Consider the following 138483-nt stretch of genomic DNA (forward strand, 5'->3'; position numbering starts at 1 on the left):
AAAGGTAATTTTGCAAGTCATCAAAGTTTCAGGGTGGGTATGGCTTTCTAATGGATATGCCAAGGGGCGTGCCTAATTAGATACAGGACCCAATCTTTTAATTTCGCACCCACTCCGGCCACACCGCAAGACTCTCACAGTACATCGCAAATTAATCCCACCGCGTGGTAACTTCCTGGTGAGGCTCGACCAATGCAATGCATGCTGGGATGTGTTTTCAGCAGTCAAAGAACCGCTCAAGGCCGTGCCAACTGTGCACTGCTCGAATCCTTTTATTTATTTTTTTTAACTCTTAATTGCTCAGAGTTTTGCAACGCTGGCGAAAGTGGATTTAGATTCTCACGGTTCCTGGTCCCACGTGTTCTGTACACGTCAAGGCATTACGACCAATGAGAGCGAGAGATGTGAGCCCGTTATGCGGCGCGCGTGAGAAGCCGCGTGCAAACCGAGCTCTGACATCACACCGAGCCGGGATTGTGCGTCGCGTGATCTGAGACACAGAGATACAAAATACATAGTGTGTGTAGCAGTAGAGGTCAGATGTAGGCGGCAGTGTAGTACAACGGGTAAGGAGCTAGGCTTGTAACCTAAAGGTCACAGGTAGGACACTGCCGTTGTACCCTTGAGCAAGGTACTTAAACTGCTTTGCTTCAGCGACATAGGGGCGACATGGCTCAGGAGGTAAGACCGATTGTCTGGCAGTCGGAGGGTTGCCGGTTCAAACCCCACCCTGGGCATGTCGAAGTGTCCTTGAGCAAGACACCTAACCCCTAACCCCTAACTGCTCTGGTGAATGAGAGGCATCAATTGTAAAGCGCTTTGTATAAAAGCGCTATATAAATGCAGTCCATTACCATTCAGTATATATCCAGTTGTATGAATGGATGCAATGTGAATGCTGTGTAAAAAGTTGTGTGAGTCTCTCTGGATAAGAGCGTCTGCTAAATGCCTGTAATGTAACTAAATGTAAGCACAGCCTACCCGATGCGATGCCCACACAGTCGCTTTGACGTTGGGCTAAGCTAAACGCACGCCACGGGTAAACACACGGTTACTGATCACCGGCGCTGATCCAGACCATAAAAGGCGCGGAGCCCGGTGTTTATACAGCAGTCCTTACTGGCAGCCTCTTCCGCGGAAACGGACCGAGGACACGAGAGCCAGGCCGAGCAGCAGGAAGCGCGCCAGCGTGTGGCCGTGATGCACACTATCGAGTGCATACTTGTTTATTCATTAACCTTAATGCGTACGGGACAGGTCAACTGAGCACGCGTGCTCATTTACAGCAATGCCCCGTAAACGACTCCCCGTAGTTAACCTAACTTGCATGTCTTTGGACTGTGGGAGGAAACCGGAGTACCTGGAGGAAACCCACGCGGACACAGACTCCACGCAGAGAGGCCTCGGCCAGGATTCGAACCCGGGACCTTCTTGTTGTGAGGCAACAGTGCTACCCACTGCAGGTGCTATCCTACTGAATTTAACGGGTTCAGTCAGTGATAAACTGGCTTCTATTCAATATTTTCTTGATAGAAATTTCACAGATAAGGTCAAATCAGTGTTTTGGAGTTATTAAGAGGTTAACGTATAATTCAAAAACATAACTAAAGCAAGTGTAAGTTTCAGACACTATAAGGGCAGTTGCTACCGAAATTATTCGTAAAGACAGCTGTAAGAAAATTGCCATCCCTGAGACTGTTGCAAGAATTGGATTGGACAGAATAAGATTTAATTTACTACACGAACAATACACCCAACACTATTTTACCTGAGATCAAAGACTTCAGTGAATCAGGCAAATTAAATGGGATCTGAAAGATAAAATAATAGCACCTATGCAATGAATCAGAGTGAGATTAAAATGTGGTCTGTGCAGAGAAATAAATATAAATATTGCAGAAGTTATTAGAAGATGGATCTTGGTGATGTCAGAGACTTTGCCTTTGCAAAACATTTCCCCGAGTAGAGTAAGCACTATGTCTCAAATCACAAAGGTCTTCTCAGGAATCAATGACCATTGTTTTCTTTCACAAAGCCTTCACAGAAGGGTTAGGTGATATGATTTTTGGGATAACCTCCCCTGTAATATTACCTGAAAACATCTGTCTGCCAAAAGTTTATCAGTGTGATTGTTTTAGTCCTGTCTGTAGTCTACATGTCCCTAACTACTGAAACACACAGCTCTCAATTTCGCCTGTGACCACACAGCACAACGATGAACGATTAATAAAGTGGTACTTATTCTTTACATTGAGCGCTGTGTCTTCACCGGTGAAGTGGATTTAACATAACACAACACAGCACAGCACAGCACAACACAACAGCACAGCACAGCACAGCACAACACAACAGCACAACACAGCACAGCACAGCACAACACATCACAACACAACACAGCACAGCACAGCACAGCACAACACAACAGCACAACACAGCACAGCACAGCACAGCACATCACAGTACAACACACAACACAACACAACATGATGAAAACAGGCCATTCAACCCATCATTTAAATCTAAATCAGTGCAAAATGAGATTTGGTTAATCTCTGAAATATAAGCGTGGCTCCCCTGACCTGGCTTCTCTTAGAGTGGGCTAAGAGGCAGCGTGTGCTGATGGTCTCCTAGGTGACGATCAGCTGCTCGTCTCCACGGCGACCGCGGGCAGCCCTGGGCTGACGGTGGCGCCGCACGGCCTTAACCAGGAATGCAGCCGGGCTTGATTGACAGCAGACTTCAACTGGAATCTAATCAACACAGCCATGAATGTCTACGCCCACCCCAGTTCCCAGATCTCTATGAATCTGTCATAACCGTATCAATTTTGTGTTCAATTTCATGGCCACATATGATCTGAAAATAATATCTGCAGGTACTGTAACAGTTAGAATGGAAGGGCAAATGATCTGAAAGTCATATTATCAAATGTTTGTGTTGTGTCTTCTTGTATGACAGAACATCACCATTAAGGGAACTCTGTGTCCAAAATATTTTTTTCTACTAAATTTAACAGGTTATTTGAAGCAAAGTAGAAACTAAATGGTCAGAATAAGTAGATCACTTTCAATATGCAACTTAATTTCCTAAAAGGCTTGTGCAATGTTTCTATCATGTTTATGTGCCACATAATGTTCATATATTTTACAACAGTGAAAATTTTGTATAATGAAATGCATTCCTAGTTGTTATACGAATCAAACAATTGCATATATATATATATATATATATATATAGTTTATGCAGTAAACCAAGGCAAAGAATAAACGTAGACTGATTAATACATTGAGGATCATAGACAACTTCACTTTTTATTTTATATGTAAAGAACTGCTGCGCCTCCCCTGCCCTCATGTTGAGATGAGAACAGCGTTTACCTGGCAGACCCAGAGAATTTACCTGGCAGACCCAGAGAATTTACCTGGCAGACCCAGATCGGTTACCTGGCAGACGAGGACTGGGAAGTTCCACAGCATCTGACTGACACAGTCAGAGACAACCTGGCTGATTCCCACTTCCTGCCAGTGTTTCATTTAACACGTTTTTTTTTTTTTTTTTACAGGAAGTCTGTCTGTCGTCCCCCATGTTGGCCAACTGGGTGACCTTCACGGTTAGATTTACATAATTCTCTCATTAATGCCAAAAAAAAATATTGCAGAGTTTAGAATTTTTTTCCACTTTCCTAAAATAATATATTAATGTGTTCGTTCGCTCTTTGCTGGCATACTTGATAGTGGTCAGAAAATCTCAAACTCAGCCGAGCAAAATTGGACGTCAAACACAAGAATCAACTCAGCTAACTACAAAAAAAAAAGACCTGACACACCTTGCCTCCTTGTTGTCAAATCCAGATGGTCCTCTTAGGCTACCTGGTAAAAATAAAACCAAATCCATTGAGACCTTTTACTGAAACAAGGGAGCTGTTCGATGAAGAAACTTGTGTACCTCATTGTTAGATGAGCTTACTTAATTACAGTTTAACAAACTTGCGCTCTTATAACTCTTATAATAAGGAAAAAAAAGCCACTAAGCTATTTGCAATCAAATATATTCAATATACGAATATGTGGTTATATTTAATATGTTAAACTGAACTTCATCTCTTTATTCTGCTCATGTTTAATCAACACAAGGACATATGAAAACCCAAAGGCAATTCAAGAAGGCAGCCTAAAGCTACTAAAACCTATTAAATGGCACCGCATGTGAACTTTCCTACCTTGGCTTTGAAAGTCTCACACATCTTCTCCCAGGTAGCATGACTCCGCTCCATAGGATAAACTGGTCGCTTCTGAAGAACCTCTCCTTTCAGAATCAAAATGGACTGTGCCAAAGTTCCTGTTTTACAATCAATAATAATGCATTGTGGGTAAGATGGTGCCATTCAAATCCAAATGACAAACAAACAAAATAAATTGACATAACAGGGTTTTTGCATGTCACCCATGATTAGAAATGGACAAGTGAGATATCATGACCACAGAGGAATGGGCGGAGCTATACATAGCTGTCAATCATTGGCTTATTGAAAACAAACTAGATATTCTTGCTTTCTGCAGGAAAACACAATGACTGGTTCAGATCAATATTGCCCTGCCCATTCTAGTTTCATGAAACCTCAATCTCATCAGTATCACTTCTGAAGGTAATCAGGTGAACAAGATTTTGTTTGTGATCAAAATATGGCTGTTGCTGCTTAATGAATGAACTTCATCTTGCACTAGACCACAGGCGTCAAACTCCAGTCACTGAGTGTCGGCTGGTTTTTGGGGTGTTCTCGGCACAAGAATTTCAATTTAAGTCACTGATAGGCTAAGGAATCCACACACCTTAATTAGCTGCTCATTGAAAGCTAACCACAAAAACCCGCAGACACTGTGGCTCCCTTGGAATTCAGTTTGACACCCCATGCCCTAGAATCTTAAACCCAGTTCAGACCAAAGGGTCACCACACGACAAACTGCAACTGGCAACCCTCTGCAATGCTCCAAATCTCGCCATCTGCAATTAAATAAGTTGAATCGCCTGCAATGACAAGAACCAACATCATCAGTTGTAGTGAAACGGATAGTTCACACTGCTGCAACTCCTCTAAACAAAAAATAAAACCAAACAAACAAACAAAAAACAATCTCTGGTCAGAACTGGGTGTTAGACCTCCTGCTGTACAGTAGCCGTATTACAGGGCTACCCACAAGGCTTACTGCCGTACAGAGAATCTGAGGGAAAAAATATATTTTTTTTTAAGTGTAAGTTCTGATATAATCCTCTTACTACATGCTGAAGGTCAGGCCCGTATTTTACAGTGTGGATTATGAGTGGGGGTTGCAGGTTTTACACACAGATTTTGCTGGCAGTAACAATGAGGTACAGTACAGTGCATGGTGGAGTTTAGGGTCTGCAGGGATACAGTGGGGGTTTAGCACCTACTTACGAGAGGGGGAGAGGAAGGGGGTTACATGCGTGTGATTGCAAATTAAAATATGTGTGACTGTATAAGTGCTAGTGTGCCTGCGTGTGCGTGTGTGTGTGTGTGTGAGTGTGTGAGTGTGTGAGTGAGTGTGTGTATGCGTGTGTGTGTGTGTGAGAGTGTGTGTGTGTGTGAGCGTGTGTGAGTGTGTGTGTGCGTGCGTGCGTGTGTGTGAGTGTGTGAGTGAGTGTGTGTGTGTGTGTGTGTGAATGCGTGTGTGTGTGTGAGTGTGTGTGTGTGTGTATGCGTATGTGTGTGTGAGTGAGTGTGTGTATGCGTGTGTGTGTGTGAGTGAGTGTGTGTATGCGTGTGTGTGTATGTGTGTGTGCCTGCGTGTGCATGTGTGTGTGAGTGTGTGTGTGTATGCGTGTGTGTATGTGTGTGTGCCTGCATGTGCGTGTGAGTGTGTGTGAGTGTGTGAGTGTGTGTGTGTGTGTGTGTAAGTGAGTGTGTGTATGCGTGTGTGTGTGAATGCGTGTGAGAGTGTGTGTGTGTGTGTGAGAGAGTGTGTGTGTGTGTGTGTGAGTGTGTGTGTGTGTGTGTGTGTGTGTGTGTGTGAGTGTGTGTGTGTGTGTGTAAGTGAGTGTGTGTATGCGTGTGTGTGTGAATGCGTGTGAGTGTGTGTGTGTGTGTGAGAGAGTGTGTGTGTGTGTGTGTGCGTGTGTGTGTATGTGTGAGAGTGTGTGTGTGAGTGTGTGTGTGAGTGTGTGTGAGAGAGATCCTGCAGGGAAGGGCACAAGGTGACTCTCAGCAGGACAGTGTGAGACAGTCTGGCACAGCCACGGTGTTACAATCACCAGCAAGGCCCCACAGCTCCCCCACAACACTCAAACTGTACATCAGGACTGTCTCATACTGTACATCAGGACTGTCTCATACTGTACATCAGGACTGTCTCAAACTGTACATCAGGACTGTCTCAAACTGTATATCAGGACTGTCTCATACTGTACATCAGGACTGTCTCATACTGTACATCAGGACTGTACATCAGGACTGTCTCATACTGTATATCAGGACTGTCTCATACTGCACATCAGGACTGTCTCAAACTGTATATCAGGACTGTCTCAAACTGTACATCAGGACTGTCTCATACTGTACATCAGGACTGTCTCATACTGTACATCAGGACTGTCTCATACTGTAAATCAGGACTGTCTCATACTGTACATCAGGACTGTCTCAAACTGTACATCAGGACTGTCTCATACTGTACATCAGGACTGTCTCATACTGTACATCAGGACTGTCTCATACTGTAAATCAGGACTGTCTCATACTGTACATCAGGACTGCACATCAGGACTGTCTCATATTGTATATCAGGACTGTCTCATACTGTACATCAGGACTGTTTCATACTGTACATCAGGACTGTCTCATACTGTACATCAGGACTGTTTCATACTGTACATCAGGACTGTCTCATACTGTATATCAGGACTGTCTCATACTGTACATCAGGACTGTCTCATACTGTACATCAGGACTGTCTCATACTGTACATCAGGACTGTCTCATACTGTACATCAGGCCTGTCTCAAACTGTATATCAGGACTGTCTCATACTGTATATCAGGACTGTCTCAAACTGTACATCAGGACTGTCTCATACTGCACATCAGGACTGTCTCATACTGCACATCAGGACTGTCTCATACTGTACATCAGGACTGTCTCATACTGTATATCAGGACTGTACACCAGGACTGTCTCATACTGTACATCAGGACTGTACACCAGGACTGTCTCATACTGTACATCAGGGCTGCACATCAGGACTGTCTCATACTGTACATCAGGACTGTACATCAGGACTGTCTCATACTGTATATCAGGACTGTCTCATACTGTACATCAGGACTGTACATCAGGACTGTCTCATACTGTACATCAGGACTGTCTCATACTGTACATCAGGACTGTCTCATACTGTACATCAGGACTGTCTCATACTGCACATCAGGACTGTCTCATACTGTACATCAGGACTGTACATCAGGACTGTCTCAAACTGTACATCAGGACTGTCTCATACTGTACATCAGGACTGTCTCATACTGTATATCAGGACTGTCTCATACTGTACATCAGGACTGTCTCAAACTGTATATCAGGACTGTCTCATACTGTAAATCAGGGCTGTCTCATACTGTACATCAGGACTGTCTCATACTGTAAATCAGGACTGTCTCACTGTACATCAGGACTGTCTCATACTGTACATCAGGACTGTCTCATACTGTACATCAGGACTGTCTCAAACTGTACATCAGGACTGTCTCATACTGTACATCAGGACTGTCTCATACTGTACATCAGGACTGTACATCAGGACTGTCTCAAACTGTACATCAGGACTGTCTCATACTGTACATCAGGACTGTCTCATACTGTATATCAGGACTGTCTCATACTGTACATCAGGACTGTCTCAAACTGTATATCAGGACTGTCTCAAACTGTACATCAGGACTGTCTCAAACTGTAAATCAGGACTGTCTCATACTGTATATCAGGACTGTCTCATACTGTACATCAGGACTGTCTCATACTGCACATCAGGACTGTCTCATACTGTACATCAGGACTGTCTCATACTGTACATCAGGACTGTCTCAAACTGTATATCAGGACTGTCTCAAACTGTACATCAGGACTGTCTCATACTGTATATCAGGGCTGTCTCATACTGCACATCAGGACTGTACATCAGGACTGTCTCATACTGTACATCAGGACTGTACATCAGGACTGTCTCATACTGTACATCAGGACTGTATATCAGGACTGTCTCATACTGTACATCAGGGCTTTTTTTTCATTCATTCACTTTGCTTACACAGAAATTAAAACATTTAGTCACACAGAAATAAAAATATTTACTGACATAAAAATAAAAAAGACATTTACTTACACAGAAATAAAAATATTTACTGACATGGAAAAAAAATTACTTACACAGAAATAAAAATATTCACTGACACAGAAATAAAAATATTTGTTGACATATAAATAAAAAACATTTAATTACACAGGAATAAAAACAGCATTTACTTACACAGAACTAAAAATGTTTACACAGAAATAAAAACAAATACTTTTTCATGGCACTGTATGTAATTCGGTAAAAAAAAAAACCACTTCTTCTCGGGGACCAGATTCTTTTTAAAAAACAAATCAACACAAATCAAAATTTTCCTGTCTACTATTTATAAAACCACGATAACAAATAGGATTAATTGCATGTGTGTGAAGAAAGATTTCTTTTAAAAATATACATAGGTAACACTGACTAGGTAATGCACATGGACGTCCTGTACCACTTTCATATTACATGTACCTCCATCCAGCTCTTATATTGAACTTGTATCATTATCTTGATGTTGTAGATCGTTGTCGTCCCTCATAGTTTGACTTAACATTACTCTCTAACCTAGCCAATCCTTACAAATAACGTAGTTTTTTGGGCCTGTGTTTTGTAGTTGTTCCAGTGTGTTTCAGTACACACGTATTGTAAGTTGCTTTGGATAAAAGCGTCTGCCAAATAAATTTAACGCAATATAATTATTCTGTCAGAGTTCAGTGGTAACCCGAGACTGAAGCTGTTCATATCCAGACCTGGTTTCAATCCAGATTTTGAATGCGTGTGAATAACACCCTTTTTCCTCTCAGTGATCACAAGGGGATGCCACAGAGCCAAAGCTGCGTCTACTGCTGTGGCAGCTGAACAGGTACACAGGCTCAGTAGGCCAAACACACCCGCAGGATGAACGCGTCGAATCTGAACCCGTTTAGCATGATTAGCTGAGACTGACGTACAGATTACCTCTCAATTTTGCGTAATAAAGTCAGCACAAACAAATCCTTCATGCAAAGAGTTTATTTATGAATTAGACTGCAGTATTGTACAACAGAAGCACAATCATATGACTGTTTATTACGCTCATTTTCATGTTCCTTAATACAAAGGTGCTGTACTGATGTGCCTCAAAGGAAAAAAAAAATGAGTTCCCATTTTAGTGTTCTCTAAAAATAGTAGCTTCTGATTTAAATACTTGGCATAGTTTTCGTAAATAAAAATATGCAATATGAAAGATAATGGTTGTTTATTGGGCAGATTGCTGAAGTACCAAATGCAAATATATGCAAATCTTTTCCATTTTTTTTTTCTTCTTCTTCTTCCACTCACTCCGAATTCATGCAAGGAAGAGAAAAAAAAAGATACCTGCAAGTACAAAAAAAGCACTTAAATTTCATATATGAAAATAGAAAATATTACCCCAAGATGTGCATAAATCTTTTTAAACGTTGCACGTAACCTGTAATAGAAAAGATTTGTCACAACAGCTGGTTCCAACGGTGCACCTGGCGTGCCAGGGGGAGGGGCTTATGTGATTGACAGCTGGGTGGGCGGGGGTCAGGGGGGACTTTTCTCGCGCCCGATTGGCCGGTGACCGCATCGCTGCTTTTTCGAGGGCCCTGACGTACACCAGTCAGACACATCGACGGCTGTCCTCGTCCCAGTGTGTGAAATGTGCCCAATATGTCCTACTTCTGCTCGCAAACTTAATAGACGAGTACAAACGATTGTCATGGCAGCGCACAACTGCCACGCAGCAACCTGTTACCTTAGATTTTAGCGGGAAAATGAAATGCGGTGACGTTTGCGGTCGTGGAAAAACCACAATGTGTCCAGTGCCGTGTCTCCGGCTTCAGAAATGGCTCAAAACATTTGCAGTTTTGTAAATTCTACAGTATGAAAACAGACAGGAGCTGCTATTGCACAACCTTACAGCGTAATGTCACGTCCAGTAAATGAGTTTCACTAAATACATGGCAAAATTAAGCCAGAGTAATACTCCATACCTTTTTAAAAAAAATGGCCATAATAATATTGCACAAAACTGTCAGGTAGATGTTATTAATTTGTAAAACGCTGAAGGTAATCAATAATCGTTCTAATTCCTTAAGGTCTGAGCTAACGGCATACAGTATATTTTGTAAAAACTATTTGTAACAGTAAATTAACAGCAAAAGCATTCGTATTACAGTAAACACACGCCTGATCTACATCACTAATGTGCACACTTGATGTCTTCGTATGATACACATCACGACTAAGTGACTGTGTTGTAGACAGGAAGTCAAACCCCCAAGCACACTACTGAACGCAAGCATGTTCGGGTTCGATTTCTGTGCGATGATGCACTGTATACTCTTACTGTTTCAGACTGTTGATATGTGGCTTTGGAACATAACAGTACATAACATGACGCTGAAATATTAAAAAAAGACCGGTTTGCCCACAGTCGTGAATCCATAATTGAGATGAGCAAATAAATTTGATATAAAGACTATGGAGACTTATCAAAAACATTTTTTTATTCCTACAGCGGATAATTTTCTTATTACAGCACATAAAACGCATTGCTTAATGGCTACTATTAATACTATCAGTATTAATTTGGATGTATAGGTTCTCTACAATAAACCAAATCCTTTTCAGTAATTATAGTGTGTTCAAGGCACACTGCAGTCCCCTTTGCATTTAAATTGAACTTCTTACCTAAGTCATCCTTTAGAAAGCACTATCATAGAAAATTATATATTCTTATAGTGGGAATATACAAGCATGTGATACTTTCAAGCTTGGTTTTAAGCGAGCAAATAAAATATTATGGTTAAATACAAAATATCTCTTAAAATAGATAAAATATACTTTATTTTATACATTTATGCAGGTTTGATTAACACTTTTAATGAAATAACAAAAATAAATACTCCATGAAATGTAGTTTTTTTTTTTTTTTCAACAGACGCGGTGGTGGATGCTAAAAGTCTGTAACAAAAAAAAACAAGCACCTGTCCAATGATATCTGCATCCAAACCCTCACACTCGAAACACACCGACTTCTCACTGTACCCTCCCGACGGAATCCACTCCTTCTGAAGACACCCAGTGCGGTTTCAGGAGCAAACATAAACACAGGGAAAGTGTTTGGTTGGCCGCACCAAGCACAGCCATAGCCACTACGACGGGCCTGTCCCAGCACTCTGTGCCGTGCGCTCGGTAGGCCAAAAAAACTAAACACTTTCCTGGGAGCTTACTTCCAAATGCCCAATCGATTTTGTTTTCGAAAACCAGAAAACCTGAAATCAACTTGAGCATTTAATAAACACACGAGGCTGTGCATAAACCTTGCATCTGCGTACAATGGAATTCTAAGGAAAATAAATAAATAAATAAAAATAAAATCTATTTTCCACATACCAATGAGTAGGGCCACCAGTTTGTCTCCACCTTGTGACCTGCAGGGATTTAAACTTGCATTTCAGTGGTTGTCCTCCAGGGGTCCCCACAGGCACTCCAATGGCACACTCAAGTGACTAATTGCACTAATTGAGTTTCTAATTGAGAGGTTCATAAAAAACAATTCGTTGATCTAATATGGGGAGAGTCGGGACGGAAAGCGAACGTGGATGTAAGTCTAAGAAAGGCATGACCAGTGGGTGCGATCCATTACTCTTCACTCCTCTCCTCCTTTCCTCCACTCCCCCACTACCACTCCTTTCCTCAACTCCCCCACTTCCACTCCTCTCCTCCTTTCCTCCATTCCCCCACTTCCACTCCTCTCCTCCACTCCCCCACTTCCACTCCTCTCCTCCTTTCCTCCATTCCCCCACTTCCACTCCTCTCCTCCTCTCCTCCACTCCCCCACTTCCACTCCTCTCCTCCTTTCCTCCACTCCCCCACTTCCACTCCTCTCCTCCACTCCCCCACTTCCACTCCTTTCCTCCACTCCCCCACTACCACTCCTCTCTTCACCTCCTTTCCTCCACTCCCCTGCTACCACTCGTCTCCTAGCCAGAAGTATGTGGAGGAAAGGAGGGGAGGAGAGGAGGAAAGGAGAGACTAAGGAGGAGTGAGGAAAATCGGGGCGGCTCATCTGCTTCTCCGTTATCAAAGTCGACGTCGCCCATTGATGAAATTGCCCTGCCATAAGCATATCTTTTCGACCGAGCCCACAAACAGCCCCGTAGCCAATCACAGACCTCCATGTGATCCGCGCATTTAAAGCTGCAAAATAGCTTGTTGTAAGTTTCGAAAACAAATATCTGTATGCACAGCAGCCTGTACAAGCATGAACCTGACATTGTGGTTTGCGTCAAGACGCTAATTAATATATTATATATATCATATAATCTGCAACATTAAAGTAAACATCTCATAATATACAAACATAACAATTAACTGTAATTCCAAAATTCCAATGTGCCTGATGTCTTAACATACAGGGAGCGACTAATTCACTACATACAGGCCTAATATATAGCTATTCTGCGATGCCCTACATTACATTACAGGCATTTAGCAGACGCTTTTATCCAGAGCGACTTGCACAAGTTTTACATAGCATTTAAATTTTAAATTTTATTTATTTATTTTTTTTACATTGTATCCATTTATACAGCTGGATACATACTGAAGCAATGCAGGTTAAGTACCCTTGCTCAAGGGTACAACGGCAGTGTCCTACCCAGGAATCGAACCCAAGCAGTTATAAGAGCAGTTCCTTAGCCATTATACTACACTGCCACCCACTGCCGACACTCTATTGCCAGTTCATTGCATCTCATGTAGGCTAATTCAGAAACATTTCCGTAAGTTATTGAAATGGATCTGAGTTGTTGTATTGTTCCCCAATGTTCAGTGTTCACATGGAACATTGGGAACATCTAAAATCAAATTTGTTGGTAATAAATGCGTTCTTTGTAAATGGTTGGTTGAGTAAATTCTGTCATGCATATTCACATACTGAAATAATGGCAGCTGGCATGCTTATTTATGTTTAGAGTCACAAAAATGAACTGATATATTATAATCCGTTATAGGTAATCTAGCTTTCGGGTGGGATGCTGTGCGAGATAATAATCTTGCATAATTTGGGAAATTATTCTCCACCATCTCTGCTTTATAAAGTTTGGATGGCAGATTCTGTGGGATGGCCCTTCGATCTCTGCGGGCGTGAGCATGATGATGTCGCCCAGAAATGTCAAAAGACTTCCAGGGTAGCACACATCGATGTATCCTTCACCAGGAGCTACAGGGTCTAGCGGCTTTCGTTGTTACTTAGAACTTGAGTAGCACAGCAATTCATCATTTAAAGCAGTTGATTACACAGTTAGCTCAGGTCACCTGACAAAGAGGCTATTGCACCCTCTAGCTGGTGGAGGACTGAAGTGCAATGCAAGAAAACAAAAGGGGACAAACTGGTGGCCCTACTAATGAGCATCATAGATTTATCATTTGGGGCTTTGAACCAACTTTATTAGTTGGTCAGTTATGAACCTCAGACAGTACATAGAGAAATGAGAACAAAATAAAAACAACGGCCAAATGGAGATAGAAGGTTTATAATATATATATATATATATATATATATATATATATATATATATCCGTTATAAAGTGAACCACAAACAACACTAGGTGCCCTCTGAGATACACTCTTGCAGTTTTGTTCCAGCTCCAGGAAGAAACTGGACACTGCACTGCAATATTGCTGTCTAATACCCTTACCTTACTAATCCTACCCTAATACCCTTACTAACTAACCCTAATACCCCTACTACCTCACTAACCCTAATCCTAATACCCTTACTACCTCATTGACCCTAACCCTAATACCCTAACTAACCCTAATACCCCTACTACCTCACTAACCCTACCCTAATACCCTTACTACCTTACTAACCCTACCCTAACACCCTTACTACCTTACTAACCCTAATCCTAATACCCCTACTACCTGACTAACCCTAATCCTAATACCCTAACTACCTGACTAATCCTGATCCTAATACCCTAACTAACCCACTATCCCTAACCTTAATACCCTAACTACCTGACTAAGCCTGATCTTAATACCCTTCCTACCTCACTAACCCTAATATCCTTACCTTACTAACCCTAACCCCTTACTATAACCTGTGCATTATCAGTACCACCCCTTTATTGCCTCAGTACATTGCCTAGGAAGGTTCTTTGCCTACTGCATACACAAGCTTTTATGGTAAAGGAACCACAATGCTAAACAAGTTCCAGTCTGACGGTGGACAATGTCAGACCGGGAAAAAAAATGTCATTCTCCACAAATGGAAGAATCGATAGCTTCACCAAAACCACACTTTTGATCGATTGGCCGTACTAAACAGGATCATTCCCTGTCACGTGATGTTCAACAAACTCTTAAGACATGAAAAGTAAAAAAAAAAAAAAAAAAAAAAAATTTAATTAAACAGTTTTTTTTTGAGCCAAAATGTTCAGGCAAAAAACGTCTTTCGCACCCGTCCGCTATGCGCTATGTACATTAAGGTGTCGTTGACGCTCGACGGCAATGGAGCGATGCGGTAATTGTGTGATCTTGTTTTTGTTTCTTTCTCTTGTGTCTCTCGTTGTTGGTTTGGGGACAAAATGGCGGAGCGTTGCGCGTTACATTCAATTTTTTTCCCCCCCGCCGGTTCGTCCGTTAGCTTAGCCGCGGCGCTAGCCAAGTCCGTCCTTTCCACTCCGTGGGGGCGGAGAAAAGGATAAATGCATATGACGTAATTGCATAACATCGACCAATGAGAAAGCAGCTCGGGGGAGAATGGAGAAGACATGCTGATATGCGTTAGATCCGCGCCCCCCCCCCCCCCCCCCATCCCCAAAATAAAGGGGCACGGGGCTGTGGGGCTGAGGACGTGGGGGCGGGGGTGGTCAGGATGGAGGTCTGCTGACCCCTGGAGGTGGAGGGGGGGGGGGGCGGTTGGGGGGGCACTTCCCTTTGGCAGTAGGACAGCTCTTTCTGCGCAACACCAGATGACCGTGTAAACAATGCTTGTGTCCAAGAGAAAGGCCATTGCTGTGGTGGGGCGGGGCGGGGGGGCCGAGGGGGGGCGGTTGGATGAGATGAAGGTTCGCAGCGGGAGACCAGGGTCACAGTGTTGGAGCCGAGTCTTAGGCAAAGGTTACAATCTGGGGGTCTACACCCTCTCCACTCGGCTGGGGTCGTAGTGATCTGCAAAACAGCCCACAAAAAGGAAAAGGAAAAGGACCGTGAGCCGAGCGAGAGAGACACGCACAAGAGAAAAACCTGAGGAAAGAATTCTGGAATTACGCTTAAAAAATAAAAAAGAATGTAAATATCAAATTTTGAAGCAGAATTCTTCTTTAATATATTTTCATATAATATTTTAAAAATAGAAATACATTCACTTCCGAAAGTAAATAGCCCAAAAAATAAATAAATAAATAAATAAAAATAAAAAACAATTCTAAGCATTTTCATTTCAATGGGCATGGACTCCCTCTTGTGGTGGCCATGTGTAATCACAGATGAAAGCTCCCAGAATTCCACATTTGTTCGGGCCTTTTAAGGCCTACCCGAGAATCAGCAGCAGCAAAGGGATCTGGGCATTTCAGGAATTTAGAAATCCCGCTTGGACAGATACTTTTTGGTACCAAAAAGAGGAAGTGTCTGTGCAAAAGAGCACTTCTGGTCAGCTTTTGAATCCACCTACTGTAGGAGGGGTACTCTGGGATCAGTTTTCCCTGGCACAGTCTAACGTTATCCATTATTATCAGCAGAAATGTAAAAAAAAAAAAAAACAATCCCAAATCAGCAGTGCTACTCTGAAGTGCTTCGTGAATATGATCCCAGGTTTGACACGTGATTCGCCAGCTGTGGCTGACCGAGGACCTGCTGGGTTGTTTGGCTAAAAGTCAGAGTTACCCGTGATTCTCCTGAATTAGCAGTTAGCTGCTGGCTAACAGTCAGACAGAATTACCTGGGGTTCTGCTGCATTAGCTGTTAGCTTCTGGCTAACAGTCAGCCGGAGTTACCTGGGGTTCTGCTGCATTAGCTGTTAGCTTCTGGCTAACAGTCAGCCGGAGTTACCTGGGGTTCTGCTGCATTAGCTGTTAGCTTCTGGCTAACAGTCAGCCGGAGTTACCTGGGGTTCTGCTGTATTAGCTGTTAGCTGCTGGCTAACAGTCAGCCAGAATTATCTGGGGTTCTGCTGTATTAGCTGTTAGCTGCTGGCTAACAGTCAGCCAGAATTATCTGGGGTTCTGCTGTATTAGCTGTTAGCTGCTGGCTAACAGTCAGCCAGAGTTACCTGGGGTTCTGCTGCATTAGCTGCTAGCTGCTGGCTAACAGTCAGCCAGAATTAGCTTGGTTTCTGTTGCAGCAGCTGTTAGCTGTTCCCAACGATGTTTCAGGGTAAACAGCAACAGTCTAGCAGTCACAGATACATACACTTTTTTTATATACATATTACATACATTCATATACTCTCCATTCAGCACAGAATATACTGCAGGACCATTTTTCTGCTTTGCTTTGCTGTAGCTTGTGGGAAAGACCAGGGCCCTGTCTCACAAAGCAGGATTACTGGGTTAGCTGGATAGCCACACTGAGTAAAACCCTGTATCACAGAGCAGGATTACTGAGTTAGCTGGATAGCCGCACTGAGTAAAACCCTGTATCACAGAGCAGGATTACTGAGTTAGTTGGATAACTGCACTGAGTAAAAGCCTGTATCACAGAGCAGGATTACTGAGTTAGCTGGATAACTGCACTGAGTAAAACCCTGTATCACAGAGCAGGATTACTGAGTTAGCTGGATAGCCGCACTGAGTAAAACCCTGTATCACAGAGCAGGATTACTGAGTTAGCTGGATAGCCGCACTGAGTAAAACCCTGTATCACAGAGCAGGATTACTGAGTTAGCTGGATAACTGCACTGAGTAAAACCCTGTATCACAGAGAAGGATTACTGAGTTAGCTGGATAGCCGCACTGAGTAAAACCCTGTATCACAGAGCAGGATTACTGGGTTAGCTTGATAACTGCAGCGAGTAAAACCTGGAACCCTACCAAACCTGGAACATGGACTAAAGTAAAGAGAGTTGTTCTGGGTTTTACTTGGTGCAGTTATCCAGCTAACTCAGTAATCCTATTTCATAAAACACTTCCCTGGTGAAGCTTTTTTGAAACACACAACCACCGACAGCCAGTCAATCGAGATTAAGCTGATGTTGTACAGACCATGAAAGATATTTGTTTTACAGTCTGAAAGTTAAAAGTCCAGAGCAAAAAAAGCATCAATGAAAGTTTCCAATAATCCAAAAGCAAAAAGAATTCAACAAGATGTGTTTCAGGAAATGTCCGCCATCCCAGCTCTACCACTCACTTCACTGGGCCAGGCCTCACCTGACACACCTGTGTGGAAATTGGCCCCTCCCACTCCCACACCTGTAATTCCTCAAACTAAAGCCAGGTGGGGTGGAAGGCTAAACATGTCTAGACCATAAACATCTACCTGCTGGGCCAGAATATATATATATATATATATATATATATTCTTTTAAATTAGGCCAATAAATGTTAACTTATAGGATAGCTCCAACAGACCATTTGGCCTGTAGTTTGGAACAGATTATAAGACTTGTGGGAAAGTAGACTAGAAGAATGCATACGCATTGGCTGCAATGCTCTTTGGTTGCAGTGTTCTTGGTTCCAAAATGGTAACTGGAGGGGGACAGATTTAGCTAATTTAGTACTGGGTGGGCAGGGGGGGGGGGGGTTGGTCACAGTAAGTCTATTCTGCAGTGTACTGTACTTTTAATTAAAAAAATTACAGACGCTTTCACTGACCAACCAGCTGATTTCTGGATGTTCACTCAGTAGTTTGATGTCAGATGCCTTCACCTGTCCTGAGCTTAAATAAGAAGAGTGAAAACAGCAAATATCGCACAAAATTATCATTTAAAAAATATTACTTCAGCAAAAGTATGAATGTTCTTGTTCTTTTCTGTGTACTACATTTACAGTAAACATGAAAGTTACACGAATGAACACCAACTTTCCATGCATTACTGTTTGTTTGAAGTAAAGGCACATCTTTTTTTACTTAGTATTTTAGTACTTATTTTTATACACCACAGTAATAATAATAATAATAATAATAATAATAAAGCCAAAAAATGTTGACGGAAATCCGATTAACCCCATTAACCCGTTGATTGTAAAACCCAAGGTTAATTCTGTTACTCTCTATTTTTGTCTGTGTTCTGCTGTGGTTCTATTGGTTCTATGGAAGTAGAACCGCCCTCACGCCCTCCTGGGGGGGGCGCAGACAACCCGAGCGCTGCTCACCTGGGGGTGGCACCGTGCCCTCGTCCTGCGGCAGAGTCCTGCTGGGGGGGGCACAGAGCCCCAGGGGCCGGGTGATCTCCCTCCTGGCGACGGTGGCGGCGTGGTGAGACTCCTGCTTTGCGGAGAGGCAGAGAGAGAGGGGGCGGGGGAAGGGGAGGGGGAGGGGCAGGGGGAGAGAGAGGGGGCGGTCCGCCGAGCGGGGAGCGCCGTAGGCCGCCGCCGCCGCCGCCGCCGCCCCGCCGTCCTCGGGCTCGTCCCCCGAATCCGAGCTCCGGGCGCTGAGGCGTCTCATCCGAGACACCGAGTCCACCTCCCGCATGCGGGCGAGCCTCTCCGCCGCCGCCCGGCACGAGGGCGCGGTCAGCCTGTCCTGCAGGGCCTCGATGGCGCGGGAGGGGCCCCGTCCGCGGCCACGCCCCCCCCTCCTGTCCAGGGCCACCGACAGCCTCAGCCTCTCGCCGGGGAACTCCGGGAACCCCGAGGCCGGCCCCAGGTGGTTCTCCGAGCCGCCCCCTCCCCGCCCCGTCGCCCCGCCCGTCTCTTTGTCCTGCGGGTCCAGCGCCACGTTGATGTCGATGTCCGCTTCCTTGTGGCGACGCCGCCACAACACGTGCGGCATCCTTTCGGTGCTGCCGAATTTCGTCATCCCGATCAGCGAGATATGCCTGCGCTCCACCGTGCCTCCCATCTCGAACTCCAGCAGTTGCTCTCCTCCTCCCTTCTGCTCCACCTTGCCTAGAGACTCCGCTGGCACGTTGATTCCTAAAATCCTGGCTGCCCTGTCCTCTAGGGACTCATTCTCGGGGATGCCCTTGGCGCACTTCACCTCGCAGAGGTTGCTCAGGTCCTCTGCTGGCGCGCCGCCGTCGGACTTCTCGTCCGTCGAGAGGACCTCCCGCTGCTTCTCTGCGACCGTCTGCTGCTTCCTGGAATCAAAACGCTTGTCGGGGTCATTGTTGTGGTAATCATCCTCAGAGGAGGAGGAGGAGGAGGAGGAGGAGGGGGAGCAGGAGGCCGCCGCCGCCGCGCCGTCTCCGTCCTTTCCCACGATGCACCGGGACGCCCCTCGACCTCGGAACCTGTCCCTCTGGTTTCTGACCAAGAGCACGTTCAGGCTTCTCTCGCCCCTGAACCTGGGCAGCGAGTTCCTCTCCTTCTTTGCGTCCCTCAGGGCCTCGGCCAGAGAAGGAGGGCCGTCCTGCTGGGTGCCGAGCGCGGCGAACGTGACCACCTTGAACGAGGGGGTCTGGGGAAGAGCCACGGCGCTGGCGCCGGCGCTCCCGAGCTTAGCGGTGACGCCCCGGCTCACGCCCACCGTCGGCTCCCGGGTCAGCTGCAAGGCGTGGCACACGTCCTCGTAGTCGGGGGGGCTGGTCAGCGTGGAAGCGTCCTGCATCGGCTGCCTGGCGGCCCACGGCGCCTCCACAGGGGCGTGCTCGGGCCGGTCCGCCTCGTCCTCGTTCCAGGACTCCTTCGGGGCGAACGCGTCCGTGTTCGCGGCATTGCCACAGCGACATCCTCCTGCCGGCTTCTCCGTGATCTGAGAGGAGACGGAGGCGTACTCTCTGAAGCCAATCTCCGGGGGGGGCGGCGCCTCTTCTCTTTTTGGCGGCTTGCTGAAGCTGAAGCTGACGGACTTCCCAGCCGGCCTGGAGAAAGCGCTCTTCACCTCCCTGTAGGTGGGGTCCGCCGTGGCCGTCCAGCTTTCCAGTGCGCGCCTGGCCTTGTCCGTCCTGCCCAGGTGCTCGCCCGGGGGGACTTGGTCGGGGTCAGCCTTTTGGCGTTCAGGGATCTGCACCGTTTCGATGATGTTATTGCTGACTGTTTCCAGCTCCAGGATGTCCCTGTAGGCCTCGTCCAGGTCCTCGATGCACTGGTCCACACTGGACCCTTTGATGATCTGCTGCTGCAGCTCCTTGTTGAAGGACTCCAGCTCCTCGATGGCATCCCACGGGCGGCGGCTGATAGGTTTCAGCAGGAACTGGCCAAAGGCTTCCGGACCGGAACCGGCGGACGGCGGCTTGCCCCGGCTCTGGTTCTGGCCTTTCTGGGCCGGAAGGCAGTCCGGCTCCTCCCGGTTTCCTGAGGGTTGTGGTTGTGGGGGCGGCGGCGGCGGCGGCGGCGACTGAGCTGTGCTCTTCTGAAGCGGGCCGGAGGCGAAGTTGGAGGTCCTGGAGAAGGCGCTGTTGCTGGACTGGTTCAGGTTCTTCTGACCTTTCATCGGGTACCCGTAGCGGTTGCTGCAGTCGGTGCCCACCCCGCTGTCGGTGGTGGTGTCTGAGGCCGAGCGAGGCTGGTCTTGTGCTTGCTGGTCCGCGAGGCCCTGCGGGGGAGCCCGGGGGACCTCAGGGGAGCAGGTCTGGGTCTCCTGATCCCTGTACTGATCGCCGGGCCAGGACCCAGAGCTGAGGTCATGGCCGGGGTGGAGGGGGTGGACCTCCTTCCCCAGGACGGGGTGTTTTTTGGGGCCTCTGTTGCTCTTCATGCCCCCGGTGAGCGCCTGGAGCTCCAGGTCCGTGGACGATGTGCTTAGGAGACTTTGGTTTTGCAGGTGGCCCGATCCGTCCTCGTCCGAGCCTTGCGCCAGGTCCGTCGGCTTCTCGCGGTCGGCCGGCTCGGCGTCGTCCGCGACCGACGGCGTGCGGATGGGGATGGAGACCAGGCAGAATATCGTCTCGGTGAGTTTCCTCTTAGCGCTCTTGCTCTTCTCCGTCTCGGCTCCGCCCGGCTCGATCTTTTTCACTTGGGTCACCGTCTCCGGAGGGACGCCCCGGTCCGGGTTTCGGTTCTGCCAGATTGGCTTGACCAGGAAAGCTGAGGGGCACTCGACGCCTTTGACGTCAGAGACTGCGGAATCGTCGCTCCCTTTGTGCAAATCGCTATGCTGCCTGTTGCCGCCGTCCCGCTCGCTGAGAGACGTTTCGCTAGCGTCCGTGTCGGGTAATATTAGCTCCTGCGGAGGGAGAAAGGCACTGTCATGTGTAGATTGTCCTAAAACATTAGCGCTGGGAACCTCTTTGTCAACGCTCCTGATTTCGTCCAATTCAACCAGAGAGTTTCCGCAGGATCCTCCTGAGATATGCCTCACGCGCGGGTCGTCGAAGGGCAGGTACTGAACGGGTCCCAAGGGTCCCTCTTCGGCCTCCTCTTCCGGGCGACCGGGGAATGTTGGTTCCCTGCAGGGGGCGCTCCTGTCCCTCTGATGTTCTAGCCAGGAGCTTCCCACGTGCCTGGAATACCACCTCCCTAATTCCGTGCTCCCCGGCACCTGCTCCTTGACCTCTTCCACCTGGAACTGGAGACTCAGTGCTTCGCAGTTGCCCCTCTGTCCTCCCCTGTAGAGGAAGGGTCTTTTGTAGGACGGAGGAGGTATGTAACCCGGAGGCACCGCCCCGGACCCTGCGGCGGCATCGTGTGCAAAGGAGTCCCTCCCCATTGGCCCCCCTCCCTCGGAGGAACTTGCCGCCTCCCCGTCTTTCGACTTGGGTACCTGATCTCCAGCAAGCATCTCGGTGCTGCCCCTTGTCTGCTGGTGAGCCTCGTAGGAGGGAGGCTTGAGGGGCCTGCTGAACCTGGGCTTTGGTAAAAGTGCCATGTGTTGACTTATCCTGCTGCTGCTGCTGCTGCTGCTCTCCATCCAGGGGTCCCTGCTGCCCGCCACGTTGCTGTTGTGGTGGTAGTGGTAGTGGTAGTGGTAAGGGGGGTAGCGGTGTTTGGCGTGAGGTACGTGGGAGGTGGGGCCGTTGAGCCGATGGCCCGGGTACCCGTCCAGGAGAGAGGCGGGTGTGTGGGCCTGCTGGAAGTTCTCCGGGGACAGCACCCTGGGAAGGGACTGCGACTTCCCTTTGGTCCTGGGGTGGACGGCACCCTCGGCAGGGGCTCGGTAGGCCTGCTCCTGGGCCCACAGCTTGCCCTCGCCGTCAGACAGGTGCCTGCCCAGCCCCAGCGCCGGCCGCCACTCCTCCGTGCCCAGGCTCTGGCACTTCCTGTCTCCCGCCGCCGACGCCCCCACCGCCCGCCACTGCCCCTGCGCCGCGTCCCGAACCCGCAGCCACGCGCTCTCGTCCCAGCGCTGCCTGTCCGCCCGGCGCTCCTCCTGGGGCGGGGCCGCCGCCTGTGCTCTCCGCGCCCCCTCCGCCCTGCCCAGCCCCCCCGCCGCAGCCCTCAGCTCTCGGCCGTCGGCGTAGTCCAGCAAGAGGCTGAAGTCGTGGCCCCTCCGCCGCCAGTAGAACATGTCTCGCTCCTCCCTCTCCGGCTCCCTCTGCTGGTGGGAGTACAGCTCTCTGGTTCCATTGAAAAACCTGCGAACACAGGAAAGCCTTAATCAAGCAATGCTGAAAAGCTTCGTCCAGCAGGAACACAAGAACATTTTTTAAATAAAATAAACAGGTTCAGAACAGAATCAGTACACTAAAAGTTTGCTTAACAATTAACAGTATAGCACTTGAACTATATGCCATAAAGCCTACATTATACTGTCACACGCATGGCATAATATTGATCACAACTTTACAGTGACATTAAATATTAATATTTTTGGACCTGATTGGGAGGGACAGCTTTGGCTATTGTGGGAATGTTTGTGAGCTGCTATGTAGAGCATCAGGTCTCAAACTCCAGTCCCAGAGGGCCACAGTCTCTGCTGGTTTTCGTGATTTCCTTTCAATCAGCAGCCAATCATGGCCTTGGGAACAAGGTGTGCAGACTCCTTAGCCAATCAATGACTTAAACTAAGCACTGAAGTGCAGGAACACATCAAAAACCAGCAGACACAGCGGCTCTCCAGGATTTGAGTTTGAGATCCCTGATGTAGAGACGCTAGATCAAGCAACAATCAAACCAATTTACAAAGTCAGCAGTGACACTCTGGATTTTCCTTTATTCTGGTATAGCCTGACCCAGAACATAGCACCCATAGGTGTATGAACTAATTCTTTTAAGGTACAGAATCCTATGAGTATGAGGAATGCCAGCTCCACCCCTGGTAGCACACACACATACACACACAACACACACACACACACACACCTCAAATGGCTACCCACCCCTCCCAGCTCCTGCTCTCTGTGTCTTATATCTAGGCTACTCTGGGCCAACCCTTTTTCCTAAGGCCTGAAACAGGCTAAATGGTGAATTGGAGGCTTCTGACAAAACACACAAATACTGATTAGTAAAATCCATTCAAATCTGTAAATAACATATCCTGAAAAAATAAAACTGTAAAATACAAAAAGTGGGGGAAAAAACGTAATTTGAGAAAAAATAAAACAGATTTTATAAGGTCCTACATTTAAAGCTGGATGAAGTATGGTTCTCTACCACTTAGCATCTAGATAGTTAAGCTGGCTTCACAGACAGCAAGTGACAGTAGCTAACTTAGCCTTGCCTCAACCATAATGGAGAGGTGGAATGGCTTTATTAAGTACAGTAAAATGGTTACTTGCGTTATTCTTTCTTAAATTTAGCACGCACTCTTTCCCAGAGGGACTCATACAGTTTGTACTTTTTGTACATACAGCTAAGCTAAATTTTGATTAAGTAATTCAGGTTTTGCTCAAGGGTACAACAGCAGTGACTCACCAGGGAATCAAGTGTGGAACCTCTAGGGTACCAGCCCAGTTCCCAAACAAGCAATGCAATAGTAAAACATCACACAAGCATTGACGAGGTCACTAGCATTGAGGTGGTCACTAGAGTTGAGTTAGTCAATACCATAGAGGTGATGACTAGCGTTGACGTGGATGCTAGCAGTCAGGTGGTCACTAGCATTGAGGTAAATGGTAAATGGACTGCATTTATATAGCACTTTTATCCAAAGAGCTTTACAATTGATGCCTCTCATTCACCAGAGCAGTTAGGGGTTAGGTGTCTTGCTTGGGGACACTTTGACACGCCCACGCCAGGGTTCGAACCGGCAACCCTCCTACTGCCAGACAACCGCTCTTACCTCCTGAGCTATGTCGCCCCCTATGTCACACGAGGTGGTGACTCGTGTTGAGGTGGATACTAACATTGGGGTGGTCACCAGGTCGAAGAGGATACCAGCATTCAGGAGGTCACCAGGTTGAGGTGGACACTAGGTGACCACGGTGATTAAAAGCATGGTGGCTGACTAGCACCCACCCTGGGTCTGGCCATGGAGAGCAGCATCAGCAGTAGCTTCGACGCCCCCTCCATCTCAGAAAGGGGAAACGGCGCACCTCTGATAGAAGTAACTTGCGGACCAGGCTCCTTTGCAAACCCAGTACTTACCCGAGACCATAGTGTGGTGTGAATGGGACAAACACGGGTTCAACCCATGTTCAGTATCCTGAGTCAAACCCTAGGTTTTATGTGTGAAAGGAATATTACTCCACGCTGTCTCTCTGTCCTTCCTGAAGGTCCTGTGAAATTAGGTGGCCACTGCAGTAAGATCCGCATGTAAACCCGCTTTGACCTTAATTTGTGGGAATTGGGTGACACATACTTCATCTCCAATCTGGAGTACGGAGCCTTCATCCTCAGTTATGAATTCCACTCCCCTCAAATGAACTGCAACCCCATTTTGAACTCACTGCAAGTTTGGACTGTGCTAAACTAAGCTACAGGCCAAAAGCAAAACTTGGTTTGGTACGGAGTCAAAGGAAGGACATCATTCACACCTTAAAAAAAAACAAAAAAAAAAAAAAACCCGACACAAGGATTCCTTGTAAAACAATCTGAAATAGGATCTAGTTTCTCTGCCAAATAACTTTGAGAATAAATAGACATAAAGTTAAGGCTTTTAGTGGATCTATTAGCGATTAAAAAATCCCCATTGTCTCCTGATCTTAGCTGGAACAGTTTCAGCTAACTGACACCTCAAGTATAGCAGGTGGTGACTAGAGGTGTCATCTCAACTGAGTTTAACACACATCTTTAAATATTACCGCAAAAAAACACAGCTGATTTTCCTGCATTCATGTTAAAAATCCTATATCACACACACGGCCTTGAGGTGCGGGACTGGCATGATTTTCCACACGCGCCGTCACACGTGAACATGCTATCAGGCCATGGCAGATTCGTCAGAGTTATGGAAGCTCAACCGTTATAAACGGGATCATACATGACTTAACGGGATGGACAACATATTGTAAAACAAACCAGTTCCAACATTTCATAATCAGACACCCAGTGGACAAGCTTAACATCAAACGAGGGAGTGTCATGGTATTCTATGTTGTTTTTTTTAACCATTAAAATACTGGGCCATACACTTCAAGACAGCAAGATCTTGCAAAACATGCATAGGAATTTCAAGCCTCAATACTCTGAGACGGACCAGACCGATGAGAGATAAGTGCCCCTAACGTCCAGGGGGATGTGCTGTCCTAATAACCCGGTGTCTCCAGGTCACTCAAGCTGACGTGTCAGTGGGAAGCTCAAGATGGAGGCGGTGATCAAGCCAACTCAACCACAGAGTTACCGCCCCTCGCCATGGCAACGTTAATGGCGATGGTGAGTCAGCACCTGGGTTTGACCCCTCAGCGAAAGGACAGCACCGTCTACAGCGCAGAGCCCCTGCTGAATTGCTATTTGGACCAGAGGGAAGAGCGCCCCCCTTCTGGTCCGCAATTTTCCAAGAGGGCTTCCATCCCACCAATTAGCAGCCAAGCCCACTCCAGCTAAGACCACATGTACATCAGTCCAGCTAAGACCACATGTACATCAGTCCAGCTATGACCACATGTACATCAGTCCAGCTATGACCACATGAACATCAGTCCAGCTATGACCACATGTACATCAGTCCAGTTATGACCACATGTACATCAGTCCAGTTATGACCACATGTACATCAGTCCAGTTATGACCACATGTACATCAGTCCAGCTAAGACCACATGTACATCAGTCCAGTTATGACCACATGTACATCAGTCCAGCTAAGATCACATGTACATCCGTCCAGTTATGACCACATGTACATCAGTCCAGCTAAGACCACATGTACATCAGTCCAGCTATGACCACATGTACATCAGTCCAGCTAAGACCACATGTACATCAGTCCAGCTATGACCACATGTACATCCATCCAGTTATGACCACATGTACATCAGTCCAGCTATGACCACATGTACACCAGTCCAGCTATGACCACATGTACACCAGTCCAGCTATGACCACATGTACACCAGTCCAGCTAAGACCACATGTACACCAGTCCAGCTATGACCACATGTACACCAGTCCAGCTAAGACCACATGTACATCAGTCCAGCTATGACCACATGTACATCAGTCCAGCTATGACCACATGTACACCAGTCCAGCTATGACCACATGTACACCAGTCCAGCTAAGACCACATGTAGCCTACATCAGTCCAGCTAAGACCACATGTACATCCGTCCAGTTATGACCACATGTACATCAGTCCAGTTATGACCACATGTACATCAGTCCAGCTATGACCACATGTACATCAGCATGCTACACACATAAGAAAAACCACAAACAGCTCATGAGGATTGTGTCTGATTCTGCCCTTGATGCATCCACATCAAATGCATATTTTAACACTGTACCCGCTACATTAACAAACCTTTGAGCATTTTAGGGTACGTACTGCAAGTGCATTGCAAATAACTTTATTCATACAACGACAAGTTCAAGGGGGGCCATACAAGCCTACGTTAAATATCTTTGTATCTTATATAGGCTACTATTTAATTTCAGAATTCCATCTCGCATAAAAAAAAACAGAAACAAGAAACATTTATAAAATACAGAGTCATCCCCCAAGGGGCCAGAGCATTTACAAAACATCAAACTTCACGGGAGAAAACAATAAGAACAGCAGTCACTGCAGCCGCAAACACCTCCGAAAATACTCTAAACACCCAAGGATGACATCAGCTCCCTTCACGCTTCGATTGGCTACTTCCACACCCCTGCATGGAGGACGATTGGCCAGTTTCACAGACCCCGCCTCCCCAACTTCCTTAACACAGAGGAGTACAGGGGACCTTCCACCAGCCCATACATTAATACTGAGGCCTTCAGGATCCCAGTTCAGTTACATAACTCCCGCTATATATAGCCGCCCTGCTATATACTGGAGCCCATGGATGAGAACCCATTCTATTCATTTAAATGACACGTACACACACATGCTGTTCGCGAGTGTGTGCGTGTGTGTGTGTGTACACGTGTGCGTATGTCTGTATCTATATTAATTTATTAGTTTGTTGATTTATGTGTGTGTAATAAAGTAATCAGCCTAGATGGAGAGGCATTATTTGATTGGATCATGAGTGCACACACACGCCAGTCTGCTATGAAGACCCGGTGTTTACCACAGGATCGGGCGCATGCATTAACTAAATTCCACATCCCTCTGCTTTACTGGGGGGGTGAGGGGGGGCTGATTTGGGAGGGGGGGGGGGGGGGGCGGGGCATGAGAGAAAGGGAAGGCAATAGACTATTTAAATAAAATATCAATTCACACTGTTATGGAAACTGACTCCACAGTGCAGAATCACGCCTTCCTGCAACTGCCTGTATGGCAAACAGGCATTGATGCAGTAGTCCCGGGAAAACACACACACACACACACACACACACACACACACACACACACACAGTAACTAACACACACACACACTGTGCATACACTACACACACACACACACACTGTACATACACACACACAGTAACACACACACAGTACACACGTGCCCACTGCAGACCCAGCAGGCTGGCATTGATGCAGTAGTCCCAGGGAAACACACACACACACACACACGCACACACACACTGTACATACACGCACACAGTAACACACACACACTGCACAAACACACACAGTACACACGTGCCCACTGCAGACCCAGCAGGCTGGCATTGATGCAGTAGTCCCAGGGAAACACACACGCACACACACACACACACACAGAAACACACATGCTCACTGCAGACCCGGAAGGCCCACTAGGTTTCAAGCAGCAGACAGGTTTGTTTTATTTGTGTGTGTGGGGGGGGACGGACGGGGGGGGGGAATCGAGCCCGGAAGGTGAGAGAGGAGTCTGGGGGAACTCACCCACTGTCCGAGCTGCTGTGGAGGGTGCCTGGACGCTGTTGCCGCGTGTCGCCTTGGTTACCGTCGCCGCAGACGCCGGCCCCCGCGGCTCTCCCCGCCGGGCCGGGGCAGCTCTTGGCCGGGGGGGGCCGCCCCCCCCCCTCCGCGGGCCGCGTAGGCCTCCCGCCCGTTGGCCTGCGCGGCCTCGCAGGATGAGGAAGACGAGGAGGAAGGAGGGGCATTCCTGGGAAGCTTGTATCCATGAGAGATGAGCAGGTCCTCCACGCTGTACATTATGCTGGTGGACCGGTCCTGGGCCGAGGAGGAGCTGGCTGTTCCCCCCCCCCCCTCCCCACTATGCACAGAGCTCAGAGCAGCAGGAGGCCCCCTCTGCACTGGTCATCACTGGGGGGGGGGGAGAGAGAGAACAGAGAGGAGAGGGAGGGGGGCAGAGAGAGAGAGAGAGAGAGAGAAAGAGGGGGGAGTGGGGGAGAAAGGGAGGGGAGAGAGAGAGGGTGGGGGGAAGAAAGAGAGGGAGGGAGAGAGGGAGGGGGGGCAGAGAGAGAGAGAGACAGACAGAGAGAGATGTGGGTACAGAGAGAGAAAGATGGAGAGAAAGAAAACCAACGTCAAATCATATGACAGCAAAACACACAATGAAAAATTACACATATGTAAGGGAGAAGAAGCAGAACTCAGAGAATCATCTGCACAATACTGTATGTGAAAGACTACCATGAGCCAAGAGAAAAAAGAAATAAACAATGTGACATAGTTTTCTGAACCTGAACAGATGAGGACTAATTCTATATTACTATTCATTTATTTAATTACTTCAAGTATTTCTTGCTTATTGTATATTGTGTAGCTTTTGGCTGATTGATTTCCGTACATTCATCCATTGCATCCATTATCTACACCCGCTTATTCCTGGTCAGGGTCACGGGGGGGTGCTGGAGCCTATCCCAGCATGCATTGGGCAAGAGGCTAAAGGATGCGACGAGCAAAACCAAAATCAAGCACGTGGCCTACACAAGCAGGGCCAAAGAGCAAGGGAGAGGTACAAAACCTTCAGGCAGCTTCCCCACTCCACAGAACATTCTAGAGTGTTTTTTCCTCTACAGCATCTAAGAATACTCCAACACGTTGCCAGGGAGCCGCCTAAATTTGGACCTTCCTTCCTTCCTTCCTTCCTGTCTGGTACAGATTCATGTTTTGATCTCTCTCTTGGTTTTGAAGTTTTTTTTTTTTTGTTTTTGTTTTTTTGGGAAAAGAAAGCGAAACGTGTTGCCATGGTGAGACCATATGGTAACAGGACTGGGTTGTAGACCTGGCCATGGGTCACCTAAAAAAAAACTCCAGAAACACAAATACGCCTATATATATATATATATATATATATGTATGTAAATATATGTATCAATATATAAAATCACAGCCTTTGACTCAAAAGTACAATCCACTTCTTCTGTACTTTCCCCCTTTCGAGTTCAAAGAAGAGAAATGGAAAGAATCAAACCATTCTTTTTTTTAAAAAGCAGTAAACATGTTGCCCCTGATGTGGGATAAGAGAACCGTAAGCATGTTCACATACTGCAGCTCCCGGCTCTTCTTAACAAACTTCTAGGCCTTTACGTTAGATCACATTACAGGCATTTAGCAGGCGCTCTTACCCAGAGAGACTCACCACTTTTTTCTTTCACATTGCATCCATTTACACAGCTGGATATATACTGAAGCAATGCAGGTTAAGTGCCTTACTCAAGGGCACAACTGCAGTGTCCTAACTGGGAATCGAACCCGTGACCTTTAGGTTACAAGAGTTCAGCCTTGTTTTTTTATATGATTTTCTGACCATCAATGCTGCACACAGCTGAATTTCACAATTAGAAATACGGCCTCAGAGTCTACAGTGCCCAAATCACCCTAGCTAAGAGTCCTATATCCTACAAGCCCCTCCCCCCCTAAATACCCATAACTCCTCTGCGCAACGGTAAACCAGCCCCACTCCCAGCAAAAGGCACACACCAATGCTAGACTTTGATTTCGCACCTCATCACAAAACAGGAGATTATTTTAGTTCCGTCGGCCCTCATTTCCAATTACAACTTTTTGTGACTGGGAATGTGCTGACATAAATACTCCAAAATAGCAGCTCTGCTACTTTTTTGAATGATTCAAATGAAAGGTTTTTTTATTCACCCCCCCCCCCACCCCCAAGAATTAATCAGCCACTCTCATTGCTCCCACAAGTCGCATTCACCAGGTAAATAAGAAAATAAAAGACCATCAATTACTCTGTGTGCTCTATAGTGCCTCACACACAGAATTAAAACAGGCGAGGGTAAACATTTAACAGAGAATTTACAGATCAGATGCTTAATATTTAACTCATGAATAAATTATTTTGTGCGACATGTCACCAATGCAATTGGACTGTATAACGGATGCGATTTTCTAACAGGTATCCTATGGATATTACAAACAGCCTGACTTACAAAGCGGGTTTATTTTGCTACTCGCTATTTCCATGACCATAGCTTTTTAAACCAAAATTAAATTATAAGTTTTTTTAAAGAGATATAGGTGTCTGTCATCATTCAGCTAGGCTGGTGTACGAACACTGTATGTCGCATTTAAAACATTTTTTTGCAGAAGAGGACAAACGAATCTGCACATTTCGGAAAATAAAGTATATCAACTACAGACAGGTTTTCTGATTTTACACTAAGGAATGTCATTGTCACCCTGTCCCGTTCTCCTACCGCGTTATACCTCCAGCCCAAAGGGCGTAACAGCAGATCGAAACATTTCCTGTCTGCGTGCAGTTCTACAAGTCACCTCGCGTTCTCTGGGGCGGTCCTTGCGTGTTGGGGTACCCCCGTCATAAGGTCATAGGTCATTCACTGACCTCTTAAAGCCGAGGCAACACCACAAGAGTCCCCACCCCCTCAGCAAACTATGGAGCGACCCACAGTATGTCACTTACACCATGTAAAAAAAATCCTGTATCTAGGCTACATTTTTGGTGTTTTTGCTTTTTTTCGTTTTTACACACACGTCGAAGGTTCTCATCCAGGTCTCTGTGCTATAAATAGCCTGTGATACGTCATGACTCAACAGTTAATGTACTCAACAACGCACGTGGCTGTGAACTGTGAACTCTGGAAAGTGTGAAAGCACTGATCCTGATTTTTTTTTCCCCACCCGAATCATTATTACTGGAGGTGATATAAAAATATGTAACATGATATATTTAAAGTTTTACTTCTAGTTTTGTTTCTAACTTTGGAGTTATGGAAACAAAAATATTTTAATTTAAAAAAAGTAAATACATTTTTTTTTCTGTGCCTTTAAAAACAGCCTAAGATGCAAAGATGCATATAGCTACATTTAAAAAAACAAAACAAATTAATGTAGATGTCAAGGTCTTTGAAAATCAATACGAAGCTATTCCTACAGGTGAGGGCTATCAAGCAAATCAATTAGAATAATAAATGAGGTCATCACTACATTGCCAGGAACCATTTTTTAATATTTGTAGAGAAAACTTCTCCACAAATTACTGAGGGTAAGGAGCAGATGCACTTATTTATGCGCTGTGCAGGGGATTCTGGATCCTGTAGTTCAGAAGTGGGTAAAAGGGGCTACATCCATTTACAGAATTCCTCACAACTTCTGCTCTTAATTATTTAATTACCACAGGAAATTTATGTGACCTGTCATTTTTAATAACATTTATTGATAAGCTGAGGAATGACCATTCAGAAATGTCCCTGTGTCCTATTACAAATCTACAATAGATTATACTGTGGTGTAATATTATGAGTGAACCAGCGCTGGTGTACAGAGCTAACTAGCTAGTTGTGTCAGGGTAACTGGTGAAAGCAAAAAAAAAAACTTAAATCCACACCAGATTTCCAAGACTGGAATTAAACCTGCGGTGCCCCCTCCAGGCCGGGAGTTAAACCTGCAGACACTGGGCCCTCCAGGACTGGAGCTAAACCCGCAGGCATTGCCACTCTCCAGGACTGCAGTTAAACCTGCAGACACTGCGGCCCTCCAGGACTGGAGTTAAACCTGCAGACACAGCGCCCCCTGCAGGACTGGAGCTAAACCCGCAGTCATTGCCACTCTCCAGGACTGGAGTTAAACCTGCAGATGCTGTGGTCCTCCAGAACTGGACTTAAACCTGCACACACTGTGGCCCTCCAGAACTGGAGTTAAACCTGCAGACACTGTGGCCCTCCAGGACTGGAGTAAAACCTGCAGATACTGCGGCCCTCCAGGACTGGAGTAAAACCTGCAGATACTGCGGCCCTCCAGGAGTGGAGTTAAACCTGCATACACTGTGGCCACCCAAGACTGGAGTTAAACCTGCAGACACTGTGGCCCTCCAGGACTGAAGTTAAACCTGCACACACTGTGGCCCTCCATGACTGGAGTTAAACCTGCACACACTGTGGCCCTCCAGAACTGGAGTTAAACCTGCACACACTGGGGCCCTCCAGGACTGGAGTTAAACCTGCAGACGCTGTGGCCCGCCAGAACTGGAGTTAAACCTGCACACACTGTGGCCCTCCAGGACTGGAGTTAAACCTGCAGATGCTGTGGCCCTCCAGAACTGGAGTTAAACCTGCACACACTGTGGCCCTCCAGGACTGGAGTTAAACCTGCAGACACTGCGGCCCTCCAGGACTAGAGTTAAACCTGCAGACACTGCGGCTCTCCAGGACTGGAGTTAAACCTGCAGACACTGTGGCCCTCCAGGACTGGAGTAAAACCTGCATATACTGCGGCCCTCCAGGACTGGAGTAAAACCTGCAGATACTGCGGCCCTCCAGGACTGGAGTTAAACCTGCACACACTGTGGCCACCCAAGACTGGAGTTAAACCCGCAGACACTGTGGCCCTCCAGGACTGGAGTTAAACCTGCACACACTGTGGCCCTCCAGGACTAGAGTTAAACCTGCACACACTGTGGCCCTCCAGAACTGGAGTTAAACCTGCACACACTGTGGCCCTCCAGGACTGGAGTTAAACCTGCAGATGCTGTGGCCCTCCAGAACTGGAGTTAAACCTGCACACACTGTGGCCCTACAGGACTGGAGTTAAACCTGCAGACACTGCGGCCCTCCAGGACTGGAGTTAAACCTGCAGATGCTGTGGCCCCCTCCAGGACTGCAGCTAAACCCGCAGGCATTGCCACTCTCCAGGACTGGAGTTAAACCTGCACACACCGTGGCCCTCCAGGACTAGAGTTAAACCTGCACACACTGTGGCCCTCCAGAACTGGAGTTAAACCTGCACACACTGTGGCCCTCCAGGACTGGAGTTAAACCTGCAGATGCTGTGGCCCTCCAGAACTGGAGTTAAACCTGCACACACTGTGGCCCTACAGGACTGGAGTTAAACCTGGAGACGCTGTGGCCCCCTCCAGGACTGCAGCTAAACCCGCAGGCATTGCCACTCTCCAGGACTGGAGTTAAACCTGCAGACACTGTGGCCCTCCAGGACTGGAGTAAAACCTGCAGATACTGCGGCCCTCCAGGACTGGAGTAAAACCTGCACATACTGTGCCCCCCCCAGGACTGGAGTTAAATCTGCAGACTCTGTGGCCACCCAAGACTGGAGTAAAACCTGCAGACACTGCGGCCCGCAAGGACAGGAGTTAAATCTGCAGACACTACGGCCCTCCAGGACTGGAGTTAAACCTGCAGACACTGTGGCCCTCCAGGAATAGCTTTCTACACCTGCGCTAGCTAATGAAACCCTGGTTACACGCAAGTCCACTTCAGCCTGCTCGACTGGCGCCCTTCAGTACTTCAGTACTGTCACAGAGAAACCCCACGGATGTGTTAACACTAACAGGAAGGAATGCCCGAGTCACCTGCAAATCCCACCAATCACAGGTTTACCAAACAGAACACCTTTCACAACATTAAACCGCTTGTCTATTGTAAGTCTGTAACATCTGCGTCCACATTACGCTTAACTCATGTCTGATTTTCCATCCTCGACAGTACGCTACAGTTTGGAGTGTAGCAGCTTACCTCCGCTTAGCCACGCACATTTTTGCACGCAAGGTGCAAAATTGATTCGAGAAGTTGTTGATACATCAAATATCGTTGATAGAATTTTCTTTCCATATCGATTCCTTACGACACGGACGGTCCCTGGGCCAGAGTTTAGCTGAACATACAGTACATCACTGCAAAAGCCGCACGGGCCACGGGTAAAATTCAGAAATGTCCAGGGCGGCATGGCGGTGCAGTGGGTAGCAGAAGGTCACGGGTTCGAATCTCGGCTTGGGCCTGTCTGTGTGGGGTTTGCACGTTCTCCTCGTGTCTGCGTGGGTTTCCTCCGGGTACTCCGGTTTCCTCCCACTGGCCAAAGACATGCACGTACGGCTAATTGGAGACTCTAAGTTGCCCATCAGTATGAGTGTGTGACTGAATGGTGTGTGTGCCCTGTGATAGATTGGCGGCCTGTCTAGGGTGGAATCCTGCCTCTCGCCCAATGCATGCTGGGATAGGCTCCAGCACCCCGCGCCACCCTCCCAAGGATAAGCGGGTCTAGATAATGGATGGATGGATGTTCCAGGTCCTTCTGTCACTGTAAAAATAGAAATTTGTTGACACTTCTGGCCTCTTATTATCGAATTCTTACAATTATTAGGCCTAAAAATTGGAAATGATTGAAGAAGATTTAACTTCTGTAAGTGCTGGGGGTGGGGTGGGGGCAGGTCTGTCAGGCATTGCAACTGCAATTCAAATCTTTCATGCAGAATAAAACTTCCCTGTAATCCAGGTAACTTGACTGAACTGATCACCCCTCCATCTTGTGAGACCTTTGACCTCTAAAGAACCTACACATTTCATACTGGATACACAACTGCCTGGCATGCCACCAACCAATGGCACCTCTTAATATTACAAGCACAGAAAAAAGGAATGATGTCATCACCTTGCAACCAGGAAACTGATGACAAAGTTTTAGTCTTAGCTCTGAAAAGTTGAGTTTCTGCCAAAAAACCGAAGAGAAGCTCACTCACAAGCGTGGCCCACCGTCACAAGTTCTGGCCCGCGTGAAAAGAAAACCGACACAAATTCAAAAATAAAATTTTACCGCGAGCCGTACGAAGTACACGCCCCACTGCCACTGATGCAGGACGCTCCCGGCCCGAGAAACAGCGCTCTCTCTCTCTCTCACGCAACCGTGGGTCGCCCACAGAGACCACGCAAAAACCCCTCGGTCCAGCGTTTTCAGTCGTAAACGAGAAAGAAGGCCAAGGCCAACGAACCGACCGGACGTAGCCGGTGGAAGCAGACGTGCGTGGAAAAGGGGGTGCTTCGGTCAGGCAAGGTAACCGAGCAGGGAGAACAGAGGGGCGATCGCAGTCCGAGGCGGGATGGCAAGGCCAGGCTCGCTGAACTCAAGTGTTCCCTCCCCCAGCAAGGTCACTGCTGGGGGAGGCTAATGGGAATTTAGGTACAGTCTTCCTAGATGCTGCAGTCTCAGACACACACGTGCACTTGCACACACGCCAGCACACAATATGCGCGCACACACACATGCACCAACACACACACACACACAGTATTGATTTACTGCAGAGTAATTGGCGATGGTGAAGTTGATGAAACTATCCAGCTCTCCGAGGTTGACCTCCCCACCTCTCCGTTTGGTTCAGGGGTGACGGTCTTGAATGAGATGCCCCCCGCTGTTTGACGGAAGGGCGGGCTACCTTCCTTAACGGTCATCACCTCCGTGTATCTGAGTAACGCCCTAATCACTACAACCAAAACAATTCTGGACAATATACTTCCGTGTACAAAACTAAAACCCAGTTTGACGCCAAAAAATTATTTGCGGCCTAAACAGTTCTGGACTCTTTCAGATGAACTTTGTTTCAAGTTTTAGGCGAAAACGTTCACAGTGGATTCTTCGCATTAACCGTCCTCGTGCAGAAAACGCTCTCCCTTATCCGTGTTCCTCCACGAAACTTCCATAAAACCTCAGCATTTATCCTAACTGTTGGTATTCGCATTATAAATTACCAGTTGGTTTATGCAAAATACTGCAGTATAAACAGCTATAACATCAATACATACTCAGCTGCACACATGTAGGCTAGGCAAGGTAGCTCATTCACCAAATGTAGGCTACGTGATATAAACGCACTGTAAAAGAAACATGTAGATAGACGGCCCGTCGCCATGTACTGCAGATAAGGTTATGAACTTCATCTAGGCTATAAAAAAACGGACCTTAAGATTCTGTTTAAAGACATCAATCCGTTTAACAAAAAAAAAAAAAAAAAAACAGCATGTTCTACGCAGTGCTGCAGGTATAGCACCAATCAGTAAATCTATATGCTTCCACGACGATGAACTTGAAAATAAATTAGTGAACGGTCATTCTTTGACGAACATAAACAGACGCTGTCCAGTCATTTCCCTGATCTCAATTTACATATTTTCTTGACACCGGCGGCAGTCAGAAAATATTGCTGAGTCTTGCACGCAAAGTCCCGTTAAATACAAGACGACTGCCCTTATTTTCTTCCCCCGTTTTCCGCAGGGCTGCAAGTTTAAGCGCCGTTAATGATAAGCATTTGCAGATGCGTTTGCCCGTGTGTTTACCCCCGGCTTCCCTGTCCTGCGTTGCCGAATAGCCTACGTCGAGCAAAAAAAAAAAAAAAATACATAAGACTCCCCTACAGTAGCCGAACCACAGAAGCCAGCGGCGACCTCGGGGTTTACGGGGAGTAAAAAAAATGGAGCAAAATCTCGTTTCAAAAAAATAATTGTAAACAGGTTAAAAAATAAGACTCACGTACCTAGAAGATGCTATAACGCTGCCTCGGCAGTTCGCCTGCGCTCAGCGACAGAGGCTGAGGAGCAGTGTGGAGGGCTGCTGTTCAGCTCGCCTCGTACAGGAGCCAGAGAGAGAGAGAGAGAGAGGGAGAGAGGGAGAGAGAGAGGAACTCGGCAGGAATGGGCTTTCCTCCCTACGCCGAGCCCTCCTCACATGTGTAAAAGATTCTAGAATGGTTTCTTCCGAAGTGTGGGAGAAGTTTCCGTAACCGCGCGAGACGTTTTTTATTTTTCACATGCGTCTGTAGCCTACTAAAAATCACGGGCAGCGCGTCGAGATCGTGAAAATTATCATTATGAAACAGCACTTGTTTTATGACCCGTGAAACATATTTTTTGCCTTGTGCACGTATCTTGCGGTTTGGGCTCATATACATAGCTTGTACTTTTGAAATGCTTGATTGTAAAACTACATGTGGTAATTGCAAATAAAGAAACTCACTTTCATATCGTGAGATGCATGTTTGCAATCATCATTATTTCCAATTCTGCAATACCTCGGGTTCTGTGATGAAATCTGTTATATAGCTAATGCCCTTTACATAAACATATAACAGAAGTTTAAAAGCTTTACATAGTAAGATAATAAACTTTCTTCCAGAGCACCTGAATGGTTTTACTGTTCAATGGATGGAGAGGTTTCTCTCTTTTTCTATGTGCAAAATTAACACAGGGAACTAGGACTTTAGTGATGTTCACACTGATGTCACATATAACCAAATAATAATAAATAAATAAACTTTTTTGTTTCTTGGGTCTTCACTGAGTGGAAATTGTTTCAGGGTTAATTCAAGCCTGTGATTTAACCTAGGTGTTTCAAACTTCAATGTTTGTTTAAACCTTATGAAGCCATCATCATTTTGACCGTATCTCATTGACAGACTAACACGCTTGTTTTAGCAGTGTAGTTATTCATACAGTCATGCTATTTATTTATGGTGAACTACTTGATGTTTATCGATTGTCGGGAAGTTAATCAACTGTACTAATGGTTTGCGTGTGGTGCATTTAAAAAGACAGAAAGTATCTCCTGAGACTATTAAAATGAAGATACTTTGGTATCTACTTTGGATAAGTGGTAAAGAGGAAATTCAGGGGATATGTGTCTGTGTATGTTACAGTTTGTTCTCTCTCTCTCTCTCTCTCTCTCTCTCTCTCTCTCTCTCTCTCTCAGAGTGCATGTGTGTGTGTGTGAAAGTATGCTTTTGTGTGTAGGTTCAAAAGTATTTTTCTGTGCATGTATTTGTGAAACTATGAGAAGTTTGCAACAGTGTGTATGTGTGTGTGTGCATGTGTGTGTTTGTGTGTGTGTCATTGTTTATATGACACAAGGTAGTAGTTACAATTATATTTAGCAAACAAAGTAACTAACACAGAATTACAAATGGTGGAATTACTGCATATTAAATTTGCTATTACTAAAATAACAAACCAAGACTCTTCTTCCTTTATCCTCTGTACCCAGTTATTTGAAATCAGTCTGTAATTGGCCTGTTGTCTATGACTGTTTGGGGTTTAAGACAATCCTGTGGGCTTAATATACAAACACCTTTCACAGTGTACCACAACTTCTCCTAAATAAAATACGTACAGTACAAGCTATTTCCCATCAGACAATGAAAAAAGATGCGATTAATTCAGATGGGGTTAGTCAGCCAAGCCATCAGTGTCTTATCTGATCATAAGAGTCCATAGGTAAACCTAAAACATAACATTTAATCCTCTACTAGTAAACTAGGAGTATCATTTGGTTCCAGTTTGGAGCAAAGCATCATGGGACTGCCTACTCACTGGCTGGCTCCAGAGTATCTCTTTTTGAATGTGAGTCAACTGTTCTTGCAGTCCAGGTGTGTAGTGTTAAAGTTCTGTTTTTTAATTGGACATTTCCTTTTAAGAGATTTCATATTTATTTGACTTTCCCTTGTCCGGTGTGATTAACAGGCCTCTATAGTGGGATATATATTAGGTGAAAATATATTGGAGAATATATAAGAAGGAACATAAATAGGTGCAGATTTAGCCAAAATGGAGGCCAGTGTCACTCGCCCAAACTTCCCGTCCGTCCCCGTGAGACGCCACCGCAGTCGGAAGCCCGCGTGAGCGCGTGATGACATCCGATTATCGACATCACCGCACGCCACTCTTATCTGATGGGCGGGGCCTGAGACGCCGAAGAGCCTCGTTTTTTTCCCCCCTTTTTCCCTTTTTTTTTTTCTTTTTTTCCCGCCACCGCCACCAACCGCCGCCGCCGTCCGAGAGCGTGTCGCGCGCGAGCGCTGGAATCCCGTTACCTGACGGAGCGACAAAAAAGCGACCTTGAGATCTAAATAATTACTTTTTTTTTTTTTTTTTTTTTTTAGTTCTGCCGAGTTCCTCCTCTCCTGTCGTGATCTCTGTCCCCCTGTCCCAAGCTGACCCTTCACGTTGTCGAAAAACCGCTGAACCCACAGCCCGTTAGCATGAGTGCGACGATCGCTTAAAAAAAAAAAAAACCCACGTTACTCCCTTACTTCCTCAGCAAAGAGCCTTATCTTGAAAGGGACTAATATGAGCTTATGTTATAACCCATAATCCATTTATGCAGCCGGATATTTTACTGGAAGCAGCATCGGGATTAGTGCCACGCTCAGGGGAGCCCAACAGGTGCTTAAATTTTGGGGGTTCAAACGGAATCCTCAAACGACCAGCCCCCACCCCCCACCCCCCCCCCCCCCCACACACACACACACACACACACACCTGATGGGAGGTTCTAAAACAGTGGTCTGTATCCCAGGTCCTGGAGAGCCACAGGGTCTGTTGGTTTTTAAAAAAAAAATGTTTTCACCCGAAAATCAGCAACCAATTCTGACCGGGCAAGGCGAGTTGACTGTGTAACCGACTGCATTGATTGTGCAATTAATTGCTGGGAGACCACAAAAACCAGCGGACCTTGTTGCCGGTGTCCAGGACTGAGGATATAGATCCCCAGGAAGATTTTCACAATCAGAGGGTCCTTACACACCAACGAGAGATCATTTGGCAAATAGAGAAACTGAGCTTGTGAGGTCATCTAGGGGAGGGAGAACAGGAAGTGTTTGTTTATTTATTATTATTATTGTTAATAATAATAATAATAATAATAATAATAATAATAATAATAATAATTTTATTTTTATTTATGTATTTTTATTTTATTTTTATTTTGCCCTGAATTTTGCTTCCTTGCTCCTCCGAGCCGGGGGGAGACAGCGGTGTGATCCCCCGCTCAGCTGAAGCTGCTATCCGAGCCTCTCCCTTTAAGTCAGAAGCACAACATCCCTGCCCTTGGAATTCACCAGTCCCATCCCCTCCTTCATCGTCCAATCAGATTACGGGTGCTCCCGGTCCTGAGCGTGAGCAGTGAGCACCACGTGGCCCCCTCCCTGTGCAGCACATGCCCCCCCCCCCCACCCCCACCCCGCTGTCTGTACAGTCACACAATGCGACAGGATGCTGAGTGACAACTCCCCCCCCCCTTCCCGGCCCCCGGGTTGAGCGCTGCACTGAGCCGGGGGGTGGGGGGGTCAGCGTTGGTAGACAGAGCAGCTCAGTGATGCTATTCATACACATACATACATACACACACACACACACCCACAAACACACACATGCACACATACACACGCACACACCCACAAACACACACATGCATACATACATGAACACACACACGCATACACACACATTCACAAAAACACATGCAAAGTCTTACACACATGCGCACACATAAGCGTACAAACACACAGCAAATAAATTTACATTCATGTATTTATATTATTGGAAAATTCTACATATCAATGTCAATTCAGTATTTTATCAGCATCAATTAAATGATAAACCCAAAAAGCCCTTATTTTATTGTTGTACTTTTTTTTTTTTTTTGCAATGGTAACCATTCCACCTTAACATTAACTCTTGGTTGACTTATTCCATTTGCGATAATCAGTACTATTTTTTTTTCTATTCTATGTTTGTGTAAAGTGCTTTGTGTAAACATACTAAAAGCTAGGGGCAATTTATACTCTTCAATTAGCCTAACCTGCATGTCTTTGGACTGTAGGAGAAACCAGAATACCCGGAAGAAATGCAGACACGGGGAGAACGTGCAGATTCCACACAGAAAGGCCCAGGCCGTATTCGAACCCAGGACCTTCTTGCTGTGAGGCGACAGTGCTACTCACTGCACAACACAATATAACCATGTTTGATTGGCCTGACGGCTGGGAGGGGCCCAGACGTTGAGGTAAACCACACCGCTGTAGCCTTCCTGGGCTCAGACTAAATCATCTAGAATGCATGTCAGGTTCAACCAGTCTGTTTAAAATATATGGCTCTTTAGAGACTGTGGATAGGCCTTCAGATTACTAACAATTTTGAAAATAAAGCCTCTATATTTTCACCAATGTTCAGATAGATCTTTCATAAGGGTTATGCCTTTGATTGGAGTACCATTCTTATGTTGAAAATTTTAATTCCTAGGACCATGTAAAGTCTAATCTCCAACAGTCTGCCTGCTGACCTGTCATCCATACATCCATTATCTAACCTGCCTATGGCTGCCTACAAGAGGCTATCCCAGCATGCACTGGCCTGCTGAACTTCTGAGAGAAAACAGACAGTGGCAGATAAAGGGTATGTTGTGGCTTATTGTTGACATGACATAATTTCCTCTTTGAGGAAAGAGCCCATTCCAATACCTGCCATGCCCCCCCTCCCCACCCAACCCTAAAAAAAAAAAAGAAACAGGAAGCTTGTTTCTCACATGATGCAGTGTGTCCACCCCGACCCTGACAACTTCCTGTAGAATTCCGGCTGAGTCATACCAACGGCTAAAAACATGGCCGCCGCCATCTCCCTGTTTGGCAGGCTGAAGCAGAAGAGATGGATTGTGGGTAATGCCACTGTGATTGACTGAATTACGTCGCAAAGGAGCGTATTATGAACGTTACAAAAATAACGGTTCACGTACGTGCAGGTTGATGCTCTATAAACAGCAATTTGCACTTCTGTATAACTTGCAAAAGGTTAATTTTCTCCCCATAACGCACTGCAAAGCGGAGTGCTACAAGTAAAGATATCACATTTAAAATAAATTTAATCTGGCTTTTTAAAAAAGCTTTAATGAACTGGTACATTGTGCAATTCCCCCTGTGGTCGAGCCAGTACTGATTCACTAAGAAGGGGAGGTGTTATGGTAAAGAGATTAGTACTGATTCACTAGAAAAGAGAAGGTCTGATGGTGAAGGGATAAGTACTGATTCATTGCAAAAGAGAAGGTCTTATGGTGAAGGGATTAGTACTGACTCATTAGAAAAGAGAAGGTGTTATGGTGAAGGGATTAGTACTGACTCGTTAGAAAAGAGAAGGTGTTATGGTGAAAAGACTTGGCCCTGTTGTTTCTCATAGTCCAGTAGGATGGGTTATACAGGGATGCCGAACTCCAGCGATGGCAGGTTTTCCCAGATAGCAGGAGACTCCGGACCGGATCTGGGCTGATTCTGGCCCAGAAGTCAGCACAGTCGGCGCAGGTCTGGATCCGGAGTCGCTTGCTATCTGGGTTTTTGGGGATCCCCATCAATCAGCACCCAGTTTAGGATCGCAAGGTGTGCGGAAACACAATGAAAACCAAGCAGACTCTGTGCCCTAGCAGGACTGGAGCAGAAACACCCTTAACATAAAGCAGAAGGCAAACAAGAATATTTTACCCAAGTCAATTGCTTTAATTTAAAATATGTGGAAGTCCTGCATACTGTCGTGAACCCAAGAACTCAATAAATACACAAACCTTTTCACACGGTTGGACGTTTTTTTGGTTGTTAGCCTCTTTAGTTGGATCGGCAGGAGTGTATGTTTTTAGCTCCATCTGAAGAGTTGGAAATACATAAATGTACAATATAAAATATAAAAGAAATGTCATGTAAATATGTACTGCATGTGACCCAGGTCTGCTGCAGAAACACAGAGCGGGTCTCTGGGCAAACTTCCGGCTTCACGTCGACCCGACCGGCAGACCCGAGGAATGCCGTCATTCCGAGGATACACTCGCTCTATATCCCGGTCGGAATTCCGCCCGCCGTCATCAGGAGTCACATTCCGGCAGATAAGACACGGGGGAGAAGGAGATACCGCGAACTCATGCGCCGCGGTTGACGTGTCGGTGAGACCGGTGTGCGGTTGTCGTGGTGATGAGACCGGTGAGCGGTTGTCATGGTGATGAGACCGGTGTGCGGTTCACGTGGTGATGAGACCGGTGCGCGGTTGTCGTGTAGGTGAGACCAGTGCGTGGTTGTCGTGGCGATGAGACCGGTGTGCGATTGTCGTGGTGATGAGACCGGTGTGCGGTTGTCATGGTGATGAGACCGGTGTGTGGTTGTCGTGGTGATGAGACCGGTGCGCGGTTGTCATGGCGTTGAGACTGGTGTGCGGTTGTCGTGGGGATGAGACCGGTGTGCAGTTGTCGTGGCGATGAGACCGGTGCGCGGTTGTCATGGTGATGAGACCAGTGCGCGGTTGTCATGGTGATGAGACCAGTGCGCGGTTGTCGTGGTGATGAGACCGGTGCGCGTTGTCGTGGTGATGGGACCCGTGCGTGGTTGTCGTGGTGATGAGACCGGTGTGCGGTTGTCGTGGTGATGAGACCGGTGCGTGGTTGTCGTGGTGATGAGACCGGTGCGCGGTTGTCGTGGTGATGAGACCGGTGCGCGGTTGTCGTGGTGATGAGACCGGTGCGTGGTTGTCGTGGCGACGAGCCCGCTGTGCGGTTGACGTGTTGGTGAGACCGTTGCGCGGTTGTCGTTGTGATGAGACCGGTGTGCGGTTGTCGTGGTGATGAGACCGGTGTGTGGTTGATGTGTCTGTGAGACCGAACACCATGGCCCCGCTCTTCCAGCCCATGAGCGTCCATGTTGGAATGCCACTCAACAGGGACGGTACCACCACCATCTTGGAGAAACAACGACTGAAAGCCACAGCCAGCGACACAGAGCTTCGGTCTCACACAGCAGGGGTGCCAGTCTTTTCTGGGAAGAGCCGGTTAGGATGCAGGCTCATTTTTGGGCCCCGCATTAAAACACCTGATTCTATTCAACGATCAGGGTCTTCACTCAGTATCTTCACTGAGGACTTGATTATAAGTCCACACCAGAGGGGCACAACTCAATTTCTAGAGACCAGCATGTTTTCTGGGTACTTTGTTTTTGTTTTAAACCAAATGGTGAGCTAATTTCTCTAAAGTAGCAGTAAGCACCAGCACTGGTTCACACTGCCATCTCAGTTTTTTTTACCACAGTAAAGCATGTCCACCATGGACACATACAGTCCTCAGATGTAGCTCAAGTCTTCATCAAAAATGTCAGATCAAATAAATTATTGGGCTGATGAAGAAAAATTTAAAGAAATGGTGCCATCAAATGCAGACCCTCCTTTGCCCAATGACCCCATAGCCTAATTCATTAAAAAGTGAATAGTTGGATAGACAACTATCGATCAATGGTTTGGTTGTATTTGTGAGAACTGAGTGCAAGTGCACAGGAGGTCATCTGAGAGAACACAACTGCAAGAGCCTTCCTCCAACGTCCAGCCAATAACTCTGTGAACTGGACCAGACCCAGGAGAACACAACTGCAAGAGCCTTCCTCCAACGTCCAGCCAATAACTCTGTGAACTGGACCAGACCCAGGAGAACACAACTGCAAGAGCCTTCCTCCAACGTCCAGCCAATAACTCTGTGAACTGGACCAGACCCAGGAGAACACAACTGCAAGAGCCTTCCTCCAACGTCCAGCCAATAACTCTGTGAACTGGACCAGACCCAGGAGAACACAACTGCAAGAGCCTTCCTCCAACGTCCAGCCAATAACTCTGTGAACTGGACCAGACCCAGGAGAACACAACTGCAAGAGCCTTCCTCCAACGTCCAGCCAATAACTCTGTGAACTGGACCAGACCCAGGAGAACACAACTGCAAGAGCCTTCCTCCAACGTCCAGCCAATAACTGTGTAAACTGGACCAGACCCAGGAGAACACAACCGCCAGAGCCTTCCTCCAACCAATGACTCCACAAACTCAGTAGTCAAGCACTACATCACATCAAAAACCGCAACCGATATCAGTTTGAACAATGCAACAGTCACGCAACATCGAGTATTGCCACCGTGGACAAAATCTTTCGCTTAGTCCAGGAATGTAGGAAGAACATACGACACAACATGTATGTTCAAAACAACTGCCGTCTACACAGCGCATGCAGACTCAAACAGTCTGCATGCGCTGTGAACCAGTGCTGGTGCCTACTGCTACTTTAGAGAAATTAGCCCACCATTTGGTTTAAAACAAAAACAAAGTACCCAGAAAACATGCTGGTCTCTAGAAATTGAGTAGTGCCCCTCTGGTGTGGACTTATAATCAAGTCCTCAGTGAAGATACTGGGTGAAGACCCTGATCGTTTCAGTGACGCTTGTTATTTGGCCTGGCGGTGGCTATGCGGCTTGTGCTTTCATTAAACTTTTTAATTAGTACCTGTGAATGACACAACAGTGACATAAGCTTTAGAATCAAGGGGGGGGGGGTGGGAGAGAGAGGAAGAGAGAGAGCGAGACGAAGGGAGAGAAAGGGGGGGGGGGTGAACCCTAACTTCTCACTCCGATGTCGTTGCGCATGAAGAATGGAAACACCGTGAGGATCGTGTGGTTATTATTTTAAGAGCGCGTGAGATTCTCTTCACGCTGACGTTATGAGAATAAGGGGTTTGATGATGATGATGATGATGTTCCTCCAGTTTCCAAAATAACAGAGCGAGCCCTGTAATTACCCCCCCCCCCCCCCCCCCCCCCCCCCCACGACGAGGGGACTGCTTCCTCTCCTCACCTCTGAGGCTGCGACACTCTTCCTGCGAGTTTTCACTCTTACGGTGTAACTCAAAACCTGAAGGAACCGCGATGAGACAGAGGACAGCGCGGCTCAGGAGTGAGCTCAAAGTACAGCGGGCTGATCGTGGATATTTCTGCTAAAGTTTGCACAGTGTGCATGCTAGGTAGCAAGTCTGAAAGTGTGTGTGTGTGTGTGTGTGTGTGTGTGTACAGGGGTGCCGTAGTGGGGGGAAAAGTGGGACTGACTACCCAGGGCCCGAATGGGGGGAGGGCCCTTGAAAAGCCTGGAATGATGCGTGAGAGACATGGATCAAGAGAGGAAGGGGGCCCACAGAGACTGCTCATGTATAGGGCCCAGAATTTTGTGCTACACCCCCGTGTGTGTATGAGTGTGGGGGGGGGGGGGGCAGCATACAGATGTACCGTTTCACACACCACGTCCTCACACAGCCCAGCCAGAGCCCACGGAACGCCCACAGAACACCCACAGAACCCCCACAGAACGCCCAGGGAACACCGTCATTCCCTAACGAGCAATTCCCTCTCTCTCTGTCCTTCCCTCTTTCTCTCTACCTTCATCTCCTTCTCTCTTCTTTTTTCTCCCTCTATTCCTCCTCTCTCTCCATCTCACTCTTACTCACTCTATCCCTTTCTCTCTCCTCCTCGTCTCCCTCTCTCTATCCACCTCACTCTATCGCTCTCCCTTGCTTTCTCTCCTTCTCTCTCCCCCCTCTCTCTCTCTCTAGCCTGCATTTGAACTTCACTGTCTTTATCAAGAGACATCACTCAGCAGGGGGTTAAGTCAAATCATGAATGAGTTTTTTGCACACACACACACACACACACACACACACACACACCGGGACTCACACACCATACTCACAAACTGCATTGTCACACTCTATTACAGACTGTATCTTACCTATGACACCTAAATTGCCATTATTTTAGAATGCCAAGTCATCATGATGAACTTTTGACTTTTGAAAAAAGTTGGAAAGCTCGAATTGAGAACAGCAAAAACAAATAATATTACTCATTCTCTCTCTCTCTCTCTCTCTCATCTGTTTTTATCCTCCTCTCATGTCTCTTTTCATCTAATTCTCATTCCATTGTTACTCCGTTGCCGCTGAATTAACACCAGTAGCTAAGGTGGAAAATTCCAGTTGGGTCAGCTATCTCTCCCATCCAGATCACAGACACATGTGACACCGCAGGCCTGAGAGAGAGAGAGAGAGAGAGAGAGAGAGAGGGAGGAGTGGAGGCCCTTTTTGGCTGGACCGCAACAGCGGGGCCAGGCCTATAAACGTGAATGTCTGTGACTGAGTGATGAAGTTACATGATTGGTCGGCCGGTCCAGCCATATACTAGATGCTGCATGTGTCTCCTTCTTACGCTGCAAATGCAGTTGCAAAAAAGCATTATGGGTCCTAAATGGTGTTGGTGGACACATGAATTCAACAATCCAAGCACTTCATTGGCAGAAAATGTGGTCTGTATGTTACAACCCACAATATTACAACAATAATGAGGGGAAGTGAGACCGGCACGCAAAACTTTGTTGTGTGGGGGGGGGGGGGGGGGGGGGGGGGGGGGGGGGGGGGTTGGAGGGGGGGAGGGTGGAGTTTCCTGAAAGACAACATTTCCACACGTGTACTCGTGTTATGTTAGAGAGACAGAGAGAGCGAGAGAGAGAGAGAAATTATAATAATGATAACAATGTAATTGTTTACAATGTAAAAGTAATACTCAAAAGAAATCCAAACCACAAACAAGATTGTTTCGCAGACCTACATCACAGCCTTAGTCACCAAAAACCTTGAGAAGATGAGGTCTGTTCATTCATGACTCCATTTGAAATAGCTCTGTATGAAGGAAAAACTTAACTGACAGGTCAATCGCACATTAAACATGTATATTTGTGAGAGACACCAGTGTTTGCATTTGGGTCAGTACAACTTTGCATGAATAGTCATTTTCAACAAAAGTGTTTTTTCTTGTGACACTAGAATAAGTGAATAAAAACGTTTATTTTATTCACTAAAATTTATTTTCTGTTAGTTTTACTTCTTTGAAATGGATTTACTCTCGAGACACAAGTGTTACATAAAAAGTATCATGTTCATTCTGTGAGTTGAAATATATGTTAAAAAAAGAAAAACTGAAATTTAGAAGTTGTCTCAGCACCAATATTACTAGGACATTCCTGAGTAAACATTCTTACTGCACACAACAGGGGAGGACTTCCATGAAGCAGCAAACTGGTCCAGGATCAGCTGTTTGGAGCTTGAAGAATACCTCAGTGCTCCCCTGCCAATGCAGTCAAACAGGCCATTCTCTGACAGTGCTGCAGTATGCTGCCCTCTGGTGGGGCATGGTGGTAACTGCAACTGCTTCTGCGGCCTGCTCACTGCGTCTCTGGTCTGTGATGTCATCATTATGGGACTCCAGTGGCCTGGGCCTGCTTGGCTCCCCCTTCCTCCTCTTCCTCACCCTGTAGTCTAAGAGATAGAGAGCCGGAGCCCCCCCCCCCCCCCCCCCACTCCAGCTGGGGCAGTAAACTCTGGTCAGGATTGTAAAGGATCATTAGTCTTTAACACATGTGCTTTTCCACATATTAAATCCAGAAAGCCGATTCAGATCCAAGAAACCTGGTGAGGTGAATTAACTGTGCAATGAACTGCTTTAACTACTGAGATAAGACAGCAGCATCAGTAATGTAATGTAATGTAATGTAATGAAGCTTTTATCCAGAGTGACATACAGTTTGCATTCCTGCGCATAAAATCCAGCTGGACCTCCCACTGAAGCGCTTCAGGTTGAGCCGTTCACCGTTGCACGGGGGCACGACAGCCGCGCCCCACCTGGGAACCCAAAAACGGCTGAGCGCGGAGTTCCAAACCCAGTCCCCCCGACCGCTATGCCACGCCGCCACCCCCATTGGGGGTTTGGGGAACCCCTGAAGTAAGAGGCTCAGCACCGGAATTCACCGAATGAATCGCGTTTGTGGTGCGCGGCACTGGCCCGAGCTCCAGGGCCTGACTTGAGCACCGCTGGCCTATCAGACCTCCCTCTGCCCCCCCGTTCGGCCCCCCCAGACGCCAGAGCTGGCCTACCCGACCTCCCTCTGCCCCCCCGTTCGGCCCCCCCAGACGCCAGAGCTGGCCTATCAGACCTCCCTCTGCCCCCCCGTTCGGCCCCCCAGACGCCAGAGCTGGCCTATCAGACCTCCCTCTGCCCCCCCGTTCGGCCCCCCCAGACGCCAGAGCTGGCCTATCAGACCTCCCTCTGCCCCCCCGTTCGGCCCCCCCAGACGCCAGAGCTGGCCTATCAGACCTCCCTCTGCCCCCCCGTTCGGCCCCCCCAGACGCCAGAGCTGGCCTACCCGACCTCCCTCTGCCCCCCCGTTTGGCCCCCCCAGACGCCAGAGCTGGCCTATCAGACCTCCCTCTGCCCCCCCGTTCGGCCCCCCCAGACGCCAGAGCTGGCCTATCAGACCTCCCTCTGCCCCCCCGTTCGGCCCCCCCAGACGCCAGAGCTGGCCTATCAGACCTCCCTCTGCCCCCCCGTTCGGCCCCCCCAGACGCCAGAGCTGGCCTACCCGACCTCCCTCTGCCCCCCCGTTCGGCCCCCCCAGACGCCAGAGCTGGCCTACCCGACCTCCCTCTGCCCCCCCGTTCGGCCCCCCCAGACGCCAGAGCTGGCCTACCCGACCTCCCTCTGCCCCCCCGTTCGGCCCCCCCAGACGCCAGAGCTGGCCTACCCGACCTCCCTCTGCCCCCCCGTTCGGCCCCCCCAGACGCCAGAGCTGGCCTATCAGACCTCCCTCTGCCCCCCCGTTCGGCCCCCCCAGACGCCAGAGCTGGCCTATCAGACCTCCCTCTGCCCCCCCGTTCGGCCCCCCCAGACGCCAGAGCTGGCCTATCAGACCTCCCTCTGCCCCCCCGTTCGGCCCCCCCAGACGCCAGAGCTGGCCTACCCGACCTCCCTCTGCCCCCCCGTTCGGCCCCCCCAGACGCCAGAGCTGGCCTACCCGACCTCCCTCTGCCCCCCCGTTCGGCCCCCCCAGACGCCAGAGCTGGCCTACCCGACCTCCCTCTGCCCCCCCGTTCGGCCCCCCCAGACGCCAGAGCTGGCCTACCCGACCTCCCTCTGCCCCCCCGTTCGGCCCCCCCAGACGCCAGAGCTGGCCTATCAGACCTCCCTCTGCCCCCCCGTTCGGCCCCCCCAGACGCCAGAGCTGGCCTATCAGACCTCCCTCTGCCCCCCCGTTCGGCCCCCCCAGACGCCAGAGCTGGCCTATCAGACCTCCCCTCTGCCCCCCCGTTCGGCCCCCCCAGACGCCAGAGCTGGCCTATCAGACCTCCTCTGCCCCCCCCGTTCGGCCCCCCCAGACGCCAGAGCTGGCCTATCAGACCTCCCTCTGCCCCCCCGTTCGGCCCCCCCAGACGCCAGAGCTGGCCTATCAGACCTCCCTCTGCCCCCCCGTTCGGCCCCCCCAGACGCCAGAGCTGGCCTATCAGACCTCCCTCTGCCCCCCCCGTTCGGCCCCCCCAGACGCCAGAGCTGGCCTATCAGACCTCCCTCTGCCCCCCCGTTCGGCCCCCCCAGACGCCAGAGCTGGCCTATCAGACCTCCCTCTGCCCCCCCGTTCGGCCCCCCCAGACGCCAGAGCTGGCCTATCAGACCTCCCTCTGCCCCCCTGTTCGGCCCCCCCAGACGCCAGAGCTGGCCTATCAGACCTCCCTCTGCCCCCCCCGTTCGGCCCCCCCCAGACGCCAGAGCTGGCCTATCAGACCTCCCTCTGCCCCCCCGTTCGGCCCCCCCAGGCGCCAGAGCTGGCCTATCAGACCTCCCTCTGCCCCCCCGTTCGGCCCCCCCAGACGCCAGAGCTGGCCTATCAGACCTCCCTCTGCCCCCCCGTTCGGCCCCCCCGTTCGGCCCCCCCAGACGCCAGAGTAACTGGGCTGTGTGTGGCTCAGGTGCACCAGACTCACCTGAGCTCCCGCGAGCTCGTCCTGCTCCGCTTAACAGTGTAAACACATCAAACACACGAAGACATGAGGCAAAAATAACACATATGAATAGAAGAAAAAAAAGACAAAATAGAACTATATATATCCTGTATACACACACACGCACACGCACGCGCACAAACACACGCACATACACGCACACATGCACGCGCGCACACACGCACACCCACACACACACACACACACACACAAACACACATACACATACACACACACATAAATGAGCCGGTCGTTTACAGGCATGTAAGCTACTATGAAACACAGTTCCAACATACAGCACTTCTTGGCAGAGGTTTTTATCAATGCAAACAGAAATACAAATCACTGCTTTTTTGTTGAGATTACTCGCTGGTCACCTGACGCACAGATCACCTGACGCACAGATCACCTGACGCACAGGTCACCTGACGCACAGGTCACCTGATGCACAGATCACCTGATGCACAGGTCACCTGACGCACAGATCACCTGATGCACAGATCACCTGACGCACAGATCACCTGACGCACAGGTCACATGATACACAGATCACCTGACGCACAGATCACCTGACGCACAGATCACCTGACACACAGATCACCTGATGCACAGGTCACCTGACGCACAGGTCACCTGATGCACAGATCACCTGACGCACAGGTCACCTGACGCACAGATCACCTGACGCACAGATCACCTGACGCACAGGTCACCTGATGCACAGATCACCTGACGCACAGGTCACCTGATACACAGATCACCTGATGCACAGGTCACCTGACGCACAGGTCACCTGACGCACAGGTCACCTGACGCACAGGTCACCTGATGCACAGATCACCTGACGCACAGATCACCTGACACACAGATCACCTGATGCACAGGTCACCTGACGCACAGATCACCTGACGCACAGATCACCTGACGCACAGGTCACCTGATGGTCTGTGAGTGATGGGCGGTCTCCTCATTCAGTGCCAAACGGTTTCCTGGTCAGAACCGAACAGCGGACACCTAAAAAGAGAGAGAGAGTAATGGATGAATCACGCCCGGTGGATGAGGCGATTACGCTGTGCTCCTTTTCAGAGACACAGACGGTAAGCGTCTCCCCAGATGTGTCAGGGGAGGGGAGGGGAAGGGAAGTGTGGGGGGGGTCAGATGAGGTGAAGCTGCTGCTGTGAGGTCACACGGGAGGGGAGGGGAGGTGTGGGTGGGGGGGGGGGGTCAGATGAGGTGAAGCTGCTGCTGTGAGGTCACACGGGAGGGGGGGTGGGGGGTGTCCCTGACGGGCAGCACCCGGTCCTTTAATCACACCGTTATCCCCCCCGCGCCCTCGCCTCTGTCTCTGTCGGTCTCGGTGCGAGATTGCTTTTCAAGGTGATCGTCTCCGGGACAAGGTGAGAACATGCAAATGCAGGGGAAGGAGTCCTGAAGGAGCGGATCAGTAACCACAGGACCACACCTCACTGTGGATCTGAGAGGGCAGACAGACAGACAGACAGGCAGGCATGGATCTGAGAGGACAGACAGACAGACAGACAGACAGACAGGCATGGATCTGAGAGGACAGACAGACAGACAGACAGGCATGGATCTGAGAGGACAGACAGACAGACAGACAGACAGACAGACAGGCATGGATCTGAGAGGACAGACAGACAGACAGACAGGCATGGATCTGAGAGGGCAGACAGACAGACAGACATGGATCTGAGAGGGCAGAAAGTCATACAGATAGACGGACAGGCAGACAGACATGGATCTGAGAGGACAGACAGACAGACAGACACACTGTAATGAAAAATAAAACACCTCAGGACAAGAGTAATAGTAAAAAATTATATTTGCTACAACTACAACATACAAATGACTTGGGCTAAGGGCTCTAACGACCAAATATATAATAATGGAAACAAAGCACTGCCCTGTTTGAAAGGGAACTCAAACTCCAGTCCTGGAGGGCCACAGTGTCTGAGGGTTTAACTCCAGTCCTGGAGGAGGCGCTGTGTGTGCAGTTTTAACTCCAGTCCTGGAGGGCCACAGCGTCTGAGGGTTTAACTCCAGTCCTGGAGGGCCGCAGTGTCTGCAGGTTTAACTCCAGTCCTGGAGGGGGCGCTGTGTCTGCAGTTTTAACTCCAGTCCTGGAGGGCCGCAGTGTCTGAGGGTTTAACTCCAGTCCTGGAGGGGGCGCTGTGTCTGCAGTTTTAACTCCAGTCCTGGAGGGCCGCAGTGTCTGAGGGTTTAACTCCAGTCCTGGAGGGGGTGCTGTGTCTGCAGGTTTTTGTGGTTTTCTTTTACTCAGCATCGTTTTTAGGCTTTAGAAACAATCAGAGATCTACTGTTCGGAAACTAATCTGACCTTAGAGAAACAACATATTAATGTCCGCTTGTCAAAGCACATATAATAACACAACAGCTAACAAGACCAGGTCAAAACCTAGTATATGGCTGGACCGGTTGACCAATGGTGTAACTTCATCACTCAGTCACAGACATTCGCGTTTGTAAGGCTGGACCCGCTGTTGCAGTCCAGCCAAAAATATTCAGCTGTGTCAAACATCTATTACAGGTCAATTCAAGCAGTTAACCACAAGAGGGAGCCATTTATCTGGTCTGCAAACATTTTCTAGTGATCCCTGAGCAGAAACTCCACAAGCTGGTTATTTATGTTCAAATATTTATTATATATTTTGTCAGCAATCAGAAAACATTGGCCGTTCTTGCTGTTATGCGTCATATTTGTCACTTGCATCCCTCCACGCACACACACAAGCAAAGAGACACACAGGCAAGCACACCTGCATCACACACATGTACACACACGCACACACACACCTGCATCGCATGCATGTACACACACATACAAATGCACAAGTACACACACACACAAACACAGACACACACACACACACAAATGCACATGCACACATTATATGTATAAGCATTCAGCTGTAAAATGTGGGCAGATCTGCGCAAGCATGGACTAAATTTCTGTAATACGGCACCTTTATTCCAAATGCGATCACTCATGCAGGGCAGCCTGAACATTGAGGGGTCCCATCTGGGCCCCTCTCTCTCCGACAAACCCCCCCCCCCCCACACTGCCCCCCACCGCCCCCCAAACCCAACCCCCCTCCCAAAACATGGTCGCCATATACGTGAGAACATCCTCGTTATCTCATACTGCCGAGGGAGAAGACGCTCTCGGCCTCAGGCAAAGAGATTACCAGGACTAACGCCAGGTTTATAAATAACTCCATTTTACTCTGGTCCTGCCCGTCCTCTTGGCCCGTGTCCCTCATGAACTCTTTGTGTCGGTTACACAATCAGCACCGTTTGAAAAGATGGAAAAAATGCACAGTGCACATGTGAGATCCTGTTCTCTTCTCATGAATAGGGGGTGGCCCTTGTCTGTGGGTTGGCAGTACTGCTAATTTGACAATAGATGTCACCCTAAGCCAGTGGTAACCAACCCTGTTTCTGGCGATCTACTGTAATATTCCATCCTGTAGGGTTTCATTTCAACCTTGATTTGGCACAACCGGCTCTTCTAATTAGCAGCTCAACAAGATAGCTAGCTGTTGAATGAGGCGTGCTTTGTTAGGGTTGATTGGTCCATTTTTGTGAGTAGCGACAGTTGGTCCAGGCGGTCTGAACATTCCGGTGTCAGTTGCAAATAACTTAGGAGGAGTTTATACCTCAGCTTTAAACCTCTGGATCACAACAACAGGAGCAGATACTCCTTATCACTGAAATAAGCAGCAGCAGTCTCTAATGCTCTAACGCACTATCGTGGTTGGGGGGTATACATTTTAAGTTTAATCTGTTGCTAATTTGATTGAAGCTGACCTGGGATGTCTGGGATTTGTAGTTCTGTGAGACGCAAGTCCAAGGTGTACTCGCTGCACGCATACCATCTGCTGTGTCTGGCCTTTTCGTGGCTGTGGTCCAGAGATCAGGGATGTGGTTCTGCTTTTCCAGACGAGGTTAAACTGTAAGAGCGACGCAGTGGTTATGGCAGCCTGATAATGGAGGCTCTTCTGTGCGGTACGTGTCACCCTCGCCCATGCCAGTCCCAGCCCTGTCCCGTGATGTGAATTAAAGGCTGTACACACACACACATACGCACACACATACACGCACACACATACACGCACGCACTCTCTCTCTCTCAAAAACACACACACACGCAGGCTCACTTTCCTTTCATAAACATTTTTACACACAGGAATGCAGGACTTCACAGGTCCGAACACAGATGTGCAAACACTGGCTTTCTTCCAAACAGGCCGGCGGATTGAATTACACAGATTTGCCTGGAACTCAAAGCCACAATGATGTAGATAATAAATGGGGGAAAAAAGTAAAGTCAAAAGTTTCCTCCAACATCATTTTATTTGAAAATGTCTAGAAAATGTAAACTATATTGAAAAAACCACGCAATATTTTAGAAAGAGACATATGGATATGACTACCTAAAATGAGCAGTGGCGTCGATTTCGTTTGAACATTGGGAGGTGGGCACATTAAGCAGGGGGTCTGGGGGTCCTCCCCCAGGAAATTTTGAGCAACAGACACTTAATTTCCTGCATTCTGGTGAATTTTTATGCACCAGTTTGGGGGGGTGTGGAAAAATGCACGTGTTCTAAATATTGAGGGGGACGTATTCCCTGCGTCCCCCCCCCCCCCCCCCCCCCCCGAAATCTACGCCTATGAAAATGACCTACAAATCTCTCTTGCCCTCTCTCTCCTGTCTCATTCTCTCTCCCTCTCTCTCTCTCTCTCAAACCATACCAAGCCAACTGCACGTACAGATAAGCACGTCGTTAGCCCACGTGAAGGCAACTATTCATATCCTAAAACCACTTCTACATTTTAACCACCCTGCACGTTCAGGAGAGATAGACAGATAATCTCGATTTTGATTTTTAAAAAAAAGAAAAAAGAAGAAACCCGTAATTCACTGGAATCACAAAATGGGTATTTGTGCTTGTATAGTTCTTGAGGCACGTTTTTCTTTGCGGGCGAGGGGTGTTAGGGGTTCAAGACTTCGACGTTTTTACAGCACGACTGTGCCACGGAATTTTTACGTCATTAAGTTGATTATTCATAGCGATGAAGAATGGCGCTTCACTTCCCGGTTTCCCCTCCTATACGCTCGCCTTGCTGACTTTAATTGGTCAAGGTAGCGGCGAGCATACGTGATCCAAGAAGCTATTGGCCAACGAAACCGTCAATATATTATTACGGGGCTTAGCTGGCTGTACCTATCGAATACTTCTGCTTTATGCCTCGGTGCAAGGCGGAGAACAGAGAGCGGAGAATTAAAAGGGGGCGGTCGCAGCTGCTATTGAAGTTCACCCTTGCCGACAGCGGCACTTTTTCCCTGTAGTTGTTTATACAGTTAATTTAAGAGATTTCAATATTTTATCTATTTATTTTATTTTAAATTATATATCGCAAAAATGCCTGAACTTAAGAAATTATTTGAGAATCTGAGCGGCGCGGGGAAAGCCATCGGCGTTCTGACGAGCGGAGGGGATGCTCAAGGTACAGTAACTGACATTAGTAGGGCTGATTTCCGTTAAATTGCGGGCTATAAATGCATGGGTCAAGAGGAAAGATTGTCACCGATGTAGCCAAGATCATTCGGGAACGTGTCAAGTCAAAAAAAATTGATATGCATTCAACAGTGTGTTGTAGTCTACGTGATAGCCTGGACGTTCTAGCGATCTATATAAGCATATCCACAGGTTACAAAGGACTTACAGTAGCTAATGTTTCCACGTAAAATTTGAAATAACCGTTATAATGTCCCATACTTACTACAGAAATATATTTTTATAGATATAAAAAGAAAGTAAAAAAAATATATATAGCCTATATATCGTCTATAGTGTTTAATAATATCCCACCCAGTAAACGAATGAGCAAACTGACGTTTAGGCACACATAAACACGGAATTCTTGCATAAAAAGAATCCAGTCGGTCTACCATTATTATAGCAGACGGATGTAGCGAATTTGTACCAGATGAACGTCGCCTGCATTGCGGTGCGTTTCTCGTGCGATCACGTAGGTAGCCAGAGCCCAGCCTCCGAGTAACGCATGGCATTTCCACGGATCGATAATGTTCGCGAGGGAGGTGCCCGTGGCAAGATGCGCTTGGGCTTGACCAATTTGCTTGACGAGTTGTACTGCTCGTATAGTCAAGAATTCACAGAATGAAACGGTGTGCCTCCATTCATGATGTAACCTAAAACTTTTATTTCCTGAAACAGGAAGTCGGCAGCGGCTCGCTTGACATTGTCATCAGATGAAGCGAAATGACTAAAACGCGTTATTTCGCTTCCAACCTTCTACGATGCCGTATAACAATTCAAAGCTGTGTGCAGATTGCTATATTTGTATTGAGAATTTTTAAAGAAAAGATGCGCTGAACGGACGACGCCGACGGTTAAGGTTTCGTGATGACTGGGAGGTGTGTACGTGAGGAGCTGCAAGTCATTGCAGGGCTTCCAGGGTGCGTCATGGATGTGGAAATCCCTCAACATTAGAAGGAGCGTGACTTGAAAAGGAAGACTGGTTCAGTGTAGCGGGGTGTTAAGACGGGGTCGGTTACAAAATACGCTTTTCAAAAACCGACAGGTGTTTTCAGAGGGTTTTCAGACCGCGTCGTCCTGTGACGTGACGGTGAAGTTTTACACGGATTTAAATACATATGTAATTATACAATAATAATTATAATAATAATTATAATTATAAAATGTATTACTATTGTTATTATTATTAGTAGCACATTATTATCACTACTACTACTACTACTACTACTACTACTACTACTACTAATAATAATAATAATAAACAACTATGAGATGGAGTATTTCTCTTCAACATTTGTGGAGAATAAGAGACCTAAGACTGGCAATCTGTGGCTGTATAAAGCATAGAAACACAGACGTTGATACTGATCTCAGTTATGTTTGGATGATTTAGGATTCAGGTCCAGTGGTTCAAGCTGAACTGTAGGAACTTTCAGCAGAATGACACTTCAAGGTTACACGCCTCTCTGCATGTTGATAGCAACACGTGTGAGCTGAGGCAGGGCATGTTTGCTGCGCGGATAAAGAACGTTCCAGAAGTTAATAAAACTACAAATTTCCTCATAACTATAGCCGCACACACGCACACATGCACACGCACGTATAAACGCACACACGCACAGGCACACAGGCACACACACACACGCACAGGCACACACACACAGGCACACACACACACACAGGCACACACACACACACGCACAGGGGCACACATGCACACGCACGTATAAACGCACACACGCACAGACACACACGCACAGGCACACACACACACACACACGCACAGGCACACACATGCACACGCATGTATAAACGCACACACGCACAGGCACACACATGCACACGCATGTATAAACGCACACACGCACAGGCACACACACACACGCACAGGCACACAGGCACACACGCACAGGCACACAGGCACACACACACACGCACGGGCACGCACGCGCACACAAAACAGAGTAACCGTCGGTAGTTTTCCACTACGTGGCCCCCATGTTTCATGTATTGCTGAGAAGGATCACTCAGTTTTTCCACAGAGAACGGTTTGCTAATTGAGAGGAAACCCTGGAGTCCTTTGGCAGGCTAAAGCCTTGGGGCCTGTCTGCCGGCCTACATCTCCTCCCTTCTCCCCCTGCAATGAGCGCATTAGTGCTCGCGTTCCTCTCGCGCTCAGAGTTTGGGTTATCGGGCGAATCACGTCAGTGCATTTCTCAAGCTGCCGTGTGAACGCCAGCAAGCACACGCCTGTGCCCAGCACATACATGTACCGCACACGCCTGTAACCAGCACATACATGTACCGCACACGCCTGTAACCAGCACATACATGTACTGTACACGCCTGTAAGAACCCACATACATGTACTGCACACGCCTGTAACCAGCACATACACGTACCGCACACGCCTGTAACCAGCACATACATGTACCGCACACACCTGTAACCAGCACATACATGTACTGCACACGCCTGTAAGAACCCACATACATGTACCACACACACCTGTAACCAGCACATACATGTACCGCACACGCCTGTAACCAGCACATACATGTACCGCACACGCATGTAAAAACCCACATTCATGTACTGCACACACCTGTAACCAGCACATACATGTGCACACACATACATATATTTAAGCAGAGATGTCTTGGTTTCATACAGACCCAAAAATGAATTCAGGCGCAAAAAAAATATTTATGAATTCAGTCTCTAAAAAAAGACCTTTAGTTATTCTCAATTTTGATGAGTCTGTTGACAAGGAGTGATATATTACAGGTGCAGTTTGGTAGAAATGTCTTTCCTTGTAAGAGATAGATTATTTCAACTGGATCAATTTTGGGACCTCACCGTCTAATTAAAGCGCCAAAGAAAATAACTTCATTGCAAGAAAATTACTCTAAGAAGACTCCTAATTTGAAAGTTTTCTGCCGCCTGTTATTAACACATGCTACAGAAAAAGAATAACCTATTTTCAGAACGTTTTTATTGGATTCAACTGCGGTGTGGGAGGCTGACTTAAGATGTTAGCGTTCAACTGGTTATAACACAGCACGTAGGCTGCTTTAACGTATACTGGGCTCATGGGTAAATGATCTTGTTCGGTATCCTAGCAACCGCATTAGGGCATCGGATAGCTCCTCGGTGTTTGAAAACTTGGCGAGCCTTCTGAAACCAGACACGCCATTATTTATTTCTCCAGCGCGGGTCGACGGTGCTGCCGGGGGTGGAAATGCCTCTTTGTTGGAAATGTGGAAAAAAAGGTTTACGTGTGAGAGAGAGAGAGCAGCGATGCGTGACTTAGCATGGTGGGGCTCTGGCGTGATGTCTCCTTTTAAATGCCAGCCAGCGCTCTGTGGGAGGAGCCATTTGCTATGTGGGAGGAGCCGTGTGATCTATGGGAGGAGCTATGTGATCTGTGGGAGGAGCGATGTGCTCTGTGGGAGGAGCCACCTGGTCTGTGAGAGGAGCGATGTGTTTTGTGGGAACAGCCATGTGGTCTGTGGGAGGAGCCATGTGCTCTGTGGGAGATGCCATCTGGTCTGTGGGAGGAGCCATGTGCTCTCTGGGAACAGCCATGTGGTCTGTACGAGGAACCATGCGCTTTGTGGGAGGAGCCATGTGGTCAGTGGGAGGGGCAATGTGCTCACCAGCACTGGTTCGGTTTAACCAGTGAAACTTTTGCACCGAGGATGCATGTTGCAGTCTGAAGTCTTATGAAAAAATGTAAGATAAAATTAATGTTGGGGTTAATGAATAATTAAGAACAGAAAAATTGTCATGAAATGGATGCAGTGCTTATTGTGCGGCCCCCAGTGTATATAGTCACCATTTCAGGAAGGAATCTCAGAGTGTCGCCCTCTGGTGTTTCTGTTTGGTCTTGCAGGCATGAACGGCGCGGTGAGGGCCGTGGTCCGCATGGGGATCTACGTCGGGGCGAAAGTCTACTTCATTCACGAGGTGAGATCCAGACACAAATCTGTAAAAAAACAACAAAAAAAAAAACAGAACAAAAGTCACATCAATGTCCCGTTCCTCTTCAGCTACCAGTTAGCATAACCTGGAATCTACACATCTGGAATTGTAGACGTGTAGTTGGAAGTCTAGACTGAGAGACGTCTTGATGAAAACAAACCAGGATTACTGCAATATAGCTCAGGCTTTACCTGGATATTGCCTGGCTGTGTCCTAGTCAGTTAGAAAACGTACACTTTTCAATCAAATGTAGCAGGGTTTTCACCTGAACACCTAGACGGCCTTTCACCGACTTTTTACCACAAAAATGTTCACCGGACTCTGACACACTGCAGGTGAAGCCATCTGAATATTTGTTGTGAAAGGAGGGTGCTTTCGGCAAATGAACTTTGACCGACTACCAAGCCGGAGGGAACGCCTATTCATAGAACCACTTCAGCGGGATGGTGTGATAGACGTAGAGCCGAGGGAAGATCTTCAGTCTCGCGCTATCGTGAAAAAGGCCACTGCGTCCCCTCTTTTCTGTGTGATTCAGCACTTAGGTACTTCATTTAACTGTTAATTGGCCAGAGTCCACACGCCTTGCTTCCGTTACTGAAATTTCAGTGCTAGTTTGTACTTGGCAGGATTATTTGTTTGTTTTCTGAACAGGTTACTCTACAGGGTTGGAGTCCTGATCTATGTGGTCACTTCTGGCACTACTATCTTTACTTCACTCTAGTGTGTTTCTTTTGCACCTCTGCACCTTGAACTAATGCACTTGTTGTACGTCGCTCTGGATGAGAGTGTCTGCTAAATGCCTGTAATGTAATGTAAATTGGTCGCGCTTTTAAAAAAGACGTTAGAAAACCTGCAGACACTGTGGGAATTCCAGGACTGGCGTTGGAATCCTGTTTATAGAGCTTAGAGATTAGACATTAATGGCTGATGGCTGGTGTTTACAGGGTCCATCTTGTGTTCCTAATGGCTGGTGTTTACAGGCTCCATCTTGTGTTCCTAATGGCTGGAGCTTACAGGGACCATCTTGTGTTCCCAATAGCTGGTTTACAGGGTCCATCTTGTGTTCCTATTGGCTGGAGTTTACAGGGTCCATCTTGTGTTCCCAATGGCTGGAGCTTACAGGGACCATCTTGTGTTCCCAATAGCTGGTTTACAGGGTCCATCTTGTGTTCCTATTGGCTGGTGTTTACAGGGTCCATCTTGTGTTCCTAATGGCTGGTGTTTACAGGGTCCATCTTTTGTTCCTATTGGCTGGAGCTTACAGGGTCCATCTTGTGTTCCTATTGGCTGGAGCTTACAGGGTCCATCTTGTGTTCCTAATGGCTGGTGTTTACAAGGTCCATCTTGTGTTCCTAATGGCTGGTTTACAGGGTCCATGTTTTGTTCCTAATGGCTGGAGCTGATCCAGGTCTGGCTCTGCTCCAAGGCAGGACCGTACAGGTTGAGCTATTCTGCTCCATTGTTATGCGATTGACTGGCAACGTAGGAAGGACAAGCGCTGGCCTAGTCTCTTCCTGCAGACAGAAAATGGCCTTGTGGGGAATTGAATTCTGGATGGACCTGACTGCACTGCAGAAAGCACACCCCACAGTGCAGTGGTCATAGCTTTAATTGTTTTAATTGTGGGGGTGGGGGGGGGGGGGGGCAGCTAGGGATAATATATCAAAGGTGGGATAAAACATTTACAGCCATTTACAAATTGGCTGAATTATAAAAATAATAATACAGGCTAGGCTAATAATGCAGTCCTACACTGGTGATTTCCAGGAAGAACAAGCTAAAGCTAAAGATGTGACACATTTGTAACATGATGCAACAGGGTTAAAAGGCAGTCAGTGCACGTGTTAGTTAAAAGGCAGTCAGTACATGGTAGTTAAAAAGCAGCCAGTGCACATACTGTATCAATTAAAAGGCAGTCAGTGCAGATGTTAGTTAAAAGACCATCAGTGCATTTGTCAGTTAAAAGACAGTCAGTATACCTGTGTCGGTTGCTTCTCCTGCAGGGTTACCAGGGCATGGTGGACGGGGGCGATAACATAAAGGAAGCAAACTGGGAGAGTGTCTCCAGCATGATACAAGTGGTAAGCACACGGACACGCGAATCTAAGAACCTGTCAATCTGACCACACACAGACACAGACAGACAAACAAATTGCATGAAAAAAAATAAAGATAGCCCTTCCTTGGACAAAAAACATCACAGGTCTTGAGTCTTGTTACTGATGCTGCAAGCACAGTAAGAATATTCTGGCAAATATATAATTTGCAGTCAGAATGTTCAATATAATCATATTCATTTTCCTGCTGCTTGTCAGAACATGTAGGGTGTGATGTGAGTGAGATATGGTCATGATCATCAGCGATGGGAACATTTGTGCTGGTGCGGAAAACGATGTTCATTAATGTAAATAATTAAATGAGTCACAAGCACAGATACAGTCACAGAAGCACTAGTGGAGGGGAGGGGGATCAGGCGGGGGGGAGGAGGATCAGGCGGGGCGGTGAAAGTGCCTGTTTTTCGGCAGGGCGGCACGGTGATTGGCAGCGCCCGCTGTAAGGAGTTCCGCGCGCGCGAGGGGCGTCTGAGGGCCGCCCGTAACCTGGTGGAGCGCGGCATCACCAACCTGTGCGTGATTGGAGGAGACGGCAGCCTGACGGGAGCCAATCTCTTCAGGGAGGAGTGGAGCGGGCTGCTGGAGGAGCTCGTCCAGCAGGGTAACGCAGGCCACAAAGAGCATCATGGGATACGCAGGCCACAGAGCAGTCTGGGATACCCATGCCATTATGGGATACACAGGCTATAGCGCATTCTGGGATACCCATGCCATAGAGCATTCTGGGATACCCGCGTCATACCCAGGCCATAGAGCATTCTGGGATACCCATGCCATAGAGCATTCTGGGATACCTGCGTCATAGAGAATTCTTGGATACCCAGGCTATAGAGCATTCTGGGATACCCATGTCATAGAGCATTCTGGGATACCTATGCCATGGAGAATTCTTGGATACCCAGGCTATAGAGCATTCTGGGATACCCGCGCCATAGAGTATTATGGGTTACCCAGGGTAAAGTGGTTCATGGAATTTACAGGCTAAGAAACAACATGGGATATATAGACTAAAGAGGCTCATGGCTGATTTATGGCTATCAGGCACCCTCAGTACATATAGTAATGTTCCTGTGTTTTATAGCAGTACTCTTTCTGCTTGTGTAATTTTTGAGCATTTTCTTAAAGCCAGATTGACATGCAGATTGATTGTGAAATGAACAGAAGTTATTGGGCCGCCGCGTGCAGTGTGACTTAGGGTTCTGGTTTGCGTGTGCTCGCCGGGGCAGGCTCGATCGCGCAGGAGGCGGCCCAGACGTACTCCGCCCTGCGCATCGTGGGCATGGTGGGGTCCATCGACAACGACTTCTGCGGCACGGACATGACCATCGGGACGGACTCGGCCCTGCACAGGATCATCGAGGTGGTGGACGCCATCATGACCACCGCCCAGAGGTACGGCTGGCGGGGCGCAGCGGGCCGTCCGGGCCATAGGAACATTTAAGAAGGGTCAGTGGGAGTCTACTTTGTGCTCACACACTGTTTTGTCACGTCTTTCAGCCACCAGAGGACGTTCGTGTTGGAGGTCATGGGCAGGCATTGTGGGTACGTAGAAGGACGTGCGCTGTGAACGGGCTATTTATAACCTGGATTGTGATCACGTGTGTGTGTGTGTGATTATGTCTGTGTTTGTATGTGCGTGTATGTGTGATTATGTGTGTATGTTTGATTATGTCTGTGTGTGTGTGTGTGATTATGTGTGTGTGTGTGTGATTATATCTCTGTACGTGTGCGTGTGTGTGTGTGATTACATTTCTGTACATGTGTTTGTGTGATTATATCTCTGTACATGTGCGTGTGTGTGTGATTATGTCTGTGTGTGTGTGTGTGTGATTATATCTCTGTACGTGTGTGTGATTATATCTCTGTACATGTGCGTGTGTGTGTGATTATGTGTGTGTGTGTGTGTGTGTGATTACATTTCTGTACATGTGTTTGTGTGATTATATCTCTGTACGTGTGTGTGTGATTATATCTCTGTACATGTGTGTGTGGGTGTGATTGTGTGTGTGTGTGTATTTGATTATGTCTCTGTACGTGTCTGTGATTATGTCTCTGCATGTGTGTGTGTGTGATTATGTCTCTGCATGTGTGTGTGTGTGATTATGTGTGTGTGTGTGTGTGTGATTATGTGTGTGCGTGTGTGTGATCGTGTGTGTGTGTAATCACATGTATGTGCGTTGTAGGTACCTGGCCCTGGTCAGTGCTCTGGCCTGTGGGGCAGACTGGGTCCTGATCCCGGAGCTGCCTCCAGAGGTCGGATGGGAGGACCAGATGTGCCAGAAGCTGTCTGAGGTACACCTGGCGCACGTGTGTGTGTGTGTGTGTGTGCGTGTGTGTGTATATGTGTGTGGATGACTGGGAGGGTCAGATGTGCCAGAAGCTGTCTGAGGTACACCTGGCGCACGTGTGTGTGTTTGTGTGTGTGTGTGTGTGAGTGAGTGTGTGTGTGTGTGTGTGTGTGTGTGTGTGTGTGTGTGTGAGAGTGAGTGTGTGTGTATGTGTCTCTGAGGTACACCAGCCCCACGTGTGTGTGTGTGTGTGTGTGAGTGTGAGTGTGTGTGTGTGTGTGTGTCTGAGGTACACCAGCCTCATGGGAAACACTAGCACATCTTACTCAGTTATCTCTGGACAGGCTCTCCACTGTAATCCACAGTCTCCAAACTGTATCATTAATCTCCTTTAATTGTGAATACTTTATCAACTTTTCATGCATATTTAATTAGTTTTAACTGTGCTGACATCTCTTCACCTACAGAAGTTTATCTTGCAGTGTGTATAATTGCAATTAACTGTGCTAGTCGAATCTGTCGGTCGATTTTAGTTCTTTGCGTTATTTATTAGGCTGTAGGATTTTTTATTTTGTTTCCCGTTCAATGCTGTACGGTCTCCGTGAATGCGGTCTTGGGACTTTGTTTTATACGACGCTGTAGTTCTGTGATGAAAACTGGGGGAAGAAATCACAACAGCGAGGCACACCGCTCCAGGTTGCACATTATCACAGTGGCTAGAGGAGCACTTGACAGGCACGGAAACGCTATAACGCTATAACCTCCAGTTTTGTCAAGGACGCAAGTACTTGAAGATCACTTCAAGGTCAAAAGTTTAAAAAATGGGGCTCCTGGGACAGGAGCGGGTTTCAGAAAAAGACCCGCGTCACATGGCCACTGCATGGAAAACGCAGTTTCTGGGAGATGTCCCACCTGATAGATTTCGGTAAAACTGTGTCGGTCGTGGGTGACAGTTTCTCTGCGTCAACACGTGTGTATTTCCAGAAACTTCTCTCAGGCCATGTCTGCAGTTGCGGGATTCTGGACTCGTATATTCTCGATTAATTAATGTAAACTTCACTGCGTGCCCTGAGACGTGGACGGCCATGTCCGGTAGTTTATGTCACAGGAGTTTGGACGAGAGCGCCTCCGTGCGCTAACTTGTGTCCGTTTCCGACATAGAACCGCGAACGCGCCGCAGGAAGTCCGTTGTCCTTTTTCGGTTTCGTCTCCGCCTCTTTAATGCAGTGGGCGGGGCCAAACTGCTCGCCACCGAGCGTGATTAACGAGGTAAGAGCCTTGCGCGTGAGGCGCCAGCGACGAGCTGGTTTCCACGGTGATCCGCAGCCTTCTCGCACACAAGTCCCCTGCCTTTTGTAAAAGCCTCACGCTGCAAAACTACTTTTATTTATTATTCCTGTCGTGTTGTTTCCCCCCCCCCCCCCCCTTATCCTTGCAGAATCGCGCGGGGAAGAAAAGACTGAACATCATTATCGTAGCCGAAGGGGCGATTGATTCCGACAACAAGCCCATCACCACAGACTTCATTAAGGACGTAAGTGCTCAAGGACCAGCGGTTCAGCTCCTGCACTGACTACCACCCGCTACACGCGCAGCCCTGCCCTCCACCTGCTGTTTCTGGAACATTCCAGCACAAGCCCATGATTGACACCCCTCTGAGTTTCCCTGTCCCGCCCTTATCAACAGGCCTTTTATGGACCTCTCCTTTCATTTCGTCCAAGCTCTGCCTGACCAAAAACTGACAAAAAAAAAAAAAAAAAACATACAGGAAGTGGACATACTACATTGTCAAAAAATGTTTTTTTATTATTGTTTAATTGGATAATTTAATTGTTTCATTTGATTTAACTGGCCTTTCCACATTTTATACCGGAACAACTGGTTGATTAGACCAGAGCATGAAGCTTGTTGCTCAGTGTGTTTCCAGAATTTTTCTCTCAGTCGTCAGTCCATTTTACCATCACACGTTCTGGTCCTGCAGAAGCTGAACCAGTGGTGTGTGTGTGTGCGTGTGTGTGTGTGGCACTTTGCCCTGTCTGTGCTGTGAAAAGGTGTTTGTTCAGCATGCTACCAGATGGAATCCTTAAGAATTTGTTACTCAGGTTGGTATGGAGTGTTCGTGCTTCTTCACAGAACGTAGTGTAATGTATTAATGACCTCAACACGACTGAAGCTTTGCATGTTTGTTTTGTATCTTTTCCTGAATCTTTCAGTTGATTCATGCACGCCATTGTTTCCTCATTTTTGTCTATAAGACCGTTTCCCTGGTATTTCTGGTTGAATTATGTTACAGTGTCCTATCAAACCATGCAAATGGACTTATTTATTATGTTGTAAAAATGTTAGGGCTGCACTGAAATGCAAGACAATTTCACCAACTATGGCCCAACCGAAAAGCAAATCGTCATTCTAATTTTAAATAATTATACTGCACATAATTATAGGCCTCTTGTGCTGTTAGTTTCCATGTCTTGTTTAACTATACAACACTGTACAGTATCTAGGCTACACTCTTAAATCTAGTCAAATTTATATTTTGTTTATTTTATGCGGTATAAACATTTAAAATCATGTGCTGCCTGCATGTGAACATGTACTGTAAACCCTAGTTGTGCAGTATCATATCTTCCCTGATATCCAGTCCTCTGTAACAGTAGATGTATTTTGCTCGTTAGGTTGTTTTTACAGCAGGAAGTGTTCAACTCGCTGTTTTGTGCTGTTATCAGATACCGAGATGTTTACAAAGCACTTGCGGAGCAGAAACCTGTTCAGTCTGACCGTGACCTTGACCTTGACCTTGACCTTGACCTCGACCTTCTCCCTCAGCTGGTGGTGCGGCGCCTGGGCTTCGACACGCGGGTGACCATCCTGGGGCACGTCCAGCGGGGAGGAACCCCGTCCGCTTTCGACAGGATTCTGGTGAGGGGGGGGGGGGGGGGGGCGCGGTCCCCGTCCCGCTCGGCCGCAGCCGGGGGGGGCCCCGCGTTATTTAGACGCCGGCGTTCGGGACGGGACGAGCCGAGGCACGCACGCTTAACGAAGCCGAACCGGCGTGGCGGTGAACGCCCAGCTGGCGGAGGGCACTGTCGCTACGCTGATGCTACTGATAAGAGCTGTTCTCTGCGAGAACTGTCGCCAAACACTTAGAGACACGTTACTCACACACATTACTCAGACATGTTACTCACACCGCTTATGTTTACAATTCAAGCGCAGCAGTCAAGCGCGAGCAAACACGCCTCAAACACTGGGGTTTGCACAAAAAAGGGCGCTAGCCTCTTAGCGTGATTGTAGCATTGGAGGCTAACGTGTAGCAAGCACACAAGTAAAAAAAAAAAAACGAAAAAAAACTGCAACATGGTGGTTTTCACGCTGCGGCCTGTTTGAAACACTGATCAATATCTAAAGAGTTGAAGTATTTCCAGTGCAGGCTTGGCTCAGATATTGTGCATAAACTTGCGCTTCGTAAGGGTGTGTACTGAGAAGGTAATGTGAGAACATGAAGAGATTAAAAAGAATGGCCTCAATTAAAGAACTGGCCTCTTGTGGTGTAGAAGTATATTACAGGATATTACGCTACATTCATCACACAGAGACTCTTATAATGTAATAAAACATAAGTGTCTGAGTTATATGACCAGCAGTGACAGGCCTGACTAACAGTAGCAACATTCCCAGACCAGCGACAGAAGCACTAGTTAAATTTGCTAACGTAGGACCAAAATACATGTTGGGAATACATGTTTCCACCATAACATATAAAAAAATATAGGGCAGCAGTGTAGCACAATGGGGAACTGGTCTTGTAACCTAAAGGTCACAGGTTCGATTCCCAGGTTGGATACTGTCGTTGTACCCTTGAGCAAGGTACTTAACCTGCATTGCTTCAGTATACAGCAGTATGTCCAGCTGTTTAACTGCATGCATTGTAGGTGCTGTGTAAAAGTTGTGTAAATTGCTCTGGATAGGGGCGTCTGCCTGTAATGTAATGTAAAATGGGACAGAATGACAGAAGCTCCGCCCCCCCAGTCCCCCTGCTCCCCCCAGGCCAGTCGGATGGGTGTGTGTAATGTAATGTAACTGCTCCCCTGTCCCCCCGCCCCCCCCAGGCCAGTCGGATGGGTGTGTGTAATGTAATGTAAGCGCCCCCCTGTCCCCCCGCCCCCCCCCAGGCCAGTCGGATGGGTGTGTGTAATGTAATGTAACCGCCCCCCCCGCCCCCCCGCCCCCCCCAGGCCAGTCGGATGGGTGTGTGTAATGTAATGTAACCGCCCCCCCGCCCCCCCCAGGCCAGTCGGATGGGTGTGTGTAATGTAATGTAACCACCCCCCCGCCCCCCCGCCCCCCCCAGGCCAGTCGGATGGGTGTGTGTAATGTAATGTAACCGCCCCCCCCGCCCCCCCCAGGCCAGTCGGATGGGTGTGTGTAATGTAATGTAACCACCCCCCCGCCCCCCCGCCCCCCCCCAGGCCAGTCGGACGGGTGTGTGTAATGTAATGTAACCACCCCCCCGCCCCCCCGCCCCCCCCCAGGCCAGTCGGATGGGGGTGGAGGCGGTGCTGGCGCTGCTGGAGGCCTCTGTGGACACGCCCGCCTGCGTGGTGTCGCTCTGCGGGAACCAGGCCGTGCGGCTGCCCCTCATGGAGTGCGTGCAGATGGTAAGAGCTGGAGCTCCGCCAGGCCCCGCTCTCTCGCTCTCTCTCTCTATCTCTATCGCTCCATCTCTCTCTCCCTCCGACTCCCCCTCTCCCTCCGTCTCCCCTCTCTCTCTCCATCTCTCTCTCTCTAGTTCTCCCTCCACCTCCCCCTCTCTCTCTCTCTCTCTATCGCTCCATCTCTCTCCCTCCGTCTCCCCCTCTCTCCCGGTCTCTCTCTCCCTCTGCCTCCCCCTCTCTCTCTCTAGTTCTCCCTCCACCTCCCCCTCTCTCTCTCTCTCTCTGCCTTCCCCCCCTCCATCTCCCCCCCCCGTCTCTCTATCTCTCCCTCTCTCTCCTTCTGCCCCCTCTCTCTCTCTTTGGCCCCTAGCATTCCTCTCCCTCTCTCTCTCTCCCCATCTCTCTTTCTCCTCCCCCTCCCTCCCTCCCTCTCTCTCTGTATCTTTAGTGTTCCTCTCTCTCTCTTTCTCTCCCCCCTCCCTCTCTCACTGATAAATGGAGGTTTTTTTTTTGAAACTCACTTGGCCGTGGTGACAGCGGCTGTTCTCGAGAGCTCGTTAACGTGGCCCAGAGGAACGTGCCCTTCTTTTGGGTCCTTTCAGGGGAGTCAGTTCTACCCCAGCACCATCAAGTGGTAATTACAGGGAAGAAAAACTGTGTCAAACTGTGCGTGTGTTCTGGGGGGGGGGGGGGGGGGGGGGGGGGGGGGGGGGGGGGTTGAAGGTCGGTACATATTCAGGTCCAACAGTCAGGAGTAATGGAGTTTGATCGCTGAATAAAAGCTTAACTCTGACTCCTTTCAAATTTACTTTGAACATTCTCATCCTCATTAGATGCACTTTAGAACGTGTTTTTGGGTGGAAGGTGGATACACGAGGCCCACTGTGTGTAGACCATGGCATTGTGGAGAGAGGGGGGAAAGGCTAACAGAACGGTATTTTTGAAAACAGACCCAGGAGGTGCAGAAGGCCATGGATGAGAAGAGGTTTGAGGAGGCTGTACGACTGCGGGGAAGGTACTGTATCAGCTGCTCTGCGTCACGACAACGTCAACAACCAATCAGAGGAGGGGAGGGGGGGAGAAGCAATGTCATTATGATACGCGAGTGGGGGCATATTCTGCTTCACTGGCTGAATGGCTAATGTAGCCACAGTAGAGAGGCCAGCTCATTAAGGTCTGCATGGTGGGACCCCAGGGACTAGAGTACCGCTCTGGCCTAACCTCGGCTAGACCAGAACACAGGACGCACAAATGACCCGTGTGGTTACCCGTTTTATATTTGATTTCCGTTACATCTTAATGTTGTTTTAACGTCTGAAACGACTGTGTAATCTACTGTAAGACTGCAGTGTCATCGGCTACTGCACGTCAACGGTTCACAATGACGTTTTCCTGGATATTTCCAGGCATAGAAAACCTGTTTATAAAACATAGTCATGTGTTTTAGAAGAATGGTTTTTAGCATAATGAAGTAATGGATGTTGTCTGCTGTTTTTCTCTTTTTTTAAAACAATGTTTTTTTTTTTTCCCATGATCCTTCAGGAGTTTTGAGAACAATCTGAACACTTACAAACTGCTGGCTCACCGCAGACCGGACTCTGAGCTTCCGCACGTGAGTCACCTGTTTGCTTTAAAAGCAGACCATTTTACAGCCACGTCGACAACAGTTCTGTTGAACACGCGCAGACGTCCAGGCCTCTAATCTGTCTCTGTATCTTTCTAGCCGCCCTTTAATGTGCACCTTTAGGACCAGGTATACTCAGCACGGAGCTAGCCTGCACATGCAGAGCCGTTAGCCTACAGATGCATAGCTGTTATGCATTTTTGGCGGTATGGCGGGTCTTAGCCTGCAGATGCACAGCCCTTATGCATCTGTGGTGGTATGGCGGGTCATAGCCTGCACATGCAGAGCCCTTATGCATCTGTGGCGGTATGGAGGGTCTTAGCCTGCACATGCAGAGCCCTTATGCATCTGTGGCGGTATGGAGGGTCTTAGCCTGCACATGCAGAGCCCTTATGCATCTGTGGTGGTATGGCGGGTCATAGCCTGCACATGATTAGCTGGTATGGCGGGTCATAGCCTGCACATGATTAGCTGGTATGGCGGGTCATAGCCTGCACATGATTAGCTGGTATGGCGGGTCATAGCCTGCACATGATTAGCTGGTATGGCGGGTCTCTCTGTGATGCTAACGCCGGTGTGCTGTTTCTGTCCTCCCTTGCCCATCAGGACGGTTCGTCTCGTAGAGTACGTACTGATCTGCGTCCGGCTCCGAGTGTCCCAGTAGCTCCTGCGGGCTCTCGCTGGCTTCCTCCCCTGCATGGCTCAGAGTCCTCGGCTTTTTACGGGTCCTCACAGGCCAAACCCGCCTTTATGTAAATTCTGTATTTCCACCGCAAAGGAAAAATTACTGTGGGCTACTTCATGCTGTTCACGGGAAATCCATCGCACCCCCATAACTGCTAAAAATTGCTGAAAGTATTTAACCTAAATTTGGCTGACCCCTTTATGGCAACTAGTACTTCTGAAAGCACTGTTTAAAAATAATGACATTGGTGCTTTCATAATTAATGTTTTGGTTGGGCTGCATAATCCGCAATCACTTATGAAGCAGTCTGTGTCATGTTCAAGGGAGACAAGTTTAACTAACATGCTTTATGGATCAGAATCAGTTGAATTTAGTCCAGTGGAGACCTTTTTTTTTGTGAATGAGAGCCAGTTGTTTAACTTTTTGGGATGCTGCATAATCGAAGCAATGCCAACCTGTTTGCTTGCTTTAATTTATGGGATGGCTCCTTAGACTTAGTTCACGGTCTGGACTGTAACAGTGCCACAAGGAAAGGAAAGGAATGAGGTAATGCCTCCTGCTTCTGCTGCCAGTGCACACTGCTGATATATGTGGCTCGGCGTGCTAGAAGCTTCCGTGTCGCTTAACAGAGCTTCCCCGCTGGAACGCGTGCTTGTGCATCGTGAACTGAAAGGGGTGTATTCCTGCCACTCACCCCAATGCACGCTGGGATAGGCTCCAGCAACCCCCATATATACCCGCTTATCCTGGCTATGCCCAAGGTAAGCAGGTGTAGATGAGGGATGGATGGATAGATAATGGATGGATGGAGGATGGATGGATAATGGACGGATGGAGGATGGATGGATAGATAATGGATGGATGGAGGATGGATGATAGATAATGGACAGGAGGAGGATGGATGGATAGATAATGGATGGATGGAGGATGGATGGATAATGGATGGGAGGAGGATGGATGGATAGATAATGGATGGATGGAGGATGGATGGATAGATAATGGACAGGAGGAGGATGGATGGATGGAGGATGGATGGATAAATAATGGATAGACTAAGCTCTGCGGCTCGGCCTAACAGCAGTTACTTAGCCTATGAAGCTACGCGCATCGTGATGAGGCTGTTAATGAAGTGACTGTGTGACGCATGTGAAATAAAGACATCGCTTACCATTCAACAGATTGCACCTCAGAGCGCTAACTTGTTAGCGGGTTTTCAAATTTCCTTCTGAAATTCATCTTTCAGTTCACCTTGCTTTCTTACAGCGCTTAAAATGTTTCAGCAAGCCTCTTAGTCTCCACACAATGCCTTACTGTACACTGGCTTCACATTTTAATTATATGGGAATTATATTCATTGTCCTATTTATAGTGCGAAATATGTTTGGCTCGTGCTTTTTTAAAGGAAGGTGCCGTACGGAAGGCCCACTCCACCAGGGAAGGAGAGGGTTGAGTTAGCACAGCGCTAACACAGCGAAAATGCACCTATCAATCATATCACAAAATATAAATGACTAAATACCTCCCAAAAAAATGTATCAACAACCTATAATCAAACTGCTGTAAGCGTTGGTTGCTTTGAAAGTAGCAGGTATAACTCCATACAGTTAGATAGTTTATGGTTTATTATTATTATTATTATTATTATTAATAATAATAATAATAATAATAGTATTATAATCATTATTATATATGAAATGCATACATGCAGGCGCACACTTGCCGGTCTGCTCTCTGGCGCCATCTGGTGGTGCGGCTGCGCGTGGCCGTTGCGCGGCGGTGTGTTTGCGTTTGTGTGACCGCGCCCTGCCCTGTGGCTCTGCAGAGCTCCTTCAACGTGGCGGTGCTGAACGTGGGCGCGCCCGCCGCGGGCATGAACGCCGCCGTGCGCTCCGCCGTCCGGGTGGGCATCACCGAGGGGCACACCATGTTCGCCGTCAGCGACGGGTTCGAGGGCTTCGCCAGGGGCCAGGTAAGCGTCACATCGCCTCAGGAAAAACGTTACATAACACTGCATGCATTTGGCAGACGCTTTTTATCCAAAGCGTATGTACAATAAGTGCGTACCGAAGGTCATTGGAATGACTACAAAACGCAGGTCCCATAAGGTACAATACTCATTATGTAACAGCTATTCGTAGCCATGAACTTATTAAGTCCAGCTCACACGGTAGGCATTACTCTCTGACCTTACCTATGCTAAGTGAAACTAGGAGGCATGATGAGCTACAACATCAAGATATAATGATACAAAGTACAAGTGCTGGATGGAGCGCTCATGTGACGCACGCACATCCACGCAGTGTTCGAACAGCCATTACTGCAACTGAGCCGAAGGAATGTTTTTATTTTATGTGGTACATATATGTAGTGCAGTGTGTGCAGAATGTGGATTCATGCTGACTAGTGATGAACATGGTCTGTTGGGACAGAGAGAGTGTGCACAGTGTAACTGTGTCAAAGTGTGGTGACAGGGCACAGCTTAACTGTGTCAAAAGCGTGTGCTGACGCATTTGACGGGGTGAGAGCTGTGTCACCTTTAGGGATTAGTTGGAGATAGATGGAACATAAGCCACTGGGATTACTGTAAGCCAATCACTCTCCCTGACCGACCGTCCTGGTCCTGTGTGCTGTAAGGACACGCAGAGAGGTCCTTACCGACGACTTAGTCAGCACTGCTGACTAGCTACCTAAACCTGTATGCGCTCACAGTACGTGTGAGAGTCGCTCTGGATAAGGGCTTCTGCTAAATGCCTAAAAGCAATCTTAAGGACATAAAACAGGGACCATTTATTTCATTAATATTTACTTCAGTAATTACTCAGCGCTCTTTTGGCTCCAGTGTGCTTCTCCACTAAGAGCTGGGTTCATGTAGAGTTGCTGTGTGTCGTGTGCTGTAATTGACTGAAAGGTTGTCGTGCCCAAATAAATGATAAAAGAAAAAAAAGACAATTGTAATGACCGTCTAAGATGTCTGAGTGTTCTCAGCTGTCATTTTGGGGCTTGTATTAAGACATCCAGATGTAATTTGCTGTAAAGCACATTCATGATTTTAAGGTTCTGTTACATTCCTTGAAAAAAAAGTTTTGTTTAGTTAGAACTTTTTCAGGAATGCACTTTTTGAGACAGTACCACAGTATGGTGTGTTATAGATCTGAAATGGCTGTTCTTCCTTATTTATTTTTGTTACAAGATTAGGGAGGCATTCCCCCCCCCCCCCCGCCCCCGGTCACAAATGGCCGGGGTCTGACCTGGACAGTCATGTGACCAAAACAATACTAAAGGCCAGCATGACCTAAATGTCCTCATGACTTCCTGGGCAAGAGGCATGGCTGTTGCTTAGCGACGGACAGACAATGCTGCTTCTTGCAGTTTGCTCTCCCCCATGGTAACAGAAATCTAAAAAGGTCTTGACCAGCTTCCTCTCTGGGTAAACCAGGTGAAAGGAACACGGGTAGCTAGCCTGTGAATCACAAAGGCCTCGTTTACCGTTTAGCTCTCAAAAATGCGCATTTAAGCACAGCACCTTCCCCCCCCCCCGATGATTATTATACAGCTGGTTTTGCGTAGCGTGGATGCTATATGATAGCGCTGTGCTGAGCGTGTCCGTGACTCTCCTGTAACACTCCTGTGACTCTCCTGTGACTCTCCAGTGACTCTCCAGTGACTCTCCAGTGACTCACCCGTGACTCTCCCGTGACTCTCCTGTGACTCTCCCGTGACTCTCCTGTAACTCTCCCGTGACTCTCCAGTGACCCTCCAGTGACTCTCCCGTGACTCTCCAGTGACCCTCCAGTGACTCTCCCGTGACTCTCCAGTGACTCTCCCGTGACTCTCCAGTGACTCTCCAGTGACCCTCCAGTGACTCTCCCGTGACTCTCCAGTGACCCTCCAGTGACTCACCTGTGACTCTCCCGTAACTCTCCCGTGACTCTCCCGTGACTCTCCAGTGACTCTCCCGTGACTTTCCTGTGACTCTCCTGTAACTCTCCCGTGACTCTCCTGTAACTCTCCAGTAACTCTCCCGTGACTCTCCCGTGACTCTCCTGTGACTCTCTCTCCCGTCCCAGATTAAGGAGATCAAATGGGGGGACGTGGGAGGCTGGACAGGCCAAGGCGGCTCGCTTTTGGGGACAAAACGGTGAGGCTCACATCTTTTCCAGATCACGTATGCAGCAGCGCTTCCTGCTCTCTGAACCCACTTTAATGTGTAAATGCATTGACCGTGACCTCTCTCTGCTTAACAACCTGACTTGTGATGTGTTCATATGTGGGAAATTGTTTTTTTTTTTTGTTTTTTTTAAATCATGTCAAACTAAGTGCATGCACACATAACGGCTGCCAATGTCCACAAAGGAATGACCCACTGTTATGGAAACCCTGTTTCCAGGACAGTCCTCTTCATCATAACACCATTGCTTAGATCATGCCTTATTGCTGAGAAGTGTTTAAAAAGTATTTTCCGTTCATTTTTGCTCGTCCATTTCCAGAACACTTCCTGCGAAACACATCGAAAAAATTGCCGAACAAATGCGCATCCACAACATCAACGCCCTGCTGGTGATCGGGGGATTCGAGGTACGCTGCTGCTGCTTTACTGTGTTTCTTTACGAACTGAGGGCATGACGACGCATAAATTTATCCAGTACACAAGAATGAAGTGTCTGTTTATATTAGAAAAATCTCTAGATGACTAAAAATGAATGGAAATGTTTTGGATAATGAATGATATTAACTGTGTACAGTAAAATTTTATTTTTAGCCAGAATAATAATTATAATAACGGCTGAAGGTTAAAGAAAATGTTTTGTTTAATGAATGATAATGATATTGCTAAGTTATGAACAATAATAGATTGTGTTGTAAATTTACTGTTTCTTTTGTATATTGACTGATTTACTGCAATGCTGATCCTGACCAGCCCTCTTCCGTAGCTCTCTTCCTGTGCAAACATGTTTCCTTCTTCAGTTTTTCTGATCATACATCATCTTCCTCCTCCTCATTCATTCATTCATTCATTTAATGCAGCTCCTCAGAATGGGTGACAGGCACTGTTGCCATGGGAATTTCCCACACTTTGGCAGAACGGATATTCTGACAGAGACAGTGCTCTCACTCACGTACAGCCACTCCTATAAAAAAAAAAAACCAGAAATATTGGTTCATATTTCATTTCTTATTCTTTGCATGTCACCTAATCCTCTAGAACTAACCAAGAAATATGTTAAATGAAAATTGAACCAATCGATCTATCTCACACACCCAAACATGCGCGCACGCACACACACACACTCACTCATACACACACTCACACACACTCGTCAAACACACACACACACACATACACACTCTCACACACACACACATCCATACACACCCATTCTGAAGCTGGGAAAATGCTAGCACTGTATTTTCGATGTACTGCCACTTCCTTGTCCATTCTCCACCTGCACCTCCACCTCCACCTCCACCCCCCATCTCCACCTCCATGTGTGAAAGCCCATCACCCTGTGTGGCGCCCCCTGCTGTGCGCCCGTGCTCCTGTCTGTGTGGCACCATTGGCGGTAAAAGCGCCTTGGCTCTCCCCCACTGTAATAAAGGCCCGGCTCTGACCTGCAGGCCTACCTGGGACTGATGGACCTGCTAGCGGCTCGCGGGTCACATGACCAGTTCTGTGTTCCCATGGTTATGGTTCCCGCCACGGTCTCCAACAATATTCCGGGTTCAGATCTCAGCATCGGTGCAGACACGGCCCTGAACGCGATTACCGATGTAAGTGGGAGGGGCTTTGGCGCGGCGGCGGCGGCGTACACGCTAACGCTGCCGGCCAATCAAAATTCGGCACCGCTGGTCACGGCTCGGGGGGGGGGGGGGGCTTTTCTTTTTTTTACCAGCATCACAGACTGGCCAATCAGAAAACAGCACACAGGTAACTGTGCTAATTAAGGATTAAAAATTTTAATAAATAAAAAAAACCTAGAAAATCAGACTATAGGAAAATAACTAACAGAGGCTCCAACAAAAACTTTTTAAACGATCAATTAACTGCTGAATGGCCAGAAAACAGTCAGACCCTGTTTCTCTCCAGGCCCAGGGCTGCAGATCTCTGCGCTACAGTACAGTTACTGTACATGAAACGGTACCTTACTGTAATATGAGAGAGAGCAAGCGGAGGGTTTTATTGGGTAAAGGTGTGTTTTTTTGGCGGGTGTTGCTGGTAAAAACAGGACCCCCCCCCCCCCCCCAGGGCCGGGCGCCAGGGTGCAGGTAAGTACCGCTAACGCATGCAGTGCCGTGGCATGGTGGTACGCCCTGCGACGGCGACCATGATGATGATGATGTTTAGCCTGCACCGTGCTCTGCTTGTTTTGCACACAAACGACGTGTGGTCGACGTCTGGGGCCTCAACCCAACATTTCACTCCAACTCTGCGCAGTGGAGTTCGCTCACTAACACACCAAGCGCGCACGCAAACCGGCTGTGTGCGCTAAAACAGGCTGTAGTCAGAGTCACCGCTCTGTGCGTAGATAACAGGCAGCCGTTAACACAGTTTGCAGGACATAAAAGCAGGAAAAGACATTTTCACGGTGTATATAATGATGGAGTTAACAAAGTTTTGCTACTTGCATGTTGCTGGCTTTATAGAAAACGCTTGGTTTTCTAATCTAATGCTTTATCGTTTTTTTAATACCTATAATTGCTCATTTCATTTTGGTTGATTATTGTTGTTAATTTACACGACTCTCGTTAAGCTTGGAAAGTGTTTTTGAACAATTTTATGAACAAACTGAGTGACTGAGAAGTCACAAGGGGAGATTCCACAGTGGAGAACAAAGGGTTAACCCTCCCCAAAAAAAAAACTAACAAAAAAAAAAGGCAATTCAAGCCTGCTATAATAATAATAATAATAATTATTATTATTATCAGTCTGTTATAATATTTGCATGTATGAGTGAAGATTAATGAGAATTCTTCCATTTGTATTTCTAACCCAATCAAAAACCTGCAAATCATGGATTTGTGCCGTTGAGGGCAAACAGAATGTTGGCTTGAGCCAGGCGTGACCACCGTCGTGCTTGTAGCACCGTCTCTGCGTCTGCACTTAGCTAGTCCTAACCAGTAAACCTATCCCAACAGCGCCCCCTGTCTGTAGAGCGAGCACGCACGGGGGCGGGAGGGGTCCTAGTGTGGGTGCCCTCAGCCCCACCCCTCATTTTCACTCTCGGCCAATGGGAAGCCAAAGCAGCCCCTGCTGTCACACGGAACGAGCTGCCAGGCAGGTACACGGGGGGCAGGTGCGCACACACACACACACACACACACACACACACACACACACACACACGCGGGGGCGACGGGAGCGAGGAGCGAGGCCTGTGGGCTCCCCCTGGTGGTCTAACTGCCTCTGTGCTGCCGCCTGCTCCAGGCCCTGGAGAGCCTGCTGCAGCTGCGCGAGGCTCGCGCTGCCTTCGAGGAGCTTTGCGTCCCGCTCTGTATGCTGCCCGCCACCATAAGTAACAATGTGCCCGGCACCGATTTCAGTATCGGCGTCGACACCTCCCTCAATGCCATCGTGGAGGTAAGGAAAAAGGCTCACGACAACGCATCAAAAAAAAAAAAAAAAAAAAAAAAAAAAAAATCACCGGATCGCAGATTGCAGTTCCAGAATCGTTATTTCACTCTATTGCGCTTAACTGGAAGATCTCTTTAACTGTAACCTTTGTAGAAATGGACAGAAATTCCAATATATTGTTCATTTGTGGACTTTTTTTGAGGATATGTATATTTTTTAAAGCAAAATATACATTTTTAAAGTATATATCTCAGTATCTCGGGGCAACAGTACTTTGTATATTTGCCAGTATGTTCCTTAGTGCTGCAATATATTTTCTGGACTTGAAATATTTCATGCTGATACGCTGGCCGCACAGTGCATTTTCATAGTGGTAAGGCAGCCAGTTACTTTATCATAATGAGTACTAAAGGAGATTGTTTGCTTCCTGGAGTTTATTTATGTTATTGCAGTTTATGTGTTTGTTTCCCATTGGCCCAGACAGTTTTTTAGTTGTTGCGTAGCTTAGGATATTTTACATATTTATGTTGGGTTCTCGCATTAGTCTGCCGTCTGCATTACAGTAACAGATATACGGCATTTCGGGATTTTGTTCCAACCTAAAATAATACTAAACATTATTTTCTGTGTAATAATAGAGTAATATGCATACACACAACCACTGGGGGGCAAAACATCAGTGCACAAGTGGCTAAGGAGATACTTAAAGTGTTTTTAGTTTAGACCACAAACCTAATGTCCTATACTTACCACTGTATAGCTGACAGGTCATCAGAAACGTATGTAAACAGATAAAATATCCTGTGTCGCACACAAGAAAATATCTGGGCCAATTTGGAAAAAAAACACAGTAAAACGGAAATACATCAGAAACAAACAAGGGGAATAAGTTCATTTAAAAATGAGAGTAGTTTAGGGTGTCACTGCAGCTGATTTAAAGCATCCCTGCTGACAGAAGAGGGTTACTTTGGGTAAAGTGTGTTCCTGAACAGATGTGAGACCCTTTCGGGGAGATTCTCAACGCTCGGTGGAAAATCGGAAACCACAAGGGAACGTAAAACATCAGGAGCTACTGAACTTTCCCACGAAAAGTTTTTAAGTCTTAACAATGCACAGCATGCACACTGAAAATTAAATTCCCGCAGGGTAAACTAAATCAGGAGCACAGAACCTAAAGCCGTATTTGATTAAATAACTACCCTGAGGCTAACAATGTAGGACTTACAGGTTTGGCTGTTAGGTAGCCTGCTTTGAGCTACGTAATATTAAAGTTTGACAATGCGTGTGCATTCTTTTGTCAGGCTACAGGCTAAATATAAAGCTTATCAACAGACACCTGCGGAAGGCTTGACATGCGTAGGCTACAGTATGTGGATCGGCAGGTTTGAACGGTTGATGTCATGCGTGTTCGGCTTTGGCAGTGCGCTGTTCTATGTTACGGCCTACCTGTTTGCTAGAGCTGTTGTTGCTGTTGTTTTCGTGGCCGGAAAGACCAGCGGATGAAAAAGAGTTCCGTGGGATTTTCCGTGTTTCACAGTTCATTGAAGATTATCGATAAGTGACTGCTCACGATAAAGGAAAAAAAAAAACGTGTTGACGTTGTTGACAAGCATTGTAGCCAGTAAGTTATTTATTGTTCAATTAGCAGGTGTGCACTGTCACGTTTAAACCCCTCTAACTTAAAATTTTAACGTTTAACTTAAAAAGTGATACATTGATAAACAGGAAAACACTGGAATCCACGGAACTCTTTCACTGCTGGGCTATTCCGGAGAAGTTGTGCACTGAGTAATCTGTGCACGCGCAGTGGCTGTTTTTGGCGGTTGTCTGGTAATGCGGTTTAATGGCGGCGTTTCGGTTTGCGACTGACCCCTCTGAGTGTGCCCTGTCAGACGTGCGACCGCATCAAGCAGTCGGCGAGCGGGACCAAGCGCCGCGTCTTCATCATCGAGACCATGGGAGGCTACTGCGGGTACCTGGCCAGCGTCGGCGGGCTGGCGGCTGGAGCCGACGCCGCCTACATTTACGAGGAGCCCTTCGACATCCGGGACCTTCAGGTGCAGCCGACAGCTTCACCGCTATTTCTTTCAGCGTGATACGGTTCCCGCAATTTAAACCTGCGTGTAACAACAACAGCAATAACAACAACAACAACCAACAGCAACAACAAAAACAATAATAATAATAATGTTATAACAATGTTTTGGTTTTATATAGTGCCTTTCAGAATGTAAATGTGCTGGAACGGCACTCAACCACTAGCTACCCAACTAGATGATAGCCTATATGGCAGGCAGTTAGCACCCATGAAACACCGTAACACCCATCAGGCACCAACTGAGGTGCAGAGAGCTGCACTTCAGACCCTCCCGATACTGACTCATTTTGAGATAAGTAACTGCAGCTAATTGTGGGCAGCAGTCAAAGCGTTTCTCCCTTAATGAAATGCCTGGGCGGTCAAACCGTTCTCTCACTCAGGCGATGGGTGAGAGGGTGTCCTGTCTGTCCGTCCTCCCGGTCAGTAATCAGACTGTGGGGTGTGGGGGTGTTATTTCTGTCCTGTCTGTCTGTCCTCCCGGTCAGCAATCAGACTGTGAGGTGTGGGGGTGTCCTGTCTGTCTGTCCTCCCGGTCAGCAATCAGACTGTGAGGTGTGGGGGTGTCCTGTCTGTCCGTCCTCCCGGTCAGCAATCAGACTGTGAGGTGTGGGGGTGTCCTATCTGTCCGTCCTCCCGGTCAGTAATCAGACGGACAGCTTGTGCTCGGAGGGGAATGTGTTCTCAGAAGCAGTGGCTGACTGAGGTTATTAATAGCCAGGGAACGGGTTATTGTTTGAGTGTTAATCTGTGGTCAGTGTGTGACGCCAGGTTTTGATTGAAGCTGTCAGTGAGGAGTTACTGTGGCTGATGTACTGCTGCTGTAAATATGCACCATGCCCAGGGGTATAACGTGGCATTAGTGGCTGTGAGCTGGTCAGGAAATTCGGCTCATAGCTAAGAGGTTGCGGGTTTGATTCCCTGGTGAGGCACTGCTGCTGTAAATATGTACCACGCACAGGGGCATAGCGTGGCAATAGCACCAGTGGGGTGGGTGGGAAATTTGGCTCATAGCTAAGAGGTTGCAGGTTTGATTCCCTGGTGGGGCATAGCGTGGCAGTAGTGCATGTGAGGGGGAGGGGTTAAGGAAATTGAGCTTGCGGGTTTGACTCCTGGGTGGGGCACTGCTGTTGTAAACCACAGTAAGGTACTTTTCCTGAAAAACTGCTTCAGCAAATATTCTTCAGCTGTATACATGGATTGTTGTATAAGGTGTGTTAACTACCTTTAATTTTCCAAAAGCACAACTGTGATACGTGCAGTGGGTGCCCTTTAAATGCCAGAAATTATGAAAAATAAGTATTCGGACAGTGACACAGTGACACAATAAATACTGTTTCTGTTAAATTTAAGGATCCCTGTACCATAGAGTGAGTGAGCATTTTTGGGAAAAGGATATCCAGACACAGGAACCCCCCACCAACACTGACCAACCCCTGTGACTGCACTGCTCCAGCATTACTTCCCTTTCACAGAGGAGTGGTGTTCCTCAACCCGCATTACGAATTTCAGATGAGTGAGGCAAACACTGCACTGAGTTTCACGTGCCAATAAAAGAGCCAATCGGCTTGCAGGAATAAAGTCGTGTGCGGTAAACAGTAAACGCGGTTCGTCTATCCATGTGAGCGTCACAGGAACATTAGCCGCGGTGTGTAATCTGTGCTGACGACCGTGGGCTCGTTCTTACTGCAGGCCAACGTGGAGCACCTGACGGAGAAGATGAAGACCAGCATTCAGAGGGGACTAGTACTGAGGTAGAGTACCTGTGTGTGTGTGTGTGTGTGTGTGTGTGTGTGTGTGGGGGGGGGGGGGGGGGGGGGGGGGGGGGGGAGGGGGGGGAGAGGGGGGCAGAGAGTGGGGGGAGAGGGAGACGGGGAGAGAGATGGAGAGAGGGCAAGAGAGAGAGGGGGGAGGAGAGAGAGAGAAAGAGAGGGGAGAGAAAGAGGGAGGGAGAGAAAGAGAGGGAGGGAGGGAGAGAGTTTCTTAACTAAAGTTGGTTTTGAAACCCAAATGATAAAAATTCACACTGGTAAGTGGCAAATAGAAGCAGTTTTTTGGTGTTCCTGAGAATTACAACCTTACAAGGTTTTTGCCCGACACCAAATGTGTACTTGTCTGGTTCCTCAGCTAAAACTGCACATCACAGTGTGATGAATATTTTATGATAATGTGGATATTTTTTTCACTGCAAACTCTTAATGAAATCAGTAATGAGTTAGAAAAAAGGTCTGTCTTTCATAATTCAGTTTTACGTCCGTCCCATTGTGCTGTGTTGCCATAGAAATGAGAACAGCAGTCAAAACTACACCACGGATTTCATCTACCAGCTGTACACCGAGGAAGGCAGGGGCGTGTTCGACTGCAGGAAGAACGTGCTGGGCCACATGCAACAGGTGTGACACTGCGAGCGCAGCCGCGACACGCAAGCAGCAACACGTCCTGCATGCGCAGCCGTAACACAAATACAATACTGCATGCGCAGCTGCAACACAATATTGCAAGCGCAGCTGCAACACGATACCACATGCGCAGCTGCAACACGATACTGCATGCACAGCTGCAACACGATACTGCATGCGCAGCTGCAACACGCAGCCGCAACACGTCCTGCATGCACAGCTGAAACATGCTGCAAGCGCAGCCGCAACATGATACGGCAAGCGGAGCTACAACACGATACTGCATGCACAGCTGCAACACGCACCCGAAACACGCCCTGCATGCGCAGCTGCAGCACGATACTGCAAGTGCAGCCGCAACAAGTTCTGCATGCGCAGCTGCAACACGATACTGCAAGTGCAGCTGCAACACATCCTCCAGCACAGCCACAACATGATACTGCATTACAGGCATTGAGCAGACGCTCTTAACCAGAGCGACTTACACAACTTTATAAATAGCATTTACTTTTCATTTATACAGCTTGCTACACCTTGCTAAAGGGCACAACGGCAGTGTCCTACCTGGGAATCGAACCTGTGACCCTTAGGTTACAAGACCTTCCTTAACCATTATACTACACTGCCGCCCACTGCAGAACAGTCTCTTCTATCTTCATATTAATCTTTAATTCAAATTTTGGGTTCACCAGCCAGGTCCAGTATTCAGTTCAGTAAAAAAAAGAATGTTCTAAATGCACGATTTTTCTGTTCTTAAAGGGAGGTGCTCCGTCACCTTTCGATAGAAACTTTGGAACGAAGATCTCAGCCAAGGCCATGCTGTGGATCTCCAAGAAACTGCAGGAGTCGTACAGACAAGGTAGTCACAACAAACAGCAGCGTCTACACGCTCTCCTCTAGCTTTCTCCTTTATTTAATCATAAAGCAATCCGCTGCTTCGTTGGGATGCATCAAGGCCAATTGACTCCAGTGTTTTGCAAATCGGCACTAAACGTAGATAGTTTTAATTCGATTCCAGAGCTCCAATACAATTCCCTCGTTGATTTTTACATTACATTACAGGCATTTAGCAGACGCTCTTATCCAGAGCGACTTACACAGGATTTTTAACATAGGATTTAACATTTATACAGCTGGATATATACTGAAGCAATGCAGGTTAAGTACCTTGCTCAAGGGTACAATGGCAGTTCCTACCCAGGAATCAAACCTATGACCTTTCGGTTACAAGCCCAGTTCCTTACCCACTACGCCTATTTATATCTGTACATCTCCGCTGCTGTCCAGGCCCGTCTCTGGAGTGCTGTCTGTCTGTGATTGGATGATGTCTGTTAATGTTCCAGTCTGTCCCATTACTCCCTGCTGAAATCATAACAGTCCCGCCCCTCAAGTAATCTCATTTCCTGTTGTTCCTTTACATTTTTCTGTCTGTGCGGATGACGTTAGATGAAGGTAAATTGTTTTCACAAAATTATTATTGGCTTTGTAGCATTAGTTTGTGTCCCACATGTTGGTTTGTGTCCCCTTCAGTAGCACTAGTTCCATTTCACTTATAAAGCATTTCTATCTAAGAAATTAACATTAACATTAACACTTTTAAAAATTTGAATTGAAATTATGCTTCAAAATAAAATAAAACATCCTTGCACATACTGTACGTAGAGGTAGAACCGTAGAAATGTAGAACTTTGTGCTTGTCTAATATTTACATTCCACTCCTCCCTGACATAAACTCACCAGGGCACTGAGGTTAACCCTCTTTAAATGAAACAGTGTTAAGTGACTGGCGGAATGTGTGTAGATGTGACTGGGGTGCGTGTGTGTTAGTCTTCAGGTGCATATGGTCTGTGTGTGTGTGTGCATGTAAGGACAGTGTTGGTGTTGTGGTTGTGCTGGGAAGATGTGTGAGTGTATGCGCATGTGTGTAATGACGGTGTTAGTATTGTTGCACAGGGAAAGTGTTTGTGTGTGTAATAACAGTGTTGTTGTCGTGGTTACGCAGGGAAGGTGTTTGTGTGTGTGTTTGTGTGTAATGACGGAGTTGTTGTCGTGGTTACACAGGGAAGGTGTTTGTGTGTAATGACGGAGTTGTTGTCGTGGTTACGCAGGGAAGGTGTTTGTGTGTAATGACGGAGTTGTTGTCGTGGTTACGCAGGGAAGGTGTTTGTGTGTGTGCATGTGTGTAATGACGGTGTTGTTCTCGTGGTTATGCAGGGAAGGTGTTTGTGTGTTAGTGTGTGTTTGTGTGTAATGACGGAGTTGTTGTCGTGGTTATGCAGGGAAGGTGTTTGTGTGTGTGTGTGTGTGTGTGTAATGACGGTGTTGTTGTCGTGGTTACGCAGGGAAGGTGTTTATGTGTACTGACGGAGTTGTTGTCGTGGTTACGCAGGGAAGGTGTTTGTGTGTGTGTGTGTATGTATGTGTGTAATGACGGAGTTGTTGTCGTGGTTATGCAGGGAAGGTGTTTGTGTGTGTGTGTGTGTGTGTGTGTGTGTATGTATGTGTGTAATGACGGTGTTGTCGTCGTGGTTATGCAGAGAAGGTGTTTGTGTGTTAGTGTGTGTGTATGTGTGTAATGACGGTGTTGTTGTCGTGGTTACACAGAGAAGGTGTTTGTGTGTTTGTGTGTGTGTATGTGTGTAATGACGGTGTTGTTGTCGTGGTTACACAGAGAAGGTGTTTGTGTGTGTGTATGTGTGTAATGACGGTGTTGTCGTCGTGGTTACGCAGGGAAGGTGTTTGTGTGTGTGTGTGTGTGTGTGTGTGTGTGTGCGTGTGTATGTGTGTAATGACGGTGTTGTTGTCGTGGTTACGCAGGGAAGGTGTTTGTGTGTTAGTGTGTGTGTATGTGTGTAATGACGGTGTTGTTGTCGTGGTTACGCAGGGAAGGTGTTTGTGTGTTAGTGTGTGTGTGTGTGTGTGTGTAATGACGGTGTTGTTGTCGTGGTTACGCAGGGAAGGTGTTTGTGTGTTAGTGTGTGTGTTAGTGTGTGTGTTTGTGTGTAATGGCGGTGTTGTTGTCGTGGTTACGCAGGGAAGGTGTTTGTGTGTTAGTGTGTGTGTTAGTGTGTGTGTTTGTGTGTAATGACGGTGTTGTCGTCGTGGTTACGCAGGGAAGGTGTTTGCTAACTCGGAGGACTCGGCCTGCCTGCTGGGGATGCGCCGGAGGGCGCTGGTCTTCCAGCCCGTCAGCCAGCTGAAGGACGAGACCGACTTCATGTACGACACCCCCGCCGTTCCCCAGACCGCCTGCGCCCTCAGTGTGTTATTTACACTCAGAACCCAAAAGCATACCTGTGTGCTTTACATCTGTCACACAGGCTGCTTAGTAAGGTTAAAAAGGGCTTCTACATTACACTGAAAATGTGTGTATATGCTAAGCCTCATACTGTATTAGCTGCAATCTGTGACGCGGCCCCTGCAGTACGCTCTGTAACCGTGGTAACTATATTTGTAACAACACAACCAGCATCTGAACGTCTTAGAAGTATTTCCAGTATGGATTCAGCCAGGCCTGAAGGTACACTGCCCCCCCCGTGGTACGTTCTGTTACCGTGGTGACGCGTCCCCTCTCCCTCCAGTCACAGGATCCCGAAGGAGCAGTGGTGGCTGAAGCTCCGCCCCCTGATGAAGATCCTGGCCAAGTACAAGACCAGCTTTGACGTGTCCGACTCGGGCCAGCTGGAGCACCTGGTGCGCAACAGGCCCAAGGAGTCCGACCCCGCCATCTGAAGCCCCGCCCCCACGAAGCCCCGCCTCCTGAAGCCCCGCCCCCCACTATACCATAGACGGAATGTCTGTGTGCGAGGGCACTGATAGCCCGCTTTGGGTGCTTTTAATATGAAGTTACCTTCACACCTGCACTGCCCCAGTCCCCCCCCCCTTCCCCTGCCTCCCCTCACTCCTAATGTTATTCACCCCCCCCCACCCACAGGGTACCCCGGTAGTGGAAGTGATAGCACGAGCGCTTTTTTCTCGGGGGGGGTTCGCTCCGGCACGGTCCCGGGGGCGAACCGAACCTAGTCAGCTGCCGTCCCGTCTGTCGTGTTTGTCTCCGTGGTAACGGCACTTTGTACCCCAAGCAGACTGTGAGCGCGCGCGTGTGCACGTGTGTACGTGTGTGTGTGTGCGTGTGTGTGCGTAGCTCCGCTTGTGTCAAGCTGCAGACTGTATTTGTGTGTGTAGTGCAATGCAAACAAAACTGTAGTGTTGTTGAGTGTCACAATAAAGAAGAAAGTGTATGCATTTGGCATGATGACCTCACTGCAAACCCACTCACCCAACAGAAGAGGGTCCATCTACATAAAATCACACGGATAGGGCTATTTCATCATTTTGTGCGGTTTCTCATGTGGAAATAACTTCAAACCCTTTCATCTGTTGTTCCAAAAACAAAGAACAGTAGAGCATAATTTCCATATCAAATAAGGTGACCGGATACAGTAATTATATTCCACAGCAATTTATGTATTTATGAATAATGTATTTGATACAGGTGATGCGTACAAAAACGAGCCAGGAGACGATAAATAACATTTAATGTTAGACTGAAGTGCTTCGGCCAATGAACCACGCAGTTCCACACTCCTGATAGGTACAATGGGAGTGGAGGCGCTCTATGGAGGATCGCTACGATGAAAGAACCGAGTTGTGGGTATGAACCCGAAGTTTGGCTGGTTACTGAAAGGGGGACATTTTGTTTTTTCTCGTCAAGTGTTCAGGGACACTTCAGATGGAGTATCAATCTGTCACTAACCAGTCAGTCGCGTTATTTTCTGCTCTCTGACATACGCCGGATTTTGAAGTGCCACCTCTTTAGTTCCCAGAATGCAGTAGCCCAGCGTTTTAAGTGACAGGAGAACAGACGCGGGACCCCTTTTTGTTTTTCACCGCACCAGATATGATTCGATTACTTCACCACCCAGGAAGGGTCCTTCTTAATCGTTTCATTTTCGGGACCCAGAATGGCCACTCCGCGCGTTCTCTGTCCCATGCCCAGGTACCTGTCGGCACAGAAACGCATGGAAATGCATCACTGCGCGCGGAAACTGTGAAAGACGTTAGCCTAGCGACCTCTCACTGCTACGTTAACACCACTGACCTAGCAGTGAGAGGTCGCTAGGCTAATGCTCTACAGCAGGGGAAGGAGGATGACGGAGGCGCTCAGACTGAATGTATAGGCTCAGGCCCCTAATAATCCATCAAACTGAGTGATCGGGTTGTACTGAAACCAAAACCAGAAACACCTCTGGCACCTGCAGTGCCCCCACCTTACAGGACAACATGGAGATATCCACATCCAGACACATATGCAACATACATGTTACAATCAGCGATGGCTACTTGTTATTGAGTAAAATTAAAATGGATGCCACAGATGACCTATGACCCTGGTGAGATTTCAGTATTGTACATCCCTAGAACAGTACCCCACACTGACAGTAGGGGGCGTATCTGGCGCATGTTCTCTACCTGCTGGCCACATCCGTCAGGCTCTTGTCGGTGACGGCGAACAGCCGCTCCCTGTGTTCCTGTCTCTGTTCGTCCGAGATGCCGTTCAGGAACAGGTCCATTCCTGCAAACACGCCGCACACAGAGGATCAGGGGACAATGTGCAACAACTAACAGAAAATTCTGAACAATTTAGACGGACGCTCTGCACCAGTCAGCTGCTGTTGACCTCATTTACACACGTAGTTCCCTCGTTCATTCGGTGCTTTGTACTGCACTGCCATCGGGAAGGCCGGAGGGGGCGAAGCGGGGATTGGGGCGCTCACCTTTATCGGGGGGGGGGGAGGGGGGCTCACCTTTATCAGAACGGGGTGGGGGGGGGGCGCTCACCTTTATCGGGGGGGGGGAACTCACCTTTATCGGAGGGGGCCACCGGTGCGTCCACGGCGGAGAAGACGCTGAGCTTGGCCTCGTCCACGTCCTGCGGAGCGAAGGACCCCGCCCGGGCCCACTCCACCCCCGCCCGAAACGCCGACAGCGTCTGCACCGCGTTGGGGTCTCTGCGCGTCACACGCCAGCAGGGGGCGCTGGTTAGCTCCACGAGCACATCTCTCTCTGTTCTACATACACGACTACACCAACTACTGTTCTTTTCTGCTTAAACTGCAATCAAAATCTCCAATAGACCACTCATCTCTTTAGCTGGACTGGCTGGGTCCACATTCAGCAGTTCAGTACTGTTCAGCATTTTTTAAGTGAGATGGTAAGACTTCAACTTATGTACCTCCATGTTATAAAACACAACTAATGTGCAGAACATCAGCATGTACCTGAACATTAGCACAAACCTGAACACGAGCACATACCTGAACACCAGCACATACTTGAAGATTAGCACAGACCTGAACTCCAGCATATACCTGAACACCAGCCCATACCTGTAGGAGTAGAATGAGAACAGTCCGCCACGCCCCATCCTGGCCCCGCCCCCATAGGCTCCGCCCTTCTCCCTGATCTCGCCGTGCAGGAACTTGGCGGTCATCATGCGCCCGAGCACGCACAGGCTGCCAATCAGGGGAGAAGATGAGTGTTAGTGTGCACGGCAGCAAAGCATGCTGGGTACCAGCATCACAGAGAGGCACGTTAACGGCCTCGCAGCAAAGCATGCTGGGTACCAGCATCGGGTAGAGGTGCGTAAAGAGCGCATGGCTGCGGAATACGTGGCGGGGGTGTGGGGGGGGTCAGGGGTGTGGGGGGGTGCGGGGGGGGGGGTGCAGGGGGGGTCAGGGGTGTGGGGGGTGCAGGGGGGGTCAGGGGTGTGGGGGGTGCAGGGGGGTCAGGGGTGTGGGGGGTGCAGGGGGGGTCAGGGGTGTGGGGGGGTGCGGGGGGGGGGGTGCAGGGGGGGTCAGGGGTGTGGGGGGGGTGCGGGGGGGGGGGGGTGCAGGGGGGGTCAGGGGTGTGGGGGGTGCAGGGGGGGTCAGGGGTGTGGGGGGGTGTAGGGTGCAGGGGGGGTCAGGGGTGTGGGGGGGTGCGGGGGGGGGGGTGCAGGGGGGGTCAGGGGTGTGGGGGGGTGCGGGGGGGGTGCAGGGGGGGTCAGGGGTGTGGGGGGGTGCAGGGGGGGTCCAGGGGTGTGGGGGGGGGTGCGGGGGGGGGGTGCAGGGGGGGTCAGGGGTGTGGGGGGTGCAGGGGGGGTCAGGGGTGTGGGGGTGCAGGGGTGCAGGGGGGGTCAGGGGTGCAGGGGGCGTACCTGGCGTAGTCCGGGTCAGAGAAGGGGACGGTGCGCACGCACTCGCTCACAAAGTTCACCGGAAACGGCAGCTGGAAATAACTCTTCAGCTGACACGGCTTAAAGTGGGGCTCCTACAGAGAGAGAGAGAGGGAGGGAGAGAGGAGAGAGGGAGGGAGAGAGGGGGGGAGAGAGAGAGAGAGAGGGAGGGGGAGGGAGGGAGAGAGAGGGAGAGGGAGGGAGAGAGAGAGAGAGTGTGAGGACAGAGAGAGAGAGGAGAGAGGGAGGGAGAGAGGGGGAGGGGGGAGAGAGGGAGGGAGGGAGAGGAGAGAGAGAAAGAGAGAGAGGGATGGAGGTAGAGAGAGAGAGAGAGAGAGAGAGAGAGAGAACTTCCTCAGAAAGGATAATGTTCAGTGTGAGCAGCAGAAGTTTGGCTGGTTTAGTGTTATCGGCCAGTGGTGATGTTGCTCCCGTTGCTAACGCTAACACTAAACAGGGCTGTAGGGCCCACAGCACTCACAGAAACCAGCTTCCGGCTGCCTGCACTCCCAGACGGGTCCAGCGGCTTCTGTCAGAGCAAAGATTGGAAACATCGTTTCAAACACACGCTTCGAACACTCACACACATTAAAACACATAAAATCTAGGAAGCCAATGATAGAGTGATTATTATTATTATTATTATTATTTTGGCTCTACCTCCTCGATGTGGGGCCGGACTGGTTTCCTCTCCCTCTTCCTGATGGAAACGTTGTTTATGAACTTCTCCACCTCTGAGGAGGCGTCCGACATCTTCTGAGGCGTAGCGTTAACTGCACACCTGTGCAGCAGGTAAAGACAGAGCTAGAGCCGTCCTTCACACACTGCACACCTGTGCAGCAGGTAAAGACAGAGCTAGAGCCGTCCTTCACACACTGCACACCTGTGCAGCAGGTAAAGACAGAGCTAGAGCCGTCCTTCACACATTACACACCTGTGCAGCAGGTAAAGACAGAGCTAGAGCCGTCCTTCACACACTGCACACCTGTGCAGCAGGTAAAGACAGCTAGAGCCGTCCTTCACACACTGCACACCTGTGCAGCAGGTAAAGACAGAGCTAGAGCCGTCCTTCACACATTACACACCTGTGCAGCAGGTAAAGACAGAGCTAGAGCCGTCCTTCACACACTGCACACCTGTGCAGCAGGTAAAGACAGAGCTAGAGCCGTCCTTCACACACTGCACACCTGTGCAGCAGGTAAAGACAGAGCTAGAGCCGTCCTTCACACACTGCACACCTGTGCAGCAGGTAAAGATAATACCTGTCCTCAACTTTGAGCTCCACAACCCAGAACCCCCTTCAGACTCAACGCGCCATGCGAAGCCAGTTGACTATGTGAGCAGCCGTTTTAATCGATCAACGAAGTGCTGAAAAGCAGCTGATCCTGTGGCGCTAAGACCAGAGTAATCAAACCATGATTATCAGCTCCAAGCCGAGCAGGGATATTATCACACTCACACCTCTGAGCTTCTGATCACATGACCAGGTGGTGAGATCACCCACTCAGCTGTCAATCACACACACACACACACACCTCATGTTCTCCCTGCTGAAGAGGTATCTCTTAATCCTGGGCAACTTCCTCAGCACTGACGACAAGTCTGACATCTCTGCTATCCTCTTCATGAACTTCACCTGGAAACAGGAAAGAAAAACCACAGCAGGACAGTTAGTGGTAACTTTTATTAACTCACTGGTAATTACTCTGGTCTGTGGTTGTGAACATATCTGATTGTACATACGTACATTCTTTTTTAGGATGAATCTAATGTAATGTAACTGCTAACACATTTTTTCATAAAGATATTTCCACACTCTGAGACATAAGACATTTCTCTAAACTACGAGCCATTAAACTTTATCTGTAAGCAAATATACCAGAGGCCTTATTCATAAAGCATCCCATAGTCACACTATTCATAAAGCATCCCAGTGGCCTTATTTATAAAATACTGCATAGTGGCCTTGTTCATAAAACACCTCACAGTGGCCTTACTCATAAAGCATCTCATAGTGGCCTTATTCATAAAGCATCTCGTAGCCTTGTCTTATGCTAACCTCGTCTATATAAGTAAAAACACCAAACGGATCCCAGACCAGCGGTCCCCATGTACACATGCTAACCTTGTCTATAAGAGTAAAAAGGCCAAACTGATCCCAGACCAGCGGTCCCCATGTACACATGCTAACCTCGTCTATAAGAGTAAAAAGGCCAAACTGATCCCAGACCAGCGGTCCCCATGTACACATGCTAACCTTGTCTATAAGAGTAAAAAGGCCAAACTGATCCTGGATCAGCGGTCCCCATGTACGCATGCTAACCTCGTCTATAAGAGTGAAAAGGCAAAACTGATCCCAGACCAGCGGTCCCCATGTACACATGCTAACCTTGTCTATAAGAGTAAAAAGGCCAAACTGATCCCAGACCAGCGGTCCCCATGTACACATGCTAACCTTGTCTATAAGAGTAAAAAGGCCAAACTGATCCTGGATCAGCACGGCTCTGCGACGCTGTGCGGTGGCGGGGTCTGGGACGAGGCCGCGGTCCGGCTCACCTGGTCCATCCCGCCGAACGTCTCCTGCAGGTCCCCGCTAGGCGTGAGCGTGCGGCCGGCGCTGCTCATGGCGTACATGTGACCCGAGTAAGAGATCCCATTGGACAGCTCCTGAGCGGCCATCATCACCAGAACGCGCAGGCGCTCCTGATCGTCGAAGTGAGGACTGAGGAGGACAGGAAGCAAGCGTGAGGCAGCTCCCTACCCATAATGCAACACTCTCCCAACTCCCTACTCACAATGCAACACTCCCCCAGCTCCCTACCCACAATGCAACACTCCCCCAGCTCCCTACCCATAATGCAACACTCTCCCAGCTCGCTATCCATAATGCTACACTCCCCCAGCTCTGAATGTGCTCAGACAGAATAGGACATAAGCATGCCTGAGAGTGAGGAACACACCCAACCCCCCCGTGAGGGACAGCTGGCTAACTCACTACGGCTAACCCACGTGAGTGAAATCACAGAGAGGAATGAACGCGCTGGGCTCACCTGTTGAATATGTCACTCCACAAGTGAAACATATCCGGCAGGTTCCTCTCCAAACAGGAAGAGGTGAGGAGGACCCCCTACAGGCAATAATCATAGAACACACAGTTATAAACAAATGTTTATCTGTGTGTGTGTGTGTTCTTGTATAAAGGGGTTAGAAGTGTGTGTGTGTGTGCGTGCATGTGAGTGTTTTACCTGCTCATACGTGACCAGGCGCGTGTGCTTGTGTGTGTGTGTGTATACTTGTATAGAGGGGGTTAGCAGTGTGTGTGTGTGTGCGTGCATGTGAGTGTTTTACCTGCTCATACGTGACCAGGCGCGTGTGCTTGTGTGTGTGTGTGTATACTTGTATAGAGGGGGTTAGCAGTGTGTGTGTGTGTGCGTGCATGTGAGTGTTTTACCTGCTCGTACGTGTCCAGGTGAGCAGTGTCGGGGGTGACCTGTGGGCTGACGGACATTCCCCCCGTCTTCAGCTCAATCTGCTGAGACTGCTGCCTGTAATCCAGCTCTGCACAGCCCAGCCTGCAGCACACACACACACACACACACGTTAATACACACACACACAAACACACATTAACACACACACACACACACACACGTTAATACACATCCACACACACACACACACACATTAACACCGACACACACACATCAACAGACACACACACACACACACGTTAACACACACACACACAAACACACATTAACACACACACAAACACACATTAACACACACACACACACACACGTTAATACACATCCACACACACACACACACACACACACATTAACACCGACACACACACATCAACAGACACACACACGTTAACACTGCTAACCCCTCTTTACACATACACACTAACACACGCATGCACCCCCCCCCCCCCACATCTTGCCAACTAGGACTTGCTGCTTTCAGTTTTCACCTTAAAATCCTCCTCCTCTAATTCAGGCCCATGTAAACTGCCAACCGTGTATCTAACTGCTTTATCTCATCAGCCAGGGCCAGGAGTGAACACCACTCCTCCAGTCCCTCCCTGCTCTGTTACTCTGCTACACCCACTTGGTAATGACGTTGCAGAAGAGGGGGACGTATTCCTTCAGGTCCTCCGGCAGGGTATTGAGGCTGCACATCGCTCGGAAATACACCATCCCGTTGGTGGGCTGCTCGCAGTACTGCACTGGCACTCCCCCTGCAGGACAGACGGGGGAAATACACGGGAGGTGATTAGGGACCGTAGACCTGTCAACAGTCAGTCAAACGTGCCTGACCTTTACGTGACACATAGAGAATGTTAGACGCTTACAACGGCGCCTGCCTGAATCCACATAATCCCTCATTCATTTCAGCTAGCCTGGAGAACGACACGTTTTAAAAGCATTGTGTGGGCTAGCGCACGATAGCAATAGCCGTTTCAGAGATATCCGTTAAAATGACTGTACAAACACTTGTGACATTTTTGCTAATATTTCCTTTGATTACCCAACTGTCCCAACTGTGGTGCAGAAGCGATTACGTGCTGAATGACACCGAAGAAACTGACAGAAAACGTTAGAGAGCTTTTCAACAGGCGTTCATTCATTTTACCTAATTGAGTAATGCGTAGCGGTTAGCATGTGTGGTTTTAAAAAAAAAAAAAAAAAAAAAAAACTGAAACGTTAGGAAAAGATAAATGACATTTTGCAATGAGGAAGTAAAAAGCCTTTGTTCTGGGAGCGCTGATTGGCTGTGTGATCTTGCTGAGTGACACGGCTGCCCGTGGTCTGAAGGGCCTAAAGCGCGGCAGGCTGTTTTTAGCGTTATTGGCTTTATTTCGCCCTCGTTTCCAGGGCAACGCACGCACCTGCGGTGCCCATCTCCACGGGCGTGGCGGCGACCGCGGGCTCGATGTCGGACACTTTGAGCGCGGGGAGACAGGACGCGTCCTGAGGCGAGCTCTGCACCGACAGCAGCTGTAAACCTGAACGGAACAACACCAGGGATAGCTGTTAGCTTAGCCTAGCCACTCACATACAGTACATCAAACACCAGGGATAGCTGTTAGCTTAGCCTAGCCACTCACATACAGTACATCAAACACCAGGGATAGCCGTTAGCTTAGCCTAGCCACTCACATACAGTACATCAAACACCAGGGATAGCTGTTAGCTTAGCCTAGCCACTCACATACAGTACACCAAACAACACCAGGGATAGCTGTTAGCTTAGCCTAGCCACTCACATACAATACATCAAACACCAGGGATAGCCGTTAGCTTAGCCTAGCCACACCCACACACCAAACACCAGGGATAGCTGTTAGCTTAGCCTAGCCTAGCCACCCACCAAACACCAGGGATAGCTGTTAGCTTAGCCTAGCCTAGCCACCCACCAAACACCAGGGATAGCTGTTAACTTAGCCTAGCCTAGCCACCCACCAAACACCAGGGATAGCTGTTAGCTTAGCCTAGCCTAGCCACCCACCAAACACCAGGGATAGCTGTTAGCTTAGCCTAGCCTAGCCACCCACCAAACACCAGGGATAGCTGTTAGCTTAGCCTAGCCACAAGCATACAGTACACCAAACAACACCAGAGATAGCCGTTAGCTTTGTGTAGCCACAAGCATACAGTACACCAAACAACACCAGGCATAGCCGTTAGCTTAGCCTAACCACAAGCATGCAGTACACCAAACAACACCAGGCATAGCCGTTAGCTTAGCCTAGCCACAAGCATACAATACACCAAACAACACTAGGCATAGCAGTTAGCTTAGCCGAGTCTAGCCTAAACAGACTTTTAGTTTTGCCGACTCCAAAAAGTCTCAGGAAATTTATAATGGAAATTATGTTTATGATAGGTTCCACAATGTATATTTAAAAATACATTTACTTTGGGCAATCCTTTATTCAAAAACTATACTAAACTACGAAATATGACAAAGTACAAAAGTGAACCGTATTTGGTTATGACTGAACAGTGCCCCGAAAAGACGCACCCTTCTCGTAGATGTCTTTCCTGTCGCTGTCGGACAGGTCCCGGATCTTCTGCTGCAGTTTCTCCCGCTCGGCGCGGGCCTGCTTGTCGTAGAAACCCTCGTCAGGGCTCATGGACAGCGTCAGCCTGTGGGTGTTCTCCTGCATCAGGAAGGAGCAGAGGTCCCAGTCTCATTCATTTACTTATTGAAAGTTAGGATTTAAAAAATCACAATCCATAACACAAAGAACATGAAGATGCTGCGACATTAAGCGTATTTTATTCCGCTGAAATTCTTTTTTTTTTATTTTTTTATTCCTGAAAGCAACAAAGTTCATAGACGTACTGTCCATCACAGAGGGATTTGTGATTGGTCGTTTGGAGAACCTGTTGCCTACATAAGCAATATGTAGACTTCCATTTAAGCACAGCCAATCGACAGTGTTTTGGTTTAGTGGGCGGCCAATAATAAGTGAATGTGAAGGGTATCATAACCCTTACAGAACAGACACAGCAGGCCACACCACCAGCTCCTGTGTTTAGAAATGACATGCTGTACTGCAAAAGGACAGTGTGCTATTTTCATACCCGTACGTGTGTAAAAGCATATACACAGATGTATCTCGTGTGGCTTAATTAACACTTAAAAAGAGAACAAAGTGACTGGGACAGCACTGAAAGCAGGGCACAGCGGTCCCTGCAGGTGCACTGGAAGCTGCCCCGCCCCTCTCCTCTCACCTTGAAGTACTTCCTGACTTTGTCCTGCAGGTAGAGCGGGTCGTCCTGCAGACAGCGCCTGAACCGGGCCACGCTGTCGCTGATCTTCATCAGCTCCACCGGGTCGCCGTCGTGATTCCAACAGGAAGCGATGTACTGTAACCATGACGCACAGGAAGTGATGTACTGTACTGTAACCGTAACGCACAGGAAGTGATGTACTGTAACCATAATGCACAGGAAGTGATGTACTGTACTGTAACCATAACGCACAGGAAGTGATGTACTGTACTGTAACCATAACGCACAGGAAGTGATGTACTGTAACCATAACGCACAGGAAGTGATGTACTGTACTGTAACCGTAACGCACAGGAAGTGATGTACTGTAACCATAATGCACAGGAAGTGATGTACTGTACTAACCATAACACACAGGAAGTGATGTACTGTACTGTAACCATAACGCACAGGAAGTGATGTACTGTACTGTAACCATAACGCACAGGAAGTGATGTACTGTAACCATAACACACAGGAAGCAACATACTTTACTGTAACCATAACACACAGGAAGTGATGTACTGTACTAACCATAACACACAGGAAGTGATGTACTGTAACCAGTGCACCTGAGGCTTAGCCCTCGCAGTGTGAGCTGAAAGCAGGCTAGCGTAGCCGCACGCTAACGACTCGCGCTCAACCCGCTGCACCTGGCCGGGCTCACGCTGCTACGCGCTGGACGTGCCGTTCCCTACCCAGCATGCAGTGCGCTCAGAGGTGAGGAGAGAACAGATGCGGCGCCGGTTGGCGCTGGACTCACCGAGGCTAGAGTGAGGCCAAAGCTGGTGGACTGGTGCTTCATCTGGATCTCCAGCTTGTGGAGGAGGGCCTCGATCTGCTCCTCCTCGAAACCGTGGCTTTAAACGAGGAGACGGGGGGGGGGGGGGGGGGGGCGGGGGGGGATAAGATCAAACTGTCTGTGTTTCATACGTGCAGCGGGACAGCTAGCCGCTACTGAAAACAACAGCTGTACAAACTAACACCAGCGGCAGCCATCCGGTTTGATCCGACCTTCAGACCTGAGGATGCGGGAACAGACTTTCAAAAGCACAGGATCCACACCTACTCACTGGTGTTCGCCAGCGGGTCCTTGTCGCCCTCTTGTGGTAAAACAACGTCACTACAGTTTGCAATGTTAATCGATGGCCTATATGAGCCAGTAAGTGAGGGAAGCCTATTTCTGAGTTAGAAATATTTCTAGTTCTGAGTCCTCTAGAAATTTTGAGCCATAAACGACTGCAGTTGTACTCACGCAATGATGTCATCGATGGTTTGGCTGATGATCTGCTTCACGCTCTCGATGTCCTCTTCGGCCATTCCCTGCAGGCCGATGCTGAAGGAGGCCTCTTTAGTGCTGCCGTCGTACCTGAGGAGAGGACACAGATCACATCACACAGTGTTTCACAGAGCAGGATACTCATGTCCATGTTCCAGATTTTACCCAGTGCAGATATCCAGCTAATGCAGTAATCCTGCTTTGTGAAACAGGGCCCTGGATTACTGAGTTAGCTGGATAACTGCACTGAGTAAAAACCTGGAATGGCTCTTTTTACTTCAGCCCAAAATTCCAGATTCTGGAGCTGTTCCAGGTTTCACTCGGTGCAGTTATCCAGCTAACCCGGTAATCCTGCTTTGTGACACAGGCCCCAAGGGCTATACAGGAATCGTCTCCAAGCACACACCATATACAGAGCACATCTGCTTCATATACGCCCATTACATTTAAAACAAACCCGTAGATACCAGACCACTTTCAACAAACACATAACAAAAAAAGAGTACAAAATGCCAGTAACCTGTAGAAATTTTTTTTACATGAAGCATTTGACCAAGGTGTGATAAAAGTTTAAATTTTGCATGTGATCTACTTATCACAGATGAAAGGTGTTTCCCACGTACCCTACGACGGAGGAGAAGTCGGATCCAAACTTGGGTTCGATCAGGGCCTTGTAGAAGGGCGAGTTCGGGCCGGAGACCATCAGGCTGGACAGCAGGCTCAGAGTGAAGGCCTCAAACGTGTCTGTGATGCTGACCAATCACAAGCAACATCTCTCAAACGTGTCTGTAATGCTGACCAATCACAAGCAATGTCTCTCAAACGAGTCTGTAATGCTGACCAATCACAAGCGACATCTCTTATGTGTCTGTAATGCTGACCAATCACATGCAGCATCAATCAAACATATCTGTAATGCTGAGCAATCACAAGCAACATCTCTCACATTTCAGACAAATGGGTTCTGCGGTTCAGACAGATGGGTTTGGAGTTAAGATAGACAAGTTTGGGGGTTCAGATAGATGGGTTCGGGGGTTCATACAGACAGGTTTGGGGTTCAGACAGAGGGGTTAGGGCTTTGGAGTTCAGACTGACGAGTTTGGGGGTTCAGACAGAGGGGTTTGGGGGTTCAGACAGACAGGTTTGGGGTTTGGGGGTTCAGACAGACGCGTTAGGGGTTTGGTGGGGTTCACACAGACAGGTTCAGGGTTAGGTGACTCACTCTCCCAGAACGTAGCTGACACACAGCGTGTTCTGCTTGGCGGGGTCTGGGGCGAGCGCGTCTGGGCCACAGGTCACATGATCCTCTTTCTGCAGGGACACAAACGACAACCTAAACAACCCTAAAGCCCTGCCTTCAGTAGCACAGCTCAAAGACTGGATCACTGCACTGCTCGAAACTAACGGGCCCTTCCACCAACTCAAAGGGAAGCTGATGGGAGCTCGTGCAGTACTAACCAAAGCCACACAGCACCAAAGAGCGTCTCTACGTTACATTCCCAGCTTTCAGTGTCATGCTAATTATTACAGTTTAAAAGCTTTAAAGACTGTGTGCTTTCTGTGCAATGGCATCAATATTTATGAATAAAGGAGGCTAAACTGTCAGATCAGGTCAGCGATGGTGTGAGAGAGCAGCACTCTGCAGGACTGTCCTGAAGGAATAGGGGTCTGTCCCAGAGCTTTTGAGACGGGACAGGGGGACAGGGGGACACTCACAGGTCTGTCCCAGTGCGTTAGAAACGGGACAGGGGGACACTCACAGGTCTGTCCCAGAGCGTTTGAGACGGGACAGAGGTGTCGGGTTCGATGCGCTCAAACTTGGACAGCGCCTCCTCCTGGATCTGCTTCAGGTGCCGTTCCAGGGGCAGATCTCCATACGTGAAAAACCTGAGCAAACAAGACACACACACACACACGCACGCACGCATGCACACACACGTTATTATCATTAATATCTCACATTAGCTGAAATAAGTACTTTTGCTCATATATTGTGAGGTGTTGCGATATCTGATCTTGGCAATATATTTTAGATAATGGGGGGTGGTTTGCTGGGGTGATAGTGGGTTATTGTGGGGGCTGTACCGTGCGTTGCTGGGGTGATAGTAGGTGGGGGTGTACCGTGCGTTGCTGGGGTGATAGTAGGTGGGGGTATACCGTGTGTTGCTGGGGTGATAGTAGGTGGGGGTGTACCATGCGTTGCTGGGGTGATAGCAGGTGGGGGTGTACCGTGCGTTGCTGGGGTGATAGTAGGTGGGGGTGTACCGTGTGTTGCTGGGGTGATAGTGGGAGGGGGTGTACCGTGCGTTGCTGGGGTGATAGTAGGTGGGGGTGTACCGTGCGTTGCTGGGGTGATAGTAGGTGGGGGTGTACCGTGCGTTGCTGGGGTGATAGTAGGTGGGGGTGTACCGTGCGTTGCTGGGGTGATAGTGGGAGGGGGTGTACCGTGCGTTGCTGGGGTGATAGTAGGTGGGGGTGTACCGTGCGTTGCTGGGGTGATAGTAGGTGGGGGTGTACCGTGCGTTGCTGGGGTGATAGTAGGTGGGGGTGTACCGTGCGTTGCTGGGGTGATAGTAGGTGGGGGTGTACCGTGCGTTGCTGGGGTGATAGTGGGAGGGGGTGTACCGTGCGTTGCTGGGGTGATAGTAGGTGGGGTTGTACCGTGCGTTGCTGGGGTGATAGTGGGAAGGGGTGTACCGTGCGTTGCTGGGGTGATAGTAGGTGGGGGTGTACCGTGCGTTGCTGGGGTGATAGTGGGTGGGGGTGTACCGTGCGTTGCTGGGGTGATAGTGGGTGGGGGTGTACCGTGCGTTGCTGGGGTGATAGTAGGTGGGGGTGTACCGTGCGTTGCTGGGGTGATAGTAGGTGGGGTTGTACCGTGCGTTGCTGGGATGATAGTAGGTGGGGTTGTACCGTGCGTTGCTGGGGTGATAGTAGGTGGGGGTGTACCGTGCGTTGCTGGGGTGATAGTAGGTGGGGGTGTACCGTGCGTTGCTGGGGTGATAGTGGGAGGGGGTGTACCGTGCGTTGCTGGGGTGATAGTAGGTGGGGTTGTACCGTGCGTTGCTGGGGTGATAGTGGGAAGGGGTGTACCGTGCGTTGCTGGGGTGATAGTAGGTGGGGGTGTACCGTGCGTTGCTGGGGTGATAGTGGGTGGGGGTGTACCGTGCGTTGCTGGGGTGATAGTGGGTGGGGGTGTACCGTGCGTTGCTGGGGTGATAGTAGGTGGGGGTGTACCGTGCGTTGCTGGGGTGATAGTAGGTGGGGTTGTACCGTGCATTGCTGGGGTGATAGTAGGTGGGGGCTGTACCATGCGTTGCTGGGGTGATAGTAGGTGGGGTTGTACCGTGCGTTGCTGGGATGATAGTAGGTGGGGTTGTACCGTGCGTTGCTGGGATGATAGTAGGTGGGGCTGTACCGTGCGTTGCTGGGGTGATAGTAGGTGGGGTTGTACCGTGCATTGCTGGGGTGATAGTAGGTGGGGGTGTACCGTGCGTTGCTGGGGTGATAGTAGGTGGGGGTGTACCGTGCGTTGCTGGGGTGATAGTAGGTGGGGGTGTACCGTGCGTTGCTGGGGTGATAGTAGGTGGGGGTGTACCGTGCGTTGCTGGGGTGATAGTGGGTGGGGGTGTACCGTGCGTTGCTGGGGTGATAGTAGGTGGGGGTGTACCGTGCGTTGCTGGGGTGATAGTAGGTGGGGGTGTACCGTGCGTTGCTGGGGTGATAGTAGGTGGGGGTGTACCGTGCGTTGCTGGGGTGATAGTGGGTGGGGGTGTACCGTGCGTTGCTGGGGTGATAGTAGGTGGGGTTGGACCGTGCGTTGCTGGGGTGATAGTGGGTGGGGGTGTACCGTGCGTTGCTGGGGTGATAGTAGGTGGGGGTGTACCGTGCGTTGCTGGGGTGATAGTAGGTGGGGGTGTACCGTGCGTTGCTGGGGTGATAGTGGGTGGCGTGGAACTGTTTCAGCTGTTCCCAGGAGAGGTCGGGGATGGCCAGCGGTTCTCCACCCGACACCACCGCGTACGTGTGGTCCGGGTACAGCTTGTTCTGCAGCTGCTGTGCGTACAAGCGCTCGCTGTCCGACTGAGGGGGAAAAACACAGGAAGACGCCAACGCGCCGGTCACAAAAGCAGCGGCCATTTTACCTGCTGAAGCTCTGCAGTGTTACCTGTGAGGCGGAAACACTGCCCCCACCCTGAGGGAAACAGTCAGGGGGTACCCCGCTCCAGGAGTACTGCATTCTGGGTACTTCTACTCGGCTATTTACTTCATTCAATAACTCACACAGCCTGTCATTTTAGCAGCTTTCAAGCTAGTCAATGACAGCTGAAGATTGCATATTACAAAGTGTTCCTCTACTCTGCCGTGACCTAATCCATGATGAGTGAACTAGCACTGGCGTCCACAGACAGCTAACTTCCTGAGCCGTGGAGACAAAAATCAGGACGAGCTAGCTCTACAGGAAGAGAGAGAGAGCTATCCGTCCAGGAAAAGGGATTCCCAGCTCTACCTTACCATCTTGAGCAACACTAACGATTTGTGCTTTTCATCCCAGTTTGATGTAATCACTTTTGCAAAACAAGACTGACAAAATTTAGATTTGAGTTAGAGAGGAGGGTGAAAGCGTTCTCAAAACATGGCTCCTGAACTCAATGAAGGAAATGAAGGACAAGACAGACTTACGAATGCACCCTTCATTTCATTGAAGACGACTCCTTTGAAGACAAGTGGGGTGCTTGGGTCTGTAGGGTTCTCATTTTCTAGCCTCCAGCCTTCTTGCCTGTGAACAAAAAAAATTAATTAAAAAAAAATGACACTGACCTAGCAGATATGCAATATCTTATGAAGCTAAAGGAACATGTGTTAACTGTGCAAAGTACAAGGTAAATAATTTAATTTAAAAAATGACACTGATCTAGCAGATATGCAATATCTTATGAAGCTAAAGGAACATGTGTTAACTGTGCAAAGTACAAGGTAAATAAAGGTAACACATGACCAATCCGGCTGTATGTTTCGTGCTGCTGATTCCACCCATTGGGCGCACTTACCAAAAATCCAGCTCTCGAAGGCATGGGAAAAACACGGCATCCAGATAGACAGACAGAAGGTTCTGGAAATCTTTACTGTTCTGGGTGGAAAATGGATACATGGTGTAGTCACTGGCTGTGGAAAAAAAGAAAAGGACTCATAACGGATGTGCAGTAACAGCCCTCACAAGCCCCGCCTCTTCCCTGCCTCGTCCACCAATAGGGGAACAGCCTGCCCCGACCAATCATGAAGATCAATCACATATATTCCCTTCTGCAAATGTATAAAAACTCTCCTTTTTAGACTGCACCGCAATGTTTTCCATTTCGTTTAAAAAATGCAGTAGTGATGGAGGAACTTGCACTTTTGAAAGCCTCTTTGGCTAAAAGCTCCTGCCTAAATTGTAACAGCAAATCATGACAATGCATTAGCGAGACACACAGAGAACGTGAGAGACAGAGAGTGAGAGAGAGAGGCAGAAAGAGAGACAGCAAGACAGAGATAGAGAGCAAGAGAGCGAGACAGAAAAGGAGAGAGCGAGAGCGAGAGAAGCAAAGAGACAGAAAGAGTGAGACAGAGACCGAGAGAAAGAGAGAGAGAGCATGAGAGAGACAGAGAGCGAGCGAGAGCAAGAGAGACTGAGAGAGAGAGACAGAGAGAGAGAGACCGAGAGAGAGAGACAGAGAGAGAGAGACAGAGAGAGAGACAGAGAGAGAGAGAGCGAGAGAGAGAGACAGAGAGAGAGAGACAGAGAGAGAGACAGAGAGAGAGAGACAGAGAGAGAGAGAGACAGAGAGAGAGACCGTACCAGTGAAGGCGTTCATGAAGGTGGACAGCGAGCGGTTGAGCATTTTGAAGAAGGGGTCCCTGCAGGGGTATTTCTGCGAGCCGCAGAGCACGGTGTGCTCCAGTATGTGGGGGACCCCCGTGCTGTCCATCGGGGTCGTCCGAAACTGGACGCTGCGAAGAGAAGGGGAACAGAGGGGTGACCTTTTTGGCCTGGATTACAGGACGTCCCGGGCTAAGGGACAGGTCGGCGACGTCATTAGAAGTTTCTCAGAGCAGCGTATCAGCGCTGAAAGCACAGGGGTGGCCAGCCCTGGTCCCAGGGGGGGGCCGCAGGGTCTGCTGGTTTTTGTTTTCACGGCAACCGCTCAAACCAAATAAACCAGGTGAGGTGAGCAAACTGTGTAACTGACCGCTTCAATGAATCAATTCAGGGCACAGTAACAACACAAACCAGCAGACCCTGCGGCTCTCCAGGACCTGGACTGGCCACCGCTGTCATAGCATCACACAGGAAGAGGCGGTCACCATGGTAACTCCCCACCTCATCGCACTGTACGACTCCAACGAGCCGGACAATGAGCCGCCACAGACAGATAATGTCAACAAGTCTGATAAAGCTCACCCTTCGCCTCAGATATCGCTTTCATTAACACGATGATTGGTCCTGAACACGACACAATCACTTGGCTGCAGAAATGTACTTTTACATTAAAGTCACATGTCTGGTGAATAGCCAATCGGAGTCTTACCTGAAGAGGTTGTTGGAATCATCGCGCGCCACGTGCAGGTACTGCGCACCGGTGCTGTCGTGGGTCAGCTTGACAGCGGTGAGGCATAAATCCGGCACCGGTGTCACCTGCGGAAAGGTGAGAGGGAAGGACACGCGTCCCCAACCCGCGCTTTTACCAGCGGGACAGTGAGGCGTCATCAACACCCTAACGGGTGGAGCTGCAGTCAGCTGTCAATCATGAACTTCCATTATACCAATCAAATTATTTTGCATTCTGAAGCAAGGAAATTACTGGTTCAAATTAGTGAGTCTAGAGGTGGAAAGTGCAGGGGTCAGAAAGTAAAAGTCCTGCCGTGTGTTTCTTCCACCCATCAACTCAGTCAGCTGATTTCACCTAATAAGTTCTACCTCCTGACTGAGGAACTGTGCCAGTTAGCAAATCCAGAGATTGGAACAAAATACTGGGGATTGCAACAAAATACTTCTACTGTCTAAACCTGGATTGTCCACCACTGGGAGTCACCAACTGAGCCCGTTAGCTCGGCTCATTTTAGGCTTCATCAAGCCTGAAGTTCATAACTGCACTTCTGGTTGATGGTACAATTACACTACAATGCGCTGCCGCGCAGGTCCGTATCCAAAATTTAAGGTCTGATCAATTATATGCAGTCGCACTTGACCATACGGAGTGGACACACTGTACGTGCACGGGGTGGATACTTATTATGCTGCAAAAATAAGCAGACATGCTTTACGAGTAAAGCGTCGTAGTGGTTCTAGACAATTATTCATACAAACCTCTTTAACCGTGAAGCCATGGATTTGCTGTCCGACTTCGTAGCCGAGTGCGCGCTCTCTCGCAGAGGTAGCGTTATGACTGCTATACCTCCACGGCTTTCGTCCTTGAAAACTGAATTTCAAAAAGATCAATTACTACTTGCAGGAGTGATTGGTACGGGACCCTCGCATCAATAACCTCAATATAAAATCACATTACATACTGGTATGTAATTCATAATATTCAAAAAAGGACAACTTCATTATCGAAGTTAGCTAGCTGGCTAGCTAGATGAGCGCTGCATCTAGAGTCATCTTACATTTAATTCATCATGAAAACTAGATTTATCAGAGCACATTTGATATACAACACATCAGTCCAGTTTAGGCTCACGTGGTCCTGCAATGACACCTGACGCGACGTAAAATAAACACGAAGACTAATATTGGTTCACTTGAATCACACAACCTCAGACAGCAAGCTAACGTTAACTAGCAAGATTCTAACACTCACCTCAAATGTCTAAGTTTCTTTAAAATGGTTCTCGTTGACCTGAACATGGTGTAAGTACGTGGGTTCAAAAAATCGCATTTACATTAATGTCACATACAGTAAATATGCACTTCAAAAGAGCATATTCATTGTGGCTTTATGTTTTCAGAAAGTACTTCTGACTGGCTACTACAAACCCAGGTCCCTCCTCATGTCAAATGTAGCTAGTTCGCACTCTTGAGAAGACCCCCTTGTATACTTACTCTCCATTGGCTGGGGCAGCGAAGAACTCCAGCGATCATTGGATAATACACAAGCCGACCATAGTCAGTCCCAGTGTTTTAAAACCATGAGTTCACATTATATCCACATGACAACATCGCGGCGCAATGTCACGGTGACAGTGTCAAATCAAACAAGCATTCTAGTTATTTAATGAGCACATTGAATATGCTTACTGTTATGATGATGATGATGGTGATGATGATGATGATTATTATTATTATTATTATTATTATTCGTTTTAAATACTACACGCGATATTTTGCTTATGATGAAGTTTCATTGAATCGTCACCATTAGCACTTATTCACCAGCAGATGGTAGCAAAGAGCTGTTCAACGCAACTTGACTATTGTGGCCAAAATCAACGGCAAGCTTGCAGCATAACGGTAGCATCGGCAGCAGCTGGTCTCCGTGCTCTGGACATTGTTGTTGGTCCAACAAGTTGTTCGCACGTGACTGTGTTACTTCGCATACTTTCATGGACAGTAGGCTACTTAAGACAGTGCAAAAATAAAATTCTACTTTGCAGAATTATCTTAGAAATCACAAATGCACAATGTGAATTGTAATTGCATGTTCGGTTGCAAATTATCTGCATTAATTATATTAAATAGTAGAAGGCTTCGCAGTGCACGAGCTCATTTTGTGCATAACAAAGTGCGTCTTTTGATAGTCTAATGAGTCAAATTGTCACTGAATAGATCTGCATGCAGACGGCACACATGAAACGCTGCACGCCTGGAATGCAGTACATCCGTGCGGGGGTCATTAATGTTATCTGCATTCTCAACGACAGCGTATGAGTCATTCATACATTTATCAAGGCGACGCGACCTTGAACTGACATGGGGGAAAAAAGCACGCGCTTTTTAGAGTCTCGCGGTGTTCTTTGTGTGTATCTCATCTCGAGGCAGCGTAGAAACATGCCAGAAAAACTATTCACACCTTATCTCAAGGTTTCCGTGGGAACGCCACAACAACAGTGGAGGTCGAACTCCACATTTCAAATGCGGTTTTTGCATTTTGATCAAGAGCGAATGGCAGTTCTTGAACACGAAAACAATTACTTGAGCAGCAGTTGATTTGCGGACAAAACATACTCAAATTTAAAAATGTTAAATGGCATCACAACGTAGGCCTATCTGACTAATAATCCGAACATAATTTCTAGCGCACTTTGGCAACGCTTCGCTTTGGTGGTTTAGTGCTACAGGTAGCCACTCTTACGTGGACCTTATTTAGGGAGGAGAAAAACCTAGCCCTCCAAACAATACCTGGAAGATTTTCTGGCTATGCATCCGTTTGGTTCTATTTTCCAAAAAACAAAACAATGTTTCCCCCCCCCCAGTTAGCAAAATAGATGATGTCTAATAGTCATCAATCTAATTTCTCACACTTGGTATAGCGACTTTACCAAACTGGCTTATGCATATCTAATACATCCCAGCATGACAAGAGTCAGTATTTAAGGCATTTTATCACAGCAATGTAGTATCAGTAAGTCTTATTTTAATTTACATAGAATGTCAGTGTGGCTTATACAATGGACCTTTTTAATCTGTCAGCCTACATACATTTAAATCAACCGATTGATTAGATAAACTGCGTTGACAGATCGTGCAGATTCAGACGATTGCTTTGGTATCACTGTTTTGTTTGATTGGTTTTCTAAACGGCATCCATCCCTGTCAGGGTCTTAAAAAGATCAGAAAACAGGGAACTGCAGAGTGTGAGCTCAGGAAACTGGCCTGAAGACGTCCGCTGTTTTTTACTATTCACGGTGTTCAAGTTCAAATCACCCATTCGACCAAAACTGTCACCAGTTCAAACCCAAACAGCCAGAATTGTACGACAAGTCTGATCCAGAACAATGTATGGTTTTGGCTGACCAGATGGTTTTGGCTGGTCAGTGGTGGTTCGTTGCAGAGGAATTACGCTGACTCTACAGTATGTTTAATCTCCCTCCCACCCTCCCCCGCCCACCCCCCTCCCACCCGCCCTCCTCCCTTATGAAGCCATTTCTATTTCACGGAACCCGTGGATCCCCAGGGTACTAATGGAGAAAAGCAAATCATTTTAGGTTTATTTAAGAATCTTGATTCGGCCCGTGCGGGGTTATACACTGAGAGGAAGTCAATAGTAATTACCATGTCATTTCTTCCTCTTTAATTTTTAAATTAAACACAATTTCTGTCCCTGTTCCCATTGGTCTTCTTTACCTCTGCACATTTCACTCCCTTGTTAACTTTAAAAAAAAGTATATTTTTGAGATTAAAAAAATAAATTAATAAAATTATTACCAGATTCAGTTAAATAACCTGTGATGAATTAAACATGTCATTTTAACATATTTCTCCGATAGCTGCAATTAAAGAGTTACACTCCCTTTGATCTTTTGGGTGCAGCGTGTGTTTGAAATTCCTAAGGTGTAACACGGAATCTGAACTTCAGAGAATTAAAAAGGTAATTAGGTGGGTGGAATCTTCTGATCAAAGGCACTGCCTATGTAAACGCTCAGACTAACGGGGATGATGCCTCCCCAGTGGATTATTTCCTCCAAATAAAAGTGCAATAAAACCAGTGCTTTTGGGGGATATCATATTTGTTGCATATATGGAGAGATATATAGCAAAATAAACTAAATCTGCACACTCAGTATGATCTTATATTTAAAATTAGAGATCACATTTAAGTTGACCCCCTGTGTCCACATGGGTTTCCTCCAGGTACTCCGATTTCCTCCCACAGTCCAAAGACATGCAGGTGGGCTAATTGGAGACTCTAAATTACCCATAGATATGTGTGTGTGAGTGAATGGTGTGTGTGCCCTGTGATAGATTGGCGGCCTGTCCAGGATGTATTCCTGCTTCTCTCCCAATGCATGCTGGGATAGGCTCCAGCCCCCCCACCCCCCACTCCCCCTGTGACGCTGCCCAGGAAAAGCAGGGTCACAGGATGGATGTAAGTTGACACTTCATAGACTTCATGCCTTATACTAAAATTGCATTGTCATTGCCAGCGAGTTATGACAGTAAAAACCTGATCGCCGCACATACGCTGGACCATGGTGCTCTTAGGTACGCTCATAACAAAAGGAAGAAAATGCTGTCCTATTAAAATGCTGCCTGTTGCACATTATGCAATAATAAAACCATGTCATTATCCAACATGGCTTCATGGCCAGCTAGCTGTACTGTAGGCTAATTTAGAATTCAACATGCTGTGCTGCTATCCTTGGTGGACTCCAAAGGTATTTTAGTAATACTTTCTTCAAATTGTCTTTCATAACAAGGAATCTACACTTCAGAGAATAAAAAAGGTAAGGCTGATCCAAAAAAAAAAGGTAATTTCTTCTGATCAAAGACAATCCCTGTGTATTTAAAACTCCTTTAGAGGTAGTACATAGCTCTTTTATAAGCACTACTTAAATATTCAGTAATTCCTATACACACACACCACACCATATGTCTTTTTGTGGTTTTTTGTAATGAGCGTTTACAAAAGCCTATCTAGTGCTGGCGAGTGCGCTCTTCGTAATTCCGGACAATTAAAATGTACCAAATGTACTCTTTTTCCGCAGAGCGCAATTAAAGTGTGAATGTGCCAGTGCGGCCCGCGTGTGCATCTATAATTGTACAGCGGTGGCTTAACCTCAGGGCAGAGGGGGGTGCTGGGAAGGGTCTGTGACAGAGAGACTCTCGGAGGCAGGTATCACAGTCAACATCATCCGTCCTGACATTTATCGGGACAGATTTCCTCTCGCCTTCTCTCCCGGGCTCATCTGTAGCCCCCGCCGAAAGCTGTCTTCTTGCTAAACAGCTCCGCGTCTGTCAGTTTATTTTTGGGGGGAGGCGCGATCAAAACAAATGCGCTCGCGCGCTTACCAGAGGGCGCGCTGCCGATAGGAGAGAGCCATGGCGGTATTAACGGAGCTGACATTAACGGTAGGCTACCCCATGCGGTCGATAAGGCGGCGACTCATTCGCGAGGTCCATAACATGAATATTAATTTCTCGTTATCTGGCGTTGCATCCATGCCCTGGGCAGAAGGAGCCGCCGTGGTCCGCGGGGGTGAGGGTAGGGGGGTGGGGGGTGGGAGGGGTCAGCCGTGACCTCCATCATTTTCTATGCTAAGAGGACATCAGTATTCCCATAGCTTAAACAGCAGCATTAATAATTAAATTTAATCAGGTGGGGGTTTTTTTTTCTTAAAAAAAAAAAAAAAGATGGTAAACTCAATTAAAATCACACCTATGCATTTTCTTTCGTCCCTCATGAGTTTGTGTGTGTGTGTGTGTGTGTGTGTATGCGTGTGCGTCTGTGTGTCTGTGTATCTTTTAATGCTGGAGAGTAAGATGAACAAACCAAAAAATTGAAAGGAAAACTATTGCTATTGGTGCAGTTCCAGGGGTGGACCTTAAGGGGATCTAGCCCCCCAAAATCTCTAGCTACTGAATATGGGCAGTAGCCAATGGAATAATCACTGAGTATTAAAAAATTCCCCAAAGGAACGATCTTTCATTTTTCCAACGTGTTCTTTTTCATTGAACAGTGAGCCTCACCGATCCATCACTGAATCAAGCTGCCCAAAAGAAGAAAAAAAAAAATTGGCTGGTTTGCCAACACAAAACTTGTGTCAGATGTGCAAACCTTCAGTCCTAGGGGCCCAGTGTGTTTGTGAATGTCGGCTTATGGTCCAGCCCCTTATTCTCGCTTCAGAATAAACAGCTGTGTACGCCAGTGCTTCACATCTATGTTGGTTGTTACTAATGTGAAAAAAATATATAAAAAATGAAACAGCGCATGACTGTATCCAAAATGCCAGGGCAAACAGATGACTGGGTGGCAGCTGGCTTGGGACGCTAAATGGATGGGACCTTGTTGTGGACCTCCCCCACCCCCCCTCTCCATTACGTTCTGCCCCTGAGAGAGAGAGAGGGGCCAGGCCCCTGGTCAAGCGCTCCCATGGAGACAGCAGCTTCGCTGGGAGTGGGTCGGCCCTGGTAAAAAAAAATAAAAATAAATAAAACTTAAAAAAAAAAAAAAACGAATGGCCATTCAGGAGCGCCATTAACGCTAATCAAAAACCACTCTGGCCAATAAGGATCCTCCGGTTTCTGACCCCCGTCTTCCTCCCGAAATCACTGTGGCTCAAGTGAACCGCAAGTCTCTGACCGACGGAGGAGGAGACTGTGTGAAAAATGAAGATAAGGGGCCTGGTAACAAGAATGAAAAGTGTTTCATTTTATTTGTTTCTCTTTCGATTTCTCAAAACAATAAAAAAAATGTTTCCTGGGAAATAAATTATGGACCTTTGAAGAAATTAATTTTGGCTGTCTTCTTTATTTAACACGAGTCCGCGGCCCTGGCCTGGAGGGCTGCAAGGTAAGTACTTGTTTGATTAATTAAAATAGGCGAGCTACGCAGTCACCTCACCTGTTTAAACAGTTAACTACACAGTCCCCTCACCTGTGTAAACAGTTAACTACACAGCCACCTCACCTGTCGAAACAGTTAACTACACAGCCACCTCACCTGTCGAAACAGTTAACTACACAGCCACCTCACCTGTCGAAACAGTTAACTACACAGCCACCTCACCTGTTTAAACAGTTAACTACACAGCCACCTCACCTGTCGAAACAGTTAACTACACAGCCACCTCACCTGTCGAAACAGTTAACTACACAGCCACCTCACCTGTTTAAACAGTTAACTACACAGTCCCCTCACCTGTCGAAACAGTTAACTACACAGCCACCTCACCTGTCGAAACAGTTAACTACACAGCCACCTCACCTGTCGAAACAGTTAACTACACAGTCACCTCACCTGTTTAAACAGTTAACTACACAGCCACCTCACCTGTCGAAACAGTTAACTACACAGTCCCCTCACCTGTGTAAACAGTTAACTACACAGCCACCTCACCTGTCGAAACAGTTAACTACACAGTCCCCTCACCTGTGTAAACAGTTAACTACACAGCCACCTCACCTGTCGAAACAGTTAACAACACAGCCACCTCACCTGTCGAAACAGTTAACTACACAGTCCCCTCACGTCGAAACAGTTAACTACACAGTCACCTCACCTGTCGAAACAGTTAACTACACAGCCACCTCACCTGTCGAAACAGTTAACTACACAGCCACCTCACCTGTTTAAACAGTTAACTACACAGTCCCCTCACGTCGAAACAGTTAACTACACAGCCAACTCACCTGTCAAAACAGTTAACTACACAGTCCCCTCACCTGTCGAAACAGTTAACTACACAGCCACCTCACCTTGTTTCTTGGGTCTGAATTGGCTGTTAATTTTACAAAGTCCAGCTGACCCTTTGAAAAAAAGGTTTGCACTGATTTTAACCAGAATAGACACACGGTTAGTTCTGCCTGAAAACCCAAAAAGACCTCTAGTCATCTTTTGCATCAAGCATTTGTCTATTAATATTATTAGAAGAGACGGCAATGTCTTCAAATTTTTATTACACAAACACACATGAATATATATTGGGCACGCAAAGGCAAACATTCCCAAATTTCATTTTCATCTCAAATATTCATGCATATTTAATGCAGACGGGTGGGGGGGAAGGGGGGGGGGGGGTGAGCTTGCATGGAGTCTACACAGAGGAGCCAGGATTGGTAACTGGTCTTGTAACCTAAAGGTTGCAGGTTCGATTCCCAGGCAGGACACTGCCATTGAAACCTTGAGCAAGGTACTTAGCCTGCACTGCTTCAGTATATATCCAGCTGTATAAATGGATGCAATGTAAGTGCCAGGTAAAACGTTGTGTAGGTCGCTCTGGAAAGTGAGTCTGCTAAATGCCTGTAATATGATGTAATGTAATGCTTTGGAAACTGAATAGCACGTGTGTGATGAGAAGTAGAGAGAGTGAAAGAGGAGTTTTCATTCTCCTGGATACTGGCTTTTCGATCCCCGGAGCCCGGAGGACCGAAAAGAAGAAGTGTGACGCGTCTTGGTGATGGGCTCAGTGCTGCCCCCTGGGGGAATTTGTGCAAATCCATCACCAGCGCCAGGATGACCTGTCGACAGCGTTTTTTTTGCATTGTTGAGATTCTAGCTTTTCTTTTTTCAATGCGTTGTGATTTTTTTTTTTTGGGGGGGGGGAGGGAGGGGGGCGTGTGGTAAACTTGGGAGTCCGGAATTTTCAAGAATCTCACGCATGCAATCTTAATACATGAACGGGTGTACACAATTCCTCACACTTCTATCTCGGTTGATTTATTAGCCCGGGGTGCGTATTTAGAAGAGCACGGCGAGCGAACAGAAACACGCTGCGGCGGAATTTTAATTACCGTCTGACATTCTCCCTTCTGTGACCCGGGCTGCTCTAATTGGTCTAAAATAACAACAAAATGCTTTTAAATTGGAGGCGGTGACGCGAAACGCCTCCAGGAGACTCGTAACGTGCATCTTAATACTGACAGAGGAGCCACAAATAACTCCTCTAAGATAAAACAAAAAAACGAGATTAATTCATTTCAGCACGGTCCCTAGCAATTTGCTATTTATAAATGTGCAATTTAAGCAGTTTAGCCGACGCTTTTAACCAAAGCAAATCACAGAGGGCTGCATTTAACATGGCACCACTAGCACTGTGAGCAAATCAGTGTGTCTTCATACACATGCATGGCACAATGGCCAACAGCCTGTCCCTCTGCAGTGATGTCATCATGCACACGCACGCCACAATGGCCAACAGCCTGTCCCTCTGCAGTGATGTCATCATGCACACGCACGCCACAATGGCCAACAGCCTGTCCCTCTGCAGTGATGTCATCATGCACACGCACGCCACAATGGCCAACAGCCTGTCCCTCTGCAGTGATGTCATCATGCACACGCACGCCACAATGGCCAACGACCCTTGTCCTTCTGCAATGAGTGAAGTCGGTTTCGCTCGGCTAGTTCGCTAGCGAAGCACAGTGAAGGTCCGATAAAGTGAAGGACTCATAGCAGGTTACCGTGGCGACCCTCAAATTAAAAAAATAATGACATTGCCCTTGGCCAGGGGCGATTTCTCCTTTAGCTGACTGGCAATGCATTTGCCTATGAAACCTTTGGACGAGTGAGAGTCCCGGGTTCAAATCCCACCTGACGGTCTCAGGGAAAATCTCTAACTTAATTACACTATGACGCGTGGCATGCTGCGCTTGAATAGGCATCTTGGTGTACAGCTCCAATGTAACCTTCACAACTTCGCCATGACAAACCAGTTAAGCATTTTCCCACGATGACAAAGGGGGTTAGGGGGGATGGGGGGATGGGGGGTGGGGGGGGGGGGGGTGACCGACGGCATTGCCTGGGGTTTGGACACGCAGCCACCTGCAGCGGATCATGTAACCGTGACACCGAATGGAAACGACCCAAAACCAACCCAGCCCCACCCAACCCAACCTGACCACACCCCAAACCCAACCTCCTCGTTCTCACAGCCGAAGCCAAAGAACATAGGAGATTAGATAGCCTGGAGGCATTCACAAATGCTAGTTCACATATCACTGGGGTAACATTCATATCCAGTTTTAGAAAGAAAAATGCAAATTTTTTTTTTTTTTACATAGTTCATTTCTAGCTCCTGGAGCAGAACTCAACCTCGAGCACCAAAAATGACGGACCGTGCCTTGCCGTTTTTGAACTGTGGTCTTCAGAGAGTCCATCTGATCTGCAGGAGCTTGTTTTTTTTGGGGGGGGGAAATCTGCAGTCCTGGTCGAGCGGAAACCAAAGGTTCTGCCGATCTTTGCTTTCACACATTCAAAATCTGCCACCAGTTCAGGCCAGAGAGACCGGGCGAGGTCACCTCACTGCGTAATCTCCTGTTTTAATCGATTGATTAAACCCTGAGTAACGATGGAAATCTGAACAGCGTCACCCTCTGCAGGACCAGGGATTGCAGATCCACGGTGTAACCTCGCTGATGTTCTGGATTTTTGGCTGTTAAATGGAATGGGGGGGGGGAGGTCTGCCCTCCTCTCTGGATGTGTCCTGTGTATCCCCTGGGGAAACATCTGCTGAAGCTACATGTCAGCTTTGTACAAATACGTGATTAAGCGAACAAAAAAAAACACGCATTTTTTTTGCGGAAATCCTAGTGCTTTTGCTTTACAGTGACTTTTTTTACGTGCTGGTCTATTTTTATTATTAGGCTTTTCTTTGTACATTTTAAGGTTGTATGACAGAACATTCCAGAAAACTTCTAAATCAATTAAATTCATTTGAGCAGGACAAATATCTTCTAATCTAAAAAAAAACACATTTGCTTTACTCATCCAGGTCTTAAAAAAAAACCGCCTTGGTAACTCATATCACCCCCCCCCCCCTTTGTCACCACCACAGTTAAACAGTTATTCTGTTGAAAATACCGCTTGGTTTGATTCATCCGTAAAGGACAGGGGTCACACACACACACACGCACACACACACACACACACACACACACACACACAGTTCTGATTCACAACGGGAACGCTTCCAAAACTCAAGGTAGTATTTTTTCTTCCCGTTACCTGGAGACGAGTAGTTGCTCCTTGCACCTGCTGATTTTTCACACCTGAGAGTGTGGAGTCGAGCGCTCAGGGTGCAGGTGGGGACACGGAGTTTTGGCACGAGTTCGGTTCTGAGTTTGGCACACACACACACACACACACACACACACACACAGCACACAACAGGGAGGCGTCCCTGTGGGCATTCCCTCCAACCCCAGCGAAAACACACCTCATTCAGCAGATAGAGATCTTGTGTTGAGAGAGGGAGGTCTGCCAAAGTTTCGGGAACAGGGAGGTGCGGAGTTCTGCAATGTGTGGAGTTTTGCAATGTGTGGAGGTTTGCAATGTGTGGAGTTTTGCAATGTGTGGAGGTTTGCAATGTGTGGAGTTCTGCAATGTGTGGAGTTTTGCAATGTGTGGAGTTCTGCAATGTGTGGAGTTTTGCAATGTGTGGAGGTTTGCAATGTGTGGAGTTCTGCAATGTGTGGAGTTTTGCAATGTGTGGAGGTTTGCAATGTGTGGAGGTTTGCAATGTGTGGAGTTCTGCAATGTGCGGAGTTCTGCAATGTGTGGAGTTCTGCAATGTGCGGAGTTCTGCAATGTGCGGAGTTCTGCAATGTGTGGAGTTCTACAATGTGCGGAGTTCTGCAATGTGCGGAGTTCTGCAATGTGCGGAGTTCTGCAATGTGTGGAGTTCTGCAATGTGTGGAGTTTTTCAATGTGTGGAGGTTTGCAATGTGTGGAGTTCTGCAATGTGTGGAGTTTTGCAATGTGTGGAGTTTTGCAATGTGTGGAGGTTTGCAATGTGTGGAGTTCTGCAATGTGTGGAGTTTTGCAATGTGTGGAGGTTTGCAATGTGTGGAGGTTTGCAATGTGTGGAGTTCTGCAATGTGTGGAGTTTTGCAATGTGTGGAGTTTTGCAATGTGTGGAGGTTTGCAATGTGTGGAGTTGTGCAATGTGTGGAGTTTTGCAATGTGTGGAGTTGTGCAATGGGTTGAGTTCTGCAAAGTGTTGAGTTCTGCAATGTGTGGAGTTCTGCAATGTGTGGAGTTGCGCAATGTGTTGAGTTCTGCAAAGTGTTGAGTTCTGCAATGTGTGGAGTTTTGCAATGTGTGGAGTTGTGCAATGTGTTGAGTTCTGCAAAGTGTTCAGTTCTGCAATGTGTGGAGTTTTGCAATGTGTGGAGTTCTGCAATGTATGGAGCTGTGCAATGTGTGGAGTTCTGCAAAGTGTTCAGTTCTGCAATGTGTGGAGTTTTGCAATGTGTGGAGTTGTGCAATGTGTGGAGCTGTGCAATGTGTGGAGTTGTGCAATGTGTGGAGCTGTGCGCGCACAAAGGCCTGGAGGTCATGGGTCAATGCAGCAGAGGTCAAGGTCAAGTAAATATAATGCTGGCAAATAAATGTAATGCAATATAAAAAAATGTTTTCACCATTTATTGGATATATGCTGCAAGAGGACAGGAGACATTGGTCGATGCGGTTGCATAATGCTCACTAAATGAATGCAATGTAAATGCTATGTCAAATCTTGTCTAAGTCGCTCTGGATAAGAGCATCTGCTAAATGTAATGTAATGTAATGTAAGGTAAGCACCGTACAGGTTAGATTCATAAAGAAGGGATAAGGAAGTATTGACCTCCAAACACTGGAGAACCAGTGAATTCAAGCTTCAAGGATAATGCACTACCTTCTGTCTCCTTCAAGCCACGGTCACCCCCAAAAAAATACAAATGTCACATGACCGAGACAAAGCCTCCGGTTCACAGCGTGACCATGTGACCTTGCCTCTGCCGAGCAGTTTTAACACAGCTCGGTTTGAAGCCTCAACTGGCTCAACACCTGGATTAAACAAACCAATGGAATATACCATATTTCACAATTTACTTTAACGTTTCTTGATATTTCTCACACGCAGAAAACAATCCCTCTTTGCTACAGTGCTGAAAAATATAATATGAAAAGTCTGATATATATTCACTAAACATTTTCATAAGCATTAAAAAAGTAATGGGTATCGTAAAAACACAAATCGGCATCTGATTTCCTGGCATAAAATCTATGAAGCAATGCGACTCTCTCGTGACGATCCCCCTATATTCATTTGTTAACTGCCTGAGGTCATTCACACGCATGGATGAATGGCAGTGAGAGTACCAGTCTGGGGAAAATTTCATGTTTTTGCATCTGACTTAAAGTGCCTCTTTCATCCGAACTCTTTTCATGCATGTTTCCATGGAAACATGATTTTGCAGATGTAGATGAAGCAGGTGGTATAGGGAATGGATGATAAGGTTTGTGTGTGTGTGTTAGTATGTGTGTGTGTGCATATGTGCATGTATATGTGTGTGTGTGTGAATGTGTATGTGTGTGTATGTGTGTGTTGGAGGGGGAGAACCTGTTAAATTGAATGAAAAGTTTCATTATTTAGTCTCTTTTCTCTTCTTTATTAAACAGCATTCACTCTGCAATTACTAATCATAAACTATTCCCTTTATAGAGCCATCGCATTTCAGCAAATTTAGAAAACTTCAGGACAGAGAGCCTGGCACTGTCACGAGCCCATTAACCAGAGAACCTCACAACAAAATAGAGAAGATTCACATGCTCTCATACCTGCCTAATGCCCAATTAAACAGAAAAATGTTAAACGTTCATTTGCGGATTAGCTCTTTACGAGTTAACCTCCTCAGCTCTACAGCTCGGCTGCAGAAATCTCGCTTTGTGCCTCCTTGACATCCATTAGCCACGCCCTTTCTTCTTATCTTTGAATGCGCTTTGAATCGGTTTACGGGCACAAAGCTTTTTTTTTTTTTCCAGCTCAGCGAGTATTAAAAAATTGTTGATGTAAAGCTGAATCAGCACTTTCGCCTCGTTTGCATAAGTCCGCCTTCGTGTCTGAATTAGCCCGCCTGCTCGCGGTTGCTTCAATTTTAACAAGTATGTTGTTTACGGGCCCCCTGGCCAAATATAGCACACGCAACTCATTACAGCCCAGCGGAAAAGATTTCCCATGAGGCGCATCGCCGTGCAGTTAAAATAATTCATATTAAGCAGTTTCAAGGAGGCATTTAAAAAAAAAAAGGGCAAGGCTGAAGTAGAACAGGTTTAGAAGAGGTTAAAAAAAAAAAAATAAATAAAACTAAAAACATTTCCACACTTAAGTTTCCACTGAATAATGCGGCAAGAACATTTAAAAATCATTTGTTTTAAAAAAATATATATATATTTTTGCATGCCATTGACTTGAGTGGCGGTAAGGGTTTGGGGGGCAGTGTAGTATAACGGGTATGGAACTGGGCTCGTAACCTCGAGGTCATAGGTTCGATTCCCCGGTAGGACACTGCCATTGTACCCCTGAGCAAGGTACTTAACCTGCATTGCTCCAGTGTATATCCAGCTGTATAAATGGATACAATGTAAATGCTGTGTAGAATGTTGTGTAAGTCGCTCTAGATAAGAGCGTCTGCTAAAATGCCTGTAACGTAATGTAATGGAAGGAAGCTTGCTACTGTAAATTCGCTATTGTGTCGGATCGCTCGGTCCTTGCTGCGCCGCGGCGGACGTGCCGATGTGTTTCTGCGTCTGGCGTTGCGACCTGGGAAGGCCCTGTTTGCTGAAGCATACAGAATGAGGAGGAATGCTAGCTGGCTGTATTTACACCTCTGCTGAGTTAGCAATAAAAACAAATAAATAAAAAAAACGCATTTTTACAGCCGAAGGAAGCATTTATTCGGGCATTAGTTCCAACAGGAAATTTAAATCTGTAAAACTTGACTGAACCGAAGAAAACTATTACTATTGCTATAAGATCCCTTATACACAACATAGCAGCCTGTGTATGAGAAACATTAAATAAAAGTGTGTTACAATGTTGAAAATTTTAAATAAATGTCATGAAATATAAATATATTTGTTCAATATCACAAAAAGGGTATGGTGCACACAGGCACGTGAATTAAAAAACAACTGTATGTGTGTGGAGGGGAGAGAAGGAGAGAGAGAGAGAAAGAGAGAGAGACTTATTACTTGAATTAAAATTTCAGTAACACGGGTAGGTTCAAAGGCAGTAATAAAACAGATTTAAAAAGTGTTATGCACGTGCACATTGAGGAGACAGAGTGTGAATGCAACGCAGCGTGTGCAAAAGACAAACCTGTCTCCTGTGCAACTTTAATTTTAGCCTTGTGCACCCTAACAGAATGAGTGGTGTAGGGCTCTTCCAACTGTGAACGTTCCCATTGCCGTGGAAACCATGCTCCCCCAGCTCCCCGCCCCCCCCACATGGAATGGGGTACTCACCAATGACTCTGGAAAACAGCGTCACCTCATCCTGCCAAAAATTCTGAGAACAGCCAAAATTCAGTGAGTGACGCAGGCCGGTATGAGTAAAATTAACGCAAGTCACAACTCGATGTTTTACCTGCTGTGCAAAAGAGACTAGAAGACTGGAGAGATCGTTTTTTTTGTTTAGACTTGTCTAATTTGCAAAAAGCCTCAGATTCTTGCCTTAATTGTTAGTAAATGAACAGTGATAGCCGCCTGAAACCGATTAAAAACAGCATCGATAACAATAACAACGAGGAAGAAAGGCCAAACACGCATATTACCGACACAAATCTGCTCTCGGAAACTGACTGCCAGGAAGAGCCGGCAGCCGTGGCCCTGTGGAGAAAAAGGAAAAGGTTATTGCTTTTTTTCGGAACGTAGTGGCCTTGTCAAATAAAGAATATTTGGGCTGTGACCCAAGGAGATGTAACTCATTTAAATTCAGAGGCCGTGGTACATAAAATTTCTGCTGAACCCCGTGGATTTTAGACAGTTTTTAAGGGCATGGTCTCTCTTTTGAACACTACTTGGAAAGGCGAAATATCGAGTGATGTGTGAATTCAGCTCGTTCCACCACAGCTGCACACATTCGCACCGTATGCGATCAAACTTCGGTGTAGCATTTTACTGCACGGACGAACAATTTCTGAACAATTTTTGAAATCGCAAGACTTTTGTTAACAATAAGAAACACGATGATTGTGATAAGTTGTGTATTTAAAAAAGAAAAAAAAAGTTCTGCATTTGACTGAAGTCTGAAAGCAATCCATTGGCTGAAGAGAGATCCTGTGTCCATAAGCTAATATAAGCTACCCATGAGGAATGCCATGCAGGTCAGAGAAACCGCTGTGGATGATTCTATAAACATACATATATATATATATATATATATATATATAAAACCCTTCTGCCTTCGCCTAAAGTATTTTCAGTGCTTTCAGAGTGACTGAGGAAAACCTGCATTTCACAAGTCAGGAGAGTTGAAGACAACTAATTTTTCGGAAGCTATTACAGTAACTGTCGTCTGTTTCTGCAAATTAATTAAGAATCTCATTACATGCCGTCTGCTGATCTGGGATATGAGCAGACAGGGTTTTTCAAATTTGTAATTAAAAAAAAAAACTGAAATACTTTCTTTGCAGGAATATTCCTCCTTTGCATTGCCATGACAACCCCTCTCACACCATCACATTTTCCCTCTCTGTGGTTTAATTCTGTGAAAATGAGTGATTTTGTGGGGGGGGGGGGGGGAAGCTGGAAAACAACAGAGCCGCTGCTTTTCATCCCCCCCCCCCACTCTAATTCTGCCATCTCACATTTACATTTACAGTATATGTTAAACAATGACAACAACCACAACATAATTACTATTTTTGTTATTTTTATCATCATTACTGCTTCTATTATTATATATGTGGTATAGTAATAGTCATGGCAGTAACAGTAGGGTAGTGTTAAAGAGCAACGGCAATAGTCATAATATTTACAAACTCTATTAGAGAAACGGGCTTATTTTTGTTTTTTTGCCATGGTGGTGGAACAGTGTGCAGTGCTGTGGACCAGTGCTAGCCTGAGACTGCAGGGTTGCAAAACTGATAACAATGGGTGAGCTGACCCAAACCCCTGAGATTCTTCAGGTTGAGTTCTGTTAGTAGAAATAGGGGACATATATGGAAATTTGCATTAAATTTGGCAAAATTTAGAAATGAGCAAAAGGTAAATTCCATACAGACATTAGGAAGAATTCTTTCACGCAGAGAGTAGTCAATGTGTGGAATAGCCTGCCAGGTCATGTAGTAGAGGCAGAAACTCTGGGGATTTTCAAGACTAGGCTTGATACAGTGTTAGATACTATCTAGTCTGTAGGTTAATCAGAGCGCTAATTTAGTCAGTTTAGTCAGTAAAATGGTTAGCATTGTTGGGCTGAATGGCCTGTTCTCGTCACTATGTTCGCCTAATGTACAGCCCTAGCACAGTTTCAACTCCGCGCACCGAAACAACTCGATTTCTGCGACTCGATTTCGAGCGAAGGTTGGCGTGGCAACCTGGATCGCTGCCCGAGGGCGGAACTCATCCAGTAACAGAAAGAGTGGTGATCGAGCAAAGCGATCGCAGTGTACAGAAGAGACTTAACTCAACATCACGTGACTACTGACGATCGAATAACGTAGCGCATCCAAAATGGCAGCTGACTGACAGACGCCGTCACTGAAACTGCCCGTGCGTTTGTCTGAGCGCTTTTTTTCCCCCCCCTGTAAAAAAACGTTCCCTTCTGGGAATAATACGTCTCAACTGCCGATTTTAAACGGGCAAACAGGCGAAGAGGGGCAGAAGGGCGCTAACTCACTCAATCCAGTCGATGAGGCACAAATGGAGAGATTAGCTTTTGCCATTAGCAGATAAATAAATGTGAAGAGGGCCTGTGGGCTTCCCCAAGTACAATCAGCAACGCACAAGGGCCTTTTTTTTTACAAAGGATGTAATTATCCTGTACATGCCTCACTCCGCCTGATACATCGGGGTCAGTTGCGCAGAAAATTGACATTTGCCCGCGCTGCTCTCCGACTCAATTTGTTTTAATGGCTATTAAAGACCGATAAAAATAAAAAAACGAGTAAACACATTTGCTACGTTACGTCGACGTGACGGCTCGTCCTCCCATAGGTCACGACGTCGGAAAAGGTCAGCGTGACCTTTCCTCCGGCCGGGCCGGGGCGGGGCGGCCGTCGGAAAACGGGTCGCTTTCCCTTGCGAGCAGGAGGAGGACCCGAGAAATATCAGCGTATGAAATATAATAAAAAAATAAAATAAAATAAAAACACGCAAAAAAAGAGATGAGATCACGGAAATATGCTTGTGTAATATATGCCGTCCTGAGGTCAGAGTGAAATCAAATCAAACACAATCAGTGCAAATGAACGGAGGCAGGCGAAAGCCGGGGGAGATTATCGCTCCCGCTCGAATCGATGAGGGCGAAGGCGTCTTCGTCATCTCTGTCCTAATGCTCGAGATGTCGGAAGCATAACTTCGGGGCACGAGAGCTTTAATGTCCATTAAGGTGTAATGACACAGAAATCGTTGAAGGTACGCGTTCCTACTGCCGTCGGGTCAAACCTCTAACTGTAACGGAGGTTTTAGAGACTCAGAGATTGAGCAGGCTGATGAGTGGTTTTTTTGAGTTGAAATATTTATGTTTATACATGTATTTATATACTTATATATCATCGACAGACCTTCAGATGTGTTTCCTGCTCGGGCCTAAATGACTGTATTGCACACCGTATATGTCAGCCATACTGATGTACTCTGTAGAAAATACTTTTTTCAACTTCACAACATGTGTTTTCAGCATATTGCTGTTCATTTTTGAATGTCATGTTTAATAGCATGCACTCATGCATATTATAAATATATGCCTGAATAAATATAAATGATCTACAGTGTGTGTGTGTTTCTTTTCATGTATGAGTATGCATTTGTGTCTGTGTGTGTGCATGTGTGTGTGTGTGCTTGTCTGTGTGTGTGTGGCGTGTGTGTCTGTGTGTGTGTGTGTGCGTGTAAGCGTGTGTGTGTGTAGGCATCTGTGTGTGTGTGTGCATATCTGTGTGTGTGTGTTTGTGTGCATCTGTGTGTGTGTGTGTGTGCACGCGCGTCTGTGTGTGTGTGTGCATATCTGCGTGTGTGTCTGTGTGTGTGCGCGTCTGTGTGTGTGTGCCCGTGCATCTGTGTGTGTGTCTGTGTGTGTGTCTGTGTGTGCATATCTGCGTGTGTGTCTGTGTGTGTGCGCGTCTGTGTGTGTGCGCGCGTGCATCTGTGTGTGTGTCTGTGTGTGTGTGTGTGTCTGTGTGTGTGTGCGCGTCTGTGTGTGTGTGTGTGTGTGTGTGTGTGTGTGTGTGTGTGCATGTGTGTGTGTGTGTGTGTGTGTGTGTGTGTGTGTGTGTGTGCGCGTGCATGTGTGTGTGTGTGTGTGTGTGTGTGTGTGTGTGTGAACAGTATTCAGTATTTGGTTCAAAGCTGCATTATATCTGATGAAATAGGCCCAGTTTGAACTATAACCAGCATTTCTAATGCACTGCCAGACTGGATTGAGAAACACTGCCTCTTACAACGTGCTGATAGGTCGTTAGAAGAAGTTAACAGGCTGAAGTTAATGTTTCGGTTTCCAGTGTTTGTTCAGCTACAGTACATTCAACACAGCTATATTGTTTAATTTAGCCTGCACAAGTTCAAAGGACTTTTAAAACTTTAAAGATGCTAAAATCATCTTACAAGCTCACTAGCAAACAGCTTCTTAGATCTCAATATCACTATTGCAAGAGCTTGGAATTTCAGGGTGCTATCTGCCATCTTGTCATAAATTAGGTTGTAACAAAGGAATGCTCTTTGTGTAATTTTTTTTTCACGGTGGAGTAAATGCCTGGAGTAACTTTTTTAAACATGCTAAAACCAAAGTGCAAAACAGCAATATAATGTCTGCAGATAGAACCCTCTTAAAAGTTCCCTCTTTCAGGTTTTTTTTGCATTCCATTTAACCTCTTTTTCCAGTGTTTCCCATGAGCCTCTATGGCCTGTGTTTCCCATGAGCCTCTTCTCACTTATATCCCATGAGCCTCTTTGCACTATGTATCTCATGAGCCTCTTTTCACTGTGTCCCATGATCCTCTTTGCACTGTTTCCCATGAGCCTCTTTGCACTGTGTATCTCATGAGCCTCTTTGCACTGTTTCCCATGAGTCTCTTTGCACTGTGTATCCCATGATCCTCTTTGCACTGTTTCCCATGAGCCTCTTCTCGCCGTGTATCCCATGAACCTCGTTGCGCAGTATATCCCATGAGCCTCTGTGGCCTGTGTTTCCAATGAGCCTCTTCTCACTGTGTATCCCATGAACCTCTTTGCCCTGAGTATCCCATGAGCCTCTTTGCGACAACAGTTGTAGTTTCAATGTAGCAACTTGTTGCCAACTTACTTTTTTTCGAAGAGCAGCTTCGAAATTCAGGGTTTAGATGTTAACTGATGTAATGTACATCCTAGAAAAAAAAGGTGAAACTCTCTTAAACTCTCTCGCTTGTGTTAACCACAAACCTCATTTTCTTCCAAGATCAAAATCCTTAAGGGAAAAACAGCATTGGAAATCTGCTGAGGGAACCCATGGCGGAAGAATCTTCCTTCCAGGTTGGCCCACAAAAAGACGGCATCACAGTAACACCTCCATCAATTAAATATGTCAAAACTGGCACAGGTGCTCCCCAAAGCTATGCAATGATGTGGGACTCGAACATTCCAAAGCTTGCTATGTCAGAGTTAACTCTAATACCCGCGCATAGGAATGGCTATAAATCTAAGCTCCCCATTACTTGTGTGCTATTTAACTTCACAGCCCCCCCTTCCCCTCCCCCTACGGGGTCTCTGCAGGACAGGCAGCTCTGTTTTCTCTGTCTTCTTCTTCCCAACGCTGACATGGCCGCCGTCCTCTGGCACGCACAAAGTGCTCATTGTATTTTTTTAAAAAAGAAAGAAAAAAAAACCTACAGTACGCTGGACCGAAGGCTTCGATGCTTCTCGTTGTCCTTTCCTTGCACGCAGGATGAATGGCTTCTTCTTCTTCCTCGTCCTTTTGAACGCGGCTTCCAGTCGAAGGCCGCCGTGAAAGAATGGCGCAGAATTTTTTTTGCGAAAATCTGTATTTGACAGATGAGAGATCTTTTTTTTTTTTTTTTTCTCCAAAGTGCAAAACGTAAAATTGATAAGTGTGTCTTCGGCGAAGAAAAAAAAGTGCACCTTCTGCTCTTAATAAGACAGGCTTGTTACAATTTTTTTTAAATCATTTGCCATTCATAAAAATGCAAATGTCCTTTCCCTCGAGAAATGGGACCAGAACAAAAATCTATTCACACGCATTTATAAATGGGCAGTTATCATACAGAGGCTCTGAGCTCACACCACAGCTGGGTATACGACCTGCGATTCAGCGCCCTATCAGCAGCAAGCAGCTGCAGCCTCCTCCCGCCACCACCTGTTCAGCCGTTATTAAAGATCATCCCACCGCCGTACCTGAAGTGTCTCCTCCAGGCCTTCGCAAGATCACTAATTACGTGCCTGTCTGCACGTCCGTTCACAGAGCACGGCGCCATCACACTTTTACCTGTTTACTGGTCTGCAGCGTTCAAGAAAATTTCTGTCCGATTTCAACCAATAGTTGTTAACGCCTCCAATCCTCAACGATACGATAACTGAAGGGATTTTCAAAGAGGAAGGTGGGTGCAGTCCTGTCCCGGCCTCTTGCCTCATTTTAGAAGGCCTCCTGACCTTCGACCTCACAATCGCCAGAGTGACGACAGCGGCGCCGTCACATGACAAAGCGTTTTACACTCGCATAAAGGGGCAGTTCAGTAAATCAGCACAGTTTCCCCCGCCACCACCCCCCCCCTTTCTAAATTAATTTTCAGAGATTTCACAGCTGTTGCCACATCGAAGAGCGGGCATGTCATTCTGAAATCCCCCTCTTACATCATCTGCCAGATCCCTTGGCGGCTAGCAGCTCATTATGTTCCATGGTAACCGCGTTAGCGACGGCCTGATCAGCTGGGACCAGGCTGGCCTTCAGGGAGAGCGGGAGGAAGATCCAGGTTTTTTGTTTGAGGCAGAGAGAGAGGGCCTTGCATAACCCGATCATTCACTTAAAAATCTCTGCTCTGTTCCAAGGTGCTCTGAGGGTAGGTAGCACGCTAACACGGATAGGCAGCATGCTACTACAAATAGGTAGCACGTTAACACAGATGGGTAGCATGCTAACACAGATCGATAGCATGCTAACATAAGTAGGTAGCACACTAACACAGATTGGCAGCATGCTAGCACAGATCCATAGCATGCTAACACAGATAAAAATAATGATGCAACCAACATTACCAACTGGAAATGTTCAAAAATGAAGGCTTGCATGGCACTCAGGGTGCTATAACAATATAAATGCCTGTTTTAGTTACATTTAATTCATACACACACACCCACACACACACACTGCAAAATTGTTTAATAAACTCTGTAATAAACCCATTTTACACTCTGAGGACTTTTCTCTCCCTTGTGGACTCTGTTAGTGTTTTTAATTTTACGCCATATACAGTATTTGGCCTATATAATGTATTTTTTCTACGTTTCGCTTCTAATTAATATACAGCATAGGAAAAAGTTGCATACCACCAGATACAAAAAGCACAACACACTCTCTTAATATACACCCATAATTTTAAACAACATTTATGGAAAAAAAGAATGAAATAAGCTTTAGGTTTAGCTATAGGATTCACAGCTGGCAAATGCCTAAATAAAATGTAAAGGCTTCCTGTAAAGGTCTGACTGAGAGCTATGTGTTCACTCTATATTAACATAACTAAAGAATCAGAACTGTGAAAATTCATGTCAAAACCAAAAATAAACGCAATCATAAGAAAAATAATTTTCAAACACAGCATGATAATATTTGGTTACCTCTGTTGTTTCCTGTTGTAAGTCAGGATTCCTCCACACAGGGGACTCGACCCATGAACTGCGCTACAGTGAGGTGTCAGCGCTAAAAGGTCCCGCCCTCATTTGTGACATCACAGGCAAGCCGGAATTCCCAGAGTGCTCCTCCCTCATGAGTGCCCCATGTCCGTTGTCGAGCAGGGGTTACCAAGGAAACCAGCTGCTTGCTGCTTGCAAGGCCTTCTATTTAAAAAAATGAAACCCCACTGGCATTATGGAAATGATGTGCAGCTTCGGAGGTCGTTGTCCCAGGGAGGTTTACTGGCGGGAAAGCATCAGCAATCCTTCCCATGATCCTCCCTACCCCACTGCCCCCCCCCCCCCCCACCCCACACACACACACGAGGCCCCCTAGGGGATTCTGAGCTAATAACCGCCTTCAGTTTATCGTTGACCGCGATGTACCTCCTGCACTTCACTTATTAATCAGTCCCAGAGCGCCAACACAACACAAAGGGGTCTGTCTGAAAAAAAGAAAGAAAAAATGCTGTGATCTCATCTCTGAAGTATCGCTCTGGGGACGGGGACAGGGGGGGGGGGCTAGGAGGTCATGACCCTGGCCATTCATTGGCTGTTAACTCTGTGCACCAGGACAAAAGCAACAGCTCCATCAGACAAGTGTACAGCTGTTAATTTAATGCCGCCATTCATAAATGTGAGTGATGTCACACGATCACATGACCAGGAGAGAGATAAAGAAAACATGAGAGAGAGATAACAGAGAGATGGACAGAGAGAAAAAGAGAGAGACAGTGAGATAGAAGGGGACAGAAAGCTAGAGAAAAGTTAATCAGTTTGGCTTGTGGTAAAAGATAAAAATAAGATTTGTGAAGAAGTGGTAAAAAAAATAACACATCCAGCTGGCCCAGGCTTTCATTGGCAGAGCAGCAGTACAGCCAATACTGGCTGCTGTTAGCATTAGCACAGCCATCTGACTGCCGGTGGGGGAGTCCGTTAACAGAAAACACTTTCTTTTGTTTGTAGAACTCATGCCCCCCCCTTCCCACCCCCACCCTACTGCCCCCCTCAAACTGGACCGTAAAAACTCACTGTCTTATTCATGAAAGCCATCTCCAGCGGGGAAGCCGTATAAATAAATTATCTTGTTTTTTTTTGTGTCTTGTTTTGTTTTGTTTTTTTTTGTTTGTTTTTTTTTGTCTGTCTGCAAGCGAAAGGAAAAAGTCTGAAGGCAGCTCTTGCCCTGCAGGTATTTTGTAACTGAAGAACCTTCCTTTGCAGGGCCGGTGGAATTAAATCGCCAATTATAATACTACGGAATGCAACGATCGTGTCGGTTCAGGAACTCACGTCAAAAGCACAATAACGCTGCATCTCTGAGACTTTCCCCCCGTCAATGCAATGCTGTTAGTTATCACTGATCCTTTAATTATCTCTAATTCCGCCTGTATAATGACAGTGCCAGAGGAATGCAGCACTGCAGGAAAAGCTGTAAAAAAAAAAAAAAAACAAGCAAGCACCGTTAAGAAAACAAATGCTTCATCCCTTAACGAGAAATTATGCCAAATATTACAAAACAGGACTGACCTTGTGCCAGAAACGGGCCCTGGGACAGAGCTGGACGCGACACTCGCTGTCCCTGCAAAGATAGAATTCAAGCCGGGAGCTGGATAATTACAAAAGGCTATTTTAAGCGGAGAAAATAATAAACAGAACTGCGACGAATAAGCATGTCATAAATTTTTGCGGTATGCAGTTTGCAAAAAATGCCAAAACATGCGACCGAGGCCCCTAGTAGTACTCTACGGCAATGCCTAATTTCACAAAACATGTAATATTCCCACGGTAACTGTTTGTTATTTTTACGGGATCCAAATCATAAGCCTAAACCTCAAGGCTGTGGCTTCTTCTTTATTTTCATCTACAGCTCAGAGGTGGCTTGGCCTGGTCATCTCTCGAGTATATCGCACACATTTCTGTCTCCTCTGTGTAGTTTAAGCACAGGTAAAGCACCGTTATACCAGTTTGCCTTTCTCGTATGTGTACTTTATTCTCAAAACTGTGGTTTTTGCTGGACTGACATTTACCATGTTTCTGATGACACATCTTCTAAGGGTTTTTTTTTTTTTTGAAGGTACAGCGGTCTGATCAGAGACCAAACCAAAAGGGGGAGGAGTGGTTTCTGGGTTGGAAACACCCCCCCCCCCCCCCCATTCAAAAATACCAGCGAAGTGTATGGACAGCCTGTAAGCACACACCCCCCCCCCCTCCCCCTCTAACCCCCCATCAAAAAATAGAAAGGTACGCAGAATGTTATTACCGGAAAACCACATAATGAATCATACCCCCCCCCCCCCCCCCCCGCAGCGCTACCCTTGCTGACACGCTCCGTCTGCGTGTTCAGTCACTGGCTTGCGGTGAAGGTTCAGAGGCCGTCTCAGCGCGGCGTGACACCCGCTGGAGGCTCTGCGGACGGAACATTCGCAGTGGGGGGGGCGGGGGGGGTTGGGGCGGTTTCTAATGACTCATGCATACTGCCAAAGCTGCCAAATCTGCCAAATCCTGAATCGCCTCTCCAACACCCTGGGACTCCCGGCCCTCCCCCCCCCCCCCCCGCTCCGGCCATCCCGGCATTCCGGCGAAAGGTTAAGGAAAAGCGGGAATGCCGTCTGCGTGGGCATCGAGTGGCGCCCGGAACGACCCGGGGGCACGCGGGAAACCGCCGACCTTCGGTCTCTGTTTCGGTCTCTCCGGGGGGGGGGGCCGAGGGGGGGGCCGAGGGTTTGGCGCGGCGTAGACCACGCGAGCACACCCGACTCCTGCAGCGGCACTTTACTGAACCTCACTCTGTCTTCGCATCGAAAAACAAAACACAGATAACAGCGAAATGACAGGTAACACTGTGGTGGTAAAAAAAAACAAAAAAAAACAAGGCTATTCCTGAGGTCAGGTTGTACATAATACTACTGCCCTATCCATTATGTCATAAACGCTTCCTTCCTGCTCGCCAGGATTAGCTTTTATGATTCCCTTTTATGATTTATGATTCAAAAGACGCGGCAGGCTAATCGCTAACCAGTGAAAGGGCCAATAAACCCACCGTCTAGCCAACGCACTCGTTCTGTTGCTCACTGCAAAACAACGCACTTCAGAATAACCCCTGAATCAGGTTCTGCAGACACGTGCGTTCATATGCGCAAAAACATGATTTGGAATAAACGCCCACAATGCACCTCAGTTGAAAATAAAACAGGACACGGTGAACTTTGACCCAGAAAATAAATGGCAGAGGAGAGTGTTCTCGCATTGCAGTTACATAATTAGCATGTCAGGACGGGTTTTCGGGGGGGGTGGGGGGGTTAAAATAGTGCTGCAGCTATATAGGGTGTGCCTAATATAACACACAAACTAAGAGCACCAGTCAAGGCTAGGAGGAATTTCTCAAGTCAGGGGGGTGTACAGTTAACCCCTCAGTACCCACCCCCACTACAGCAGCTACTGTAGGTTCTTTGAAGCACGAAATGCTCTTACACGTTTACAGGTTCTTACACGCAGTTTATGGTCAAATGTGATCGTACACGTTTCGTGAATGAGGCCCAATGTAACAAGCCTTCTCGGCTTTCAGAACGTAACCCGTTATTTTCCAATCAACTGCATCGGGCCAGTTCCAAACCGGCGATTCGGACTCAAACTACACGACACGGAGGAAGTGGATAAACAGCGAGATGGAGGTGTGTGTGTAGCACACGTCACACTTCTGCAAACCTCCCCTCTGACAATCAGCCTAAACCTCAAAACTGGTGATTCGGACTCAAGCTACACGACGCGAAAGGAAGTGGATAAACAATGAGATTGAGGTGTGTGTCACACACATCACACTTCTGCAAACCTCCCCTCTGACAGTCAGACAGGTCTAAACCACGTCCCCGATGTGCTATCGCTTGGACGCAGCACAGTTCTCAGTGACAAGTCAACTCTAACACAGCGTTTACGAGTCCAGGTGGGACAGGGGGATAATATACAGTATCGCAGGTGATTTAGTACCGAACATTTTACTGAGCTGATATTATATCTTACTGTTTTCAGGAGGTGCTTTTTCCGGACGGTAAACAAACAAAAAAAAAAGAATGTTTTCGAGATCTGATTGTCTGAGTTCAGAGATAAGCGATAACCATAACTTGGGAGTGTTTACGTGGAAACCGTAACCAGGGAGACCCTAACTCGGACACCCTAACTGGCGAGGCCCTATATGCCGATGTGTCCATTCGTCTGGTCATGCACTACATGGCCAAACTTACATGGCCAGTGTATGCAGATCGTTGCCTTTAAGATGAGTCTCAGGTAGCACTGAGCTTATAGATTTTAAAACTGTGACTTCACAAGCCTTTGTACGGTCATACTGAGAGGCATGTGACCTTTGGACCATGTGTAAAACTAGCATTTAAAGTAGCATGAACATATGAAAAAAAATCTATTGCGTGTTCCACACTATTAGATGCAATGATATGTCAGCCACAGTGCACGCAAACTCCATAGTAGCAAAAGTCAAAATCGGTAATATAAACTCTTCAACCAAAATGATAAACTTTACTATTGATTGCTAATGTTGTTAATTATTTAAAAAATGCCATACTGAAAGATATACACGCATAAAATCTGACATCGATATCAGTTGGCTGCGCTTCCAACAGTCATATTGTGTTCTAAAATAACTTTTTTAGACGCATGCCGTGCTTATTTTGACTTCTCGTCTGTAATTTTCTATTTTTATTTTTTGCAGTCGGAGTCCTTGCATGCCTATGGCATTTGGCCTCTCCCCCCTCCGATATTTACTGAGCTATAAATAGCCGTACAATGAAACGCCAGGTCAAGAACGGGAACGCAGTCACTGGCTTATTCAGCAGGAACTACACTACATTACATTGCATTACACTACATTACACTACATTACATTACATGATATTACTTTACATTACATTACACTACATTACATTACATGATATTACATTACATTACAGGCATTTAGCAGACACACTTATCCAGAGTGACTTACAGAACTTTTTTTTACTTAGCATTTACACTGCATCCATTTATAAAACTGTATATATACTGAAGCAATCCATGTTAAGTACCTTGCTCAAGGGTAGAACAATCTAACCAGTGACTTTTAGGTTACAAGACCAACTCCTTAAACATTATACTACACTGTCGTCCCTATGCGGCCCCTACTCTATGCATATTGCATCTATTTAGACAGATTAAATCCATCCCAGCAGCTAGTATTTCTATGGTCTGTATAAGCAACAAAAAGCACCAGCTTAAGCTGTTATTCATTCACTTTAAAAAAAAAAAAAATTGTCACAGGTTAGATTGTCAATCTTGTGGTTAGATTGAATCAGCCCCCTAACCTTTATCCTGAAGTATAAAAGAGGGTCAACCCACTTCTGTAAATGATCAATGAGAATGCAATATTAAAAATATATATATGATTCATGAAAAAACGAGAATTCATTTCAAAAGTATATATGACATGGGCGTGTTCGAAATTCCACCTGAATGAACTGTTTTGGGCCGAGAGCCAATTCCCCTGCTCCTGGGCCAGTTGAAACAGAGATAGCGCGGCGATTGTTTTGTTACGGATAGCAAGGGAGGGCGTGTAGCTCCAAAACGTGACACACAGCAAAACAGAACATGACGGCCGTGTGTGGATTTTACGCAGACTGTGCGACACAAAGGTCGTTATTTCAGGGCTAGGCCTGCTGTGCATAACACAACACGGGCTATCCTGCACGGATTTAAAATCGCGCGTGAGCCGCCTGGTTCGACTTGGGCCAGGAGCTTTAGTATGTTGAACACAGGCTGTCCTCCCGAACATATAGGCCCATAGTCCCCACGGTAATCCACTGCTAACAGAAATGAACCGTACAACTATGCTATATACATGAACATTTTAGCAACGCAGTAAACTAACAGAGTTAATTCGGCTGAAGGTGTTGGGTGGGGTTGAGATCGTGGCTCTGCGCAGGCCAGTCAAGTTCCTCTACACTATCCTCGACAAAATTATTTCTAAATGGACCTCGCTGTGTGCCAGGGGGGCATTGTCATGCTGAAACAGGAAAGGGCCTTCCCCAAATTGTTGGGGGAGCACAGAATCATCTCGAACGTGATTGTACGCTGTAGCATTAAAATTTGCCTCCACAGGAACTAAGGGGCCTAGCCCAAACCATAAAAAACAGCCCCAGACCAAGGGGTGTACTTTTGGTCATATAGGGTATCATGGTGTGCATTTTTTTCTTGCAGCTCTTGTGGAAAAGCCCAGCTGAATATGTTTTTTTCGATTCTCTGTCCTTTAGTGAGGGGTTATCTATAAGGAAAAGGCTGTAAAGCTGTAAGAAGCATGCGTTAATGAATAGCAGCTGCTATTTCAGGCAATGGCCGGGGTCATCATTTGTCCTGTCAGAAAGGGGCGGGAAAAAAAACAGTGCAGTGCTTACGGCATGTGTGGCTCTAACTCTAATGACGGGTGCCTAAGTGTAAGTGCATGAGTCAGAAATGTCATAACAATAAAACGCTCTGCTATGTCACATCGCAGTCAGTCCCCTTTAGAGTACGTGAGTAAGCGGTACGTGACAGCTCTCGATGCCGGTAACCACCATGACGGCTCTCCGGGTGATCTTCTCCAGATCTGATCCAGTCATTCTCTAATAGAGTCTGGGTGGCGGTGGAGGAAATAAGTGCACTCAGGAGCCGAACTGCGAAACCTGCGTCAGTCGAGCGCGCGTGTGAGGACCTGAGGCTTTAGCACGTCTGGCAGGAGCATATCACCGGGTGGGGTGGGGACCTCCAAACCGCCAGGGGTCTGTGGTCATCGGCTACATTAAGTGTGCCCAGGAGTCACTCTCTCCTGCTCTCTCTCTCCTTCTCTCCAGCTCTCTCTCTCCCTCTCACCCTCTCCCTTTCTCCCGCTCTCTCTCCCTCACCCCTGCTCTCCTTTTCATCCTATCCCTCTCTCCTGCTCTCTCTCTCCCTCTTTCCTGCTCTCTCTCACCCCTGCTCTTCCTCTCTCACACTCGCCCTTTCTCCTGCTCTCCGTCTCACCCTTTCCCTCTCTCCTGCTCTCCCTCTCTCCCTCTCTCCTGCTCTCCTTCTCCCCCTTACCCTCTCTCCTGCTCTTCCTCTCACCTTCTCCCTCTCTTTTTCACTCTCTCTCACTCTTCCTCTCTCCCTCTTTCCTGATCTCAGCCTCTCACTCTCTACCTCTCTCCCTGTCTCTCTCTGTCTCTCTCACTCTCTCCCAAACCGCCAAGGGGCCTCTGGTCTGGGTTATTAGTGCGCGTCGTCGTGGTGACTGACTGACTGACTGACTGACTGACCGGGCCTTGCGCCGTCACAATCGAACGCTAGGACTGGCGCGACGGCCAAGAGCACCAACAGAACCGCAAAACCCAGCGCAGCCGATTCTGCCCCTCGCTCCGAATCGCGGCGAAAATACAGCCTGTTCCTGTTTCTCTCTGACCCTGTTGGACACCGTCCTATTTCTCGGTTTCACCATCCGGTTTTTAAAAAAAAAGTTTTTTTATGGAACTAAAAATATTTTTGTTTTACATGCCCCCGCTGCCCCTGTCCCCCCACCCTAGCCTCCCGTGAGCTTACAAAGCAAAAAACAGCAGATGAAAATCTAGTAAGAGTACGGAAAGTACTAGAACAGGGAGTACTAGCATATTAGTAAACAAAGAACTACAACATAAAAATAGCTTGAAAAAAAAAAAAAGAAAAGTCATAACCAAGCTGTTTTGCCAGATATTGAGCAATGGAAAACTCTGGCCATAAACAGAGCAGCGCGTGCCCCCTGCCACATTTGTTCCTGGTTTGGCTGAGGACTCCGGTGCAGACGTGTGAAAAACAGTGGGGCTGAGATAATGAGACATTGTGGAAGAAGGGATTGTGGGAAAAGCTCCTGCTGCCTGTGGGATGAGGGGGCTGCCCCATATCCAGGACGGAGGCCTACGCAGACCCCTGGAGGTGGGACAATAGGGGGGGGGGAGAGGGGGGCGGGGGGGTGAGCAGAGCCAGCCTTTGGCATGGACATTCTGTGCTGTCGTTTACATTACATTACAGGCATTTAGCAGACGCTCTTATCCAGAGCGACTTACACACCTTTTTACACAGCATTTACATTGCATCTGTTTATACAGCTGGATATATACCGAAGCAATGCAGGTTAAGTACCCTTGCTCAAGGGCACAACGGGGAGTGTCCTAGTGGGGACTTGAACCTAAAACCTTTAGGTTACAAGACCAACTCCTTACCCATTACACTACACTGCCGCCTAATGTTTAGGGCCCACAATCCTCTCCGAGCCACAGAATAAAAGCGTCCATTTTGAATTGTACAGTACTGTTATTTCTGTGTCCAATCCCTGCTTGGTTTCGGTCCCACAATAGGTTCTCACAAAACCGTACAACAACCCCCCACCCCTCCCCAGGTGCGCGATTATGTCTGTCACCCCCCACCCCAATCCACGATTTTTGTTCTGTGCCCCCCCCCCCCCAAAACCCTACAGTGGGCCCGGGGGAGGTGATATGAAGGGACAGTTTGTAGGTAGCAGCAGGGGTACGCTACAAGAGATTTAAAAGTCAAAGCATGCGGAATATTTCTGACTGAATTAATTCTGTTTACCCCCACCAACTTGCCTCACCTTCAACCTGGTGACCCCCTAGCCCCCCAGCACACCCCCCCCCCCTTTTTATTTTTCTGTGGAAACACAGTTTGGCAAATTCCCAAAATCACCTCCCCAAACTGCTGGTGAAAAAAAAAAGAAAGAAAATGAACACTTTAATTGAAATTAAAGCTGATAACTAAATAACTAAAGTTGATTGGATCCTGGCTGCTGTGTAACTTTTTAAACCGCAAAGATTTATTTGTTTCGGGGGTTGGGACCCACGAGGAACGTCAAGAAAATTAATGGACACCGACTGGCTCCGATAATTAACGCGAGCAAACAAATCAGCTGGTAATGCGCATTGTCATATTCCTAATTGCCGATAATGCATTGCCGCCCTGTCACGGCAAATGGCATTTTCATTAGGCTAACGAAAATGCATTTGTGTCGCTAATGATTCTGTCCCCACAACGCAGGCATGTTTTCACACTGAACTGATTGGAATGCAGGCAGCATAGCTTGCGGTTGTTTGGTTAAGCTCATCAGAAACACACATATTACGAGCACAATAAAAGGCAA

General features: G+C 47.5%; 3 protein-coding genes and 1 long non-coding RNA gene across 14 annotated transcripts; 1 reads left to right on the plus strand and 3 right to left on the minus strand.

The window, feature by feature from the left end:
* Nucleotides 1-15295: 15295 nt before the first annotated feature.
* Nucleotides 15296-18818, minus strand: LOC118233240. Its single transcript, XR_004766498.1, has 3 exons — nucleotides 18678-18818; nucleotides 18177-18240; nucleotides 15296-15537 (listed from the first exon to the last, which is right to left on the minus strand). It is a non-coding gene; the product is annotated as an uncharacterized LOC118233240 (long non-coding RNA).
* A 43-nt stretch (nucleotides 18819-18861) lies between these two features.
* LOC118233446 (junctional protein associated with coronary artery disease-like) lies at nucleotides 18862-37751 on the minus strand (the record flags this gene model as incomplete). Its single annotated transcript, XM_035429233.1, is given in 4 exon segments — nucleotides 18862-22978; nucleotides 28743-28873; nucleotides 28875-29126; nucleotides 37564-37751. Coding segments are annotated over 3 exon segments (4389 nt in total), but the record flags the coding sequence as incomplete, so codon positions are not given.
* Nucleotides 37752-56767: 19016 nt separating this feature from the next.
* LOC118233367 (ATP-dependent 6-phosphofructokinase, platelet type-like) lies at nucleotides 56768-88766 on the plus strand. Of its 8 annotated transcripts, none has more exons than XM_035429018.1 (24): nucleotides 56768-57054; nucleotides 61003-61076; nucleotides 63095-63172; nucleotides 63617-63806; nucleotides 64432-64597; nucleotides 64703-64747; nucleotides 65389-65497; nucleotides 66932-67027; nucleotides 68320-68412; nucleotides 70026-70151; nucleotides 71099-71163; nucleotides 71691-71760; nucleotides 72379-72396; nucleotides 74280-74426; nucleotides 76525-76595; nucleotides 76945-77032; nucleotides 79881-80033; nucleotides 81920-82084; nucleotides 83815-83876; nucleotides 84404-84515; nucleotides 85281-85380; nucleotides 85968-85973; nucleotides 87635-87740; nucleotides 88103-88766. In XM_035429018.1, the coding sequence occupies exons 1-24, from the start codon at nucleotides 56970-56972 to the stop codon at nucleotides 88251-88253; spliced, it is 2376 nt and encodes a 791-aa protein (XP_035284909.1). In that variant the 5' UTR covers nucleotides 56768-56969; the 3' UTR covers nucleotides 88254-88766. The 8 variants fall into 8 exon arrangements, with proteins under 8 accessions (XP_035284909.1, XP_035284911.1, XP_035284908.1 ...); XM_035429017.1 differs by lacking the exon at nucleotides 79881-80033 and adding an exon at nucleotides 78074-78226 and having other exon boundaries at nucleotides 56769-57054; XM_035429020.1 differs by lacking the exon at nucleotides 85968-85973.
* Nucleotides 88767-88967: 201 nt separating this feature from the next.
* On the minus strand, nucleotides 88968-107852 carry pitrm1 (pitrilysin metallopeptidase 1). Of its 4 annotated transcripts, XM_035429012.1 has the most exons (27): nucleotides 107646-107852; nucleotides 107153-107264; nucleotides 106374-106480; nucleotides 105644-105795; nucleotides 104856-104970; nucleotides 104488-104584; nucleotides 103727-103887; nucleotides 101565-101691; nucleotides 101027-101115; nucleotides 100428-100556; nucleotides 99781-99894; nucleotides 99289-99385; nucleotides 98487-98621; nucleotides 97771-97909; nucleotides 96635-96751; nucleotides 95854-95983; nucleotides 95189-95309; nucleotides 94788-94864; nucleotides 94294-94459; nucleotides 93273-93373; nucleotides 92398-92518; nucleotides 92219-92266; nucleotides 91720-91832; nucleotides 90911-91036; nucleotides 90387-90532; nucleotides 89994-90096; nucleotides 88968-89524 (listed from the first exon to the last, which is right to left on the minus strand). In XM_035429012.1, exons 1-27 carry the CDS (start codon nucleotides 107690-107692, stop codon nucleotides 89431-89433), a joined length of 3084 nt encoding a protein of 1027 aa, XP_035284903.1. In that variant the 5' UTR covers nucleotides 107693-107852; the 3' UTR covers nucleotides 88968-89430. The 4 variants fall into 4 exon arrangements, with proteins under 4 accessions (XP_035284903.1, XP_035284905.1, XP_035284906.1 ...); XM_035429014.1 differs by lacking the exons at nucleotides 103727-103887; nucleotides 104488-104584; nucleotides 104856-104970; ... (2 more) ...; nucleotides 107153-107264; nucleotides 107646-107852 and adding an exon at nucleotides 102214-102232; XM_035429015.1 differs by lacking the exons at nucleotides 103727-103887; nucleotides 104488-104584; nucleotides 104856-104970; ... (2 more) ...; nucleotides 107153-107264; nucleotides 107646-107852 and adding an exon at nucleotides 102034-102038.
* Between the last annotated feature and the right edge of the window lie 30631 nt (nucleotides 107853-138483).

The sequence above is a fragment of the Anguilla anguilla genome, chromosome 8 (genome assembly GCF_013347855.1).
Source record: "Anguilla anguilla isolate fAngAng1 chromosome 8, fAngAng1.pri, whole genome shotgun sequence".
NCBI classification, from domain to species: domain Eukaryota; kingdom Metazoa; phylum Chordata; class Actinopteri; order Anguilliformes; family Anguillidae; genus Anguilla; species Anguilla anguilla.

Excerpts from the sequence above, each read along its gene's own strand:
- pitrm1 (XM_035429012.1), bottom strand. The coding sequence starts at position 107,692 with ATGTTCAGGTCAACGAGAACCATTTTAAAGAAACTTAGACATTTGAG. Across the intron at positions 98,622-99,288 it reads TTGGCCTCACTCTAGCCTCG|TACATCGCTTCCTGTTGGAA; the intron begins GTGAGTCCAGCG and ends TCATGGTTACAG. Across the intron at positions 92,267-92,397 it reads TCCGGCCCCACATCGAGGAG|AAGCCGCTGGACCCGTCTGG; the intron begins GTAGAGCCAAAA and ends TTGCTCTGACAG.
- LOC118233367 (XM_035429018.1), top strand. The coding sequence starts at position 56,970 with ATGCCTGAACTTAAGAAATTATTTGAGAATCTGAGCGGCGCGGGGAAA. Across the intron at positions 68,413-70,025 it reads CCGCTTTCGACAGGATTCTG|GCCAGTCGGATGGGGGTGGA; the intron begins GTGAGGGGGGGG and ends GCCCCCCCCCAG. Across the intron at positions 84,516-85,280 it reads TGCTGGGCCACATGCAACAG|GGAGGTGCTCCGTCACCTTT; the intron begins GTGTGACACTGC and ends CTGTTCTTAAAG.